The sequence below is a fragment of the Dermacentor variabilis genome, chromosome 1 (genome assembly GCF_050947875.1).
Source record: "Dermacentor variabilis isolate Ectoservices chromosome 1, ASM5094787v1, whole genome shotgun sequence".
NCBI lineage: Eukaryota > Metazoa > Arthropoda > Arachnida > Ixodida > Ixodidae > Dermacentor > Dermacentor variabilis.
Genome location: NC_134568.1, coordinates 75,827,952 through 75,972,130, shown reverse-complemented (window position 1 = coordinate 75,972,130; position 144,179 = coordinate 75,827,952). Strand labels below are relative to the sequence as shown.

At 46.7% G+C, this 144,179-nt stretch overlaps 1 protein-coding gene across 1 annotated transcript; it reads right to left on the bottom strand.

The window, feature by feature from the left end:
- Positions 1 to 38,367: 38,367 nt before the first annotated feature.
- Positions 38,368 to 112,207, bottom strand: LOC142579705 (UPAR/Ly6 domain-containing protein crok-like). The gene is made up of 3 exons (XM_075690191.1): positions 111,565 to 112,207; positions 46,879 to 47,040; positions 38,368 to 46,399 (listed from the first exon to the last, which is right to left on the bottom strand). The coding sequence occupies exons 1-3, from the start codon at positions 111,635 to 111,637 to the stop codon at positions 46,188 to 46,190; spliced, it is 447 nt and encodes a 148-aa protein (XP_075546306.1). The 5' UTR covers positions 111,638 to 112,207; the 3' UTR covers positions 38,368 to 46,187.
- Between the last annotated feature and the right edge of the window lie 31,972 nt (positions 112,208 to 144,179).

Sequence of the window (144,179 nt, the reverse complement as noted above, 5' to 3'; positions counted from 1 at the left end):
TATGCACAAAATACGAAATGAGCTGATAATCAACATGAGAAAGAGACAAAATACAAAGACAAAATTAACATTTAATCGAATCATGGAAACCGCCATGTAAGTCGACCTCGTCATCTCGGCGTTAACGCCTGGTTGATCCAAGAGGAGTCCGGAGAAAGTCCAGTTTGTGGTGCAATATGGTTAAATATATACTAGAATGCAACTAAAAAAACAGCAGTTTCAAAAAATCAACATCGTAGAAGCAAACAAAATTGAGGTCATCCGACCATTTCAAAATGGCGTCGTACTTGATACCTCCGGAGCGTCGATTGTTCTTGAGTTTTTTTATCGGCGGAAGCGATGAGGTGTGCAACAGACATGGACAAAGTGAATGGAGTCCGAGCTTTTCATTTTTCAAAAGTTTGTGGCACAGTTCATTTCACTGCTGACCCCATTTTACTCATGAAACTTCACTTCCAACTGAAGGGAAACTTGACAATAGTTGCAACGAAGCATGCATTTTATTTCAGTTCAGTAAAGAATTAGGCTTTCACCGTTCCACTACAATAGACCAGTGAAAATGTACAAAATACGCGCTTATAATTTCATTTTTGTAGTTACCACCTTATTTAGGTAACAGGGAACGTTTGACATACGAACTATTTGCAGCCTCGCGGAGGAACAGTGGTTGGAGGTCATGAGTGCGTGGGCGGGGCTTCACTGCAGACTTGAATTGTATCTACCTATGGATTCATCATCATCATCATCATCAGCCTAGTTACGCCCACTGCAGGGCAAAGGCCTCTCCCATACTTCTCCAACTACCCCGGTCATGTACTAATTGTGGCCATGTTGTACCTGCAAACGTCTTAATGTCATCCGCCCACCTAACTTTCTGCCGCCCCCTGCTACGCATCCCTTCCCTTGGAATCCAGTCCGTAACCCTTAGTGACCATCGGTTATCTTCCCTCCTCATTACATGTCCGGCCCATGCCCATTTCTTTTTCTTGATTTCAACTAAGATGTCGTTTACCCGCGTTTGTTGCCTCACCCAATCTGCTCTTTTCTTATCCCTTAACGTCACACCCATCATTCTTCTTTCCATAGCTCGTTGCGTCGTCCTCAATTTCAGCAGAACCCTTTTCGTAAGCCTCCAGGTTTCTGCCCCATATGTGAGTACTGGTAACACACAGCTGTTATACACTTTCCTTTTGAGGGATAGTGGCAACCTGCTGTTCATGATTTGAGAATGCCTGCCAAACGCACCCCAGCCCATTCTTATTCTTCTGGTTATTTCAGTCTCATGATCCGGATCCGTGGTCACTACCTGCCCTAAGTAGATGTATTCCCTTACCACTTCCAGTGCTTCGCTACCTATCGTAAACTGCTGTTCTCTTCCGAGACTGTTAAACAATACTTAGTTTTCTGCAGATTAATTTTCAGACCCACCCTTCTGCTTTGCCTCTCCAGGTCAGTGAGCATGCATTGCAATTGGTCTCCTGAGTTACTAAGCAAGGCAATATCATCAGCGAATCGCAAGTTGCTAAAGTATTCTCCATCAACTTTTATCCCCAATTCTTCCCACTCCAGGCCTCTGAATACCTCCTGTAAACATACTATGGATTATATTGGCGCTAATTACGCCGCTACCGTTAATTTTACTTACTCGACGACCAACCCCGGCATTCAGAAATCCATCTTAACTGACAGTTCATGCTTGCCTTGACCTAAATGACGCCTGTCATGAACGCGCCGAAGGAAACGCAGTGAGCATCTTGGGCATGTTCACGCTATGTGTCGTTTACATCAGGTCAATTATGGGCGTTAAATTCATTTCTGAATACGGGGGTAGTTCTCGCTTGCTGTGGGCACCGCCGACGCGGCATTCCAGGTACCATTTCCTCACGCGAGACTTGCGTAGTCCAAGCGAAATCGCTCCATTTCCAATAAAGTGCGCTGTACGGTGGCTTTTTCTCAGCATGGCTATTCATACGGCGGTGCACCCTTTACAGGAGTATAGTGCAGTGTGGTGAATTTATTTTTATAGTGTCGCTAATTACACCCGTACCGTTGTTTCACCTACTCTGCGAGTAATTCTCGCTTTTTGTCTCATTGAGACCTACATTTTCAATCTCTTGTGACTCGCTACGACGCTCAGGAGGCGCAAAAGCACCTTTTTTCTGTAAGGTTGTACAAGATATCCAGATACGCCAAATCCGCGTGCAGTCAGCTAAGATGACCTTGACTTCAGAAATGGTGGGTTACGATAGCGACCGCTATAGTGGCCGTCGCCTAAAAAACACTCCTACTATAGCAAAGCAAATTTTTACTGCTATGATATGATGCTGTCAGTGCTTGCCTCTCGACTCAAAAAAACTGAATGTGCCGCTGACAAATGCAAATGTTGCCTTTTTGCCATGATCGACGCAAAACACACAATGCATGAAATCACAATTACGAAACCACCGAAACGGCTGAGCCGATACTGTCGACACAGGCAAAAGCATGCCGGTGGAGGCTGCCTAACACTCACGTGATTGGAAAAAGGCCGGATCTCGCAATTGCTTTGACGTGGTCAGTGGAAGCATTTCTGGGTGCTCCAAATCGCATTTCAGCGACCTGAAAGAATCAATCGAGTGTATTGCGAGCGCTCCGAAACGACCACCCGAGGCCAGCAGCACTAAACAACTCAAAATGCGATGTGACAACCTTCGTAAGGGGTATCATTTCTTTTTTCTTCATTGGCCAGGTTCATCATTGCTTTAAACTCTTCTCTAGTAATAAAACTAAATAAGACTCTTGACCACCTAACGAATTGGTGCAATGACAACGATCTAGTCATTAATCCATCTAAAACGAAATTTTTAGTATTCCATTCGCACCAGGAGTCTCCGCTAGGGAGCCGTGAAGTACTATCGCGCTCAGTATGAGCTACACCGCGCGAGCGCGTGGCCGCGCGCTCGGTATGGTTGTACAGTGGCCCCGATAGTGGCGTGTTTTCGAGCTATCTGGAGAGGGTGTAGCTGTTCCAGCAAGCTCGCATCACCTCCACTTGCTTGCTTTCCCCTTCACCCTCGTTTAGACTGGTTTTGATATCTGTTTCGAAAATGATAACTGTAGCCGTAGGTCGACGCCCAAACTTCGTAATCGGGCCCGCGTCGGTCCGCACAGTGGGTGTTATCTGGTGTGTCAGATGAATAAAAAGGAATACGTTCGTCAGCTCGCAAAATGTCCCGGGTGTCCAACAGTGATCGACTTCTTAATTCACCTCCGGTTTAAGCATTTACAGCACGCAAGCTGTCTTAGTGCGAACCAAATTTTTTTTTATTCGGGCTGAATATATCTTTGACTGATCATACGACTCTTTCATGTCAGTGCACGTTAAAAAACCCCAGGTGGTCAAAATTTCCGGAGCTCTCGACTACGGCTCTCGACTCAGCCTGAGTCGCTTTGGGACGTTAAATCCCATAAACCAAGCCAAACCAAACCACACGACTGTTCGGAATGGCAATTAAGTACCCTAGACAAAAAGAACCTGCACATGACCTTGTGTTTATGTATCTAGGAAAAGTACCCTCTGGATGAGCTGACTGAAAATTAGTGTATTCTGGTAATACCGGTAATGATCGGCGAAATCGGGGTTCGGGGCCTTAGTGATAGTGCGCTCTAAAATTTCGGAACCATTTAATGCATTTTAAGAAGGCGTGGTGTGTTCTGGAGCCGTCACGCACGGTGGGAAGCTTATGAAGACGACGCACGGCCCCAGGAGTTGCGGCAAATGAACAAAGTAGGCTGCTCCGGCCAAATGTGAAATGTTGTTATAGTACGGAGAACGGCGGTGGCAGCAATGGCAACGCGTTGCCGCATTAGCACGGGGGCTATGCTAACACTCTGTCGAAAACAATGCATGGCCCACGTTGTGGCTGCTTCTGCCTTTACGCTGGACGCTGAGGCGCATTATCAGTGCTAAAATGATGTCTAAACGCACAGCCCTTCTTGGACGAAGAAAGCGCTGTTTTGATAACCTTCGCACGCCACGTCTGGTCGGTGGCAAAAGTGCTGCATGATCTTGCAGTTTCTGCTTCAGCGAAATCAAAGTGAACAAGAAACAGATAAGGTGCTCTTCAGATAAACGGGGACGAGGGGTTCCAGCGCGCTTGCTGGAACAGCTACACCCTCTCCAGATAGCTCGAAAACACGCCACTATCGGGGCCACTGTACAACCATAACGAGCGCACGGCCACGCGCTCGCGCGGTGTAGCTCATACTGAGCGCGATAGTACTGACGTGCCTCGCATGGGCTCCTGCGTCTTGCGCTCATTTCTACAGAAAGGCCAGTCACCCCTTTCATTTTGCACCGACAGAATCGGCAAGCTCCAAGGAACCAGCGAATACCACCTACTTTAAAAGTGAGTGCGTTTTGGTCAAGATTTCGAGCTTCATCTTCACTGACCATTCCGCGCCTTGCTAAGCCTAACGCGGCGCGAGACCCCACCGGCCCGCCGGGGCAAAGCCACCTAGAAAAAAATGTAAGGCCACCGCACCACCTCCTCTCCCCTGTCAATACGTCACGAGAGTCGGATGGTAGCGGTGGATGGGGGAGCGCTGCGTTTCTAGAATGCGGCGCGCGTTCTGAAAACAAATTTTCTCCGTGGCTGCAACGCTAGAGCGGCAACGCGTGGAGCATTTGCTTGGTGGTTTTGGTGGGGCATGCTGCACCGTAAACACGATTGCTTTTCTTCGATTGTGCGTGGTTCGTCGTACACGGAAGCGCAACGATGCCTGGCTGTTGTTGCGCACCAAACTGCAAGTCCAATTATGACGGAGGACAAAGTGTCCGAGTGCACAAGTTCCCATCTGACCGAGCCACTCGGGAAGCATGGACGAGAGCAGTTCCTCGGAAGGACTTCTCGCCAACGAAGTACACAGTGGTAAGTATTTCTTCTCTCTATTGTTATTCTGGGTTTCCAGACGAATAGGTTTCATCAGCATAGTGCGCAATGCATTTGTGCACGCGTGCACAATAGATGGGTCTCTGCACCTGTCGACGCGCTTGTAAATTCAACATTTTCGTCGAGCTTCATACCTGTAACGGCTTGTTTTTTTTTTATTTCAGCTCTGTGAAAAGCATTTCTTGCCATCGGATTACTTGAAGACGACATCTTACACGGACGTCAAGACAGAAAAAGTGGTCGAAGTTGCCATGAATAACATCCGTCTGAAGAAAACTGCAGTTCCGAGCTTGTTTCCCAATTGCCCTGCCTATTTATCGCGTCCGCAAGTGTGCGTTCGAGAAGCGCCGGCTGCCAAAAGAGCGCGCTTGGAAGCCACATATTTGCAAAATGCAATAATGCTTTCTCAGCAAACCCAAGCAGAAGAGGACGCCAAAAATCTGGTTGGTAGCTTTGCGGACTTGCTGAAGGCCTTGCCAAGCTTTCAGTGTTCGGACTTCTGGACAGTTTTGAACAAGGGCTCCAAGGTTTCCTTTTTGGACTTGTCACTTCAATCTGCTCCTGCAGTCCGTACTTCGGTGATCGTGTCCACAGACCTGCGCGTCGAAGTATTTTTTGGTGAAACGGGTGTGAGGAAGTGTGGTGATGTTTTAGTTCCTGAAAAGCTGTGCGACTTGAGAGATTTGAAAAGTGTGTTACACATGATCGAACAGACACGTAAGGATATCAGCACTGAGCGTTCTGAAAAGGCCCGTCATCTACTGACATTGATTTCGACATTGCTACAGGAAGTAAGTGGAAAACATTTCGCATGCGAGTTGCAAGAATGACATTTGGAAGTGCTTAAATTCTTGAAGAGTCAAGTTGATCTTGTTTTGAATGATGCTGGCCGATATCCCCCCGATTTATTGGTTTTTGCTAGCCTTTTGTTCACAATTTCACCTCATGCATAAGATTCCTGAGAAGTTCGATGAAGCTTAAGATGCCGCATGCTGATACGATCAGAAGACTGTGTTCATCGTACGATGTACGCCCTGAAACGGAGCAGCAAGAATGTAGCTTTCTTTCCTATGCAAAGCGTATTGTAAGCACATATAAAGAGCATGAAAAGACTGTAACGTTAATGATTGATGACATTCACCTTCAATCATTTTTTTATTACAAGGCTGGGTTGGTTACTGGTGCTGCGGTAAATTCATCGACTGCAGCAAAAACTGCCCACGTATTTATGATACAGAGCCTGCTTTCTTCAAACAAGGATGTTGTACACATCCTTCCTGTGGCACAAATCGATGCTAAGGCGCTGCACGACTTCCTTCGGAGGATTATTCTTGATCTAGAGGCGTCTGGTTTTAGAATAATCGCAGTGATCTCGGACAATAACTCCATAAACAGAAAAGCCATGTCCTACTTCGCTAAGCCGGCAAGTGTCAGCATTGTTTACCAGCATCCTGCTGACCCATCACGACCCCTGTTTTTTGTGGTGGACCCAGTTCACGTACTAAAGTGTATAAGAAATAACTGGCAGAATCAAAGAAACATTGGCAAATGCATGTACTTTCCTGAACCGAAGAGTGATGAGGCTGAACCAAAGATACTTACAGCATCTTTCAAGGTATTATGCCAGCTGCACGAAGCTGAAAAGCATGAGCTCTTGAAGCTAGCACCAACGCTCACTTTGAAGGCACTGAACCCCTCAAACATGGAATGGCAGAACGTTAAACTGGCCTTAAAGATTTTTAACTCATCTACTCTTGCTGCTCTCAGTGTTGCAACGTTCCAGCATGCAAAGGAAACCTCTCAATATGTCTACACCATTTTGACTTGGTGGAACATTGTTAACGTCAAGACGCCGAGAAAAGGACAGCGGTTGCGAGATCAACTGCAAGGTCCAATACTTTCATCGTCATGTCCTCAACTAGAATTCTTAGAGAGAATAGTTCAATGGCTTGATCACTGGAGAAGCCTCGAACATGACAATGGCCGCTTGACACGTGAAACGCACATAGCTTTCAGCCACACTACCCATGCCTTGCACGAGCTTGCCATATACTGTCTCAAAGAGCTTCATTTCGAGTATGTTCTTTTGGGCAAATTTCAAACTGATAGCTTAGAGGATCGCTTTGGAAAGTACCGGCAATTGTCTGATGCCAATTACCACGTGTCTATAAGGCAGATATATGAATCTGAAAACAAATTGCGTTTGCAGAAGGTTCTGGACCTGCCAGATTGGGACATTCTACTACCACCGAGCGCGAACACGTTGGAGACAAGTGTACATTCAGGAAACGGCCAGTTTCAAGTCACTGTGACCGACTCCGACATTGAGAAAAAAACGTCAAGGCTACCGGCACTAACCTATGTTGCCGGCTATTGTGCCCATGCAGCTCTAAAAAAGCTGACATGCGCATCATGCAGTGAAAGCCTTGTGATGCAAGACGTCGATCTAGATGACCCTGAGAATGCATTAATCACGAAGGTGACAAGGGGTGGCCTGAAGTTTCCACGAGCAGTTGTAGTTAATGCTATACTCTTTACTGAAATTATATTGGACAAGCTCAGGACACCAGAATATGCCGTACGATTTTTCAGCCTTCCTAAGCAGAAAGATACTCTTGTCGGCCTTGTGTTCGCTACCCTTCATGACTTTGAGGATGTCGATGTGTGTGAATTCGGTCATGCTGCACAGGAGGTAATGGGGCATGTTGTAAGTGCTGCAGCGAATACACTGCTGAACAACTTGGGCCGCACAGAAAACGACAAATTACGCAACGCCAAGAACGACCGAAAATTGCAGACATTGAAGGCCTGAGATGTTTCTCATTTATTTTTTATTCATGAAGCTCTGTTTTGTTGAACATCTACGTATGTTTGTGTTGACAGAACCCTTGTAAAAAGAAACCTGTGGCGTAGCTAGGGCTTATTTGCCTACATTATCAAAATTTAAACCCCGCATTTTGGCCAATTCAAATGTTATTTGAGTGTATTGTGCTACCTGTTTATGATTCGAACTCTCCATGCTACCGCAATCCATTAATTGCATGTTTTCCTTTAGGACTGAGAGTAGGCGTCTCGTTTTTTACTTACTTTTCACCATTATCTCAGTATTTTATGAAGACCAATAAGGCCTGCAAACAAGGCGGGTGGAAATAAAATAACCACAAGAAATGGTACAACAAAGACGGAAGCTTATTCTATTTGAGAATTAGTTGTGCGGGACCCTATAATGATAAAATTTTCACAATAAAATTAACCTCGATATTCGTGTGTCGAGCGAGGACTGTTTTACGCAATGCAAGAGTGAGAATGATAATTGTATATGGAAGATTTAAAATGTTTGTTTCTGAATGCAGTTCTTATCATTTGTGAATAAAGTATATTCTGTGTCTTCAATATGCAGTTTTCCTCTTTCTTTCGTTCCGTCTAAAGTTGAGTGACTAAGCAGCATGCAGTTTGCTTGTCTTAGTCCCGACCAAACATCACAAGCACAATAAGGCAGGTCGTGTTGCGATACACGCAAAAAACAAGAATGTTGCCAATCAAGTAATCTAAGGAAGGTATGAAAGAATGCTGCTTTCTATGGTGGTGTTGACTGCGGTGAACCAGCGGCTCCCCCTTATTTTTTGCGTCAGCTATACGTGTCTTGCTTTGGAAACGAAGCATCTGAATTTATAGGTTGCTGTCACTTTAAGGACAGCACTAATTTTCTCATGCCATAGTATCCGCGACGCGCAAAGAGAGACACTGCAAGCGCAACGAACCTAGGCGCGGAGACGCCGACGGCGTCGACTGTCCGGCCCATCCGACTAGCGTGACGTCACACCGGCGTGCGGAGGCCTTACATTTTTTTTCTAGGTGGCTTTGGCCGGGGAGAACCGCCGTCGCACGTGCAACAGGCACACGGTGCGCGTGGAAGGAGGCCGACAGCGCTCGCTGCCGCACGTGCGTGGCACGTGCACTGTGAGCCGAAGAGGAGGCTCGGCGCTCGCAGGCGCTGCGGCTGACAAGCAGATTTTGAGATGAGCCAAGAAACACCCGCGACGGACGCGACGTCAAGCGAACGACAACAAGAAACAAGCGCAATGCATACAGACTCAGCGGAAGAAGCCGACGTCGCGCAATCTTGGACCTACGACAAAAACAGCGGCAGAACTATAGACCTCAACGACCAATGGCTGACATGGGAAAGGAAAGGCAAGAAGGAAATCACGCGCATCAAAAGCCTCCGCAGTGACCCAATCCACACAACAGACAGCCATGCCGTCGCCGCGCAAATCCAGAATGCCACCGCTACCTTTGGACCCTGCTGTTAACAGCGCAAAATGTAGACAAGAGACGAGATAAGAAGACACCACAGCGCTTGTGGTGTCTTCGACCACCTAACTATATCGAGCCCGATCCTAGCGTCTCGCTCAACGGAACCAAGATCCCTACAGTGAACTCCCTTCGCGTACTCGTACTTCACATCCACAAGGACGGATCAGGGGCGGCCACTCTCCCGCGTCTCCAACGCACACTGTCACAAGTTACGCACCTCGTCTGGTTGTGGGTTCGGTTCCCACCTGCGGCAAGTTGTTTTTTCATCAACTTTAATTTCCATTAGTTTATCGTTTCTTTATTTCATTTATTACGCACAAGTAATTTCCCCTATGTTGTCCTTGGTGTCATTGTTTGTTGGCTTCATATGATATGACTAATAAAAATCGGGACCCTCGGTCAACCCCCTCTCCTCGTTTAGCACCTCGTCAAGAGTATCACATAACAAAGAAGCGGACTTAAGGAGCACGACACACTAAGCATAATTCAAGCTCTCCTAACTAGCCGTATCACCTACGGAACTCCCTACTTGACGCTCAAGCCGGCAGAAATCAAGAAACTCAATGTTGTCATTCGAAAGGCAATCAAAGTAGCCTTGACCCTCCCACCCATGGCATCAACGGAGAAACTCCCCAAGCTCGGCGTCTACAATACGTGGGAAGAGCTTGTCGACGCTCATAAGATCAGCCAACTAGAGCGGCTCAAGCTCACACCCACCGGACGTGCAGTTTTGCGCTACCTCAACTACAGTGAAAGCTTCATTGCAGACACAGACCAGAAAGCAAGAATCCCACCTGCAGTCCGGGGCTGTATCAGAGTTGCAAGTATACCGCGCAATATGCATCCAACTTATCATAAGGAGCGTCGGCAAAGCAGAATCCGCGCACTCAGCAAGAAATACGGGAAAGACCCTGATACAAGGTACACCGATGCAGACCGGTATATTAAACGAAACGCCTTTGCCCTAAGCGTCACGGATCACCAAGGCAAAGAACTTGCAGCTGTCACCATCCGATCAAGAGCCCCAGAGACTGCAGAGAAAACGGCAATCGCTCTGGCAATAACAACTTGCCCTGAAGTAGCAGTAATACTAACAGACTCCCAAGCAGCAGTGCGCAACTATCAAAAAAGACGCGTATCAGAAACCGCGCTCAATATACTAAGAAATTACATCGCACGCGCCCCGCTCCCCGACATCCACATCAACTGGGTTCCAGGCCATCAGGGTATGACAGGAAATGAGGCGGCACACGCCGCTGCCCGCGAGCATACCAGCCGGGCTTTCCTGCCATCCCACACTAGGCCGGCCACCAACGTTGATGACATCCCTCTGAAGTACTCGGAGCTACTGCAACACCACCGACTCAGCAGAAGAACGTACTTTACCACACAAGAATCTGAGCAAAGAGGAAGAAGTCATCCTGCGCCGCCTGCAGACCAACACCTACGTGCACGGAATAATCATGCACAGACTGTATCCTACGCAGTACTCGTACACATGCCCCCATTGCGACGTTCCAGACACCCTGCAACACATGGTCCAGGATTGCCCACTGCGTGACACAGCCGCAGACCCTACCTTACAAGCTCCACAAGACGACTCCAAAGAAATCCGCCCCATAGAAGCAATAAAAGAGCGCTCCAACTCGCCTCAGATCCATACAACTGAAACGTGGTAGGCCAAGCTTTCCTCCGATGACCTGGACGACCAACACAGTCTTGTCGCCCGGGCCAAGGAGGCAGCCCAAGCTAGAGGGTTCTTGGAATAAGGAATCCTCCCACCTAGGGTGAACTGGGTTCTGACTCAGTTTACCGTTTCGGAAAATAAAAGTTTAGTTCTCTCTCTCTCTCCATTCGCACCGAAAGTCACTCATTATTCCTCTTTCGTTAACCTTAGGCAATCATTCTATTCCATTAGCGACTCCGTTTCATTTCTAGGGTTTATCCTAGACTGCCATCTCAAGTTTCACCTGCACATCAATCATGTCAAGCTGAAGTGCGCTTTTGGTATCCGTGCGCTTATCAAAGCACGACATTATTTTTCTCCTTCTGCTTTGCTTTCCCTCTACTTTGCGTTCATTCATTCCCACATTAATTACAGATTAATCGTTTGGGGTAATACATATCTATGTTATTTGTCTTCAGTCCGGCATATACAAAATCGAGCAATCCGTATCATCACCCACAGTTCACTGCGCTCTAATGCTATCGGCCTGCTTGAGCAGTACAAAAGTTTATGTATAAAAAGATTATTCAACTACAATTTAGCAATAATGTTTTATAAATTGCTTGATTCCCAGCTGACCTTTCAATATATTAAAAACAGCTCCCTTAGCAATACAAACCCCACTAGGTTCGCTTCTAATTATAATTTTTTGTTACCATCAGTTCGCACTAACTATGGTAAAAAAACATCTACATTCGCTACCATTACACTTTTGAATCGTTTTCCTGCTTCGCTTAAAATACTACCTACATTTCAAGAAAAGACGGGGAATGCGGGAGATAGGAATTCAAGACGATGAGCAAAACGTGAACAAGGTGAACGCAGGAGCCAACGTTTCAACAAGTGGACTTGTCTTCTTCAAGGCGACGTATGCTTTCCTCGCCACACTATATATAGGTGGGGTTCTTCTAAAGGGGAGAGGGTGTGAGGCGGGAGGATGCGGAAACGAGCGAAAATGTGTTAACGTGTCGAATTGAGAGTAAAGGAACGCTGTGTACAAGGTACAAAGGCGGGGGGCACAACCCCCCCACCCCCACCCCGGTCTGTCAACGCACGCGCATTAGCCGGCGTGTCAAGGGCGTCTGACACGCCGGCTGACAAAAAAGAAAAAAGAAAAAAAAAGAAAGGAAAGGAAGAAAGAAAGGGGGGGGGATACGCCAAGAAATCGAACTAAGTGTTATTGCCTATAGCTTGAAGTTTAGCACAGCGAATAGATTCTAAAGCTCCCTTTGAAACATTTATGCCTATTGGTTGCAATGTCTTGAACTTATGGATAAGGTATGATTCTCTGTATTTCCTTTCTCGTTCAGAACGGAAATTTGACTGTGAGATGTAGAGTTTAAGTTCATCAAAATAATGACCTGGTTGATTGAAATGCTCAGCGACGGCTTTGGGAAGCTTTTTAGCTGTGTCCGCGCAATGTCCGTTTAATCTGACGTTCATTGATTGTACTCTTTCACCGATATATTGTTTCTTACAGAAGGAAAATTCAAGCATATAAATCACATCCGAACTTGTACAAGTGAAGCTAGATTTGACTTCATGTGTATAACTATTTGCGGTGCTTTTAATTTCAATGTCACTTTGAAGGTGCCTGCAGGTTTTGCACCTAGCCCGACAACATGCTTTTATTACGGGGGAATGCTGTTGGCTGACTTTTGCGTGCACTAACATGTCGTTAAAGTTCTTGTTTCGGTGATAGGTAACCCTCGGTACATCCGGGAACGCTTTTCACAAACGCTCGTTACTTGATAATATTGGGTGGTATTTTCTTAGGAAGTTGTTTATGTTTGGGAGTGCATTAGAATATTTTGTTATAAAGGCCGGCGGTCTGTCAGATTCTAATCTGGGCTGTCTCTCCGCCAATTCCGACTGTCTCTCCAATCTCGACGCGGCATCATAAGCTCTATCGAGAGCAACTTGGGGATAGTTCCTTTCTGCTAGCGTTGATTTGAGGTCATTTAGGTGGTGGATATAATCATGGTCTTCGCTGTAGAGTCTTCTTATACGTTTCGCTTGTCCGACAAAAATTCCTTGCTTGCAATGTCGCGGGTGATGACTGTTGTAGTCTAAATATTGCTGGCTATCTGTAGGCTTCCGGTAAAGTGTCGTTCTCAGTTTTCCGTTTTCTATGTAGACCGTCGTGTCCAGGAAGTTGACCTGACTAGGAGAGTGGTGAGTAGCAAATTTAATACTTGGGTGAAAGCGATTGAAATGGCTAATTAAGTCGGTTAAGGCGCTTGTGCCGTGTTCCCATATTATAAATATGTCGTCAATGTAACGAAGATAGGTGTGGGGTTTTAAAGGGTAGGATTTCAGCAGGTCTGCTTCAAGCTGTCCCATGAAGATGTTCGCATACGTGGGAGCGAATAGCGTACCCATGCTAGTGCCGAAAATTTGCAGGTAGTGTATAGAATCGAATTCGAAATAGTTGAGCGTGAGAACTAACCAAAGGAGCGATAAGTAAACTTCAGGAGCGTGCGCTTGGGGATTGATTGCGAGGGATCTAGAAACGGCTTCAATTCCTTCACTCATGGGAATGTTGGTGTAAGGGCAGAAAAATCCAAAGTGACTAGAATAACGCGGTCGGAAAGGATTTGGTTGGCGTTGATGCCGTCGATAAGTCGAAGGAAGTGCGACGTGTCTTGAACGAAAGATGGGAGGCTGGTGGGTATGTTCGACAGGTGGTGATTTAAGAATTTAGATAGTGACTCAGTAGGTGTGTTGTTATTAGACACAATAGGCCCGACCTGGGATTTCTGCTGTAAATATTTCTTCGACCGGAACTTTATGTATTTTAGGAAGAAGATAAAATCGGCCGGCTGTTTTGTTCTTGGGCATCATGAAGCGATATTCAGATTGCGGGATTAGTTCCCTGGGCAGGAGCTCCGCTGTTGTGCTTATCACAATATTGCAGTAATCTGAAGTTGGGTTAGAGTCGAGTTTTCTGTAATGGGTGTGGTGGCTCAGTTGTTTAGAGGCCTCATTCTTGTACTTTTCTATAGGCCAGATTACGATACTGCCGCCTTTGTCTGCTGGAAGGACATTCTAGAGTCAACGCGGCATTGCCGGAAACGCAAAAATTTGACCCCCGCTCAACACCAAATCCTTAAAGAACTTGTGAAAAGGAATGATATTGTAATGAAACCAGCAGACAAAGGCGGTAGTACCGTGTGGTACGTGCATTTGAAGGTGTAATGCCGGAAGGGAGGTACAAACAATAGTAATTGCACTAAATGTTTACAATTATGCAACGCGTACGTTGCATTTTAAACCATTAGGCGAAGATGAAGCGTGTGTGTGTGTGTGTTTGTGTGTTTGTGTGTTTGTGTGTTTGTGTCGGGGAGGGGAGGGGGAAGGAGAGCCGTCGTAGTATTACGTTTGCTTGTTGTCCTAATCCTAATATGTCTAACCAGTTTTAATCGAGGAATTCATAATGCATCGACACGGAACGTGTATATTCAATGGGTAATTTCCTATGCAACTGCATAGACTTTATTCGTTGTTGCGCGATACCCCCCTTATAGCCAAAGCTGTATGCCATTACCTGTCATTGTAGCTTTAAAGGGTTAGAGCGTGTTTCTCTTATATCACAGTGGATACTCAATACCGCGTAGGAGACGCGGGAACACCGGACTAACTGCTGTACTGATAAATCGGCTGCCGTTGAAAAGAAGGCTTTAGCTCTAGTCATTCTAGTTCAAAAGCATCATCTTAAACAAACCAATTTCCTGATGACAGAATCCTTGAACCATCAAAATTAACCTTACTTGATTCATTTAAAATTACTTTAGCAAATGGAATTCTAAAGGTTATCTAGAATAGCTTTAAAAATGAAGCTGTTAAGGAGAGAGAGAGAGAGAGAGAGAGAGAGAGAGAAAACTATTTGGTGCATTAAGGGTTTAGCGTTCGGTCTTCGTCTTAATCGCTGCAAACGCTTGACCTTCTTAGCAGGGTTGGGCCCCTAGTCCAGGGCTCCACTGAGCCGCGCTGCTTCGCTTGCGTGCTGCACCATTGCCCTTTGGGCGGCGAGCTCGCAGCTGGTGAGCCGGCTCTCCCACTGCAGCGATTTTAGAAATATCGTATCTGATAACATACCTGAACATGAGTGTTCGGCTCCGTAGCTGTAAACGTAATAGGAATGACTGTCTGGTCAGTTGCTGACGATAGAGCGTTTACAGCAGATCATCAAAAGCTACTTATTCCCCTTCACTTCAAACTTTCATCATCATCATCATCATCATCATCAGCCTGGTACGCCCACTGCAGGGCAAAGGCCTCTCCCATACTTCTCCAACAACCCCGGTCATGTACTTATTGTGGCCATGTGGTCCCTGCAAGCTTCTTAATCTCATCCGCCCAACTAACTTTCTGCCGCCCCCTGCTACGCTTCCTTTCCCTTGGAATCCAGTCCGTAACCCTTAATGACCATCGGTTATCTTCCCTCCTCATTACGTGTCCTTCCCATGCCCCATTTCTTTTTATTGATTTCAACGAAGATGTCATTAACTCGCGTTTGTTCCCTGACCCAATCTGCTCTTTTCTTATCCCTTAACGTTACACCTATCATTCTTCTTTCCATAGCTCGTTGCGTCGTCCTCAATTTAAGTAAAACCCTTTTCGTAAGCCTCCAGGTTTCTGCCCCGTACGTGAGTACTGGTAAGACACAGCTGTTATACACTTTTCTCTTGAGGGATAATGGTAACCTGCTGTTCATGATCTGAGAATGCCCGCCAAACGCACCCCAGCCCATTCTTGTTCTTCTGATTATTTCCGTCTCATGATCCGGATCTGCCATCACAACCTGCCCTAAGTAGATGTATTCCCTTGCCACTTCCAGTGCCTCGCTACCTATTGTAAATTGCTGTTCTTTTCCGAGACTGTTAAACATTACTTTAGTTTTCTGCAGATTAATTTTTAGACCCACCCTTCTGCTTTGCCTCTCCAGGTCAGTGAGCATGCATTGCAATTGGTCTCCTGAGTTACTAAGCAAGGCAATATCATCAGTGAATCGCAAGTTACTAAAGTATTCTCCATTGACACTTATTCCCAATTCTTCCCAATCCAGGTCTCCGAATACCTCCTGTAAACACGCTGTGAATAGCATTGGAGAGATCGTATCTCCCTGCCTCACGCCTTTTTTTATTGGGATTTTGTTGCTTTCTCTTATGGAGGACTACGGTGGCTTTACCTCATAAGCTTTAATAAAGTTATAGTGTCTTAATAGAGGTATATCCTACACTCACGTACATAAGTAAAGTTTGTCAGCTTTAGACCCGTTCGGCACCGTATTTTACGTTCAACTAAGATTCGTCTCTTTATTGGGAAGCTAGACAGGCCGTCAGTTCTGTGTTTCGATGTTTTTGAGATTCTCAGGCCTTTGACAGTTTCTTTAATAACCTAATAGTCGAAGCAAAATACGCGTACGTACCATCGAGAGATACAAGAATGTGAAATGTTTCTTATTGCAAGAAAAATGTATTAAAATTGTTACATTGCTTCCTTGAGAGCATTTCTGGATTTCACATCTGTGGAAGCAGGGTGTAAGCGACGTAAGATTTCCTCTCAATGTAATGCGTAGCTTAAGAGGGTCGCTGAAAGTGATATTTTTGAAAATAAGGTTCATCAAATGGACTAAACTGGGCGCTCGAGGCACTTTGCATGTATTCGCGGGCTTTTTTTCACGCTCGGAAATACACTTTTATGTAGCTCGTATTCCACAACAGAAGGCTGTACCGGAAGTTTTTTTATGTTGCTCTGCAATTTCCTCATTAGCACTTTTCGTCTAATTATAACATTTGAGATGTTGATTAATTAAGACTAATTATCGAATTGGGCGCAATGAAAAAAATAATTTGATTTTCTCCAAGCGACGGCAAACATTACCTTGGTTCTGTCCAGCTGCATGGCGTTTGCATATTTTGCATATTTGCTATATACAGGGACACCTGTATATAGGGTACAGAAATGGGCTTAACAAAATTACAGAAGTGACATTTTAAATCACCCATTAGAAGCCTTACATGCTTAACCTATGATACAGCTATAGTCGGATACGACTAAAATCTGCAGGGAAACCCCGCCCACGCCCTCATAACCGCCAGTCACTGTTCCTCCGTGAGGCTGCATATAGTTCGGACTTCAAACTTTCCCCGCTACCTAAATAAGGCGGCCACCACAAAAATGTAATTATAAGCGCGTAATTTTGTACGTTTTCACTCGTCTATTACAGTGGAACTGTGAAAGCCTAATTCTTTATTGAACTGAAATAAAACGCATGTATTGCTGCAACTATTTATTGTCAAGTTTCACTTCAGTTGGCAGGGAAGTTTCATGAGTAAAACGCGGTCAGCAGTGAAATTAACTGTGCCGCCGACTTTTGAAGAGTGAAAAGCTCCGACTCCATTCACTTTGTCCGTGTCTGTTGCACACCTGATCGCTCCCGCCGATGAAAAGACTCTTGAAGAACGGCAGACGCTCCGGCAGCATCAAGTACAACGCCATTTTGAAATGGTCGCATGACGACGATTTTGTTTGCTTCTGTAATTGGCTGGCGGAGTAACAAACCCGTGCGGTCCTTGTGCCTTGGTTGCCAACTGCTGTGTTTTTTTTTTTAAGTTGTATCCTACTATAGTGGGGTTCCCACGGTCTAACCATGCAAACGTGCTCGCTCCTCATACCTGCCAGTTCTCCCGAATTCTTGGTAAACATTTAACAACACCTGCAGATGGGCTAGATGGTGCATTGCAGATCGACGGAAAATAAGCGCACAGGAAGGCACACACGAACAGCCGAGAAAGACACAGGACAGGCGCTATCCTGCGTCCATAGCGCCGGTCCTGTGTCTTTCTCGGCTGTTCGTGTGTGTCTTCCTGTGCACTTATTTTCCGTCGATCTTCGTAAACTTCGCCAAATTGGGATCGTTTTACGATTTTACGGATGTTGCCTCAAGTTTTACGAAAAATGATTTTCACAAGAACTTTTCACTTGTCGGTCTCCGAAGTTTTTTCTTGCTTTAAGCAAGAAATAACTTTCGCTTGCTTTAAGCAAATTGATACAGATAAGTTGCTGAAGCAGACAAAATATGAAACAATGTCACTGAACCACTTACTACGATAAAAATAGAAACTCGTCTGTTACAACTTTGCTGCTGCTGCTGCTTCCGTGCTGCGTCTAAAGCTAAACGATCCTAATGAAGTAGGCATGCATCCCACAAAAAGCGCGTGCTCAAAACAAGTTTCAAATAAATACGTGCTACCCCCCTCCCTTTTCTTCGTCTTGTGAGAGTGGCCCGGCTGCATACACGCCGCATACATCAAACGTTTCAGCAGTTTAAATACGGTGTGTCGATGTATTGCTTCCATGCTAATCGCGCTATCGTCGACATTGATTTTGATGTAGGTTCTGTTGGATTTTTTAATGCGTTAGCATTCTTAGGGTACTTTACGCACCTTCTGGAGGCCAAGCTAGCTATCTAGGTTTGCATCTAACCGTTTTCCCACCTTCCTGGGTCATTGGGTTAGTCCATGGTCGAATGGGTATTGCATCGGGCTGCTGTGCTGACGGTACAGGGTTCTAAACCAACCGTCCGACAAACTTGGGTCGCTGAGTATGTGGCAATGTGTACATATGTGCCGCTTGTCAACGAACCTCTTTCACGCCGACATGGGTCACTGTAGATGCGGTACTGGGTAGGTGATGCCGTTTGAAGAAACTTTTTGACGCCGTATTGCAGCACTCGGTATCTGACACTCGGTCAGTGCTGGTCTTCAGTGAACCTCTTTGATGCCAACTTGGGTCACTGGCTACGTGCAGGTAAGTGTGTGCCGCTCTTCAATTAACGTCTGTGACTCCAAATTGGTTATCTAGGGATGTGTCACTGAGAATGTGTTGCTCTACAGTGACGAAGATCCCTCAAATTTCTCCCCACGCTGAGCGGAATCGAACCCACGTCACAAGGGTTCAAGGACCACTCTCTTTGCAGGCAGCGCCACAAGTGCACTAGGTATGTGCGGCTCTTCAATGAACCTCTCGCCAACTGGGGTGATCGAATATGTGCCACTAAGTGCGCGGCAATCGAGGGAAGAATTCTCAACGTGTGCACGCACGGGCGCACGACGTTGCTTGTCTCGGAGGCCATGCGCGGATTATCGGCAGCGCCGCTGGATTCCACAGCGTGTCCTCAACGCGAGAGAGATGCGCGGTTGCTGTATGACGCGTTTCTCTGCATTCGCACGCACCGGCGCGCCATGCAGCACGGAGGCCACGCGCAGGCTTCGCCGCGGTGGCGCTAGATGGCGCTGAGTGTTCTTAGAGAAGCGCGAAAAAGGAATCCCGCTGCAGTGCACACACCTCGTACATAGCTCCTTTCGACGGTGGCAATACGTTGGCAATACCTTGTGTGGCTATTTTAATTCATTGCTAAACCCATTACTGTCGACAGTGATTGTGATATGAGTTCTGCTGAATTTTTTGTTTCCTCATCGAACCGGTGTTGGTATGTCTTGGTAGCGAAGGCCGCTTTGGACGCTAATGTAAATAAATCACATACGGATGATTTCTTTTTGTTTTTCATGGCCGAACCCAAGTTCCAACAACGTACGAGTACGGTGAAGCACTGGGCTTCATAGAGGACCTAGATGTCAGGTAACCACAATCTTGTGCGCAAGATCCACATACGTTGCAACACCGCCCCAACCCCCAGCGCGCACGTAGAGTGAACTGGGAAACATCATTGCCTTTCCGTCTCTTTTTCCTTCTTGAGTGAGTTTTTCGTATCATTGCTCATGTCGTCACAAAAAGAACGAGGGACGATGACCGACAAATTTTTTTTTAAAGACAATTGCTTGAGCAGATAAGCAATGTATGAAACGCTGCAGAGAACACCCTGAAATCACCAGGACAGCTCGTTCTGTTTCCCGTATCTGTGCAATGGTAATAAAACTTCGGAAGAAAGTAGCGTAGAAGTAATCCATTACTTTTGAGTAATTCTTCAATTGCTTTCGTGGGCAGTAATGAGTAACTGTCATCAATTACATTTTAATGAACAAATTCTAATTGCAATCGGTAACTTTTTTTCTGTACCGTGCACAAGTCTGGCAACGTGTAATTTCATGCAATATGTATGTTTTTTTCGCAACAAAGGTCAGAGACGCTAACCCAATGCAACTTTTACGTTGATGCCCGATACCGCTCACCCACTACGTCGAAATCCAAACACGAATTCAGGCGGATGCGCACTGTTGGACGACGTAAAGATGACGATGGAACTGCCATCATGACAGGACGACGCGGCATTACCACGACGGCATGACAACTACTCTATCAAGATGGAAGATGGAAGCTTGGCCCCTGAGCCAAGCTTCCATAACCTCCCCCCCACTCACCCCCCCCCCTGTAGACGGGGCCTGGGATAGTTTTCGGTTAACGATAAACAACCCGGTGACGTAAAAATTAACGTCTTCAATTGTGGTCTACACATTTGAGCACGTAACATGCATTCTGCCTGGTCTGTCCACTGGTGACAAGAAGTGAACTTCTAACATTGCCCTGCTGGTAAATTAGAGGTCCTGCGTGATCAGTGTGGCTCCATCTGAGTCCAGCGCCTTGTTATACGCACGACTAGTTTGGTGGTGGAGACACTATACCATGCTTGACGGGATTCTCGATGTGCTGCGTTCCTATAGCGAAGGAAAAAATAATCGCCATTTTTTTTAGCCGGTCAGCCATTTCTTTTAACGCGGAATGAATGATTGGGCACCGAATCAATATTCATTTACTGTGTATATGTGATTACTGACTAGAATATGTACATTGCATCATCTTACCCCCTTGACTTTACTTCAGTTGTGTCTGCAGTGCCGTGAAGTAAAATTGAAGTATGCAAGTTTGTCGCACTTATCGGCAGTCCGTCATAATTCGCGACAGAAGCGGGTAAAAGGGAGCCCTCACTACGGCGCGTCTCATGCCGAGCCCGAAACATGACTTTGAAACGTGAATTAACGTATAGGATATCATTTGCATACTCACTGAAGTTTGCAGCTTTGATGTTCGAGTGGTCTGTATACAGGGGAAGTATAAGGAATGTTTTAGCTCGGCGATTCTTGCGGTCCGCTCCGCTTACATGTAGTTGGTGCGCTGAGGTATGCAGCAGACGAGTGGTATGCTGATTTCACGTTTTCTCATAAGCGCGTATCGCAGACGCGCGTGAAGCGCGCAGTCAGCTTGGCCGTTTGGCTTTACGATGGAGGCGAGAAGGCGAGTACGCCTGCCATCACGTTCTGCTCTGTTGGCTCGACAGCGGGGCTGCGCAGTTACGTTCCACTGTCAGCCCCTGGCTTGAGTGCCACGCCACGTGCCATAGCGTTCCGTCTCAGCGGCTGTATGTACAGCTTGTAAAGGCAGAAGCGTCTAAGCGTGGTGAGCAGAAGGGTAGAGTTAGACTAGTTAAAACACTACGACAAATACCTGCATGTTCTACAGCTGTCCATGACAACAAGCTTATAGTTTCGTTATAGCACTACCACGCATAAATCTGCAACTGCAATAGTTCAAACACCGTGAAATCAAGAGCAGTGCGCAGATATTTCGGCGATTTGTTATGTGTACGTTGACAGCGCGCAGTGTAGGTTCTATTGCTTCGTGTTTTTTCAGGCGTTCTCGATTCAAGCATCGTGATGTGCGTTTCCACCAATAAGTATAGTTTGCCTTCGAAACTAACGCATTTTTATTACAGAATTCACTCTTATATAATTACAATACATCTTTCGGGGGGAAATACATACGGTTCGCACGTGATACTGTTATAATCGATATACAGGTAAATCAATTAATAAGTCAATCTTTATTCATGTCACATTCTGCATGAAGTAGTAACAACCCTTGCAAAACTAGGCTGAGTTTCTCAAGTATAATTGCGCAACAAAAAAGACATGGACTTAAGAGGAGAACACACACCAAGCGCAATACATCCGTGTCTTTTTTGTTGCGCAATAATACTTGAGTAATGGATTACCATTTTTGGGCCCGGATTGCTTCGCTCATTAGACTGAGTTTGCTTGCGTATAACCCGTTTCATACGAACCACAAACAACCATTTAATGACAGTAACATTCTGACTCTCAAGAAACTATTTAGTTACAATTTCGGCATATTCTTGTCCAGATCTTTGAAGAATAAAGCTTTGCAGAATGAAGCTTTGACTGCGGTATTTCCAGCAGCATATCTAGTACTATAGCATCTATACTATATATATTGTATACTATACTAACAATACTAGCTTTGCTTCAGGTTATAACTTTCTTCTCAGGAAAAGTACTACCCGCCGTGGTTGATCAGTGGCTATGGTGTTGGGCTACTGAGCACGAGGTCGCGGGATCGAATCCCGGCCGCGTAGGCCGCATTTCGATGGCGGCGAAAAAACCCGTGGACTTAGATTTTGGTGCACGTTAAAGAACCCCAGGTGGTCGAAATTTCCTGAGTCCTCCACTACGGCGCGCCTCATAATAAGAAAGTGGTTTTGGCGCGTAAAACGTCATAAGTTAAAAAAGAATGTACGCACTAAATACGGTAAACAGACAGCCCTCGTTTCGCCTATCTCATTTTGGAACAAACTTCCGCCACTAATGAAATCATTTCAGTCTACTTACTCCTTTAAGAACAATTAAAAATTTTCATGATGGAGGCGGAATTAACGTAGCTGTTTTTTGCTTGTCGCACGGTTTGGTGATGTCAAGAATATTTTGCTCTATTTTCTGCATTGTTCCAGTTGCTTGTATTCCTTATACGTTTGTAAAACTTCTTTGCCATTGTTACTTTCTAAGCCAATTATTTCTTAGCATGTCGTTCTTCTGATACCGCTGAGTTTTTGTTTGCCATACTTTGCCATTAGCCCTATATCGGCGTTTGTTTATCCTTGTTTTGTACTCTGTATTTGGTTTTCAATTGAAACATTCAGTTAACTTTGAATAGCTTTCTTATTATCAGCCCTTGCCATTACTACAGCTATGCTGCACGCTGTAACAAATAACATCAATAAAAAGTCTGAAATCTCAAAAAAGAAACTCAGAAATCGTAACGCAAAAAGAAAATATAAAAGTTTCGACGCTTTTGAGTATACCCGCCGGTAAGTCTGGATTTTATTTGGCAAGTAATATTGTGTGACTGTATTATTTTTCAATGCTTAACACGCATTTTTGCTTGAAGTGTTTTAAAACCATAGAATTACAAAACTTAGACGCCATAGACAATCAACTTGAGAAAAAAATATGAACTTGAAGAAGGTTAACTTAAAGATCCCCCAGAACTTTTGAAGTCGGATGGACGATACTGAGGCAAAATCATGGACTGGCGATCATCTTCAGGTCTATCGAACGGCTTTACTATCGGCGCACACAGGAACTAATGGCAGATTTCCCTCTGCTATTATCCTTAGTATCCTGTGCGTCTTTTTTTTTTTGTGCAGTGAAGCTGATATGCTGTCTTTAATAAAAGAAACTAGATATTATCCTTTCTGATGGTATTGCGTTCCAATACAAGTACTAGGTGATAATTACGGTATATGCAGTGATACACAAACAGAACACGTGCCCCACCCACAAGCCTGTACATACAAGCTATTCATTCACCGTTTCTTTCCTGTAGACCTTAGACAAACCAGAACCAGTGTGCGTGCGTGTGTGTGGGCGTGTGTGCGGGCGTGTGTGCGTATGTTTGTGTTTGTGCGTGTGTCGTGTGCATGTGTGTGTATTTTGTGTACGTGTGTGTTTGTGCGTGTATGGGTTTGCACGTGTGTGTATGCATGCGTGTGTGTGCGAGTGTATGTGCGCGCTTGCTTGCATGTATGTGTGTATGTGTGTGAGTGTGCGTGCGTGCGTGCGTGCGTGTGTGAGTGTGCGTGCGTGCGTGTGTATGTGTGCGTTTGCGTGCGTGTGTATGTGTGCGTCTGCGTGCGTGTGCGTTTGCGTGTACGTGTGTATGTGTGTGTGCGCATGTGAGCTTGTTTGTGTATGTGCGTGTGTATGTGTGTGTGCAAGTTAAAAATACAGCAGATCGCGACAAACCTCTGCAGTAGGCTTTGTATTAAGCAACGCAAGACAACTTTTTTATTACTATAGCTCAATTTTATAACTTCATATCATGACGACATAGCTCATAGACTCAAACTGAATTTATTTATTTATTTATTTATTTATTTATTTATTTATTTATTTATTTATTTATTTATTTATTACAACGTATAAGTGAAAGGTGCTCAATCGGAGGTCTCGAACAAAAGTGTCCAGGGTCCACCTATAATAACAATCAAATGAGGGCTCTGAGACTATTTCGAGACGTTAAATCAATATTAGCAGTCTTCTCGTTTCTTTTCTTGCTTTCCATCTCAAACGAAAGCATTTCATTTCAAAGATGCCAATGAGGGAAAAAAATAAAACAAACTAAAAACGAGCAAGAACGCGCCAGAAGTTGCCATAGTAATGCCTGGTGCGATATCGCAGTCTCCAATTTCAGGAGTTAAAAACAGGCGCGCCGGCTGAAAAAAAAAATGGAGGAAACGCGAGTGAGACATCCGCAAACGTCTCCACTCGTCAGAACGGGGAAGCGAACCGCGTATGCAAACAGTTTCGCGACGAGCGATAATGCATTCCAGTTGCGGCCGCCTGGGCGCGACGTTCTCGGCGAGCGGTCTGGGGAGCTTTTTCTAGTTCGCACGTCGCTTGTCGCGACCATTAGGATCGGCGCCCTGCATTTGCGACAAACTAACTTTTCAAGGCAGGCGACGAGATCAGCGAGTGTCGCACTCCCGTCGGTTACACTCGCACAAGGTCAGGTTCTAAATTCTAAGCTGTGCACAAGCATGGAAACAGCGTTGATTACACTGAAAGTATCATGCAAAAAGGAGCGCCGAGGGGTAGTGGGGGAGGGGGGGGTGCAATAAAAGCGTCGTAATAGGACTTTGGTAATCTAAAAAAAAATGCCGCTGTTAGGTGTGCTTCTGGGCTTGAGTTTTACGTAAAGCAGTCGACAGAATTTCTCCGTCCCTGAATACGCTCTTCTCGAATTACTTGGGCTGGGACTTGCTAGGCGCTCAGTTGCCTCGCTGCACTCGCGCGACACGAACTGGTTGCCGCACGGTGCACTGCACTCTCGAACACTGCAAATTGTTCAGAAAGCGCAGCCAAACTGAAGCACCCTGCAGTTTCGAGCCCGTAACTGCTGTCGCAGTAAAATACTTCGCTATTTTCTGCCTCCGTGTAACAACCGTGTGAGTGTTGCGAAAAAGAGACAACAGGCGCACAGTGCAAGACGAAGCGCTTTTGCACCCCCTTTATATATCGCCGAGTATATTCTTATTCTTTAACGCATCACTTCCCATCTTCCGGCCATTTGTAAAACAGATGTTGTAGCAGAGGTGAACCTTAAACTTTTTAAGTGCTAAATGCATGCTTGAGAATGGGGTTGTCGTAGAACCAAAAGGACTTCTTCTAGAGCAAGTTGGTGCTTGATTGTGGCACGAAATACACTCCTTAAAAAGGGACTGAAAAAAAGAGGACAGTGAAGCGCCAAGGGAATGGCGCTTCACTGTCTTTTTTTTTTTCTGTCCATTTTCACGAAATGTATTGCGCACCACAATCAAATGTACCTCGAAAATAGCAGTAGAACGTACAGTCCCCTGGAAAAATCTGCGTGCAGAGCTTCATTTTCGAAACTGCATGTTGATATGTTGTTTTTATGGCAGCTACGCTTGATGTCAGGAGTATCTTCTTTTTTTCTTTTCTTACTTAGGGGTCGCATTTTGATTAAGAAGCTTGAGACTTGTATGTAGCGAAATCAGGACAGCTCGGAAATTGGTCTGTCATGGCGTATCCTGCTCTGCATTTGGTTAAAATAACTGCTCATAGGCTTAGCCCTCTGAGAACAGGGTCGTCGGGATTAGGGGTCGCAGCCAGGTCTTCTCAGTGCCCGTTTTTATAAGAAAGCGCCATTTCTCTTCAAGGCTTTAGTGCAGAGCGTTCTGGGGGTGAGCCCGCAGGTTGGGAAAAATGGGGAGGGGGGAGTCTTGCCACGCTAGCCAGCCCGGATGCCCGCTCGTTGCCGGACTTTCCAGCATGAACTTGATAGCTGCCTTATGGCCTGTGCCTCCTGAAATAAGCCCGCATACATTCTTGATGTGGTAGGCGACGGCGTTACAAGATCAACAAGGTGCGCCCTAAGTTCAATTAGCTAATGCACAATGGAATATACGGGCGAATGCTAAGTTCTTCCCAGTGGTCGTGAATATGCAGCTCTTCGGAAGCTGTTGAAAGATGATCCAAATGAACGCACCCGCTTAACGCAGTAAGCATCACTTTACCATGAAACTAATTGCTTACTACTTACTATAAAACATTGCAGGGTGGAACGAGCTCAACAAAGCGCGCACTGACCTCATTAGCTGGCGCACAGTGGAAGAAGCGCGCGAATAGTATGTACTTAATGACATAATGCTCGTGTAGCTGCAGCTCTTGAGAAGCTGTTGCAAGTTGATCACAATGAACGCATTCTATTCATGCAGGAAACTTGGCCCGACTATAGAAGACATCTGGTCCTGTATAATATAGTGGAGTTCCCTCCTGGCTGGAACGAAATCACAAAGTGCGTGCTCTCAGCGACTATCTACTACACAAGGAAAGAGGCTCACGAATGGTAGGTCTCCACAGGGGAATTCACCCTCTTAGAACTACCAAGCGGTAACAAAGTCATTCTCACGGACCCAACCGATTAACGCAGGGAACTTCATCTGACCAAAGAACTCAGGTGGTACTGAATTGCTGATTTGTTGTTGTTATGTGCAAAAAGATCAACAATGCACACTCTGACATTTTCTAGCTCCAGCAGAGTGGGTGGGGCGCATGAACGCGAGGTCTGCAGCGGTGACATGGAGCTGCCGCTGTTAAAAGCTATCAAAGCGCATTTGCAAAGCGATTGTGGCGGAGGTACGCGATCAACGCGGGTAAGTTTATCCCTCACCATAGAACAAACCTCGCTCTATAATGATGCTCCTATCCGGATGAGTGAGATAATCCATGCGCATACTAAGGCCTGCTATCTTCTGCACAGGAAACAACACGTTCAACGCAACGTCCACCACGATGACGTGGAGTGGGTACTATTGAAACGACGTTTCAAGATTATCCTATAGAGAAGCTATGCATGATTAGTGCAGAAAGTTTGTCTGTCTAGAAAGATGCCAATACCTTTCTGCGGTTCCTTGCCTGTCGGAATGAGATCGACAAAATGTGCTCTGATGTCTGCTACCTGACTTCAGCAAGATTTAACGTTGGATCCTGCCACTTATTGAAAATTGCCGCATTTGCATACTTGAAATTATGTTTAATCTTGTGAGCGTTATAGTTTTGTGGGAAACTTTATTAGAAAAATTGCGTGAAAATACATACTTACTTAGGCCACAATCCTCAATAATTGCGCCGCAATTTGAATATGCGTTCTCATATCAATATATCTGAGCACCGAAAGAAAGCATGCAATTGTAACGCGAATGTTCTCTCACTAAGAGAGAGAGATGCAAATAAGAGAAAGGCCGGAAGGTTAACCAGAGTTAAAACCTCCGTTTTGCTACCCTGCAATAGGGGAATGTAAAGGGGAAGTAAAGATGGAAAGATGAGCGTGGCAAAAATAAAAGCGCGAAAAAAAATATGTATAGGGACGGAATGGGATATTTAGTCTTTCTAATAGGCCACTGTCACGTAAAAAGGTCAACAAAGCCTTGACCGACTTTCGCTGCGACGACAGTTCATGTCGGCGTTCCATGACTGACTGTTCTGAAAGTGGCCTGTCGACGAGGCGTGCCAACGCGGTCGCTAGTGACAGCCGGTGCACGCTGTATCGAGGACAGTGGCAAAGCACGTGTTCGATAGTCTCTTCGCCGCCGCAGTGTCTGCAAGCCGCGCTGTCATCCATACCGACTCGGAAGGCGAAAAATCTTGTGTAAGCGACACCAAGCCACAGTCGGCAAAGTACTGCTGTCTCGAATCGAGATAGTCCAGATGCGGGTCGAAGTCGAAGGGATGCGTCCAGTCGGTGTAGACGTGTGTGCTTCAAGCTTGGTGTGTTCCATAAAGTTCTGATGGCTTCATTTGCAAGCACATGAATTTTATTTGCAGCGTCTGTTCTTGAGAATGGAATGGAGTCTTGCAAGCCCTCCTCATGTGCAGATCCTGCTGCTGCGCCAGCATGTTCATTGCCCATTATGCCACAGTGGCTTGGAATCCATTGTAACGTGATGTCGTGCCCTTGCTCGACGAGGTGGTGAAGCAGCAGTCTGATTTCTAGAACTAGTTGTTCCTGGGGTCCTCGCCGTAAGGCAGAAACCAAACAAAGAGCAGCCTTGGAGTCACTGAACACGCTCCATTTCTTGGGCAGTTCATCAGAAATTACACGAAGTGCACAACGAATAGCAGCAAGCGCCGCGGCATTCGATGTAGTCTGGTGAGATAGTCCAATCTTTATGGCGGAGGGTTTTGCAGGAAAGATCACCGATCCTGCAGACCCATTTACCGTCGTTGAAGCGTCAGTATAAAGATGATGATGCTCGTTGTACGTCTCGTACAGCAAGAGCAGTGAAAGCTGCTTGAGTGCCGGAGACCAGAGTTGGGCTTTTGTTCGTATTCCTGGTACCATTAGTCGAACCTTTGCTTGAGCCAAACACCATGGTGAAAACGGAACTTTCGCTGGAGTTGTATAACCTGATGGAAGGTATGCACGATAGGGCAGGACTGTTTTACAAAAGGAGGCACGTGGTCGATCCTCTCGCAGTGAAGTTAGATGATGGGCAGGGGCTCGAGCAAGGGGTCCTACGTGTGCTCTGAGCGCTTCCATGACTATATGGGTCTTGGCCGGGAAATCCTGTGCAATGGCAATTGTTTCAGCTGTTGACGAGCACCGCGACAGTCCAAGACACACTCTAAGTGCCTGGGCCTGGACGCTTTCGAGTGTACGAATATTACTCCTGCAGGTGTTGGTCAGCACAGGCAAGCTTTATCGCAAATACCCAAGAAAGAGCGTCCTGTATACTTGCATCATTGCATGTACTGACGTACCCCATACTTTTCCTCCAAGAAACTTAAACACATTAGAGATATCCGTCAGACGCTTGTTTAGGTAGGCCGCATGAGGACTCCAGCAGAGGTCACGATCAATGATTACGCCTAAGAATCGGTGCGTCCTGACATAAGGTATGATTTGACCGTCGATAGAGACATCGTATGATCTCATTGGCTTTCGGCTAAACGCGACCAATGCGCATTTTTCTGGCGAGATCTTGAGGCCTTGTTCATTTAAGTACGTCGATGCTGACGTAGCAGCTTTTTGAAGCCTTACGCGTACTTGCGGCCGTGTCACACCAGATGCCCAGACGCAAATGTCGTCGGCATACATTGATATATTAACTGTGTTCGGAAGTCGTCCCATGAGACCAATGAGTACAAGGTTCAAAACCGTGGGACTGAAGACACCGCCTTGTGGAACTCCATGTTGCGTATAATATTGCGAGGTTGGGCCAGCTTCAGTGTTAACACATAGAGTCCGCCTATGTAAATAACTGCGTGTCCAACGATATAATGGACCGCCTAGGCCCACCGATTCCAATGCTTCAAGTATGGCGTCATGAAGAACGTTGTCGTAGGCTCCCTTTATATCTAAGAACATTGCGACAGTTAACCTCTTACACGTCTTTTGGTGTTGAACATAGGTTACCAGATCGATAACGCTGTCGATAGAACATCGGTGACGTCGAAAGCCAACTATGACGTCCGGGTAGATTTCGTAATGTTCAAGGTACCACTCAAGTCTGGCCAGGATCATTCGCTTCATTACCTTCCCAACGCAACTTGCCAATGCAATTGGTCGGTATGAAGTAATCTCTAAGGGAGACTTGCCAGGCTTAAGAAGCGGTACCAGGTGGCTGATCTTCCAATCTTGAGGAACTTTGTCCTCCTACCAGGACTCGTTATAGATATTAAGGAGCACACTTCGTGCCCGTTCACCAAGGTGACATAGCATACGGTAAGATATGTCATCCGGACCAGGCGACGACAACCGATTACATAGGGCCAGCGCCACGTCAAGCTCTTGCGTCGTGAAAGGCAGATCCATGCGTGAATCTTGTGAATCTGGAATATGGTTCAATTTAAGCGAACCTGTGCAAGTTGGCTGGCCTGCAGTCAGAGCACAGAAGTCTTCCGCTACATCAATGCCTTGTCGGCGCTGGAATAGTGCGAGGGCCTTAAACGGAAAACGTTCTTCCGGAACAGAACGTAGACATCGCACAGTTCTCCATATTTGTCGATAGCGGTTTGCGGGGATCTAGCGACGCACAAAATTCACTAAACCTACGCTTTCGCTTTAATATCCCACACGTCGTGCAAAATATTGAATACGACGCAAGAAATCTAAATAAGTCCGCTTACCTTTTATAAATATATTTCATTCGTTTTATCATGCTTTCTTCTTCATGGCGCCCCAGGTTGTGCTTGCCAATTGTCAGTATTTTGTCAGTATTTTGTGTCATTGCGAGAATGTCAATATTGTCTCAGTTCGGTAGTGATAAATGCCACCCTGCGCCTAGCGGAGAAACATTGATAGATCTGAATTTATGCGTTTTTCGAAGCAGCAGCAATACAGGCGCTCGAGCAAGACGGGCTTGCTTAAGTGTCTGCGTTTGTTTTCCATCTTGTGCGTGCCTGTTTTCTATGTGCGTAATTTCACACTTAGTTCAGATATATGATGCATGCCTCAGACTGCGTAATGCCTCAGTACAGGCGTCGATGCAAAGCATGAAGTTTGCCTACAGCGACATAACTTTCTGGGCACGCACTGTATAGTCGACGACAGTGCATTGTTACGTCTCAATACGGCGATGAGCATTCTTTAGACGTGTTCCACGAGGAAGTCCTTTCATCAGCGCGTCCAGGCGACGTGGGACCCGAAGTAGGCTATGACGCGCCAACAAAGGAGCTCACTTCGAAGTGACAACTACCGCGAAGATCACTCTACCTGAACCTGACCCCGACACGCTGAACTAATTGATGGAAGGGGCCAACGTCGAAAGCTACCGTAAGAACAGTGTCAATCTCGGATTCCCAGATTGCTACACGTTTGTACAATATGCGGGCGCGAAGGTGCAACATAGGAGGCGGAATTCGGCGGAACGATGCGACGTCATGCATGAGTGGGATATTGCGACCGATTACACGATTGTGATTGGCCGCGATGCAGCCATCAGATTCCCTAGTCTAGACTCCTAGGGAACACGACGGTATTAAAAATGAATACATTTGGTATAGGGAGGTGCGCTGACGTGTCGGCGTCAACTCAGACCTTTAATATGCTCCTACATGGAGTGGGCTTCCGTATCTGACGTCAGTGTAAATAATGCAAAATAAACCCTCTTCCCTTCATTCCTCCTACCGGACGTACTCGTCAAGTGGCCTGGTGGATTCCTGGCCTAAATGCTACCTCGACCCGCAACAAACTGGTTGACAGCGGCGAGATCAAGAAAGTAGCCCTCACGATCTAGAATCGGCGTACCTGAGAACGTGGCTCTGGGGGACACAACCTTCGCAATCTCAAGTAAACTACTGACGAAGGAGCAACTTCTGTGGATCCGGGATCAGCAAAGCTCCTCTACATGGCTCAGGAAGGCACAACCGTCGCAGTAACAGCGTGAAGGCTTGGACGACTCGAGGAAACTTGAAGGAATAACAACAGAGGGCAGTCCTCATGATCTGGGAACGGCGGACCTGGGAACGTGGCTCCGGGAGACACGACCTTCGCAAGCTCAAAGGTTTGGTGAGTGCTGCAGCGACTACGCTTTGCCAGACGATAAGGACAGGATTCTATCAGTCAATTAAACTGTGATTTATCGCCACCGGGTGTGCGGTTAATGCAGAAGAAGTTGTAGTCAGCTCTCGGAAAAGTGTGGATATCACATCGTTAAAAAAGAGGAGTTGATGCTACCCCCCCCCCCCCGAAAAAAAAAGAATGAGGCGACACTAGTCGCAGTTCGGCGCGCACCGAAGGCATAGCGAAATCACTTGAAAGGGGTAGAAAGCACCGCGGAAATCATTGGGAAGAGCTCGAAACAAGAGTTCGACTAGCATGTTATAACTGTAAGGAAATGGGTCACTTCGCCCGAAACTGCCCAAATAAAAGGCCAGTATTCACTTGCATAAGCAGTCATCCTACTAGCATCGATCTTCTAAAGCCTTGCATGACGAGTCTGATGGTAAATGTCAAAGGGTGCAGTGTACTCAGCGACTCGCGGGTATCATGGGTGTCGTCCATATGAAGTATGTGAAAAGTGAAGACTACGTGCCCGAATGCGCGTGCATAAGGCAGGCCGTCAGCGAAGACTCAGTGTGCCTACCGATGGCAAAAATACAGATTGAGGGACCATTTAGAGATATTGAGACAGTAGCAGCAGTCTCCAATAGGCTACCGGAAGGCTACCCTTACCATTTCTTGAACAGCTCAGAGTCGCTACTCAATAAAACGGTGCACATTTGCTGAAGCCCAGGTCGTGGCTTTGACGAGGTCCAAAGCACGCGAACTAGCTGAGGAGCTGAGTTACGACGCTGAACAAAGCACAAGAACAGAGGATGAAACAGCTAGATGCGCAGATGTAGTCAAGTCGGAGGAAGAAATCTTTCCGATTTCTCCTACAGAGAGAGGGATAATTTTTAATGGCAAAAAAGGTGGAGAGGTCGGACATAGTGAAGTGCCTCTACCCTGATACTCCACGCTGGGGTAAGCGCTTGGGGTAATAAGAGAAAAAAGCGTGAAGAGGAAGGAGGGTGGTGGTATGGTGAATACGATGATGACGAGGGCTCCACAGCATGCTGTTTCTGTGTAACGCGTACGTGCACACTTCACAGCACAGCACAATCATCTTCGCGGGTAAAGGTAGATGTTACTGCAGTGTAGCTAGGAGACTGTCTATAGCTTTCATAATTTTTGCCGCAGTTAGCGCCGCTGGCGTACTTAAACCAGACAGTAGCAGCTGCAGGGCGTCGATTATTTGTCGCAGCATGGCTTTCAGGACAGGGTCCGATGGTGATTTTTCAGTGCACTCTCCTTGTTCGCGCTGACAGTCTAAGGCCCGTGTGCGCGGCGGCAAGCGTGGCCATACATTCGATTCCTGGCTTGCGCGGCTCACTTGAAGCAACGGTTCGAAGAGATCTATGGATATCGATTCACCTACCAGCAGCTGGACCTGCGGAATTGGAGTCAGGGAGATTTCGTTTATACCTCCCTGACAGAAATTCAGGAAGAGGATCCGGCGCCGAGTTACGACGATGAACAAAGTGCAAAAAAAGAGGATGAAACAGACAGCTCCGGATGCGTAGTTAAGCCGGAGGATGAAATCTTTCCGATTTCGCCTTCAGAAATTCAGGAAGAGAGTCAGGCTGAGAAGCCGCTAACGGGAAGAAAGAAAGGCATTCGAAAATGTGCACCAGAAAGCGCGCTCAGAGAAAGTGGCGTCGCGGAGTCAGGGATGCGGCAGAGAAGGCAACGGGGCTGAATAAAGCGAAAGGCGCTAAACCCTGTGGGGAGCGTAGTGAAAGAGTTAGAAAAGCGCGTTTGTCGCTCGGAGTTTTTCGAGTCAGAGCGCGTCCGAGCCACCAGACGAGGATGAAAAGAAAGAGACCTTCGGCACGAAAGTGGACAGAAGCCAAGGGGAAATTATGTTCCCCCTCGTTGGGTTCTTTTCAAGTTGTAACCCTTATGAAACAGGAGAGCACTGCGGTAAGGCGACGCGTAGTGGACATACCAGGCAGTTAATTCGTAGTGCAATGCCTAAAAGGCAGGTTGATAGTACGTAAGGCGTCAGAGGTCTGTAGCGTAAAGAATGGAGTACGTGCCCTTTGTATTCCCTGGTTGACAACGTTGACAAGAGCTTTCAGACCGCGCCCACCTCGAGTACGGCTTAAAGAGATGAGGCAAACGTCGGCTATTCGGAATGAATAACAGCACTATAGGTTTTGTGGAAACAAGTTTGTTTGTTTCTTTATATTTAGAGTTTGGTTAAATGTTTTGAGATTACCGATACTAGTGATCGTTTCGATACGCAAGCTTCGAGCTTTGTTTAGAATGCTTATTTTCGAAACCTTATCGATATTCTGAAAGAGATTGTTTTCTCGCGCATAAATCTTGGAAACTTAGTTTTCTTGATACGTCGTTCTTTCTCTTTAAACAGATAGGCTTCTTTGTGTGTGTGTGTGTGTGTGTGTGTGAGAGAGAAAGAGAGAGAGAGAGATACGCTCCAACTTCCAAGTCTAGATTATTTCTTAGCAGTCTGTAGTGGCGCGCTTGAGTATCAGTTTACTTTCCGGAAGGGTTCGTGATATTTTCTTTGAATGTAAGTCGCGTTATTTGGCGGAGCCATTGTTTAACCACACAATTTTAGAAAGTGATTGTACCGTTCCTTTAAGGCGTGTCTTGCTCGGACCAAGAGAAGCAAAGCATTGGTTCTTTTCTCACACGTGTATCCCTAAGACGGCAGGGTTTTGAGTATCGCTTAGAACGTGCGTGCAAGTATTTAGAAATAAGCTCGAGTCTTCGTATAGTCTCAAGCGTGTAATTTACGCAACATCTTTTGGTTATTTCCTTATTGCGGGTCCGCAGTGGACAATAAAGAAAATGTTAGTGTGTGAGTCGCACGAAAGAGGAAGATTTGCGAAGCCTTATTCGGAATATGTGTATTGTTTTAAGAAGAAAGCCTTGTCTTCACGGCCTGTGCTTGTCTCGAAAGACTTCTGTAGAGAATTAATTCTCAAGTGTTACGGCTGCAAACGTGGTCTTGGTGTCGTCCTTGCCCAACTTAACCATGCATACCGTGTTCCAAGGTTACGAGCACACCGTGCTGTACCTCAGTGGAAAACGGAGAGCGCGAGAAGAGGCGTTTAGCACCTCGGAGAAAGAGTGTTTGTGCATAGTATGGGTCGTTCAAAATCTAGCATGCTATATGCAAGGCACGAAATTCACGGTCAAGAGCGACCATTGCGCTCTTGCATGACTGAAGAAAATGTCGGGAAAAAAACGGGAGACTGCTGAGATGGACTCTAATTTTCCAGGAATACACCTTTTAGATCAAGCATAGGAAAGGGAACGAGGATAAGAACGCAGACGGTCTGAGTTTGGGATTTTAAGCAACGAACTCAGGGTATTCTTTTTTGAACGTGTTCTGTACGTATCCCTGTCGATGTTATTGAGATGGGCAACTAATTTCTGTCTTGCCGAAGGCTGACCACGACAAAAAAAAAAGTGAGACAGAGAAAGGGGTAGAACTTTGTAAAATGATGCGGGGATCATAGCACCCGGTAGGCGTGTCGCTCAGGCACGCCGACCGGAGTGTGTGTGTGTGCTTGTCTTTTCCCCGGTCTGAGGCCACAGCGAAGCGAAGGCTCGGGCCTCAAGCTGCAGTATGTCATCAGCCATCACTCCTAGAACAATCCCCGAGGTCGCGACCGAACATCGACACTTCGGGCAACCTGACAGCTGGTCACCCTCAGGTTGAGTATCCTGGCGGCGGCGGACTCTATTACGTCTCAATACGGCGATGAGCATTCCTTAGACGTTTTCCACGAGGCATTCTTTTCATCAGCGCGTGCCAAGACGACGCGGGGCCCGAAATAGACTGTGACACGCAAACAAGGGAGCTCACTTCGAGGTTACAACTGCAGCGAAGGTCACTCTACCTGAACCTGACCCTGACAAGCCAACGTCGAATGCTACTGTGGGAACAGCGTCAACCTTGGATTCGCAGATTGCACCATACTTGCACAATATGTGGGGGCGAAGTTGCACATAGGTGGCGGAGTTCGGCGGAACGATGCGACATCATGGGCGGGATATTGCGACCGATTCCACGATTGTGACTGGCCGCGATGCAGCCATCAGATTCCCTAGTCTAGTCTCCTAGGGAAGACAACAGGATTAAGAGTGTGGACTTTTGGTGCAGTGACAGGGCGTGCTGACGTGTCCTGATGGTCTCTCAGTCGTATAATATGCTCCTAGCTTGTGTGGGCTTCCGTATCTGGAGCCGGTGTAAATAAACCCTTTTTTTTTCTTTATTCCTACCACTGGACGTGCTCATCAATGAGCCGGGTGGATTCCTTGCCTAAACGCTACCACGAGCCGCAACAGCATGAACAGATGCTCCTCGCCATCAAATAGCCTAGATGGTCACAATCTACTCACCGTGCTCCTGCGACGTCGGCGCTTCGATGCGTAGCTGTCCACTCGGAGTGTACGATTGCACCGATGTCACGGTCATGCCATCATCTGAAAGCACTTAAACCAATACCACCCGCCGTGGTGGCATAATGCCTTTGGCGTTGCGCTGCTAAGCCCGAGGGTTCGATATCGAATCCCGGCCACGGCGGCGCCGTTTCGATGGGGGCGAAATGCAAAACCGCCCGCGTACCGTACATTGGGTGAACGTTAAGGAATCCCGGATGGTCAAAGTTATTCCGGAGTTCCCGACTACGGCGTGCCTCATGATCACATTGTGTATTTGGCACAATAAAACTCCAGAAATTAATTAACTTAGACAATTAAACCAATACCGAGCACAGCAATTATTTAATGTCTTAGGTCTTTACTACAAGATTAATGAGATTAAAGCCTTCATCATTTTAAAAAAATTACCGACGATTACGTTACTTCCTAATGCGAAATTTGAGCGCAGCAAATAAGCTGTTTCACCTTTTCGATAGATTGAGGCAAAGAAATCGAGCAACACATGTATGCGCTATTACAGAATTTTTTTGTTATATTTCCCGTACTCCTGGATCATCTCGACGGCGGCGACGGTAAGCTTCTGCTTCGGCGGCACGCACCTCTGGATTCTGACGGCGACGGCGCTGGGCCTCTGCTCTGGCAGCTCGTTTAGCAGCAGCAGCAGCAGCAGCAGACGGAGGACTTCCATCGGTCGTCTCGCTCATGGCTCAGAAAGAACTGGCAGATAATTTCGCAGTGGCGAACGGCAGCGGCAATTTCGGCTCGGGCGGTGCACATATACAGATCCGCCGCCACCGATCTGGCTCTCTGATTGCCACCGCACAGGGGTTGCATTGGAGGAGGAGCGAAGAAAGGAATTAAGTTCGAGCCGGCGCTTTGACAACCGGAGACTCGCAGGAAGAGGGGGGAGGGGGGCGGCGTGTACACCCAGCGGCAAACGATGGGGGCAGAAGCGCGCGCAGCAAGCGGACAACACGATAAAAGGAGGAGGGAAGAGATAGCAGCGACTGACTGATGCCGCTGACGCCGATAGTGAGTCAACCCCAGCTGCGGAGTTGGTTTCAGGGACAACGCCGCCGATGCCGACACAAACAATATGATACCCTCGCTTCTGCAGCGCTAAGAACCAGGTCTAGCCGTGGGAAGGTGGTCACGTATTCGTCGACGTGCCGGGGCCTACGTGAAATAACCGGCGCGTCGGCAACTGAAGAGCACCCTATCCGCCACACAAGAACAGGGGGGGGGGACCCTTTCCTCCTCTTTCTGCATGGCGGCGACGGTGTTCTATGCAGTCACGTTATCTTGACTCTCTAGCGGCGTCAGCGGCATCCAGCGGTATCAGTCGGTCGCTGCTAGCGCTGGGGGGATGAAAGGGGGGCGGAGCTGGTTACGAGGCCGACGACAACGCCGACGACGACGCGAAACCCAGGAACGGACGCCAAAGAGCTGCGCTCTAAAAAGACGTTGAATGAACTAAAATGTCATCACTTGCTTTAACGAAAATAGAATCTTGCTGCTCCTATTTGCAGCGCCTAAAGCAGCGAAACTGGAAGTAGATAACGGTAGTTGTCGACTACTTCTTCCCTCTTTCTAAAGGCAATATACTGCGGCTCGTTCCACCATTACCATGCGCTGTATAAAGCTCAAAGGCAGTTTACTGATAACGATCCTCCCATTCGATTTAATTGAACTGCTCTAGATTTCCAGTTAGATCAAAGTACGAGCACGGGGTCATATGCTCATACAGGTACCAAATACATCAGCATTTTTTTCAACCAAGAACACTAGTTTGTTTTTGCTCAAATTTTGCAGCAAGGTCTCATTTTATTGTTTATGTAACTTTTGGCACTGTTACCAGCCGCGTGTGTTTAAAAAATAACTGCGAATTTGTCTTCGCCTGCACTCTTCGCAGTGAACGATATTCAAAACATGGCCGCTATGTGATTTTCAGAGTCTGCAGATGCTCTTTTTCGGAGCGTCTAAACGAGTTTAGAAAGACGTAGAGGAGCAAATGGCTTGCAAATGGCTTGCAAATCTATACGGTGGGCATGAAAATGAACGCGACCCAATGCTTGAAAGAAGTAGTAACCAAGAGGCTGTTGTATGACGCTTTATTACACCATTAGAACACAATGTGATAGCATGATTTGCGGTACATTGCTGTGCACTTGCGGCGCTTTTTTTCCTGCTGGCCTCTTAAGCGCACGATGATTTTGAGGGAAAAAAGGTGGCGCACAGCCAAGTTATATCGTTCGCCTGTAAAAGTGGGCAACAAAAATAGTACCAGTCTTGGCTTCTGGTAACTCTGTTTTCTTGAACCAGTGTCCTTTACAACGTCGCGCACAAAGAAAAGCAACAACAACAGGAGCGGCAGAAAGAGAAAGAAAGGAAGGCTGAAATGAAAGCGTCTTGACAAATTAATTTGAACGGCAATATTTCGTACCGCCACTGCGTGGTACTTCTGGTCCTTTGGTCGTGTACATTATTGTTCTTTTTTTAAACAATCAAAGAAGTCAACGTGCGTTTGTTTTCCTTTTTCACCTCGCCGATACAGTATTAATTATGAGAACACTTATCGACAGCGCCCACACGGTCAAATTTACAATGTACAGAAACCATGTACACCCTAGCAGGTGTGACCACTGAGACGCGCCTGCTGACGTTCGGTTCCCGACTCTGACGTCTGAAATAAGCTCTCTGTTGCAAAACATACGAGCATGTTTCACAAAATAAGGAAGCAATACTTTCACTCGCGCAACTTCTACTCTGTTCGCTAAAGTTGGCGGCGGGCTCCACTTTGATACCGAGAGTCCGCGCGTTGCTGTGCGACTCTCGCTCCAATATTCGCTCCGAAGTGCACACGCAGAAAACTATGGCCTCCGATAATATATTTCACGCCGTGTTCTTTGCGCCCTGACGCTCCACCGGTATTCGGCCAGGCATCCTGCACGCCTCAGAGGAGTGAGAGGCTGTATGACTAGATAGGGGCTCGTGCAGTATAAGGTGACCATGGCGCGAAACACCCTGGTCGTAATTTGAACATTAGGCGCCACCTTGACGTTCGCAAAACTCTTTTTCTCGGGTTCTCGAACAATCTTTCACTCGAAGCTCTCTCTCCACTCAACAGGGTTGAGCACAGCGCCTCCCCTCGACCCCCAAAAAACAGCACGCTTCTCAAGGGTAGCCGTGGAGCGGCAATAAAGAGCAGTGACAATTTCTGTCGAGGAGCGGCGCTGCGATCCACTTCGTCGTAAAACCTCTTAAACTTCGTAAAGTAGTGCCACGCTTTAAAGAATGCCGCCTCCTCCTCGCGCGCTCTGGCCGAGGCCGACGCCGCGTCGCTATTGGCCTAATAGCATCACGTGGGCCCTCGCGCCGTGCATCAGCGCCATTTTTGCTCGAGAAGCGTCTACGGAGTGGCGAGGAGGGCATGTTGGCGCCGTTGCTGCGCTCGAGCAGTCTAGGCGGCGCCACGGTCGAGAGGGAGCGTGAAAGAGATGAGAAACGAGGAGGAGTGAAGGCAGAGGAGGTGAGTGTCGCTACTTTACGAAGTTTAAGGGGTTTTACTTCGTCGAGTCGAAGAGGAAGGCTGAGAGTGGAGGAACGTGTCAGATTCGCTTTCCTTTTCATCTTCCGGGGTGAAATGCCAAATGCAACACGAACTGTTGCAACCATGGGAAATACGTTTTTGCAGCCGATATTTTTCGGCCGTGCACACAAAAATAGGAGGGAAGTGACTGTTGATGGTCGGAAGCTCACGGAAGACATTTTTAACTCTTTTTTTCCTTTTGCTTCAGTCTGAAGGGAAAGAAGATCGCAAGCAGGTTACCTTACATGAGCGCGGCAACAACGTAGCAAAGCGTTAACAAAGAACATAGGCGCAGCAATAAGTTCTGAATAGGTTTTGGTCCTGATGGGTGATCGGACGCGCTTTACCTCAGGCGCAGAGAGCACATTATGCAGGTCACTTCAGGACGGAATGAAGCATTGCTTTTTGTACTTCCTTACGTTTCTTATTTTAAATGCCACCAGTTTCGTTATGTGAAGACGTTGCCATGTTACAAGGGCGTGCTACCCTTTCCAGCGTCGCGGATTCAAATAGCAAATAAGCATAGGCTGAGGAAGTAAAATAGAATGCTCTGGCGCTTGCCGAAAAGCGCACTGTGGTTTTTCGCGAGCCAAAGATGATACGACTACCTTCTGACAACACCTAAAATATTCGAGCACAATGAGGAGTACATTCTGCCTATTTGTTTTTTATTCTCTCTCTCTCTCTTCGTACGCTCATGACCAGCTCCTTATTGGCGCAAAAGAGGTACATTCTACCTGATGCTGCTCTTACGGTATGGTACATGCCCAGTAGGAACAGTAAATATATCCAGCAACGCAACCAGTGCCAATCTACTGCGTCCGAAGGTGATGCTACGTGATTATCTACAAGTCTTCTCGATAGCGGTTTGGTGTGTGCGTAGTTAGGAAAAGAAAGATTTTAATTGAAATATTTCAAGCTGTTCAAAAGCAGTCAGAAAAATCACAGAAAGAAATGTACGCACGCATAAAAAATCTTGGTATAGAACATATCTTCAAGATCGCATGCTGTACTCTCTGCGCTGCAGCGTACAGCATATTATTATGAGTTGGTCGCGTCTCCTATTCTACCATATTTAGTTTTCTTTTTTGCGCCTGTCTCTAGTCTTGTGCTTAAAGCGAGGGAAAAAATAAAAAGTTCTGCGTGCCTACTCGAGATGAGTGTCTATAGCCTGACACTAACACGTTATCAGTTTATTTGATGTGGCGAAACAACAGCGTGACGTTGAAGCACGATGTTTGTAACGGGGCTGACTACGTCCCGTAGGCAAGCTCAAATTATTTTGCGTCTCTCACCTTCACCAGATCTACTCTGTGTCTCTCTATCATGTTTGGTGAAGCAGTCCATAAAAGCGCTGTGCGGCGTATAATATTGCTAGGTGCTTACACTTTCTTCCAGACGGCTACATACGCCTATACACCTTGCTTGGATAAACTGGCGGTGATAACTGGGCAGTGAGTAAGTAGGGTTATTACCTGTGCCTCTCTTACTGTCCGAAACACTGACGTCTTTGTATTTCGTATGTCCTTCTCGTTTGCGTTTCTTGAATTGAACGACATTTAAGTTGAATCGTTGGCATCCTCTTGTACCGACAGTTTTCTACCCGCGGTGTTAGAAGATACACACAGAGAAAACAAAGACGTCAAGTTTGAACGCCGTCGAGGCACTCAGCCGGCGCATAGTATTAATGCTCATCTCCCCATTCTCCTTTTTCAAACACGAACACGTGCTATACACACCGAGTCTGCGTCTCAGGGCACAATACCACAGTGGTGCGTTGCGTAGCGTGACGAACCTCAACCACCAAACGTATACCATAGTGAGGTGTATACCAAGATCACACGTCACAACCAATACACATCGGAAATTCTGCGTCGTTTACTTTATTTTAGCGTTTATTCCGTGCATGAACTGTTACAGCCCGTGTTCACTACGATACGCACATTCAGGCAGGTGTGGCTTTATTTATTTTTTATTACTATTGTTGTCGCCTCGTCCATTGCGTAAACGCATTCGCCTTTCAGGGAGAACGCGATGTGGGCGATGAATATTACCGCGGTAACTATTGCACAGAGTGTCCCACGCCTTTTCAATCCGCAAGGCGCTCACAGAGCGCCGAACTGGCTGGATGAAAAGAAAGTTGCTCGTTGTCGCCGAAGTGCGACGGTTATGGAAGCGCCTGCATCCGCGCCATTCCCACGCGAATAACGCATTCTTGCTCGGGGGATTAAAGGGAGGAGCAATCGATGTGACATCGCCTGCTGTGAATCTCCAATATCTCTTTCCTTTTGTTATCGCGTTTCCCGCAGCAACGAGAGCATGCCCGGGATCTCTTCGACGCTGTCTTCCCAAGATTGCGATTCGCCGCAGCGAGAAAACATTCATCGACGGCGTAGTGATCGCCGAGCTGATCGTTTGACTCGCCTGAAAACCACTGGCGCTGGTGCAAAATGACTGCTCGAAAACTATTGTGCCGCATACAACGTTCTCCTCTTCAGTTACTCGTGTACGAGCTAGCGCAGTTTCAACCATCTGTCTGCCAGTTCTTTTCTTTCTCGGCAAAGCTAACACTCTGATAAATGACTGCCTAACTGAGCGTTGATTTTTCGACTAAGTGTTGTGCATGCGATTTTGTCGCTACCGAGAGTGACATTATTCTCCAAATATCGTACGGTGGTCTTTTCGCACGGCATAAATTATACGAAGACGCACTATCTTCTCCAATAATACTTGTTGCATTCAGTAGTGGCATGCAGTGCGTAATCTCTGACGTCTAATGTGTTCGAGCCGAATTTCCGTATGTCGTGTGAATAAGGAATCGCTATTTCTGAAAAAACTTTAAAAAAAGGTAAAAGTTAAAGCAACGTAAAAAAACAGGATTGTGCTTGCGTTACGCAAGACAAATGAAACACAGGAGTGTTAAACGTAACCGACAATACGCTCTCTCGAATCGATAGGTACAGAACCATCCTTCATTTAAGTTGCCGCATGGTGAATATTCTCTCGCAAGCATCCAACAACACATTTGAAATGACACATAAAGAAAAAAAAAACTGGCTCTTTCATTCACTAAGGCGTGGAAGTTTCATCAGATCCCTTCCAAACAAGTATTACAAATCTGTCCTCCTCCACGCAGAGCAAGTATGGCACAATTTCTCCCACTGAAACACTCTTTAAAGTTATCCTTTCCTCCCTTACATCAGCAAACATTACCAATATCAGACATAGAATGAAGCATTCGCAAATTAACACTTTCAGTAAACACAGAAACACAGGTGAGTGACCGTATTGTTTTCAGCAAGCATCCGATGCCTTCTTCATGAATGTATGTAACAAATACCACCCAACCCACCCCTTCGACCCCATTTTCTTGATAAAATGGAACGCAGACTAAACTTCGTTTAAGTAACTTCATATGACGCGCGTACATGTTGCCTCCTTTGAATTGGAGAGCGACTAACCACAAAGGAACACACGAAGGACTTACATGCTACAAGATACGACGCGGTATACCCGCGTTTACACGGGGTCGGGTTCGCGGCTTCTAGTAGCAGGCCGCGGCAGGCGTCATCCACGCTAAGCGTAGTGTATCATTGTGATTTGCAGAAGCATGATTGAAGCCGCACTAGTGCGATGTGAGCATAAAGTGAAAGCTGGCGCGGACCACACAGTCCGTCGCCTTCGAAACCAACAGAGCTAGAACAATGGCGAAACACGGCTTGCGTACGTTCTCTGCATTTGCATCTACAATCAGCTGCTTTGCCACACAGGAACGTGCTGCGTTCTATGAACACTGAGAAAAGCAAATAACCACAAACTATGCACACTATGTACAAGCTTAGTAATGACAGCGTGGAGTGCTATCAACGGGCTGCGAGTGCTTCGTGGGCAACGGAAGATCTGAGGGTCCCAGCCTACCTTTTCTACGCAGGTTGTTCCGTCTACTAAACTAACTGCAAGTTGTGTTACCTGCAAGTATTGTCAATTATTATGCCAACTTCATAAGTTCTAAGGAAAAAAAAATTAACTTCCAGTATTTCTACTCTTTCCTGAGACATATGAATGCATACATATCTGCTGAAGCAGCCAGGGAACTATATCTCAGTATCACTTTCTGAACAATGAAGACTCCTCTTTGCGTCACTTCATGAATACACTGTTTAAGTTCAGTCCAGTGAGCCTATCAAGGCTTTCACTAAGATCGCCGATGACGGCTACCTGACGACCTAAACACTTTTCACTTGTCTTCGTGGCAGTGTGGCATTAGAGCCATTTGCTCAAAAGTTCGAGACTACTTATCCATGAGTATTTGTAGCGACCCTGCAACATTTAAAAGGCTTGCACCTCCCAGATCTTCGCTCACGATCATACGAGCAATAAAGCTTTTGACAAATGCGACTCCACTACACAAAACGCATTTCAATGTGAACTGCTACGCTCACACAGCAATATTGTTTGCCTTGCAACGCACGCTGCGCATTGGTGCCACAGACGAAGTTTTGGGAAAGCCAGCCTTGATCGCTACACCGCAGCGAGCGAGTGTGTTGTATGCAGAGGCTGCACCTTGCAGCAACGGTGTCGCGGCATGTGACAGTGGCAGAGCTCAACAAGAGGGTGACTGTGCGCAGCGCCAGAGAATTTGCGGTCAACAGGACGAATCGGGAAGGGACAACACGGAGCACTGCACCTATGCATAGTGAACTTATCTGAAAAGACAACTCAGTTGAAGATATGGGTGCAGCTGGCGTTGTGGCAGTTGCCACAACGATGACTTCACTCGTAACCAGCTAAACATAAGAAAGGGTTCATTGCCACCATGGGGTAGTCTCGCAGGTGAATACAACCCAGCTTAGACGACCGAAGCGACGAAGAACGCTCGTTTCTCTGCAAGCACTGGCAAGTCATAAGTCTATGGTTCTACACTAACGATTCGTTCGTTCTGACATCGGTTATTCGGGCTGTTCGCTTATCGAACAGGGGAAGGCCGGGACCGCACTATCGTCACAGCACAAGAACGTGTTTCCAGTGCCCAAAAGCTTAACGTCTGACACAGGAAGCACCGAAAAAAGAAATAGCGGCAGTTTTCAGGCAAGATTGTTCCCTTCGTGCATCCGAGCCACGAGACTTAGCATGTAGCCCTGAATCCTCTACTGAAATCCAAATATGCATTTTAGAATATCTGCAACAAGAATGGTATAATGCACGCAAACCTTTAGTTTCACCGGGATGTTTACCTTTAAGATTTCTTCTGCTGGTATTAATTGTTATAGAATAGGGGCAAGAGTCCTTCGGTCATTGGTAAGCGCCGTTCTGACAGCACTCGTGTGAGCTTTCGTACCACCACGGCGTCATGTCCTGATGCCCATGTGATTTCGTGATTCGGCTTGGGCGTCGGGAGGGACATGACAGTTTGATGCAGTCACTTCTCATGTGCGCCCAACACAAATGATATCATCGCGCAGCCTATGCTTAGCGACTGATCTGACATTGAAGATTTTGGCTACCTATGACAACGTTGCTTTCGTTTCGCGCGGCGACGACTCCGCTGTAAGGTACCCTCTAATGTGCTGCTTACGATGCTTCAAAGCAGTGCGTCAGCTCGCACAACATCGCGTCTGAGCTCAGCATTCCCTGTAAGTTGGGCGACACCTGACTGACTAGTTCGTTGCTTGCATTGATCCGATTTATCCCTTGTTTGCTTTGAGCTGTCACTGGTAAATGACAGCACCAATGCAACAAATAAAACCGGAAGAAATCATCGAGGAACGCACAGAAGCAGAACAATGGGCGCTCAAACGTCAAGCCGCGTAATGTGTACACAGTGTCCACAACTATAGATGAGCGCCGTGCCCGTTCTCTTGCACAAGGGGCATCGCCAAGTGCAGCGTGTCATTTTACCTCCCCAAGATGCACAGCCTCAAGCCTCGCGACAATTTACACCCGGCAACAAAACGCACTACAGACCGCGCCCGCACTTGACCACGCGTGGTCCGGCCAAGTTGGCAGGGCCTCCGCGAAGCCGCCCGTAACATCTTCGTTTGGGTCCAGACGAAAAGAGCACGTTCCCGCGTGGCGTTGCACGCCTTCGAGACCGCGAAGTAGTTCTCCCGTTGACACCGCCGCACCGTGGGGTAGGCAGCTGACGTGTCGTCGCTCACCACACGACGCCGCGACGCACCAGGCCATGATGGCATGCCACGGCAACGTCGTGGCACATGTTGCTCTGGCACGCCACGAAGCGGCCGTCTGGTTCGCGGCGCACGTGCACTGTCCCGCAGTGGAGGACGCGTGTGCTGCATGTGGTGGGGGCCGTCGTGACGCAGCTTTACTTGAACAGGCGCAGCAGCAGCAACGGCGGCACCACCATGAGCAACGAGGAGGCGGTCGTAGGCCGACGGGCGCCGTTGCAGCCGTCCCTGTCGCAGCTGCAGTACTTCATGAGCACGCTGAAGGTGCCGGCGCGGCGCATGCACTCGGAGCCCTGCTTGTCGTCCTTGAGCCATCCGCAGTCGCGCACAGTGCGGAAGTCGCTGTACACTGCAAGTAAAGCACAGCCTCGGAAATTGCACAAGACGAAACAAACTAGCAAAAGTGGATCGCAAAAGAGACAATATAAATTTAATGCCAGAAGCTTGAAGTTTGCAATGATAGCTGCCCGCACAATATTGCCAGAACCTATCCTTGGTGTTGCTAGCACCATCCTGCCAGTGCTACCACTGTGTTGCGCTTACAATTGCATTTTTCTCAGTATTCTTTCCGCACCTCCGGAACAACCTTTGATGAATCGATTCCGCGAGCATCAAAGTTCTGCTTAGCTTTGTTGTTCTGCTTCAGAAAGGCGGGCACGCCGCAGGACTATAGCATGCCGAAAATTTCACTGCTACCCTGACTAACTCTCACTGACTAGGTCATGTTCTGCCATAGGATGGAATGCGCCGAGCAAGTGGCGTAAAAACTCGAGGCACCCAGTGCACTTCCGTGAAGCTCACGGTGGCTGCAGCCGTGTGGTTCCCCACCTTTCTGGACGATCTTTCGGCACACTTGCGCCCGGGTTCCCGGTGGAAGGTGATCCTTGACGCGCATGTCGCAGTTGACGAGATCCGAGGTGATGTTGTTGAACGGGTCGGCGCAGTTAGGGTCGTAGGCCGAGTTGCAACGCCAACAGTAGATGGCCCAGCCTGGACACACAGTATGAGAGAACATGCTCCATTGAGGGCAAGAGGTCTAATACATTCGCTTTATTTCTACCATTTCTCTGTAGCACACAAATTCCGAACGAGAAGGAGCTTTACCGCTCTTTTTTAATGCCGTAAATATTGTTATTTTTTTATCTTGTAAGCAATCGAAAGTGAGTTAGCCAACACTAATAAGATTTTGGGGGCCCGTAAAAGCGTGCCTAATTCTATAGTATGCATACTCTCTCAGAATCATACAAGTAAACACCCATCTACTTTTTCTCAGGGCAGGCATATTATTTCTGTTTCTTCATACCATGGATGGCATGGCCGAAGGGACTTTTGAAAAATCGTTTGAGTAGTATAGTGATGGCACTTGTTCACACCAGAAAAGCAGCCAGCTTTTTCGCAGTGATGTGATAATAGCGATGTTCGTGAGGTTCGGCGGGAGTTAAGTGTTCATATGTTTGCCACTTGATTAGGTTTGCGCATAAAGATGTGCAGTGATGGTGGAATTTCATAATCACAGTGCCGTATTGATCGGACTTTGGCTGTTTATTTGTTATAACTACGGAAGGGCTGTTCCTAGGCCAAATAAGGACAATTATTAATACATAGGAGCTCGATTAAATGTAAGACGAGTTTTCGCCAACAAAACACGGACGAGTGAGTGATATATGTGTCTCGAATTTTAGCACGTTTAATAGTTGCAAGGAGTGATGAACAGTTAACTCGATATGGTGATGAATACTGCTTATGATTTAGAGGCGACAATGAAACAGTATTTTACAACCACCACTTCTTACTGAGTTCTCATGGGGAACACTCATCGCAAGCCAAAATCAATATCTCTAGCCGGAATTTCTTGATCAGGAACATCTCCGCTGCGGTATGGAGGAAATAAAGCTAGAAGAAAACTTTGTGCTGTGTGAATGGGATTCTTACGTTCCACGTAAGCTTTGAAAAGTGCTTCCATTTATGCGCACTTTGCTTTTCTGTCACCCGAAGAAGGTCAATACGGGTCTTTCTATTCGAATCAGGAAGGAAATTGGGGCCCTATAACGTAAAACTATTCCAATACGTTTCTATTCCAATCTCCTGACGTCAAATTTGCGTAACCACCAACGCAAGCACCGGGCGGTCACCCGCAGGGTTGTCTGAACAGACCAATCAAACACTCTCCTCGTTCATACGAGGTCACTTTTGTTTGCTTGAAAAACGAATAACATTACCTACACTGAGCGGCTTGTCGTTTCTAATTGGCTGACAAGAGGCGAGGAGAACGCTCAAGCGGAGAGGGATTCGATGGGGCCGAGCCACTGCACTGAAAGTCGATAACCGGATGAAGAGGGTGGTGCCGGCGTCTACGATTGGTCGGCTTTCCCTTACTTAGCTTGCGGTGGCTGGTCGAAAATCGCGACGGCATGCAACGGAAGCTGAAGAATGCCGCTAAAACGGACCCTCAGCAAAGAAGTGTTGGCAGAATGAGGGGTACACGTGCCGAAAGTGCTCGGAAACTTTACACGGCCACGCAAGAAGTTTTATTATACGCAAATACGCCCATGCTCTCCGGCAGGTGCCAATAGCCAGCGTCTGAGTGATCGGCGGCAGCCATCTTCTGTTCCTTTCGGAACGGGGCAGCCTGCGGCTATTCCGAAGAAAATTCAGTTTTGTTCGGCATATTAATGCATCTTTATCGCGTACACGTCACTTTGACGCGGTGACTTCTTGCGGTTTTGTGACGTCGCGTGACAGGCAGGTGAAGTGGGTGCAGCCCGAAAACTTTTTACCAATAGCCGAGGGCTAATGGCGAAAAGGGGTCGAATCAGAAATAACTGTTTTTCTCTTTCCTGTCAAATCATGCATAATCAGTGTGTACACATCATATCAGATGGGGAGGTATCGCGGTTTTCGTGACGTCGCGTGACAGACAGGTGAAGTGGGGGTGGTCGAAAAGAGTTTTTGAGCAATCGTGGAGGGCTGATAGCAGAATTGGAATAGAAAAGTTTGGAATAGTTTTACGTTACAGCGCCCTTGGTGTCATTGCGGCACGCTCATTTTCGTGGGCCAGTTCTATGGCAGAACAATAAAGCGAAAACTATGACACCCGTGACCGCCTCTGAGCGACCGTAGAGGTTTCGCCAGAATTACCCACTGACTCGCTGATGCTTTTGGGGGCGAGTTTATTTATCGTAATTTGCGACAAAATGGTATACGGCGTCCCCTGGTGAATGCTAAGCTTTAACAACTGGAAGAAAGTGGCGTGGTGAGCCACAGAGCGCCGAGATGATGCATTGTTGTGCTGAAGGAATGTTCACTCTCCCTTTGAAGAAAAACTTGTGGGCTTTGCTTTTGTACACATATAAACAGGCTACAAACAAAATTGGCAGACCTGGGCAACACTGCTGCCCGCACGATTTTAAGAGTATAGCGGAGACTTCCACGCAAACGCGACCAGCTGTGTAACGCTAATATTCGTATCTGCTACTGATATTGTTTGCAATGCGTCAGTGATAGACTCTTAAAATCAACTAGGGTGGTTGCTTGGGCTGGGGTTTGCTAATTCATGGTAAAAACAACGTACAGTGTCAAGGACAAGGGCTGCGAGAGACGACACACACTGCGTTGACTTCCAACAATATCGTATTCATATTGTTGGAAGTCAGCGCAGTGTTTGTCATCTCTCGCAGGCCTTGACCTTGGTGTTGTACCTTGTTTTTAGCTTTAAATCATTCACAAGCTTTTTCTATCGACCGCTTAATAGCACGATTTCAATTAGAAAACTCGAAGCAGTGTTGTCAAGAGGCTATCCTTTCGTTTTTCTTTTTATTATTTCCCCGTCGAGTGCTCTTTGCCGGCGTATAAGAAGACATCCCCGCAAATGTTGTTTCGTCCCAAACATTTCATTGTATAGTATTTCGCAGGGCTACCAGCTGCTTTCCAATTGACACCTCGGTCAAGTGAACAGATTCGGCACCGAATGCACAACGGGCCACGCAATGCAACGTGCGTGTTAGAACTACGCACGAAACGGTATGCGATCGTGTGCGTGCTCCTTCGCCTGTGGTGTTATTCAACACCTACATTCGAATCATGTTCGAACAGTATACGTATACGTGTATTACATGCACCAGCGTAGCTGTGCGGTACGTGCGTTTGAAATATGCGTGACATATAGGTAAGGAAGTGACTATATAGATAGTCACAACACAATATAGTGACTGGTCAACAGCAGCCGATAAAGAAGGTGTGTAAATAAAGCGCCTCTTCCCGTCCGCGTTTCGTGGCGCTGCGCGAAATCATTTTGCTCATGACTGCGAGGTTCTCGACTGGACTCGCTGAAATTTTCTGTTTCTTTTGTCGTTGTTTTTAGTATTGCTGCATTATTAAAATTTCGTCTCTGCGTGCACCTTTTCTGTCGAAGGCACCGTAATTCCGTCTTCGAACGCGTAGGTGCCGTCGACGCTGGCATATACTGCCAGTAGTGGCACTGGCAAAACAGTGAGCGCCGAAGGCACACCGCGAAGCAGAAAACCTTATGCTACTTGCGCCTTAGTGACAACACCCCCTACTCCCAACCCCTCAATTACTGATTAGCGCAGCTCTGTAAACATACCATGCGATGGAAAAAAAGGGTCACTTCACTTCGCCTGTCTGTCCCGCGACGTCACTAAAACCGCGAAAATTCCCCACCTGACATGACCTGAACACGCCGATTATGCATTAGAACGAACAAAAGAAAAACGTTTCTTTCCGATTCTACGCATTTCACACCATTAGCTTTCCGCAGTCGGTGAAAATGTTTTCTGGCTGCGCCCACTTAACCTGTCTTTCACGCGACGTCAAAAAACTACTCGGAGCCGCCAGGGAGAATGGATTTATTTGCGTTTAATAAAAAAATTTACGTGGCAGTATAACGTTGTCGAGCCTCTTCGGCCACGTATACGACATCGCTCTGCCAACCCATATTCGCTGAGGATCTGTTTTAGCAGCATTCTTAACCTTCCGTTGCGCGCCGCTGCGATTTTCGACCAGTCACCGCAAGCTAATTAGCAAGGGGAAGCGGGCCAATCACAGTCGCCGGCGTCACCCTCCTCACCCTGTTATCGATACTTTCAGTGCGCTAGCTCAGCCCCACCGATACCCTCTCCACTTCGACGTGCTCCTCGCCCCTTGTCAACCAATTAGATAACTAAAGCCTGTCAAGATATGCAATGTCATTCGCTTTCAAAGCAAACAAAAGTGGCCTCCTATAAAAGAGGAGAGCGTTTGGTTGGGCTGTTCAAATAACGCTGCTGTCACCGCCCGATGCTTGCGTTTGCAGTTACGTAAATCTTACGTCAGGAGATTGGAATAAAAACAGATCGGAATAGTTTTACGTTATAGGGTCCTAGGATACATTACTGATGGCAAAATACGTTCGGTTCAACTTCCATAGAGAGTTTCATTATTTAATTATTTGTTAAAGTGTTATAGACGTTTAGTTTGGACAACCAGCACAGTACGAGAATAAAAGGACACCGACGGCTTGTGCATTGTCAGACACGATGCCGCAACGATTCGTTTCGACATCACTTATGCAACGGCAAAAAGAGGTCACGCATCAGCTTTGTTCTTGGGACCTCTTTCTATACACATATTCATGCGCAATGTACTTAACATCTCTCGTTTGAATAAACTGAAGCTAGAAAAGAAAAGAAAAAAAGAAAGCGCGTTGGTGGTCAGAGTTACCATAACCCGCCTGCGTCTCACCATAAGACTACGTTCCTATGGTTACCTTATACGGCGAAAAGGATGCGTGAAAGTACTAGCGGGCGCCCACTGCATGCCTAGTTCCTCGTGGCAGTTATTTCCTTAATGTTATTGACGTAAGAGCTCAATCGGCGCTGTCGCGTGACCGGCGGGAAAGGTCGCCTTCAGTCACGCGCACCGGTCGCCAAGACATACGGGTCGAAGCGGAGAGCGCACGGAAGCCTAGCTGGCACCGTAGGCGCAGCCTGCGCGGCTTCGTACAAATACGCAGCTCCGCTACCATGACCAAATCGTAGCAAAAAAATAAGTCACGCTGATATGCTGCTGGATAGCTGCGTCAGTAATAAATTATTATAATGCAGTATGGGCCTAGAATGCAGAGAAGACAAGAACCGTTTATAAGAGGGCTACGGGGCGCTTGCAACGGCCGTCTGTGCAATTGCTGCAGAGACGGTGCCAGTTCCGAATAATGAACACCGGCACGCGCCGGAAAACGTTACGGACCTTAGCTCTCGCAATACTACATGGTCCCGCCTTTTAAACGTGATGGCGACGTCGTACTTGATTTAGTCGTAGATCATCTACGTCGAGATGAAACGGAACAGCAAAAGAAACACTATTAAAAAAACAACAAAGACTCTATTCAGGAGCACGACCATGCGGTGAGTTTTTCCGCGACTTGGGGCGCGCTTAGCGTATACCATTCCACATGAATGACCTCTTCCCGTCTTTCCTGGTCTGCTTGAGTGGATGTCTCGATAAGTCCCTCCGCGTAAGAATAAAGAACGAATACCTCTATCCAACCTGCGTTTTATAACCACGCGCAAGAGGCCGTCCTTCGCCGTCTTTCCAGTCGCTCCCGTTTGCCTGCTTCCGTTCGGTTCGGGCTATACTTCCTTCGTCTCCACAACCCTCCTCCCCCGCGCTCTGACTCATCATCTCCTTCCTAACGCGATTTCGGGCTCCTTTTTATTGGCTTCCCTCGCGGCACTCTCGGATCAGCCCCGCCGGGCGCGTCTCCACCGAGCCCCGCTCCTCCGCTCTCTCGGTCTGTGCACGACGCTACCACCTCCTGCCCGACCTCCTCCTCCTATACTATATGCCGCGCACCCACGGGTTGCGCTTCACAACACTGCGGGCGGCACTTTTTGCCCGAGCCGAGTTAATTAGGAAACGCGCAGGGGCCAACATGTCGAGTGAGAGGTGCTCGTGCCAACGCAGCCAGGGGAAGTGTGTGTGCGAGGAAATCCATTCGCAACCCTGAAACACGCGCCCGGCACATCCAACTTCGAACAACCCTCCCCATGCGGTAGCTCCCTCAACGGCGTTCTCAGTTTGGCGGACAGTCTTATTGGAGCGAAATTGTTGGCCACGACAGAACAACGGTGAAAGCGTGAGTCAGTCGTAATGATGGGTTCGTCGTCAATCGTCATTCGAGCAAAAAGTAGATATTACTATTCTTTCCTGGATGAATGAACACCTCAGATGGACAAGAGGTTCTCGTCTAAGGCCAACGAAAACAAAAAGCGTGCATTTTTCTTCTTGCACGTATTTGTCAAAATTGCTAAAATTTTATTTTTTCACTTCAGCACCCTAATGGAGCTTATACCCCCCCCCCCTCCCGTTACACACACACATTGCATTTCACTTTGCTGGTAGAATTTGCGCAAAACTAGTGACTTATATATAGAAAAATATGTGCAAATATGGAGGTGGGGGGGGGGGGATGGAAGAGGAGGTGATCACAATTCTTGACGGCGAGTTTTGTCGCTCTTCCAATGGAAAACAGCTAGTACTGCCTTTACTTCTTTGGAAAGCACTTCCTTACTCCATCACTACGCCTTCGATTGCGAAGGTTATGGTTTATCGTAAACTATCGCCGTTCTACTAAACATTATGTTTTCTTTTTCTAATGCGAAAGTTCACTTATAGCATGCATAATCGCGGTATATTTATCTCATTCTATTATTATTTTCAGTATGGACTGGTCCACAGGGATCATGACCTCAGTCCTTAACCTCTATGTTCGAAACTCCGCGGTTCATGGCAGCGAAGGAAGAGAAATGGTCATACTTCCGTTGACTTAGCAGTTTACTATACCGTGTGTTTCAGAGGCAACGTCTTCATTGAAACCAGTGGTATTATGTATTTATCTAAAAGCGCTGTCTGATAAGCAGTGATCCTACCTATGCAAGAACTAGTTATTTGTGGTACAATCGCCCAGGTTGATGCATTTCAACATCATATTTATTATGTGGCGTTCTTCAAAATAAAATTTAAAAACTGGCTCGCCGTCCCGGCCCTGCGAAAGTGAATACCTAGTGAAGCTGTTGCAAACCCCCCCCCCCCCCCTACAACTGCTGACGGGGGTATGCAATGCTTTGTTGATGGTTGGTATGCTTGTTTAGAGCTTGCTTTATATTGAAACGTATGCTGTTCTGTGTGTTGTATGGGTGATTTCAATGAATGTATGCACTGTTCGCTACGCTTTGCCGAGTGCTTGTAGCCTCTGCCTTACGAGGGGGATGAGCCATTACATTTTGCTTGGCTAGGGTGGTATGAGCCACTGCTGATGTTTTTTGTTCACGGACCGACACGAAAAACTTGGAGGACGCTTAAGCTTCGCCTTCGAGAGTGGAACGCGACAGCATTCAGAGATCCCTGACTGCTTCTCGCGCTTCCCGGCAACTGCAGCTTATGTAACCGTAATGTTTACCGGAAAACGCTGGCGACGAACGCTATGCAAGAAGGCGAGCTTTCTGGTAGAAATGCGGCCTCTTGCGTGGGCCGATCTCGGAGGTTGTGCGCGGCCGCGCCAAATTTCACATGGCAGCTGGGAAAGAGGCTTGTGTTTGAGTTTCCGCGTAACATAATTATGTTTTCTCGTATATTCAAATTGCAATCCTACGCTGTAGGTTGTGTGTAAGTCGTACTTTACGAAGTTTCTGGTGAGTTTTACTCATTTTGCTTTCAGAGATTCAATTAGTTCAGTAACGCCCGTGCGCCACGTGTAAGGCCTGCGTGGTTCGAGATGCGTGGTTCGGGATGATTTTTCTCTCACGGACAACGCCACCGACGCCGACGCCGAATTTTCTGCAGCACGGGGCCCTTAACGATATCGCGTTAAAATGCCGTACACTGAGAGGCTAATAGCTTTGCTGTAAAACAAAAGTGTATATGCCCTATTTCGACCAACTCAAGAAGCTAATATATCCGGTACACTATCGAATGTGCTGACAGGTTTATCCACAGCAGACAAAGCAACATTCACACAAGATACATCTGCACCTAATAGTATCGGAAATTGTCTGTAAGCAGAGCAACACAAGTTCAAGGAGCGGGGACAAGTTCCCCCCCCCCCCATAACAGAATTTGATTTAATGAAATCAAGTACACTACACTAGCGTTTAATAATATATATACATATTTAGCAGTAGCGAAAAGTTCAACAAGCAATTGAAGTAGACGTATAAGGTAATTTGTAAGACATCTTGAAATATCTGGCTTTGCCGAACTTGGGTGAGAAAAGAAGCACTCTCTCTCACTGAGTCAGATTATTAAACGTTTATTCTCTCTCTCTCAACTTGTAGATTATTTGAACTTCCAAGGAAGGAACGAAATCAACTTTATTCGAGGTCCTGCAGGCCACGAGAGCTTTGGGATCTCATGGAGTGGGCGTCTCTCACGACGGAACCGGGAGGTTGAGTTTCCTGGCGGCGTCGTGGACCTGCTGGACGGCCCAGAGTTGGGGAGCGAGTTCTTCGCTCCTGATTGCTTCTTCAAACCTGCGCTTGTCCTGTTCGTAGTTTATGTGAGCTTGCGAGCACGGCCAGAGTAAATGATATACGTTAAGGGATCTATTGCAATTGGTGCAATAAGGCTTGTCGTAGAGCTCAGGCATGTAATGGCGTAGTCTGTTTTGCGTGGGGTATGTGTCTGTTTGTAGCATTCTGAGTGTAACCGCTTGAGCTCGAGTGAGCGTGCGGTGTGGCGTGCTATACTCTCTACGTTGTAGGTAGTAGTGTTTAGTGATTTCATTGTATGTAGTGGGGGCGTCCTTGTTCTCCGAGTGGTCGGGTGAAGCAGCGCGGTCTGTAAGCGCGCGCGCAGCCTCGTGTGCCGCCTCGTTAAGGTTGGGGACGTCACCGATCTTTGGTCCTAAGTGTGCCGGGAACCAGTATATGACGTGTTTCTTAATCTCTTTCTTTGTAACAATTCTGAGAGCCTGTGCGCAGACCGTGCCCTTTTTTGAAAGCTCTGATAGCGGCTATGGAGTCGCTGTAGATATGGCAAAGATTGTCGTCGGTGAGCGCAACAGCGATCGCAACCTGTTCGCCTGTTCAGGCGTCCTTGTGATTACCGTGGCTGCATGTCTTGTGGATCCGCGGCCGTCCACAACCGCCACTGCGAAAGCTTTGTTTCCCGCGTATGCAGCCGCGTCCACAAAAGCTGAGCGTTCGCGGTTCGCCGAGGCTTGGTTAAGGAGGAATTGTCCTCTCGCTTGTCGTCTGCCCTTGTTGTTTTCGGGGTGTACGTTTCTGGGCACAGGTCGTACCGTGATATTAGCACGGATGTCCCGTGGGAGGTCCGCAAAGTCTTTTTCTATGTTTCCTTGAGCAAAGCCTAGCTTCCCTAGGATCGTGCGCCCGGAGGCGTCGTCGAAAGCCTAGCAAGCTGGGCGCGCTGCTGGGCTTCGGCAATTTCTTCCTGGGTGTTATGCATGCCCAGCTGCTCCAGCTTCTCGTTGCTGGTGCTGGTCGGAATGCCGAGGGCTTGGTTGGTGACCTTTCTGATTTGGGCATTAAGTCTGTCTCTTTCGGATCGTGACCAATTGAGCATTGCCGCAACGTATGCGAAGTGACAGGTGACGAACGCGTGTATGAGTTTGATGAGATTATGTTCCTTGAGGCCCCTGTGTCTACTTGCAATTCTTCTGATGAGCCCGACAGCGTTGTTGGTCTTGGTGATAAGCTTCTGAACCGTAGAGATTGACGTCTTTAGTCTCTACGATCATACCCAGGACTCTGATTTTGTCGACGCACGGTATGGCGTGTCCTGAATTGGTTCGTACGGTAATTTCTTGATTATAATCGAAGTCTGACGAGTATGGCCTGCGGCCCTTCTGCGTGGGTCTGCGTACGAGCAGCTCCGACTTGATAGGCGAGCATCTGAGTCCTGTGGGAATTAGAAATTCTTCTACGGTATTCACTGCTTCTTGCAAGATGTCCTGCACCATGCCCGGGGTTCCTTTGGAGACCCACATGGTGATATCATCTGCGTATATGGTGTGCTCGAGCCCGTGGATCTGTCCGAGTTTCTCAGAAAGTCCCGCCATGGTAAGGTTGAAAAGCATAGGGGAGATGACCGAGCCTTGGGGGGTGCCCTTGCTCCCCAGCGAGAGTGTCTCCGTGGAGAGGTCGGCAAATCGGAGCGTAGCCGTCCTGTTATCCAAGAATGACTTGACGTACGCGTGGAAACTAGCTCCGAGGTTGAGGTCGGAAACGGTGTCCACAATGTATTGGTGAGAGAGGTTATCGAATGGCTTTCTCGAGATCCAACCCGAAAATGGCCTTGGCGTTTCTAATGGGGTCATCAATGATTTGGTGCTTGATTAAAATCATGGTGTCTTGAGTTGATAGACCGGGTCTAAATCCGATGAGGGTGTGTAGTAACAGTCCCTTGTTTTCGAGGAATCTGGAGACTCTGTTCTGAACAGCGTGTTCCGCAGCCTTACCCGGGCACGACGTGAGTGATGTGGGTGTGAGGTTCTCCACGCCCGAGGGCTTGTTGGGCTTTGGGATGAGAACCGTGGTGCCGTTTTTCCATTCCGGCGGAACCCTACCAGAAGTCCAGACCTGATTGATTCGTTCCGCTAGGAACCGGACGGAGTCTTCGTCCAAGTTACGAAGAGCCTTGTTACTAATACCGTCGTGACCTGGAGCCGATGTGCTATTCAGGTTTTGAAGGACGGTCCTGATTTCTTCCAGGGTGAAGGGTTCGTCGAGATCGGGGTTGTCCGCGCCCGTGTACGGGGAACCGGGTGCCTCGGCCTCGTTTTCGTGGCTGCTCGAGAGTGGCATGTATCTCTCGGCAAGTCTTGCCATAAATTCCTGCTTGTTGGAATTTTTCAGTTCGCGTTTCGCTATCTTGTCAGCCGCCTTGGTCTGGGAGCTCCTGGTTTGACCTTTGTTAAGAAGGTGTTTGAGCAGGTTCCAGGTTTTTCCCGATGTCATGCTGCCATCGGCCTTTGCGCATACTTCGTCCCATTTTTGGTTGGAGAGTACCACACAGTGGTGCTCAATGTCCTTGTTCAGTAGTGCGACCTTTTTCCTAAGTCTTCTATTGAGTCTCTGGGTACGCCATCTCTGCAATATGGATCTTTTCGCTTCCAGCATGTGAGCGAGCTTAGCGTCCATCCCGATTGTCTGGATATCTGTTGCTATTTCTTTGGTCGCGTTGCGGACGTCCTCCATGAGTTCTTGCGTCCATTGTTCTAGTGTAGCGGGCTTGTCGGTACGTTCCTTTCTTACCTGTCTAAACGCATCCCAATCCGTGTATCTCCATTTTCGTTGTGGTTTCAAGGCGATTGCTATTGACGTTTCCACAATGTAATGGTCGCTGCCGAGGTCGTCACCGGTATTATGCCAGGTGGCCCCCTCGGTGTTGAGGACGAACGTGAGGTCTGGGGTCGTGTCCCTCGAGACCGAGTTGCCCATCCTGGTGGGGTAGAGCGCGGACGTGATCAGGTTGAGCCCCATCTCTTCCGAATCGGTGGCAAGATTTCTGCCTTTGGCGCTGGTGACGCCGTAGCCCCATTCTACATTTGGGGCGTTGAAATCTCCGGCAAGAATCAGCGGGTTGTTCCCGGCTTGGTCCCTGGCCTTCTTCAACAGTCTTCTGAAACTTTGCGTTCTGTGGTTCGGGCTGCTGTACGTGTTGAGTGCTAATATGCTCTTGGCCTTTTTGCCTTTGGGAGAGATTTCGATGAACAGGTGCTCGCATTTGCTGTCCGGATTACTTCTGTCAATTTCGGCCCACGCGAGCCTGTTACTGATAAACGTCGCTACGCCGCTGCAGGCTTTTGTGGGTGGAACGGCAATTGTTTCATATCCCGGAAGTGTGGGTGTGTCGGTGTTGGTCTCTTGAATGAGTATGATGTCCGGTTTGTCTGTAGTGTGTCTGATGTGTTGTTGCAAGACCGATTTCTTGTTGCGGAGCCCGCGACAATTCCATTGCCAGATTATAAGCTTGCCTTGATTCCTCGTTTGCGCTTGGTGCCTTTCGGCTGGTTCTCGCTTATTTGCCTTCTCCATTTCTGCTTTCTACTTTGGTTGTGGACTTTACCGCCATTTTGGGTGTGATGATATCGCTTGTTGCAGTTTCCTTCTGACCATGGGTGAGGCGGGTGAGTTGACCCGTGCCATGGAGTGAGTAAAGACAGTTCTCTCGAGACCCTCGATCCTGGCGCCGAAGCCCTTCTCTATCACTTCTACCCTGCTTGTTAGGCCATCGACCGCCTCTACTAGTCTATCGTGCCCTTTCTTTAGTGACTCGACATCGAATTGGAGTTGACCTAGGGTAATAAGGACCTTGTCGAATTTACCGTCTATGTCCTTCGCAGGCGTGTCGCATTCCGTGGTCTTGGCCTTGCGTTTCTTGGTGGCTGGTGTGCCCGTGGGTGGGGTTTGACTAGCGGTTTCTGATTCCGCTACGCTGGAGGGATTCGGACTGGGTGAAGTGTCCATGTGCGTGTCCTGTGTCTGTGCATTTGGTGTGCCGATTTGCGTTTTAAGCAATCTGTTTTCGTTAGCCAGTTCTGTCATTGTGCGCTTGAGTTCAGCGTTCTCGTGCTCGAGTGCTTTGATTCTCTCTAAGATGTCTTTGTGTACATTATTCTCTGGCCGCGCTTGCAAGCTCACCTGAGATTGGTCCCTCAGTGGCCCGCAGTGAGTGGGCAGCGTCCCTGCCGTGGCGGAGGCCTGGCATCCCGTTGTCGCCTTGACTCGATGGGCCCAGCTATTGGGCCCAGCATCGGGGGTGCGTTTCGCACCCGCTCCACATCGCGGGTGCGAAACGCACCCCCGATGTGGAGCGGCCCCGGCTCCCCGGTGTGCGGGAGCGGCTCCTCCAACCTCTGCTGGCCGATCGGGATCCCGAACTCCCTCTGGATCTGGAGCGTCCTCTCGGCTCGCGTTGTCCGTCTGGCTGCTGCGCCGCACCTGTGCCGTTTTGCCTTAAAAGACTCGTCGCTTTTCCTCGAAGTTTCTTGGACGCAATGGCTGCCTGCTTGTTCTCGATTCTTCGCTTGCGTACCACGTACGGGACCTCGTATCTGCTCTTGCATTCCTTGCTGGCAGTGGGGTGTTCGCGCAAGAGACTTCTTCACAAGCGTGATCTGCTCCGGGGTCTGGAATGCCGCAGTCCCTGCAAGTCTGCTTCTCTGATGTGGGGCATACTTCTGCTCTGTGCCCTAGTTTGCCACAAGCCTGACATATGGCGATCTGCTTCCTGTAGAGCGAGCACTCTACCCACGCACTTCCGTACATCACGTGGTTGGGAACTTTGTGTCCTTCGAAGACCACGATCACCGTCCCGGTTTCCCTAATGCGCTTCGCCGCCAGTGCGAGGGGTTTTCTCTGGTTGATGACGGACCTGGTTATCGTTTCTTGCGTGTGGTGGAGCGGAATGTTGCGAATGACTCCCTTGTACGTGTCAGCCGGTGCAGTCTGGTAGGGAAAGGCCTCGTACGTATGCCCGGCGATGGTGACGCTCTGAATTTTCAAATATTCGTTGACGTTCTCGGGTAACGGGGAACTCATGACCATGATGTTCTGTTTGAGATTGGGGCAAATCGTGTCCCCGTCGCACTGCGTCGGTTCGAGTCCGGCTGCTTCTTGAATGGCCTGTACAATTGCTACGTGTCCGGTTTTGGCGATGTTCAGTCCGCCGCGGATGCGAATGACTACTTTGGTCTCGTTTTGTGGGAGTAAAGGCATTCTACTTGTCTTGATGATTTCTTTACGGGCCGACAAGGGCTTGGGTGCTTTCTCTCTGGCACCGGAGGCTGCCACGTTGGCAGCCACGTTGAGGCTAGGCTTAGGCTTGGTCGTTCTTCGTGGGGCGATGTCGCACCACCCGTTCCTGACGGACACCTCCGAGGGGTCGATTTCTCGGCCGATCACTTCGTAATTCATTGTAGTGCCGTTGGCAAGACTTGGGTAGATGTCTCTGTGCCGGCGGGAGCCCCGGCGTCCGTCCAAGCGGCGAGTTCGTCGGCGGGTACGGCGTTAGGGTTAGCCGACGTAGCGCCCGCCTCGGGCATAAAAGTCCTCGCGGTAGTGCACCAAATAAACTCACAGGGTCGAAAATGGTCTTGAAGTGAAGCATATATCTTCATAAACGTGATGCCGCGATGCGATGGCCCTGGTTCCGCAAAAATCACACTTAATTTGAGCGAATTGCGGGAGCTCGACGCGACGCGTCCTGGCTCGCAGTCACTTCGTCTTCGTCCTGAACTTCCAAGTTACCCAAATTATGACGTCGACTTGCGCTTTCTTGTTCACCTACTTAAGAGATAAGCGAATCAGCATGACAACAAAAGAAAGGAGACTTGGAGAAAGGAGATCATGCCGTCATTCGAAGTTGTCCCGAGATGGTTTATCTGCAAAACGAATTCGTTATGCCAGGGCGCGGTTTAATCATACGCAGTAGTGAAGCGATGGGTCGCAGATTTCAACCGCAACCCCACAGGCATTTCCGACGAACCCCGTCCAGGGCCACCGGTGACAGTGATCTTAACGGCGACAGATTCGTGCGAGGAACAAGACGGCTTTTAACTGTGGCAGTGTGTATTACAGCCTGAGAAACCACGGGGAAGTTGTGCTGCACTGCAGGCGGGCTATGTTGAAAAAAGTCCTACACTTTGGTGATCCTGTGTAATCACTTTTACAGGCAGGCTCGCTTCTTCTCGGCCCGCCCTAACGTATACGTTCAAGTGCTTCTTGACGAGCTGCGCCTCGCACTTATACGAGCCTGACTGCAATCAGTGTTCGCCTTGGGCGTTTTCTTTACCGTCTCGGTAATGACGCGCACCTTAGCGGAAGTGCCCTGAAGTGCTCTTCAAGGCTCGTTACAGCTAGCATGGCGTAAGCATACAACTTGAAAGGTCACCGGAGGAACATTTCTGCGAGCGGCGTATTTACAAAAAGTATGATGGACAAAACAAGAGCAGAACAACAGCGATTAAGTGAAAAAGCAGACATGTCAGGCTATTATGCTTCTCTTTCTTTCTTTCTTTTTTTCTCCGCGGCTGTGCGACACGAGTCACATAGGGAGTTTGCAGACTTTTGTTTGCTAGTGACAGCAATGTTCAAGAGCTTTCGCGTCGTAGCGATCCTCGCTTTTCGCCGCTTACTTATACAAGTTGTCTTACTTTTTCGCGTTTAATAATTTGGCATTATATATTACGGTGACTTATAAAGTTTGCCATATTAGTGTCAATATTGACATCTATAGATAAGGATAAATTTGTGCCAGTGTTACGTAATTAACACGCTTTTTTAAAATTATTATTATCATACTACTCGTATGACTGATGCATTCAAACAGTTGGAAGCCCTTCTTCGACATTATCTAGCCAGACGATGAAGTTAAGAGCAAAGAAGATCTTGCGTGAGTTACGCCAAGAATCATTTAACCTTTCCAGGCCAGCTGAATTCGAAACTGACCAAAAGAACATGCTCCGGCCGCCTTTCGTCATGGTGACAGCGTCACCACAGGCGCGGTCTGGTGAGTCGGTACCTTGTGGCGTGTTTTTTTTTTCTCTATCTTTTCTTTTTCTTGCGGTGGCAGCGCAGCACATGAATATCGCTGCTACAACAAATATACGCCATCATTCCGCTATGCACCGCTTCTGCGCCCCAGCAACGTTTTCGGCTGTTAGTGTGAGCCATCATCGGTATCAAAATGCTACGCTGCTTGGCATCACAACAGAATTAATAAAACAGGAGGCAAAAAGATAATGTGGGCTGGCTGCAAGGTATCGGCTCACGTGGTCATTTCAGTGGTGACGAGGGCAGTATGGCGGAAGGGGAAGCGCGCCGAGAATTATCTTTTCTTTTTCCCAGTCAAAGGGAAAAATTGTTTGAGTAACTCTCACAACAACTTCTCAATTCAAAACTTCTCGTCGGCCGGCTAGATAATGTCAAGAATTGCCTTCAAACCGACCAAATGCGTTTTCCATGCAAGAAAAATTGCAAGAAATGTTGTCACAACTATGTTACTTACCTACATAACCGCAAGACTTGTGATCTACTCATCTAAAGGCTACCAATCTTTACTTTTAATTGGTAAACATAAGGACATCGTTAGTTACATTGTCGTAGTGTTAAAATTTCCGCAGATAAAACAAAATACGGTAGAAGACAGAGACACGCTGAGTGTTGAATTTGACGATCGCATGTACGCACGATTTTAGCACAAAAAAAGGAAAAAGAAAGCTGTACGAGCATGATGTTCAAAACTGATCAGTGGGCACTGCCTCTCGTATCTGTATTGTGTCGCATTTCTTTCTTTCTTTTTTTTTGCGGATTGACATCTATTTTTGCGCTTGTTTTCTTCTGTAGCCAATTTGTTCATGACGATGTCGCTGCAGTACCGCATCGTTTGTTCTCTGCTTGTATACTTGCCGCCGAAAACGCCAGACAAAGCAGTGGGAAGTTAAACTACCCAGTGACGCAAATACCTGCTCAATGAACTATTAAATAATGACTACGCATGCACTTCATTTCGGAGCAGTTCGAAATCACGACGCTTTGTTCCTGTTGTTGTTGTTCCTGTTGTTGTTGTTGTTGTTGTTGTTGTTTTTGTTGTTGTTGTTGTTGTTGTTGTTGTTGTTGTTGTTGTTGTTGTTGTTGTTGTTGTTGTTGTTGTTGTTGTTGTTGTTGTTGTTGTTGTTGTTGTTGTTGTTGTTGTTGTTGTTGCTGCTGCTGCTGCTGCTGCTGTTGTAAGAAGTCCGTAGTTCATGTTTGTGCATTGTGCGCTGTATTTCTTGTCAAAGCAACGAAAGGATATACGTACGACACAGAATGACAGGATTTTTATAGCGAATCAGTGTCGGTGCAACCACCCACTGGCCTACGACATTGGCTCCCAGAAATATATATCAGTTCGAATCCCAGTGTAGTCGCGAGGCATTCTTATATTCTGCATTTCAAAGGTAATGGTCTCTATTTGCGCGTAATCGGCTGAAAAGAAGTCCTTAAAGCTGGCTTGTTCACATTACTAGAGCTTTTGCGGAGAAGCCTCCTTTGTTCATTCTCGATCCACTCTCGAGTAAAATCGATCAAGAAATGGCGCATCAGCAAGGGTGCGCATCCGTCAAACATTTGCCACTGCCTGTCCAGCTAACGGTCCTTGCATTTTCCTCGAAAATTACATGAAATTCCATACCCGCGCTTAGTGGCTTTTGCATTACGCTGCTAAGCACGTAGCCGCGAGATCAAATCCCGACCGCGGCGCCGCATTTCGGTTGGGGGCAAAATGTAAAAATTCCGGTGTACCGAGCATAGAGTGCACGTTAAAGAATCCCAAGTGGTCGAAATGAATTCGGAGTCCCCCACTACGGTGTGCCTCATAATCAGATCGTGGTTTTGGAACTTAAAAGCACAGAATTATAATTTTTAACATGAGATACCCTCAAAAGTACCGCATGGTCGGGGAGGGACACAGCTAAATGCAGAGGGGAAAATACGAATCTTCAAGATACAGTCAGTAGTGGCATAAAATAGGTAAGCGTATACCATGTCCGGATACGAACCACAAGAGTACAGTTCCGTTGTCGGAAAACGCTTAGTAGAGGCTTATGTTATGATTGACGTTGATTGGGCAGTGTGTGTGTGTGTGTGTGTGTGTGTGTGTGTGTGTGTGTGTGTGTGTGTGTGTGTGTGTGTGTGTGTGTGTGTGTGTGTGTGTGTGTGTGTGTGTGTGTGTGTGTGTGTGTGTGTGTGTGTGTGTGTGTGTGTGTGTGTGTGTGTGTGTGTCGAAGGCATTCAGGGAACACACACCCTTGGTCAGAAGGATGACAGGCCACAGCTCATGGAAGTGGGCTGCATGACTGACCTCCCACTGCATCCGCGGTACTTTCAAGGATAGAGACTCTCCCGCCCTCAATTTAGGTATATTTCAAGTGCCACAGAAGCGGCACGATAGGACGCCGAATTATATCTGGGCCCCTATAGTATAGCGATTATATTCCTTTCTTATCAGCCACCGCTCACGACCAGTCGATTATGATGATAATGTAGGCGGAGCGTCAATTGCTCCAGTGGTGAAGTGCGAGAAACAGAAGAATCCGTATAGAATCGTTGCATTACCCAGTTACTGATCAAGCACAGCTGACAAATGCTTTTGAATTCCACGTTTAATAGCAATTTCTGAACACAAGCACTGCGAAAAGAGCGCAAACTTCTTTGAACGCTCGATTTTCTTTCGGTGACGTCAGCGTCGAATAAGAAGCAAAGCGCGACAGAATGTCCCTGTCGCCAGAAAAAGAGCCCGAGCGCGACGAAGAGGTAATGAGGCAAAAACAGAGACCACTGGAGCATGCATCAAGTGACTGTTCAAAATTAAAACATAAAATTTTAAAAAAAGACGTGTGTACCCGCGCCGCTGCTCTTCGCTATAACCCCAAGGGCCTTTCTTCGAACAAGCTTTTGAAACATTTCTACGTTTCTTTGGTCTCATTAGCAGTCTAGCGAAAATATAACGTACCTTTTGCCGCTAACAGTTACCGTTCTTCCCTCAATCTTCACTCTTCGTGATACGTATTTATGAGCTCGGTCGCTCGTTTTTACCGTTTTCTTTTCCTTCCCGCGTTCCTTCCTTTTCTTGCTCTACCGCCGCCACACTCTTCTTTATCTGACTGCTGCTTACTTGCGCTCATCCATCTCTCGCTCTGTTGTTTTTCTTTCTTGGTTTTATTTATGTCGTTTACAGAAGGGTTGATTGGTCGCCTTTCATCTGCTTGTTCTACTTTTTGGTGCGAGTCCCAACTACGATCATGTTTCCATCTATGTCTTCTTGGGTGGTTCTAAAAGCTATTTTGATATGTACTGTTTTTTTTCTTACCAGGAGCACTTATTCTCGAAATATTTCAAAACTTAATGGCTTCTCAACAGAAACGTTAAGTGACACTTAGCGTTAGATGGATTGACAACGACGACTTCGTAAAACTACGCTAACTCCGTAAACTCCGTAAACTACGCTTTTCTTCAGTAACCTATACCATGTTTTCTTCTATTCTTGCCACGATGTCATTATCATATCCATATCATATTTATTGTTATTTCATTATTACGTTCATTATTTTATTTTGGCCATGCATGTGGATGGAAATAGCGAGAACCGAAAGAACCGACAACGGGTTAGTGCTTCAAAACGACAACGAAGATTCGGAGAGGGCAGCAACACGGAGGAGTGCGGTAAGCAAGAGGAAATGGAAATGCATGATGAGAAGTGATAAGGATGATTCTGCTGTGAACATCTTTATTGCTTTGTTTTGTCACACGATCTGTTGTTAGTTATATTCCCTGATATTATATCAAATATCGTTTTTTTTTTCTTCTGCACACTTTGACACTCTTTTCTTTATTTTTTTTCTTTTTTTTCTAATCCTTTTTTGCGGGTCTGTACCATGATTGCAAGACTCAACATTACAACCAAGATGCCAAACATCAAGTACTCAACATCATCGACCTCAGTGCCCGAAAGGCTCGAGAAGATCGCCGAGGCTCTCAAACAGCCCATGTGAAAGCGGTCGAAACCTGAGTGAGGAATCCCGCCTCTGTGAATAATAAGAAGCGGCAACCTCTACCTCTGCTCTACACGTTAACTACATTTTCTTTACCAATTCACTAGGGCGCGACATGGCGCGCGAAGCGCGTCTGAGCTTTGCGCGCAAGCATTCATCGACAGCAGCGGCGACAAGTACGTATCCTCAGCCGTACGATCTCTGCCATATTCTTGTCAAATTTTTTTGGACCTGAAGAGTTCAATGAAGCTTCTTTTTTTTTTACTTTTAAATGCAATTGTCCATTCACTTCGCCGGAATACTCACGTGTGCCCTATTCTATTGTTCCGCGTTTTCTTTTTGGTCTCTTCATTATTATTTTATTATTTTTATTTTTTTAACTCATTCCTGTAGTCAATATTGTCCGAGCATTTCCTGGAAGCATCCCATTCTTGCCCCACTGTGGGTACGTGCCACGCTTAAGGCTAGCCATCGTCATGAGCACAGGCGAGCACGCACCGTGGCCAACCTCCTTGCGACGCGGCACCCGACTCCAGTGCTGTGGTGGAGACGGCCAAAGCTGTCGTTCAGGTCGCAGCCGTGGTGTCCTTCTAGATCTAGACTCGAGGAAATCGTAAGCTGAATGGAGTCCCAGCTGGAGACCCGGGTCAACTTGCCAGTGGTGCGAGTCACCCGCGGTGGTTTGTACACAATCGTCGCCGTGCTCGGCATCGTCATTCTGGCAGGAGCCTGCGTTCTCTCCTACTCTTTCAGTAATTTTGTAATGCTGAAGCGGAACGCCGAGGAGGTGCGTGAGTACATTGCGTCCCAGACCAAAATTAGTGGTCAGCACAGAGGCGACAAGAATGCTGCTGACGGCACCGCTGTAGGCGACCGCCGTCTTCCCACCCTGAAGTCGCCGGTGCCAGCAGCCACGGGGACCGGGATGATCATGGGAACACAACTCGGTGCACGGGAAAACAAAAGCACCGCCTTCGTGGGCCGAAGTGCCATTGGCACCCTCGCCTTGAGAGCCAGGCAACTGGCGTCCGTCACGGCTTCAAACACTCGGCGTCCGGGCGCGGTTCGTGGCACCCGTGGCAGCGAAACACCAGCCGCAGTCACGTCCAAGGCGGCGACAGCGGCCTACGATATCCTGGTGGCTAGTGTGAACTGGAACGACACAGATTCCAAGTGAAGCGGTGGCGCTTCACTTATTGGCACACGCTGAGACCGGTATTCTAGCGGTGCCTTCTTGCGCCGTGTTGAAGCATGTGTTACCTTTCCGAGACACTTCGTGTACTGAGAAGGTACATATATTGACGAAAGACTACCAGTTTGAGCAAATTACTGCGACGGAAATACTTTTGGCACGAACATTATTTGTCCCTGGCATCTTTTGAGGAGGATGTCAGAGTTTGTGTGAAACCACGTTAAGCATGCAGAAACAGCAAACACACAAACGCGTGTCTGCAAAGAGCGAGAGGTTTGAAGCTTGGAATGAACGCGGTGCTATATTTTGTCGGACGTGAACGGAGGCCATTAAGCTGGACTGAAACGCAGTGACCATGTCCTTAGTAGTTTCTTAAGTCTTTCGTTCTGCTTTAGCCTCAGTTGCTGTGTTCGCCTCAGTGTTCGCCTATTAACTAACGCATGTGTTTGTTGCTAATACAACTACTTCTTTTGTATGTGTGTGTTAATTTGTTATTGTTTCTCACCCATTCTTTTGCGTGCCATTTCAACTTGCACTCTAACTACAGGTACTGCACTGTAGAAGTTGTGACCCGAAAAAGTCATTTTTCTAGACGCCCCATATTCAGTACATCGAGATGGCAATATCTTAGTGGGCGTCTCGAGAAAAGTCAGACCCGTAGCCGCTGTGTCACTTTGGTTGCCAGTTCTCGCTAACGGCCACGCATTCGGGTCAGATACGGGAACAGCGGTAGCAGGATACTCGCAAGCTGTCTTTCTCGGTCAGTGGTGGTGCAAACTTGCACGTAAAAGCGAGCGCAGTATTATGACGCTGTTCACAAAGTTTCATGGCGACAATTTCTTCATGCTTGCAGTTTTTCGAAGCACCTCTGCAACTTGGGGGGAAAATGAGCAGTAGAACTGGTGAATACTTTGTAACATTTTATACAGGCAAACATAACGAAACCGCACACTCGCGGAACTAGTTCTATAAGTTTTCCAAGTTCTCTAAGAAGCGCAGTTGTTGTGCATGAACTTGTTAGCTTGTGAACTGTGATTCGTGGAGTAGGCTAAGCGCTATGCAGAACACAATAAATGTCTAGTAACCATTGGGCAACATTAAAACCTGGCTTTCTGGGGTACCGTAAACAAAGCGCGAAGCAAATTCAAGAGCCCTTCCCTCACAGTATCTTCAGTGACGAGGCAATGTTGGTGAGATTCGGAGAGTATACCCTGCTCATTTACAGCACTGCAGGTGCATGAAAAACAGTTCTGCAGACTTAAGAGGAAGCTTTAGCTCGACTGCTCCTATCTAAATACATGTAAAAGGAGAATTAGTTTTTCTCTCCAACCTCTGCACCAAATTTCACCAGGTTTGTTGCATTTAAAAGAAAAACTTAAAATATAGTGACTGTTGGTTTCGAATTTTTGAGTTAGGTCGTCAATTTTTTATTAAAAATTGGCAAAAATAAAATATTTTCAAAAAACGAAACTATCAAGTTTACAACTCTGTAACTCAACAACAAAAATGATAATACAATTCTGTGAATTGCATCTAATAAATAGTACATTTAAAGCGGACAAAATTGGTAGGTTACACATGAATCTAAAAAAAATTTTGCAATATGGAAATACAGCTTTTGCAGAACCCTTGTAACCAACGTAACAAATTCACGTAATATGTAAAATGACATATCGAATTTGTCCGCTTTGGATGATCTAATGGATGCCGTTTACAGAACGGCGATATCTGTTCTCGATGCAGAGCTATGAATTTGTAAACTTCGTGCTTCTATTTTTTCAAACGGTCAAATATTTGAAACTCTTTTTAACAAAATTCAAGCCTTAAATCGGAATTACGCTTCCAACAGACACTAGAATTTAACTTTTTCTCTCAAATTCAACAAATTTCATCAAAATCGGTCAAGGGGTTATCTCACAAAAACGTTTTTGCGCTTTACATGTATTTGAATAGGCCGCGTCGGAGTTGGGCCCGAGCTAAAGCTTCCTCTTAAGCAATTCCTATAGCGGTAAACTCACTGCGACAGCAGCAGGTTTCCACACAGTGATATTTCCACACAGTGACACAGTGATCTCAAGGGCAACTTATTTGCGATGCGCACAGCGTCGTCTTCCTCCGCTACAGTATTGCCTGCTGTATCCTCCGAAATGCATTCGCACACGCCGTCACTTAAACGGTCTGCGCGTCGCACAAGATTGACGAGCGTGAATGTTAAACGATATTTCAGCGGTTAGCACCATCCGGCTATAAACTACACAGTGCCACCGTGGCATATGACTACACCATATATGGCGACGGTGTGGATGGAGCGGACTGGACGACGACGGCACAGCGGAAAGGACGAACGGAGATGGCAAACAAAGTTCCTAGCTTTGAACTGCTCCCTCAGCAAGGCTTCCTGTACCACAAAGCAGTCAACCCCCGATGACGCCATGAACCTCGCTCTCTAACGCGTTTTTATCCCCCAAACCATTTTGGGTGAAAGCACGGTGCAAACGTTGTACACAATTCTACAAGGCACACCACACCGAGAACATCCACAGCAAATGGCATAGGGTAGCTTCGATGCGTTCCCTTTGCGGAGCAAGGGAGGAGGAGCGCATTGAGGCACCCTAAAATGGCCAACGGCCGCACTGGGCCAACGGGCAGAATGTAATCGCATCTCTGCTAGAGCCTCACCTGACGCGGGAGTGGTGGCTAACTGGGCGGCTGCGCGTGCCGCGGGTTCCCATTTTTCATTGCCGAGACTGCTAGAGGTCATCGCTAAGCGCGACCTCGTCTGAGCAGGTGGGCGTCAGCCGCTGTCTTGAGCAACGTGTTTCTCAGGGGATCCGTTCCGGGACCATTAACTGGACTCTTTGGCAGAGCTAAAAAGAATCACTACATTCCCACTGACATCTTTACAACCGGAGTACAGTCGTATTAATGGTGCAGCTATCTGGGCCGTCCAGCGAGCCCACGATGCGGCCACGGAGTTACAACTCCCGGTCCCAACGTGGGAGTAGCCCGCTCTATGGGACCTTGCGCCCTGTAGCTCGCAGGACCTTTCATTAATGTTATTCCATCCATCCATCCATAGGGCAACATTTTAAAGGGGTAAAAGATAAACGGCGCAGATGATGATGATGATTTAGTGGCATTCCCTTTGAAACGGGGCGGTGACAAATAGTCATCTAGCCTGCTTGAGTTACTTAGATATATGCTACACGTGCTCTTCATTCTAGCATTTGTGTATGCATCTCTTTATTCGTTTTTATCTTCCTCAGAACTACTCTATCTACCTTGTACCGCTACCTATGCCTGTAACGGATCCGGTGGTATCAATCTCTTCCCTGCTTATTTTTTTTTCTACCAATACTCTAAAACGTCTCTTGCCTATCTTGACTGCTGACCGGTTGATGCTTCCGTCCACTTTAAGTTTAAGCTTTTCTGCAAGGTGCGCGTTACGTATACGGGTCTCACAGGTTGAATTCCTTCGCCACATATGGACACCGGCGCCGTCTGATGTGCTGCAGAGCCAAAGCTAAAGTATCGCCGTTCCAGACCCAGTCGATTAGCACGCTAGCGGGAAGCCCGAACATGTCTTCCAGGCTTTGGAATAATCCTATGTAGTATTTCATGGACAATCCAATGATCGGCCGGCGCACTTTAAAGGAGGGAATTTTTAAAGGCGACGATATAGTTTCGAGTAAGAAATTATTCAACGCGCGCACTCCAGAAAAGAAGATATGGTGGGGAACGCTCCCAACGTACGTGCGCATAAGAGACGCCTGCGTTAACAAAAGTATAGTAAAGAATCGCGCGCGGACGAAGCGATAGCCTCCGCCGTCTTGCAACACTATCAACCGCTTTTCTGAGTCTATGACCCAGACAGTTTCGAAAAAGCGAGAGTCGAATGAAGGGTCGGTCGGCGTTGCTCCAGTGCGTTCGTTTGGCGCCACCTCGGGCGAGACTTACGAAATGCGTCCCAGACAGGGAACTCTTTTCGAGATGTTAGCCGCGCATAGGCTGAAACTAAAACACCCTAAGGAAATGTGTATTGTGCGCACAATGTAAAAATGTTTACACTCTTCAGGGTCTCTTTTTTTTTTTTTTGTCGCCTGGTAACACCCCTGCTGTTAGGGCCTTAAAAAAATTTGTAGAGGACGACAACGCAGCTGTAACAAGACGTGCGATGACAAAAGACGTAGTTGAAAACTATGTAATCATTCTGACAGCCTTTGACGCACAGAAATATCCGACAGGAGAATTTCACGGGAATAGATATGAAACTCTCCTGTCGGAAATTTCTGTGCGCCTAAGGCTGTCAGATTGATTACATAGTCTTCAACTACGTCTTCTGTCGTTGCACGTCTAGTTAGAGCTGCTTTGTCGTCCTCTATAAATTTTTGTAAGGCCCTAACAGCAGGGGTGCTACCCGTGCGAAAAAAAACACCCTTAAGGGTGTAAACATTTTTACAGTGCACCTAAGCACGTTTTTCGCGCATTAAGGGCACATATGTATACGTGGTCGCCAAGGGCGTCCACTCCGCCATGCTCGTACGTCGTCTGACATGCGTCGTGCGCTCCTCACAACGAGCTCATGTGGCGATTGCCGGCACTCGGCAGCTCTCGTTAAAGCACCTGGCGGGAGTCCAATTACCGCACACTCAATTCAGCGCTTTCAGCTGTTCTTTCCGTGGGGTTTCAGACGGTACACGGCGAAGGGAAAGATGCCGCGAATAATTTTACGCTTCTTGGAGGACATTCACCATGCACACAAGCGGTAATCCGACCATTTAAACTGCCGTGTTGGAAGAACTGCGAGGTTATAGAGCCACTGTTATTGATGGCATACCCGTGTGCGCGCCCACACTGGTACAGTTTTTCTCCCGAGGCAAAGAGAGATGGGTGAAATTTTTCCGAAAGAAGGCAGATAGGCCTGGTTTCACGTAATACTCGTCTAGCTGTGATTCCCCTCAGAAGGGAGGGAGTAAAGTGTCATATGAGGTATGACAACGCGGGAAAGCGTGAATTATACAAATTTGTGTTTAGAGGGCCCACTCATAGCCGCGACTCAATGAGCGCAGCTCAAAGATTCCAGTAGCGCATGCATGGTTCGTTTAGTTGATACAAGGTCTGGTCAAGTTTCTAGCAGTGCAGCCTCAGCTAGTTGTCTGTTGCCAATTTATGCAAATGAAGCCACCAATATACCTGCCGTTCGCTCGCATATTTGGGTGCAAACAAAATATTTGCGCGAGAAGCGGGCAGTTCGCAGAAATCTCAGCTCAGAAAATCCGCGCCTCCCACGCGGGGGCAGATGTAGCGTAGTAAAGCCGACAAGGGCCGCAATTTGGTAGCGATGCCTTTTCCGATGCTATTCCTTTTCGCGTTTCTGGAGGTTAGTCAGTCGTCAGGGTGACGTTGATCCCGCGTCATCAATAGGATCAGCCGGCCATGAACGGTGGATGATAAGAGTGATAAGGTGATGGAGATAAGAATCGAGCGGTAGGCATAACTACAAACTTGCGGTCCAGAAACAGGTGGGAGAAAAACGCGGAAGCATGAATCTTGCAGGATCGCGCACTGCACTACACAGTTCGAGTTTCCTTGGGCTCCATGCGTACCCTGATAATAAAAAAAAAATCATCTTACGCTTAATACTCGATAGTGATAAGAATAACGACACCACAGAATACTAATAAAGCATGATTGGTACACGGAAAAATCCCAAAAGTCGGGACTGAACATGATGAAAAAGGATGCACCGAGTTCACATAACTAACAACTTATTTAAAATGTTTCCCATCCCATGCAAAAAGAACCCTTAAAGGTTTACAGGATCAGAGCAAGCAAAGCATAGCATGCCCCTGTAGTTGCGTTTCGGATACCAAGAGCTACTTTTTTTTTTCTTTCAAATTCTAGTCATTTTGTGCTATCATGCACCCACAGCAGCTTACAGCAGAATGGGAAAGGCGACTGATACAACGAGGCTCTTCACTGCTTCGTCGCATAACTGGGGACAAATAAGGAAGTACTTTACAAACCATGCCGGGCTCACATCGACGTCTGTACAGGCCATGCACAGCGCGGTCTTTCCAGTCGTGCATGCTGCGCCCTCACTCAGCGCAATTGTCAGTCGGTGTTGAGCCTCAGGCGCCATCGCTGCCTCGCCATTAGATGTGCAGCGGCCACACCGCAAACCTTATCCATAATGCCCGAGGCCCCATCACTGCGGCGATTTTACTTCGAACGAAATGCCCCCGTACATTCAGCGTCGTGCCTTGTACGTATACGTGGAAGCGTCGCCTCGCAATGCATGAATCATGCCCGCGTACGTTTCAGAAATAAGGGAGAGAGGATGAGAAGGGGGAACAGCCCAGTCGTGCGAGAAGGATCACGGCGAGGATCCGCAATAAGTAATGGAGGAAGGGCGTGGCTCCGTGAGAATAATGCAAAGTGCCGGGGGAGAATTCTACGAGCCCCTAAGCACCGCGCAGTATATGCTGCATGCACGCGAAGCGACAAAGCATCACGCATCCTCTGCCGAGCGCGTTCGTAGTCGCAGGCAATTTTTTTTTTTTTTTTCAGTGCGCGTACTCGGTTCTTTCGTGACTGTGGCCCAAATCAGCAGCTCGCTTCTGCGAGAGCTAGAGAGGAAACGTATTACCCCAAGCTTGTTTGTAGAATATTTTCTCCTATACATCCAACAACCACCGATAAGCAAGGCTCAATCCTCCGCCAATTTCTTCGGAAATATGACCGCACAACTATGTAAGCTCGGTCTTGACAACTTTCCGCCACTACAGGCATAGGACATTATAATTTGAAGCTTCTAAACTATCTCCGCTAATTTATCAAGCTTGAAATTTAAAAAAAAAATATCATTCATTCCGCGCGTTATATTACTTCGCCGACCGCGTCATGCAGCGCCGGCCACCCGAAAGAATCTCAACAAATGTACAGCGCATAACTCGAGCGATACTAACGGTAACTGGCATCTATCTTATATTAACATCCTCAGCTGCATTCATCTTACGTCGTTCGAATTTCTCGCAACCAACAAGCCTACCGTCCTGCAGACGAGTTTTAAATGCGAGCGAGCAACGGTTTGAGAAAGGGAATGCATCGTTTCTCCGAAATCATTAGGATGTGTGTGCAGGTTCTTTCACTTAATTTCGGCCAAGCTTTAAGAATATGCAAATGCCACGTACTGGACAGAACCAAGGTAATATTGTTTGTCGTCGTTTGGAGATACTCAGGTTATTTGTTGCATTCCGCCTAAATAGATCATTTGTCTTAATTAATTAACTTCTGAAATATTATATTTAGATGAAAAGTGTAAATGAGAAAATTGTAAAGCAACATGAGAAACTCCCGATACAGCTTTCTGCTACTCAACGCGGGCTACATGAAAGTGTTTTTCCGAGTGTGAAAGATGCCCGCGAATACGCGCAAGGTGCCTCGAGCGGCCAGTAGCGCGGCAGTATTGTGTGTATTCGTATTGCGTGTATTTGCGTGTTCTGCAACTGTCTGGGTCTTCCGAGGGGGCGACATTCACAATAAAGAGAAATGATTTTCTGCAGTCTCTTGTATATACGTCTGATGACTTCTCTAACCGCTTTGTGTTTGGTTAGTAGTTCATTATATCTTTTTTTTTTTTCAAATTATGTGCAACATGCAACTGATCTTGCTACTGCTGAAAGACCCTTTTCTGATAATCTCCGTGCGTTAAACCTCTTGCTATTATGCGCATGCGTCATAAATCACGTGAGTGAACTAAGATTTAGCGCTCCTCCTTTAATCAAAGGCCCACAGGTGACCGCGGGGCTGATTAGATATTCGTGATAGAGTGACGAAAGGGTGCGGTATTTGTAGTCCAAATTGGGCACTGTATAAGCCAAGAGGGTACGAATTTCCTGTGGCACGATTTTCAAGTATTGTACGAGCATGGCGTTTTGGCGTCAGCTGTGCACCTGCGCAGGGTTAGTTTAAAGGTGCCTCCAAAATAGCAGAAAAGGACTTTAAAAAAAAAGGCAGCTACTTACAAAGGTGATGCTCGTCACACCTCCGCAGACGTGACATAGTGCAACGCAATCTTGGCCAAGTACCATCATGACATCGAATGCTCGTTTCCCTAAATTTCGCCGTCCTCGTGAGCTTGCAGAGGTCCGGTTATGGCTGGCGTGAATCTACCGGTACGTTAAGCCCTCGGCGTGCCGAGTGGGGTGAATTTCCGCGTGGGCTGCGAGCGCGGCGGAGCCTGTAGCACACTAAATGGCCGTTGAGTTAACAGTGTGAGTCACCGTTCGGCGAGGATGCCGTGCAGCGTTCCGCCTCTGGTAGAGCGCTTTTATTTAACACACTCGAGCGAGGCGTATTGCACAGCCGAAATTTTTTTCTCCTCTCCCTTTTTCTCATTATTTTCATCACTATTAGATCGGGCAGTCAAGGGACGCAGCGCGCGTTCGCACAAAGCCACGTACGCTGGTGGCCTTCCGCACCAGGCACGAAAGGAATGACAGTTGCACAGTGACATCGCGGCCGCTGCGACCTCCCCCCATTTCTCTCTCTCTTTTCATGCCTTCTGCACATGACAGGGTGAAACAATAAAGGGAGTTGGGAAGGAGGCATACAGCGACCACTTTTTCGTTCGTTACACTCCTGGCGTTCCCGGTCCCTTTCTACGTTTGTTTTGTTTTCCCTCATCAGGCGCCTAGGGTTGAACGAAAAACCGGACTGACACGTGCCGGCGACGGATACATGTGTCGCGGCGCCGCGGACGATAACCCGACCAAATGAGTGCGCGCATTTTGTCCCGGGTTTTTTGTGTGCGCGCGCTTACGCATTCAAGCGTGCGTCGTGCACACAAAAGGATCGCAGGCTTCGCACGCAACGGCGCTACTTTTGTTAAATTAGCCACCGGCCACCCGCGTAACGGGGAATCAAGAAAGACGAGACGGGAGTCTGAAGCTTCATCTGCTGCGAGCGAAACCAAAACAAGATAGGCGCGGACTATAAATGCACAAGACTACGAAAACAGCGTAGACGCAAAGCGTAACTACCGCAGTGCAGAAACATTGGAGGAGTGTTTTAACAGTTCTGTGCGGAAAGAACGATACGCACCATCCAGTACGCAAGCTCTCCCGCGCATCTAAATTAGATTAACAAAGATGACTACGTTCCCACTAGTATGCCTATAACGCTGTAACGCGAGTCTTTAAAGTTTTGACGGTGCGGGGGAACAAATAACGGCAGGGAAGAGGTCAGCAGTTTGCATGTTGACGCCATATATACGATTCTAGCCCGAGGTCCGCAATCTTGGTTGCGTCAGACTAGTTGTGGGAAGAGGTGGATTTGCAGGTTTTGCGCATCGTCAAAGAGCGATGTTGTGTGTAAACGAACTGAATCCAATTGATAAGTTTGTTGTTCAAAGGATGCAACTGGCTGAAATGAGGATTTTTCAGCGAGATGTTTGCAGTGACATTGATGCTTGGAGTGACAAGATAAGACGCTTCAATAATTTGGGGGCTTAATAAGTACATATCAGAGGCAATTTGGCAAGAGCTATGGTACACAAAAATATTGGCTTGAAGAAACGAAGCAAGACAATATTGCCGAAAAATTCGACAAGAACCTGAGAAAGGAATGAATTGTTGAAATGGCTATATACGGAGAAAAGAGCGAAGAAATGAAATAAATATAAGCGATAGAGAAAATAATAATAAGAAGAAACATCAGCTGAGAGCGAACCCCCAAAAGGTGCGGAAGTATCTTCAAATGCAATCCGACACTCCTCGCACATTTGTTAATTAAAGGCTCTAGGAATTCACCAGGAGTTTCAATAGTATCTTCACTGGGCTGACTCAATATCTACAAAGCTTCACCGCGATGCCTCTGCTCGCATGCTAGCGAGAATTCTTTACAAATGCATGTGTTTACGAACGTCAACATAGGTAACGCCTGCAGCGCAAAGTGACCGCAAGTTATGTTCTCACGAGTGCGCCCGCCTTCGCTTCCAGGGTTCCTCGCAGCGTTGTTAATTACTAGCTTCGGCATATTACCACACAGAGTGTAAAGAACCTACCAGTATTGCACGCAGACTACTGCCTATCTGCCAAGTCTCAAGCCGCTACCTCCGGTCGCTTGCCTGCGCGGATTCTCTGAAAAGTTATTCTTGTACACGCCGAAGGCCGGCCGAAGAGTGGATGGATGCAGCAAAGCATGCGTGACCTATATTAATAGCTAACGCTGCTAAGAGCCAAATGACAAGTGAACATAGTCAACACAAGACTGAAGGGTTGCCGACAGCGAGCGGCAGCCCTGTCCCCTATACACGGTAACAACGAACTCCGTAATTTCACAGATGCCCCAGAATGTATTCGCGGCAAAGTGTTTAATTGTTGACACACTGAAGCAGATGTTGTAATTAAAGGATGGAATGTGAGGGTAGTCAGGATGGCAGGAATGAGAAGAGCATCACAAAGCTTAGGTTTCTTATGCACGGCGCAGTGTATGGTTTTACTAACTACGTAGCTTACGGCTTTAAACGCCACGCTTGCTTAATGACGTTGGAGTCATGTTGATGCAGAAGGTAAAGTCACAAAAAAAATAATGCGCCAGCAATGAAGGCTGTGGATACAAGGTCACGGTGCGTTTGTGTTCTTCGTTTTTTTTCCTGCTTCTTACGTAATTGCATTGACAGTCTTATATTGCGATCCAAAATAATGAGGACCATGACAGCCTCAAAAAACAATAACGTTTGAGGAAGTTAATCGTTACGCAGTGTTCAACTATTTATACCAGCTTTACTGTGTTCCCTTCTTCCGCTAAATCTCTTGTGGCCGGGGCAACTTCGTCGAACATATATCATCAAAATATTCACTTTTTGTACTGAAAAATTCAAAAAGTACCATTTCTCTCTTTTTTTTTTCTTTTTTTCAGCTAGCGCTTCTACTCTTTCACTCTTTATGTAGTTGAAGAACTCTGCCTGTGACTTCTTTCTTACCTTAATCAACTGGCACAATCTAGCTGCGCTTATTCAAACAATTTTTTTTTTTTTGCAGCTGGAGCTTCTAGAATGCCAATTTCTCTTGAATTGAAATATTATTGAGAGTGGTTCTTGTGCATTTCCTTGTACACCAGAATTGAAAGAGCGTTAGAGCTACCTCCTTATGCTCCTTCTTTCTTTCTTTATTTCTTTCTTTCTTTTGTGTAGTAAAGTTAAACCTGCTTCTGCCTGAATATCACCAAATTGAGACAGGAATAGTTCACCAGACTTTGAGAAACAAGTACTGAGCGATAGCGTCTACATCCTCAGCTTCCCTGCTGCGAGTAAGCTTTCATAGTCGCCGTAGCTAGAATAACGGTCAGCGGCAAATTAAAAGAAAATTTGAAGGCTACTGCAGGTTTTTCGTAAAACTGGCAGCCTCCCTAGACTCTGACCGCGAGAAATTGCACTTTATCTTTTCTCAGTCTTCGGCGCTGTTGTATATGCGCAGCTGAAACCCATAAGGAAACAAAAGCTTAATTCAAATTATTCGACGGCACTTCAAGTATAAATTTAGTGCACCAGCAGCAGGTGCAGTCTGTGCGCGCAACCCGGCACGTAGCCACGTAACACGAGGTGAATTAATGTTCGGCGCTGCACATTTCAAAACGAGACATCTTAATTCCGCGCTTGCTGGTCGATCATTACACGTTCCAGCAGAAGCCGAAGTCTTTCTTGGGTGTCGTACATAAAAAAAGAAAAGAAAAAAACGAAACTGCGTGGTTAACTATCGTTTCAACGAGTGCACGTTGTTCCTGAGCGTGTTGTAAATTGTAGTAAATTCAAAACGTAGCACTCAATAATCTCGCTTAGTTTTACGCTATAGCCTTTCATTTCAAAGCGAACCGCTCTTGCACCGTAACTGCTCATAACGTGCCGCCGTGCACAATATTAAGCGATGCTTTCTCTCTTTCTCTCTCTCTCTCTCTCTCTCTCTCTCTCTCTCTCTCTCTGTGTGTGTGTGTGTGTGTGCGTGTGTGCGTGCGCGCGCGCGTGCGTGCGTGTGCGTGTGTGCGTGTGCGTGCGTGTGTGTGTGTGTGTGTGTGTGTGTGTGTGTGTGTGTGTGTGTGTGTGTGTGTGTGTGTGTGTGTGTGTGTGTGTGTGTGTGTGTGTGTGTGTGTGTGTGTGTGTGTGTGTGTGTGTGTGTGTGTGTGTGTGTGTGTGTGTGTGTGCGCGCGCGCGCGCGCGCGCGCGCGCGCGTGCGTGCGTGTTTACGCGCGCCACTAGTGCCTCTCAGGCGGGGCGAGGAATAGAGACAACGCGGGACTGAAATATCAGAAACAGAGTAAATACAAGCGAGCGCCGTCCTCCTTGCCTAGAAGAAACGAAAGCGGGCATAAAATGGCCCCCTATGGGAGTGGAAGCAGACAAAGAACGGACGGATTAAATGTTCGAATCTAAAGAAGCCAGCACTCCTCGAAACCTACGCACAACGACAGAATTCAGTCTGCAGACCCTGCTCCTGGAAGAGACCCGCTCAACTTCATTAAACTGAGGCAACGGATTTGACTGGATTTAACGTATGCGGGTGTCCTGCGACCGTTATGCATCCCCTTCTTCCCCACCTTGCTTTCCTTCCCCTTAGGATGACTCAATGAAAACGAAACAGCAAAAACTCTCGGCCGCTCGCATCGTTGTATTCGCTAAATACAAAGAAACTCGGGACAGCATTCTCACCGAAAACGCACGCGGAACGCAGGAGTTTGCGATGCAATACATTCGCGGCGACTGCGGCCGACGAACAGAGTGCACCGGCAACAGAATAATCGTATTTTCATCCACAGTAAAACACGAAAGCGCGGTCACGAACCAGACATATTGAGACTCATTTTGAAGCACTTCCACTATACTCGCAAGCAACTTAGAACAGACAAGAATTGCAACAGCCGCCGAGATTCCTGGCATTTTGGGGGGATTATAGTGGAATGGAGTTTGCTGCAGCTTCCCATTCTGCCGTGTTATCTGTAAATGCCTTTTAAAATGTGTGGGAAAGGTATAGACGGCTCGTAGGTGATGTATATGGACGATAAAAAAGATGATGTGGAGTGCAGAGTACTGGACCGGTTGGACTATCGTTCACTATCAGAACTCAAAGCATTAGGTAATTGCTCCCAAAGAACATCCTCGTTGAAGGCCTTACTCGCGTTGTTAAGGTTCCTGCGGCCTACAGCGCTTCACGATAGACTTCAAGAACGCCGCCCCCTACCGCTCTAAACTACGCGGTTTGTTCGTGCTCGTCTCTCTATCTCCCCCTTCCACTCTATTTCTCTTTTTACCCCCTTAACCGTTGCCCTGTGTAGGGTAGCCAACCGGAAGTACTTCTGGTTAACCTCCCCGCCTTTCTATGCATCCTTTTCTCTCTCTCTTCTTCTGTGGTAGCAATGTCGATTCGGATTTTAACAACTCCCTCTGTACATGCCATAAGGCATCTACGCATTATAAGTTTCTTGATAACGTGGTACTGTTCTATTGTCTTCCAAAGTCTCACTCAAAAGTCATTAAACACACCTTCGTACGCTATTTATGATAGCGCTGCCTACGGCGAGTTGCATTTTAAACCTGGAATCCATATACACGAAGCTTCGAGGAATTATTTACCGCTCCATGGTGCTTCCTTACATTTCTCCTTGTGAACGGGCTGATGTATTCATCTCGTAATTATTTACCACCACAGTCTCGATGCTGGGGCTACTTATGATAAATAGATAAAATAACGCATTTTTCCGCCAATAGTCCATAGCGAAGTATAACACAACTTAGGTGACACCGTCAACGTAGACTTGCCGTCCCTACACCGCTGCATAAAACACGCGAGGCTTCTCCCGTTCCCCCTCTAACCATAGGACAGTTGTGAACAACTTCCTATAATCAATGATGCTTTTCTAGAACACAGCAAGTTGATTTCTCTTTCCCGCCTTCTCGCCTCTTGTACTTATACCAAGACGCGTAGTGCGAGCCTCTGTTCCCTCGCACAGCACCATCAATCACCGAACGGTTCTTTTCTTTTTTTATTTCTTTTTTTTTATTACCGCAGTTCTTTAATCATCTCCCTCCCAGGCTTGGAGAAGTAAGATACGCACACTCGCGCGGACTCATCATTGCGCCATACGGAAAAGGATCCGAGCGCTCCCTGTCCCCGCGTTTCCCGTTGCTTTCCGGGCACCGTCCGCCGCAGCGCTTCCCTCCACCGAGCCCTTGTCCGCATCCGGCTGATTTCCTCCCCAGAATTCACGACAAAGCCTCGGCCGCTCCCCTCCATTCCCTCTCGCCACTTCCTCGCTCATCGGCCTTCCAGGTTTCTGGGCCAGCGACGAAACGCCGAAGTGGTGTATTCATACGAACGGCAGATAGAAGGAAGTTTTCGTCCTCATTGCTGATTTTTACTCGCGTGCCTTAGGCGCCTGTCAATCTTCTGTCTCTTTGCGCCTTTTCTTGACAGATCCTGCGGTGACTGCGTTTCACTACGCTCGTCCTGCCCCCCCCCCCCCCCCATGCCAACCACACCCCCCTACCCCCACCCCACCCTTCTTCAAAAAGAATCAGGAAAACGCGGAGGTCATTAGGCGCAGAGTGACTAAGAAACTATCCAACATCCACTGAAGCTAAGAGCGCGTAGAAGAAACGAAGCGATTTCTTTTCGCCATGTGTTTGCGCGCGTTTGTGTTTGTATGCGTGTCTGCGTATGTGTGGTGAAAAAAAAAAAGAAAGACCGGAAAGTGAAAGGCAAGGTAGCGTGCCATTAGTAGCGTCCGAATGCACACCTAGCCGAGCTTCGCAGCTATTGGCGGAGCCTGTCTGTTCTTTCCGTCCCTGTGGTATAATTAGATGTGCTCTCTCACGAATAATTGAAATAGACTACGCGGGAGAAGCTACGCTTTCAACATTTCTCTCCGATCAGCAAGAATTCCCGCGAGCAAAAAATGGGAGAGGTTGGGCCGGAGTGCCCGCGCACGCGCGGCGCACGTCTTCAACCGTTTCCCTTGCTTCTTTACCCTCACCACCCTCAACCCCCTCGCAGAGCGCAGTAGTAATTTATTGAAGCCGATTACTCACTGCTGCACAACCGAGCTGTTGTCTCGTGAGTCACACTATGAGTCGTGCGACAGGCAGGGGGAGAAGCGAGATATCCCGCTTTGTTTGGGCGAGGGTTGAGCTGCGGAGAGAGAATAAAAAAAAAAGGGGGGGGGGGGGTTGCGGCAGCGGGTCCGCGCCCCTCATCCCGCTTCCTGCCCCGGCGGCACGCGCACAGCGGGGCACACGTGCCGCAAACCCCGCCGCACGGTTCCGCTGTCGATGTGGCGTCATGTGTGCGCTCGATGCGGCCCGACGGGACCGCAGCACGGGGAGTTGCGGATCAGCGCGCGAGGCGTTGCCTCAGCTGTTCCGCATCCGCCGCGACCCGCACGCCGGTGTTTACTAACGGGCTGTGAGCGAGCGTATCGTGGCGAGCCAGGCATGCCTCGGGCGGTCCGTTCGGACGCCGGGATGAATTCCTATGGTGAGCGAGAGAATGCCGGGCGCGACCATTCGCATTTAGGGAGTGAGGCGAGCACGGAGGCCCTGCCCACGGAGACGTTGTAAACCGTGACTTGACGGCACTACGCGGAGTTCACGTAGTAGGCAAACGGAGGTGACAATCCACGTTAAGTGACGCGTGAGAATGATATCGCGGACCCAATAAGCGCAGCAACTTCAAGCTTCAGTGCCATGAATTATAACTATACCGGAAAGATCAGGGCTTGGGGTCTAGCCTTTCGGCTTTTCGGCCGCTCAAGGCTAACGTTAAAGCGAAGAGTAGCCATGAATGACTGGATAGTAAATGTAGGCTTCTACTCTCTTTGCCTTCACCCTAACTGCAGTAGGCAGGTGGGATTATCTGTGTGAGCAAGCAAGTTTGCGCGTACCTCGAATTTACACCAATTTCAGGAAAAGAACTCGAGCCTCTGTCGTCCATTTATACTACAATAAAATGCATGGTGAAATTTCTCATACCTCGAATGATTTAAATTGAGAAAGTTCTGATATATCCTGGGCATACTGCCTTTACTGTAAAATAAACAAATGGTTGTCGATGATATATCTGCATACAAGGCGCGTACATCGTATATGTATATCTACAGTGTTCGTGGCCCCATGTCATTCATTTAGTCTGTATAATCCCAGGCATATCGCCCTTTTAGTGATTGTAGTAGTACGTTTGTCAAAAGCAACACACATCGCGCAATAAACGTTTCCAACAAGTAATTTATGTTCGTTTTTCAGTAACGTAGTTCGCGGTCTGGACAGAACTCGTCTCAAAACACTGATCTCAGAGCACTTTTCATAGAGTGTTTCCGTCAAGTTACCATTTTTGGGCTTTCGTTTTGGACAAATGTATTGAATATTAACTGAACCTTGCCGCACTACGGCAAGAAGTGAAATGAAATTACTGAAATTTTGCTAGTGGCGCCCCCTCTCTGATCAGCCCTTGAAACATACTTCCAGGCAGCTCATGCATCGTTCGAAAGCTCCCGCAAAGTTCACTCGAAGAATACTTAGAAGCACGTTCTATACAACCACGAGCGAAGACGCACACAAACGGGAATCGCCATTCTGGATGATGATGTGCTCGGGCGTTCATAACTGTTTCAGTTTCGCTGGACGTATTTCTAGCCGAGTGGGCCTGTTTCGTATGCCGACCAAACAAGGAATAGCTTATTCCACATTTTATTTCAAAAGCTTCGCTGGTCGTCAATTAGTCTGTGCATTGTATGCTGTTTTGTACTTCACAAAAAGAAAGAACTAGGTCACAAAGCGGTATGAAATATAACTATATACCGTTCACTTTGACGAACCGGAGCCCTTTGATCTTTTTTTCCATTCTCGTCCTGTCGTCGGCGCTCTTTCGAGTGGCAATGTATATCTCTAATCTTTCTTCCTAGACCCAGCCTTTTTCTCGAGGCAAACAGACGCACTCAGTCGAACCAATGTTGTAAATTTGTGGACATGACTGAGAGTTTTCTTTGCGGACGACGCGAATATCAGGACAGTAAAAAATGCAAACCATTCCTCTCCGAGGAGATGTATTGACAGCGAAAGCTGACGACAGTCAAAGCTCTCAAACGAAAAGCGAAGTGCTTAAGCTGACATTCCACCTTTCTACAGAGGGGAATGGTTGCCCGGGCTCGCAGTTGTCGTTTTCGTTCAGAATCGCGGGAACGTTCTTCGTCGGTGGTCGTTTCGCGTCGGCGCCGTTTACATCCTCGTTGCTGTTCCCTCCGGCGCTCCTCGTACGCATGTTGTTCTTCGGGTGTTGGAACTATACGTGTCCGCTCCATAGATAACGCAGCTGGTTTTGGCGCCGGTATACCTCTCCTGCTTATATACTGCGATAACCTTGACGTCTCGCTATTTTTCACGGCGAGCGTTCTAATCTGTTCCGCATTTTGACATCTGCGCCGCCGCACTGCACCCGTGCGTGATCACACACAAAGCAAACAATGAAACCCATTGTGTGTGGGTTTGTTATACATCGCTAAGTCCGTCTCTGTTGCCGGACGCAGAAAAAACTACGGAAGGTTAGTGATATACAGCTTTCGCTGTAAAAAAAGTTGAGACAGTAACCGAGACAAAGAAAAGGAGTCCATTCCTCAATTGATTTAACTTTTTTATTACTGTGAGCAGCTGTTTTAAATTATAAGGAAGTGGCTGAATGTAGCTGTCCGTCCTCTTTCGTTCGTAAGAATTTTCAACGATTTTCATAGGTCACTAAGGGAATGCGGGGTGGTGTGGTGAATCGGACCAGATCTTATACCCAGCTTCAAGCCCAGAACCCTAACCATATACTCCACGTTCGCCTTCTACTGCAATCACTGTAGATACGAAATGTTACTCAGTAAATGAAGGGGGAAACGTGCAGAAAGGTCGTGGTGGTATATGATAGCGATGTAACCAGAATCTGAGATAGGCAGCGGCGGGCGCATATTTCAAAAGTTGTTTCGTCAATAACTTGTTTGGTTCGGACCGTGTTCCATGTGCGTTATCGCTTGTGGTTGCAGCGTGGGACCGCCTGCTACAGTGTATCCTCAAGACCTTGTGCAAGTCTCTAGACCGGGATGTCAGCCCGAAACTTTGTCGGGTCCGCGGTTCGGGATCGTTTTAGCCTCAGCTCCGTAGCGAGAACTATATCGGTTCGAGCCGGTTCGGAGTTTTCTAAACCGGTTCATTCGAGTTTAAACGGGTTTGACGATAAAAAATGACATTCGCGTGCCTCAGGTTTCTGCAAAACCACGTGGTACATCTAGAGAAAGAGAGCAACCATGCAACCAAGCAATACGTGTTCAGCCAAGCATTACGTGTTCATTTTTTGTAAAAATTATAAAAAGCGCCTAGTTCTAATAGAACACGTAATATTATTTCACAAAAGTGAGCAGTCGCAAAACACACAATTTTGCAAATACCTCCTGAATCCATAAATATATGCTAGCTAAAATATTTAGAGCAGCCATATAAATAATGCAGTGAAAGCACTCAACAAACATAAGATATTTCAATGAAGGTGCGTAGCCATCGCAAAAATGCAAAAAAAAGAATAAGAACAATTCGTTGTATAAAAAATCATATAAATTACTGATGCCGGCAAAAAGAAAAGGAAAACAAAGACAGCAAACTTGTCCGACTTTGCAGAATCACAGCTCAATTTCCGGCAAAGTTGTTTCTTTGGAGCTTGTTTCTTTCTTCAACCTTTCCAATGCGCATCAGCCTTAATGCTCGTCCACTTTATGTTCACCAAATTTGAATCTCGCTACCTCCTTGTTGTTCTTCCAAATGCAGCTATACCTAATTCGCCCATTCCTAAAATGCGCTTATAGCGCTCCAGAGCTTTTGCATTCGTAACTTACTGTATACGCTGTGAACAACCCAAACAACGTTGAATTTCACATAAACGTCGTCCATAACTATACCTCGGTTTGCGCGCAATATGAACAAAGTGACTCGTTTAGCACACCAAGGACACCGAGGACGCTTCGTATAACACAAGAAAATGGGGAGAAAACGAGGTTTTAGTAGTTATTTGCAGAGCTCGTAAGTGAGCAAGAAACGTTGAAGCTGCGTCACAGACTGCACTCAATATGCCCCCCCCCCCCCCCTCCGCCATCTCATCTTCAACAAATTTAAACTAAGTTGGAAGTACAGTTGTCTCGGTACACTGCGAAACATAGCGTTTGAAGGCCGCATAACGCTTTCGAGCTCTTGCTCAAGGAATTTTTTATATACAAAGTGTAATTTATCCACACATACTTAACTTCGCGTGCCCATAGAACGTAATATTCCCCACATTTTTGCAAGATTCGACCTCAGTGGCTCTTATAGCTTTCACGGGAAATCAGTCTAAATTGTGCGTCATTCATATAACACTGTCATAGCTTACCGGCGCGTTTCCGTACGTAGTGTACTGGAAAGGCCGTAATTAATCCACACAGTACGAACTTCGCCTACACACATCGCCCTTACCATGCCCCGTATATTCACCGAATATAAACAACCTGGCTCGTTTCGTACACGGACACCGGGGAAACTTGCTATGAACCTCGTATAACGGAGCAAAATAGGGAAGAAACGATGATTCAATGATTATTTACGGAACTCATAATTATGCAGGAAACGTTAAACTTCCCCACAGACTCCCGCTAACACGGCCCCTACACTTCCACTGAATATGCACTCGGTGTCACGTACGGTTCGCTGTAAAGATCGGGAAACATAGCGTTTACCAGGCGTATAACGCTTTCGAATACTTTGCCTAAGACATCTTTTTCCAAAGCGCGTAATAAACTGACGCTCTTTAAATTTTGCCAATACATCATCCATTTGATGCCCCCTGTTCCGACGAAATGGTATCATTTTATAACGTGGAATTTTTTCAGGAAAATTAGGCAAACTTCACACGCAGTTCATGAAACACGTTTCTAAAACTCTGGTACGCTTGTATAAGTAATTTACAGCAAAGGCTGTAAATAACCTACACAGTTGAAAGTTTCTGTAGTGGTCATACATAACATGATGCCTATTTTCTTTTAATGTAGAAGTGCTGCCATTTTTTCGCTATCCCATGGCAGCGGGAAAATTCTGTAAGCCTTTCTTATGACGCCTGTAAAGAGGTAGAAAACGAGGATTTATCGACTTAAATTTAGCCCCTAATGTGCCTTCTTCCTATTTTCTCTAAATATAATGTTAATGAATAACGTAGTTCTTTCGAGAACCGTGAGAACACCCATGTAACGTTTCCGAGCGCTTCTATGGTCCCAATAACAGGTTATAATAACCGCTTTCTATTCCCCGTTTACCTTGCCCCAGTGTAGGGTAACAAACTGGCCGCTCATCTGGTTAAACACCTTGCTTTCCTCTTGTTGCGTTCTCTCTCTCTCTCTCTCTCTCTCTCTCTCTCTCTCTCTCTGCCTGTCTGTATAAAAAGCAGAGAAGTATGTTTAGCGGACAGTGAGCAGAACTCGGTGAACATGGTGTGTTATTTTTAGTAAAACGGACTGCTGGTCTATAGGTGGTGCATGCGCGTAGCTGAAGACCGAGCGCGAAACCAATACGGGACAAGAGAGACAACTGGACAGGTGCTCATCAGGACAAAAACATTTTTTTTCTAACATTCCATTAGGATACATGCTTTCTTCAGAAGCGCTCACGCAAACTGCTCCACAAACAAAAAGTATTATCATCTAAACGCTACAGAGAGAGCCTACATGCACATAAATTCGTGAATAGTAAGCGAGCACCGCGAAACGAAGTCCGCTCTCCCTCTTGCTTCATTAAGTTGTCGCCGCCTGCGCTTTGAAGTGGAAAATTTCCACGAAGCCACAATCACGCTGATGAAATAACAGCGGTCACTACTGAAGGTTCAGTACTAACTCCAACACGCGTATCGGACAGCGCAACCAGTTCGTTACTGTTCCTGAACACAGCCAGTGCCTTGGTCACGAGGAGTATACACGACAAAGCAGCGTCAGCGGCGGTTTGTCTCGACAGTGCGCGCCGATTCTGGGTTTTCGGGTCAGTTCCGGTTCGGTTCGACGCCTTGTTCTAAACGCGTTGAGGAGTCGGGCACTAGATTATTCTGTTGTCCGCGGTAACTGAGTTAAGGCAATCAAAGTTTCACGTGGAGTTGGCCAATTTAAAATTAAAAGCTGCCAGCCGCATTGCGTTCTGCTGCTGAGCGCGAGTTCGCGGTTTCGATCCCTGGTCACAGCGGCAGTGTTGTGGGCATATTACTAAACCACTCGTGTAATCCTGTTTAGAAGGACATTCTTTCGGAAAATATTATGAAGCCTAGTGGGACCAGAAAAAGTGCAAACGGGCGAGGTGGGCACTTTATAGGTGCGCGTCAAAGCAACAGGCTTTAGGCACGGGCAAAGTGAACTCCAGGTGGACAAAGTTAGCCTGGAGCATTCCAGTGCGGCGCCTGTCGTAGCCCATGTTGTATCTTTGGAAGTGAAACTGCGAAGAGTATACTAAAATTTGGAAGATCACAATGATGGAAGAGGAAATGGTAGACAATGCGAAGAAAAGTAAGCTATTGTTGTGCCATATGTTGAGATGTGTCACGCGTTGGAGTCTCACCGGACGTCGCCGAGCGGGAACAGTCGCGTTTGCTGTCAGCTCTCGGCCCCCGTGCCGATCCGAACTTGTCCTGTATAATGACCTGTATATAGTGCATAAAATCCCTTTCGTTATTCTCACCGACGCCTGACTCGGAGTCTTCGCTACCAACGCTCTGTCACGAAACGGGTGACGAGCGCTACGGGACCACCGCAAAGTCGTAATAGTGGTGGCAGCGGTGCAAAGTCGTAACACTATATTGAATTCACTTTGCTACCAGCGCATGGTGCACGCAAGCACACACAAGCCAACAGTGGGAATGAGTAGGGAGATGAAGTATACGTGTGCACAGCTGTTCGTGCACGTAAATAATGTCGCTAAAGCATACATGTCAGACAGCGTGCGAGTGAAGCTGCCTACCGCCATATTGCTGCTCCTATTGCATCGCAACGTGTTCCAGCGGTCTGCGCGCTGAAGGCATCTCTGGTCCTCACAGCTGAAAGCCGTGGGGCGGCATGAAAACCACACAGACCCCAAGAGCGGTCTGCGATACGTGAAAACTGGTGTCCTGGGCGTTGTGGCATATATATATATATATATATATATATATATATATATATATATATATATATATATATATATATATATATATATATATATATATAAAATATAAGAAGCCATATCAAACACTGCCACCAAGAACAACATAGGGGAAATTACTTGTGCTTAATAAATAAAACAAAGAAACGATAAATTAATGGAAATTAAAGTGGATGAAAAAACAACTTACCGCAGGTGGGAACCGAACCCACAACCTTCGCATTTCGCGTGCGATGCTCAACCAATTGAGCTACCGCGGCGCTGTTTTCCCATCCACTTTCTTGGGTATTTATGTGTCCTAGTAGAACCCTGGGAGTGTTAGCCAGCGCCACCATTCACAGACCTTGGCGGCGAACGTGGAACGTCCTTTTTGCCGCAGGCGTCACGAGAACGTGCGAAGGTTGTGGGTTCGGTTCCCACCTGCGGCAAGTTGTTTTTGCATCCACTTTAATTTCCATTAATTTATCGTTTGTTTCATTTATTAAGCACAAGTAATTTCCCCTATGTTTTCCTTGGTGTCAGTGTTTGTTGGCTTCTTATGATATGACTAATAAATATCGGGGCTCGAATCCGGGTCTCGGATTCGAGACCCGGATTCGAGAGGGTCTCGAATCCGGCAATATTGATGCCTTCAGGCATATGTGGGTTTATTGACCGGTTGCCTTCACCCAAAAAGTTCACGTTTTCGTGACGCCTGGGGCAAGAAGGACGCTCCACGTCCGCCGCCAAGGTCTGTGAGTGGTGGCGCTTGCCAACACTCCCAGGGTTCTACTAGGACACATAAATACCCAAGAAAGTGGATGGGAAAACAGCGCAGCGGTAGCTCAATTGGTTGAGCATCGCAGGCGAAATGCGAAGGTTGTGGGTTCGGTTCCCACCTGCGGTAAGTTGTTTTTTCATCCACTTTAATTTCCATTAATTTATCGTTTTTTTGTTTAATTTATTAAGCGCAAGTAATTTCCTCTATGTTGTCCTTAGTGTCAGTGTTTGTTGGCTTCTATGATATGACTAATAAAAATCGGGCCCCTCGGTTAACCCCCTTTCCTCTCGTTATATGCATGCCGCAAAGGCTGCACGCGCCCTAACGTGTGCACAGTTGCGGACAAACAGGGGCTTAGCTCTCGCATATAAACAAACAGGTAAGGGCAATTTTATGCATGCGTGGGCTCCTTCGTAGTAGCCTTTCATAGCGTATATTCTAGGGTATTGACTCTAGCGTGTACAAGTACGCTCAACGCCACCGCGTTTCGGCCTCAGCTGTAGTGAACGCGAATGGGCAATTTATTATATATCTTTCTTTTCTTGGAATACAGTAAAAAGTCGTCGTATAGTATCCCCCAAACATGCCAGCCCATTTTTCATCTCGCTCGTTCACTCTCTCCGCAACCTAGCCGAGGGTGAATCGCCTCTGAGGGCACTTTCTTTGAGGCAGGCAGCCAAGTCGCGCCATCCCCGGCATTGCACGTCGTGTAGTCGACCGCAATTCCTCGCCGGCTTCCTTCCCCCTTATTATTTTTAAATGTTATTTCGGCCTTCTCCGCTCTCTATACAACTGCGGTCCACGTGTGTATATTGCCGCGCGCAACGAGGTGATCCTTCGCAAACAGCCCCGCACGGTCCTTGGATTGCGCGCGCTCCTTTCTTCCCGCACCTTGCGCGCTGCGTCTCGCAAATTGAATTCCGCCCTCCGCGGCTCGCGCGGCTTCGGTCCGCAGCACACGCCTGCCCCCTCTTTCTTTTGGGGGGGGGGGGGGGTAGCCGGAGCCCGCACCACCTTAACGTATCGTTGCCAGAGTTTTGTCACCCACATCATTTGAGGTTTCTTTTGACTTGCGTCGACCTTTTCACTTAAAATTTTATTGGGGCTAGTAGCTTACTGCATCATTGTTGGCGCGGACCTGCACGGATTTCAATTCATACTTTGCTTTATTTCTCCAAATCTTGACACTAGGTGAACAAGCGCATTAGAAGTACCAGCGGCGTCTGCCTCATCCGTATTTTCTCACTTTAACATTGTTTTAAAGTACCACCGTAGACATCATGCACATACGCAATATATTTAAATATATATACAGGACAAAGTATTATATTATTAAATAGAAGGAGGTTTCCAATTAACAATTATTTCTGAAGGTATGGATACATTATGCCTAAAGAATGAATATGTTGCTGTATGTACATCTCGCTTCAAAGTGCTTTGCCTGCTATTTTGACCCTGAAAAAAACCTGTAGACTTTAGTGACCCCTTCGGCCGAGTCTTTTATCAACGGCGTGTGAAATGCACTTGAATGACATGTCTCAGTATCGCTTTTCTTTCCAGTAAGCAAAGTTAACGACTCATTAAAAAAAACACTTCTAATAATTTACAACATTTATTAGGGATGGAAACATCGTCACATGCATGCAGAGGTCATAAATATATACAGGGTGTATTAATTATCATGCACCAAGATGTAAAAAAAAGCAATGCTTTACTCGAAGAAAACATAGTGCATATTGTTTCCAGTACAGTGGAGCAGCTGCCAGTGATTTTCTCGTTACTGAGATTTAATTAGGTTATCGTAATTAATTATCTAACTCCAGACGTAATATCATAATTATCAAAAAGTCAATGAGGCATTTGTAGGCACGTACAGCTAGCCAAGGGACATCTAACTGCGGTGTTTTCAGCGAGGTACTAATTGCGTACTAATTTTTGCGACTGGTAAGTAAACCCTGAGAAATATTGCGAATACCACGTGACTGCGCTCCCACCCGCATCATAAAGCAGCGCCCTCGAACAGGCTCCTTCTGAGTTAGCCAGAACGAAATGAAGGAAATAAAGAAAAAAATCGCCGCCCAAGCACTCCGCACAGATGGTTAACCAGCGAAGATGAACCGTGCGACTCCGGGGTTTATCACCGGGTTAAGCCCGGCGGTTCATTAAACGACGGCTTGGTAGGCTGCCGGATCCTCGGTACACAGTTGCTGCTTGCGCTCGGCAGCACGAGCCTGTTCTTCTTGTGCCCGGGCTGCAGCATGGGCACGGCGTAGACGAGCTCGTTCCCGGTTCTGCTCGTGGCGTCGCTGATCGAAAGCTGCCTGCTCCTCAGGAGTACATATGACGTGTGGCCTACCAGCTCGGCTGTCACGGAGAGCAACGTCGTGACTACTGTGCAGCCAATCGCGCGCCTCTCTTTCGCTGTTTTTTTTTTCGTACGTTCGCTAGAGGTCCCGCCGGAAGAGTTTTCGGCGTACAGGCGACACGCGGACGGACGGACGAATCGGCTAACCATATACAGCTTCGCTGTAAAACATCGTGATCGAGCTAGTGCCTTATCTGCCGCGCCTCGGCCGAAGTAACACGTCGCGTTTGGTGTTAGTTGGAAGCAAGCTGTGATAGCTGTTGTCTTAGCGTAGATAAAGTGCACAGATGATTTTTTCTTTCTTTTTTGCCGCACCACCTATCACAACAAAAGCGAATTAACAACTTCACTGCAATGGCTTAAAGGTGTGTTTTGTTTCGTCCCAGTCGCCATGTCTTTCTCTAATGAGTGGAAGGAAAACATGATCTTTGCCTTGGGAGCTGCAAATGGCAACAAGAGGAAGGCCGCAAATATATATCATTCATGGAAATGTAGCGGTAGACCAAACGCGTTGACTATCATAAGAAATTATGAAAACCTGAGACAAACCGGCAGCTTCAAGAAAGAGCGGAGGATGACTCCATCTTTGAGTCCTAGTCTACGCACGGATGTTCTAGCATTTATGGCCTCAAACCCTCATGCTAGCATGCAGGTCGTGGCCGCCCAGGTACCAATTTCCAAATCATCAGTTTGAAGGATTCTAAATGACGGCCTTTCACCCGTACCACCTTAACCATCACCAATGCTTGGAAAATAGAGACTTGTCTCGAATTGGGGTCCTCACAAAAGCCGATGAGTCACAGGGCTTTTTGAGCAACATCGTGTGCACAGATTAAGAAAAATTTCACAAAAACACCTTGGTAAATTTGCATAATGTACACTTTTGGAGGGACTCCAATCCACACTGGGTAAAGCGCAATCGGCACCAGTACCAGTGGTCACTCAATACGTGGTTCAGAATGTAAGCCGGTGTTATAATCGGTCCCATCTTCTTCGATCACATACTGACTGAATAGCGTTACGTGGACAAAATCCTTGAAGGAGTGGTGAATGAGTTTGTTCAAGTTCAAGTTTATTCATCATCAACGATGTCAGTTTTACAAGAATTGTAAGCAAAATTAGCACTACACAGGGAGTCCCAAAGTTACAAACTGTCAGGGGGACTGCGATACATGAACAAAATGAAAAAGAAAACGATAAAAATCAAGCATTGGTTACGGTGGCTTCACAGACAATTTGAAAAAAATGAAAAACAGCGCGAATAAACAAGAATATAAAAACTGTTTAGTAAGACAAAAAAATGCGAAGAAGACTTCAGTAGTGAACAAGCAATGCAAATGTACAATACAATAAAAATAGGAGTAATATAACATGTAGTATAATAGCTATGTCAATTATGATTACAATCGCAAAAGCAGTGGTTAGGATGAAGAGAGTTGCTGCATAAAGTATTTCTTAACTTGATTCTTGAATATATGCTCTGTGGGGGGTGATTTAATGGTATGTGGAATAGAATTCCATAGTTTTATTCCCGCAAATGTGGTAGTGGAACTTGCCATAGTTTGTGCGCACTCTAGGCAAAAGACGATTATCGAGTTCAGAGAACCTAGTAGTGTTAGTATTTACAAACGTTTCAATAACAAAGCCATCTATGTGTGCAATATTACGAAATAACTTATAGATCACGATTATTAACTTTAATCCTCTTCATCAGCTCTTTCAATTAATGTTTAAACTGCAATAAAGCGGCGTTACATTCGATAGGAAATGGCTGAAAGTCATGAGGCGAATCGCCTGATTCTGCAGGCGTTGAAGTTGGCTGAGGTGAGCGAGGTATGTGTTTCCCCAGGCTCATATGCAGTAAGATAAATGGCTGTGAATGTGTGCATGATAAAGGGAATGGATAATGTGTGGCTGAAAATATGAGCGGGTTTTGATTATGGCGCGTATTCCAAACGATATCTTACGCACAAGTGACTGCGCATGAAGATTGAATTTCAGATGTCTGTCTAAAACTACGCCAAGAAACTTAGTGCTATCAGATATTGGTATTAAGTTGTTTTCAAGACACACCGATATAGAGTTCGAAATTAGTGTCGGGAAGGAATGAAAAACCATAAAGGCCGTTTTTAGCGGATTGATGCGCAACATGTTCTTTTGACACCAGGAAGTTATGTTATGCAGATCAACGTTAACATTTCGCTGTAGCTCGTCGACATTGTTAGCACAAGTAAAAATAGTCGTGTCATCTGCATATAATATACAGTCGTCCGTAGTGGTCAGAGCATTAGGTCAGCGAAGTCCCGCTCTCGCGTCTTCCACTTCTGTGGTATCAGCAAAATGGAGCACCAGCAGCCGAGCACGAAACTGGCTGAATGCGACTTCTCATGCGCAATAGATTGGAAGGCACGGGGCTGTAAATTGGCCGGCTATGTCATCTGACCTCTCTCCACTCGATTTCTTTCTTTGGGGCTATGCGAAAGATCATGCTTACATGATCGAGACGGACCTCAGATTAGCTAAAGGTAAGGATAACGGATGTCAGCCGTATAATTCAAGCGCCAGTTAAAAATTAAATTATGGGGTTTTACGTGCCAAAACCACTTTCTGATTATGAGGCACGCCGTAGCGGAGGACTCCGGGAATTTAGACCACCTGGGGTTCTTTAACGTGCATCTAAATACACGGGTGTTTTCGCATTTCGTCGCCATCGAAATGCGGCCGCCGTGGCCGGGATTCGATCCCGTGACCTCGTGCTCAGCAGCCCAACACCATAGCCACTGAGCAACCACGGCGGATTCGAGCGTCAGTCATGAAGAAAGCCACTGAAGATGTGAAAAACGGACTCGGTGCTGCGTAGCTGCAGAAGGAGACCTAGTCTAACACGTCTTCTAAGCAGCAGCGGGTGTTCAACGGAGCTTACGAATTCATGATAACAATGGCACACTGAAATCTGGTGTATTTCTCTCTTTTTTTTTTTGTGCAGGCGGGACGCCTGCACAAATTCGGCTTGCCATTCGAATTGCCAATTTGGCTAATTTAGAAGTTGTTATTTACTTTCTTGAACGCATCGGTTTTGCCTTTTCACAACACGTGGGTCGTTTTCCGGTCTGTTTATTTCGCTTTTATTTGATGCCATTAATCTGATTTTGCAGCACGTATACACTCTAATGAAAATTAAAACCGTCACATTAATTTGGCCTTGGTCTGAAGCAAGTTTCTGGCTGAAATATAGCTGCGCGCGCACTCTGTCGATGCGGTGCGAGCAAAGCCGGGATATTGAAACATGCCATGCCATTACATTGCTTTTCTTGTTTCGTGCGTGGTCAGAGCGGCGCTTAGGCTGCATTATCAAAGGGCTTTTGTTATCAATGGGATGAGTCGGTCTTGAGAGACGGATAATAAGTGTGACGTAGAGAGGAAGGAATGGCTCCAAAGACGCGAAACTTGCTGTTGGTTCTCCTTTCGTACCATTATAAAGGGGAAGCGCTGCCTCTTAGGGCTCTTCGGACTTAAAGCAACTGCCTCAATGCAGTTGCTTTAAGTCAGCTTATTTGAGGGCGCTCCTTATGATGCGTGGAAGCTCGGTCACGTGGTATCTTTCATGTTTCGTGAGGTTTGTGTGCCAGTCGGAAAAAAATTGCACGCAATTAGTACGTCGCTGAAAACACAACAGTTAGATTTCACTTGGGAGTGCCTGGGAGTGCCTACAGATGCCTCATTGACACTTTGATAATTAGGACAGCACTTGTCTACTTAGATAATTAATTGAAATTGCTGAATTAAATTTCAGGAACGAAATAATTAATGGCGGCTACTCCACTGTACTGGAAACAATATGCACTAGGTCTTATTCGAGTGGCGCAATTGCTCTTTTTTTAAGCCTTGGTGCATGATAGTTGGGGCACCCTGTATAATTTACTCAGTAACAGAAATGAGGACAAGCCGTATTCACTCGAAATCAGAATCAACAGCAGTCATGCGGAGGAGCGCTTATACTGGGACTGACAGAAAAATAAAAAGACAGACAAAGAGAGCCTGCATTTTCGTCGGAAAGGCGAAGCAGTATTAGTGATAGCGAAGTATACGACCATTACACGAAGGAACATTACACCACCGAGAGATGCCAGATTTTTGGTGGTACGAGGGGACTCGGGCTGGGAAATGGAACCGTCTCCTAGCATGAGGTCTTGTAAATTCTGATATAAGGCCGTCACTTCAGTGAACAATTCTTCGAAGTCGCACGAAGTTTCTTTAAGTGCAAGAAATATATATATATATATATATATATATATATATATATATATATATATATAGAATGTCGCTGGCCAGCGAAATGCCAGCGAAATTGGTGCACGTCCTCGCACGATCTGCTTACTGTCTCCCTCGCTCTCGTAAGATAGGAGCGTGAACGTACCGTCTTTTGTTTTATTTCCCCTCGCAAACGTTTAGCAAAACGTAAAAGAAAAAATAATATAAAGACACGCCTTGTTTTGTCGGAGTGGCGTTACCTTGAAGTGGACACGTTACTCTCCCCGTTGCCTTTGTCGGCACTTGACGCCACCTTTAGATATCGTATCTGGCCGACTCCACTCAGTATGTTCGTGGCGTATTTCCTGTGCTCACCTTCGTCGCACATCGTGTGCCAGCCTCACCAAGCCACTGTCTGGTTCGTCTTCATTACAGTAGAAGTGCACACGTGTGAGCGTTGCTCTTATACTAGCGGTTCCTTGAGAGAGCATTCAACGCAGCGCTAAATCAAAACGCGTAATAAGCACCCTTCCCTCTGCCTCCTCTCTCTCTCTCTTTGTTTGTTTGTTTGTTTGTTTGTATGTGCGCTCTATATGTACTGTCGAGCTCAATATTAGTTGCGGCACAGGCATAGACCCGCAAGTTGTTACAGTAACAAAATTACAAGTGACAATTTACTTGTAAATAGTGCGCTACCAGTAATCGCAACAGTGCTCAGCATTTTTTTCTCTGCGTGTGCAGGTGCTGCCATGCTGCCATACGGACACTGTATGGCAGTTATTGCAACGCCTTCACACACAAAAAAGGAGAGAGAGAGAGAGAGAGAGAGAGAGAGAGAGAGAGAGAGAGAGAGAGAGAGAGAGAAAAAAGAAAAAGAAAGACAAAAAAGAAAGATCTGATTCCACATTCCGGTATAGTCCACGTTCCTGTATGTAAATATTCTATAACTATGGTTCTGCCTTTTCGGATACATCAAAAGAACCCAGAAGGACACTCGCCGGTAAAATCATTTCCGAATTCAAATTTAGCCGGAAAACTGCGACAATGAGGGCAGGTAGCCTTAAAATACTCGAGGATGGCTTTTGTTTCTCGGGCTCGCCAGTGCATTCCGCCGTGAACACCGCAATGCATGACATGTGAAAGGCACAAAATGTGAAAAGTTGAATCGCCGTGCAAACACCTGTGCACGCGAGCTGCTCGAAACTAAGATTCCTTAAGGAAAACGCGTAACGAAATCTTGCCCATTATCACGCACTTGGAGGCTGAGGCGAATTCAGTCCATCAAGTTTGCCCTGTGCTTGCTGTGCGCCTGAATAATTTTTTTTTTTTTTTTTGCTCAGTGGAGCGATGAGACGCTACATAATTGGTTTAGATAAAGAAGCTGATTGCGTGCTTGACATTGTTGGCGGAGGAAAAACGATCCGACGCAGTTGGTTCTCTACAACAGAGTGTTCGAGAATTGCGACCGTACTGTCTAAAAGAAAATTGCCAGAGAACTGCGGTATAACAGCGATTTACTCTGGTACCGGGTGAAAATTGTAAACTCCAACGCAAAGACAGATTCGCCCCGGACATTCGAAACTTACTTGCCGCCGTTTCTCCTGGTTGTGCCAGATAACAACGATAGCCCGTCGAAAGGACAACAAAGTCGATAACAACGTCGATAACAACGTCGAAAAGACTTTCTCTATGTTCCGCACCGTGAACAAGGAGCGTGCCACAGTTGCGGATGCAAACATATGAAATTATGTTCGTACATATTACAACATATTCTAACCAGCGACAATAATTCTGGTACCAGTTGCTCAATAAATCGATTTTAGTACTGACAGTGTTTTTCTGTACTAGAAAACAGCTGCCTAAATTTTGGAAGAAACAAATAAAACCTGATGAATTCCGACGAACTAAGCTCTTTGAAAAAAGACTCCGAATTTGCCCAGAGACAAACTCGAAAAACGCAGAACCCTACGTACAACGTAGCAGTTTGTTCGCTGGTGTGCAGAATGTTTCAGGGCGCCAGATCTTCTGTAGCCTCACTCATGCATTAAAGAATAGAACCGATACACAGCAACAATCAGCCGTCTCGGGCGCTCATGTCACGAGCGAGCAAAATTTTCAACAAAATACAGAGAATTCGATTATATCCGGAGTCGATGAATATGCAGTAGTGTTCGCCGAATATGAATGCGCCAGCATAGTAGCTCACCGCGGAGGAAAATTGCAGAACGATGTCAGGCAAGCTACCAACGTTCATTCATCGAATACCTTCGCCGCTCTATACAGGGTGTCCCAGTTAACTTTAGCCAGAGTTTAAAAATGCGCGAATGCCACGTAGATGGACAGAACCAATTTAATGTTGTTCGCCGTCGCTTGTAGATGCTCAAATTATTTTTTTATTCCGCCTAATTATATAATTAGTCTTAATTAATAAACTTCTCACATATTATATTTAGATGAAAAATGTCAATGAGAAAATTGTACAGCGACATGAGAAACTTCCGGTACAGCTTTATGTTTATCAGTACCTGCTACATAACAGTGTTTTTCCGAGCGTGAAAGAAGCCCGCGAATGCACGCAAAGTGCCTCGAACGGCCAGGCGCGCGACAGCTTGGCACGGGGAAACGTACAAAAGCAACACTGACAGTTAAGTCAACGAAACAAAAAAGGGGATACTTATTTTGACTGAGTATTATGTTCATTCTAGAATATTGAATAGAAAATTATTACTTTTTTTTTTGGGGGGGGGGGGCGGTTACAGCTCTTATGAACATCAGAAGCTACGGCTTTTCTGTTCCGTATATGTATCACTCTCCTAAGTTGTGCTCTTCCCTTCCCTTTAAAATGGGCTATGAATGCAGTGAAATTCACTTGACAGCTTCTCAAAAGTGCTTCCTCTATGAGTACGGGACGATTTTAACTCGAACGTCGATGCAATCCTTAGCAGTCTTTGGGGACGGGTATCTGGAAAGTCGTGATAGTGTTTGGGTCTCTGCTAGGTAGGCATGACTTTATTACTGCACGGCTTCAATTTCGCAACTGCAACAGACGTGCGGCCTAAAGAGAATATTAAAATTTTAATTAGGCAGTCTTTTAATTAGCCATCTGGACAATGCGATTTCTCATGCAAGTGATTCCCGCGTGTTCTATAAATCCACCTGAATAGGTGGAACAGTGCAGCTGCAGTCGATTCTTTTTTTTTTTTTTGTAGCCATTTAAAATAAAGAACAAAAGATAAGCAGGCGGTATATATAGCAGCAGTGAAACGTTTTCGCCAAATTTTCACTTTTCCCTCTAGACAGCGGAGAAGAATGTCGCAACCGCACTATAAACTGGACGAGCTGGACGGATTTTTTTCTGTTCCCAAATAACAGCGTTCAGCGCAGTGGAACTCGCCGACCCCAAACTGCCCTTGGAGCGAGACGACGCGGCGCCGCGGTTTTGAAACTCTCGACGGCGTCATCGATCACGGTCTCTACTTCTGCGTACTATTTGTGCCTTTCCCGAGATAAAGATCCCAGCTTAGAACGCTTGAAATATGGTTACAAGAAAGGAAGGCGTATCGAGGCCAGATAAGCGCCATATGTGTTTCTGTCAGGCAACATGGAATCGACGTTGTTCGCCCTTCGCCCAACTCTTTCTCCCTCATTCTTTCCCTTTATTACTGCCAGCATTGCGGTCGCATTCTGCGACATTTAAAGAGCACGGCCAGTTCTGCGCTTCGCTTTTCTCTGTGTGCGTCCGGAGCTCTGCGAATCTCCGACTCGGTGGCCCAGTGCAGGCGTCAATTGGCGCGAAAGCTTGGTGCTCTGGGAGCGCAGTTTCGTATGTTTTTCTATGGTGTTGTGTAGCATTTAGCGTTCTTTTAACAGTTTGTGAGGTAAAGCCGAGCCTCTTTATTTCTTGTCATATCTGATCTATGGAAACGTATACAAGTTGCACATATACATATACGCATATTGCAGTGTTTCAGCATCGAGTATTTCGCGGGCTCTTTTTTCCTCACATTTCATGCGCTTAGACTTTAGAAAAGAAAACTGCTGAAGTGTGGTCATTTTTGTTCAACAGTTACCGCACAGGTATGAGTGGCTGTGTGACTGAACTGGCTGGCAAACCAAAGAAGAAAGAAGAATACAAAAGGACACCGCCTCGCGTTCCGCGTATTCAACAGAGTCAGGGGGCTTCCTTCGTCTCTCCGGCACTGAGCTGTGCTTATAATCAAAAGCGTCCCATTTTTCTTAATCTCCTTTTTTTTTCTCTTTTGCGACAGGGAAGAACCGCGGGAGATACACGAGCCGGCCCCACTTAAAAGCATTTTGGAAATAAAAGCTCAGAAACAATGCAAGCAGTGCGTAATCGCCAGCGATATGCCTATGCACAGCAATAGTCAACCCATAACAAATACGCCTAATTCAGTTTTCTTCTTCTTCCTTTCTTTTTGCTCGCACGTTCACAAAGCTTCTGTAGACAAATGTACGTACAGTCACCGTCGTACTTAACGTCATACGTCATAGTCACCGTCATCACCGTCATGCGTTGTTTTTAAAGTTACGCTGCTATAGATGTGTCCTCGTTGTGCTAGTTAAGTTTGACGGTGGTTTCATGTGATCGAAGCGAGCCGCAAACAGTCGGCCAGCAAAAAAAAAAAAAGAAAGAAAAAAGAGTCTATAGTGCCTCACTTGCTGCCTCGCCCCCGTTGCATCGAAAGACGAGACCGATTTCTTGTAAACAGTGCACAGCAATGTGAAACGGGCGTAGTGGATCAGAAATCCCGGGCAGCAAGGGTCATTCGTTAGCTCGCCTCAAATTGGCCTCTGCGCGACGCAGCGCCACTCTAGCGCGTCGAGCCTTTCATGGCCGCCTATAGTGTCGTTTGCGCACAGAAGCCGGTGCGTGTCCCAGAATCGCGCCCACAGAAGCGCGATCTGCATGCAGCAGGCACGGCCGTAATCGAGGGTTTCCAGGCAGCGCGTACACGCCGAGTGCGCACGTGCAACGGCCACGCTATACATAAACGCGCAGCACAGCCGCGGCCGAGCACATGCGGTGCATTGCGCGGGCATAGCATATACGCAAGGTCTCTCCAAATCTGTGTAGCATTGTAAGAAGCCACAGAAATGGAGCAACAGTTGATCAGAGCGCCGAATCAGTGAAGCTCTTCGCAAGCAGCTCACGGGTGACGGAGCCCTTGCACTGCGCCATTCACGATTGACAGCGACACACTTTGTAGCTGCAATACCGCAGAAGTACGATTTAGATAACACGATTCGTGTACTCTTGGATATTTCAGAAGGCCGGCTCGGTCTGAGTCTTTACGTCATGCGCGGTGGAGGACAGCGGCGTCTATCACTGATATGTATGACTTCTCTGGCTTCGCGAGTGACGTCACGGCCGAAAGCACGCAGGCCTTCTGTCACTCATGAAGTGCCAGTTTGGAGGCGCAACGTCGCAGAAGTTATACTGATGTTGTCTTTTCTGAGCATGGCGCGACGAAATCATGAACGCGATTAGCAGCACTGCTCGCTTGGTGCTGTTCCGCTTTGACTGCTTTTGCGTTCTGAGTTTACTTGCATGACGTCACTGCTCAGAGGACAAAGTCTTCGTATTTAAGCCCGGCCAGGACTGCATTTTCGAGGCACCTTCAACGTGCTCATGACCTGTTATTTCTTTGTGTGGATTATTAAAATTTCAGTGAGTGCTGTGACCAGCTGCGATAATGAAATACCCAAACAAGTATTCCGAAGCTAATTCCCCCCCCCCCCCCGCTACCTACAACCCCATTTCCTCCCGCTGCGGTAGGAATACAAACAAGCCACTGAGCAATCACGAATATTATTTACGGGCAAACAAGCTTTGTGAATTCAGCTGCTGATTCGTTGGCGCCAGCTCTACGCAGCTCTCATGACACTGCGCGGTATTGCTTAAACGCGGCATAAGTCATGTCGGCAACACGCGATGTTTCCGTGGAACATGGCAGGGGGGGGGGGGGGCAAAGAACGCTCGAAAAAAACAGGTAGAGTACTTGCGTACGCGAAAACACGAACGAAGCTGCGTTTACGGCGATGCAGCGCGCGCCCGATCGCTATATCTCGAAGCCTGCAGTTGACGGCACCCACGAGTTCGAAAGGCTGGTAACGCCGAGGTGACGAAGGCGCTCTCGTGGAAAAGGGCCCTGTATTTCTTGTGTGCTTCCCTGTAGCCTCAACGCATTCACTTATAAGAGTGGCTGCCAACGAACCAGAACCGAGCGTCATTCGTAAATTTTTCGCAGAGTGGATGGTACTTTACTCGACACAGGTTGCTTTGGCACCTAATGTAAAGCGCCGGATTAGAGAAATCAGCATGGAAGCCTTGATTGTAACAGCCAGCGGGAATCTAAAATTACGGACCATTTTTGAAAAGTTTATGGTGGCGGCCTGTAGGCTACCATCGCCGTGGAGAGCTCCTGAGCCCTGCATTGAGTGCAAACCCGCTGACAAAAAAACGCAAGAAATACAAGCGGAGATAATCGTGGCATCCGTTATTCTTGTATAGCGAAATTTTCTTCGAGTTTGTGTTATATACCCTGCAAAGTTGGAAAGCTAAATATACATAACAAACCGAATGAGTAATCTGCCATCCCTTCCTTCCTCTTCTCTCTCTGTAGGAGATCAGACTATTCGCATCTCTCTAACGTGCGCCTCTCATTCGGCGGAGCTACCAAATTGAGTTCGAGCACAAAAAAATAAACGACACAGTTGTTCGGATGCACATGTGGCTTATCGTTACTTGAATGCAGCATGCTCCGTACCTCGAAAGCACCGAAGGCAAACTAAAGATGCCTCGTCAAAGCAGCATCAGTTCAAGTTGTAATTGCTTAGTGCGTTTGTTTGTTTGTTTGTTTGTTTGTTTCACTGCTCAATGAGAGCATTCGCATTAGTTGCAATTAGCGGTTTCTTGCAGCGAACGAAAAGGTGCAACACGCACCCATCATCCGCGGTCGCCAAAGTCTATCCAGTCAAGTCTAATTAAGGAACGAAATGAGAGAGAAAGAAACAACACCAGAACTACTTGTTGGCCTAGTTGGTGCTTGCTAAAAGACATGTTCTTTTGCCACAAGTTAAAACACGCACAAAAGGAAGACACATAAAGACAACACAGGCGGCCTGTGTTGTCGTACACGGCCCGTGTTGTCTTTATGTGTCTTCCTTTTGTGTGTGTTTTAACTTGCGGCAAAAAACATGTCTTTTAGAAATAACCCCATTGCCTTCGCCTTACCGCCGATTCTCAAAAGCCACGCCAGCCGGATGCTAGAATATTCTACAAGTCGCTCCAATAGCGAGAGTGCAAGAACGAGTAAATTGCGGCAGGACAAGATGCTGTGCACCGCAGTTGGATATATATATATATATATACGCTCACACCATCGTGTCGGGTCCGGGGCGGTCTCACGATGGCCTAATGGACCGCGGGGCGGACGTGCAGGGAGCGGCTGCGATGCGTCCCTTCGCGCCGCCGAATGGGGCGTGGCTGCTGACCCACCCCTTCGCCACGAGCGCGGTGTCAGCTCACGACGAAGGCAGAAGGCCATGCAACACCACCACCGATGTCAACCACCTACGTGAAGCTGCTTAATGGTTGCAAGTGCTTTCTTCTTCGCAGCTGTCTCTTTCCCCAACTAACTTTTCATGGCGGCGGCAAGCACTGCAGACAGACAGACGGCACAGAAAGGACGCAAAAAGGCGGAAGGAGCGCTGCTGGGGTACTCTGTAAGTCTCCACCTAATGGACATGTCCAGTTTGTCTGCTCCTGAAGTTCTGATTGGCTGGGCTGGGGTACGCGTGAGAAGGAGACAGGCGTGCCAAGCCAATCTGCCCTTCAGCAGCAGACGAAATGGACATGTCCACTAGGTACCCACTCACAGAATACACCCCCCGCCCCCAACTCTTTCCCGTATCCTTGTTTCAAAGCACATCACAAGACCACGCAACGGACGGAGTGAGAAGACACGCTGACGGTGAGCGCGCCAATGCGAATCAACGTCACGCCGAACATACGTCAGAAATACGTGTGTGCTTGCGGCTGCGGATTCACGTATACCTACGGAAGAAAAAATAAAGAGAAAGGTGTACTAAAGAAAAAGCCGCTGCAGTTGCAGCATTCATAACTGTGCTTCTCGTGAAATTAGCGGTGCCTCTCGTGGAAGTGTGTCTGCTGCGTTGGGAGTCCACTCCTGAAGTCGCAAAGTGAATGCTCAAACTTCAAATTGCGAGAGCTGCCTGCACGTTCGTCTATCGCAGCAACAGATACGCGAAGTGCAGCAGGTTACGGAAAGAGTGTTCGTTAGACGCAGGATCTACAGCGACACGTCTTCCAGTGAGAATCGCTCCGGCGAGAAGACAGTGGCAGACTTCGAAAGGTCACCTTGCGAGGGCGCGTGATCAGTATGCTGCTTGAAAGAATGCATATCATGAGAAGCCAACAAACACTGACACCAAGGATAACATATGGGAAATTACTTGTGCTGAATAAATGAAATAAAGAAACAATAAATTATTGGAAATTAAAGTGGATGAAAAAACAACTTGCCGCAGGTGGGAGCCGAAACCACAACCTTCGCATTTCGCTTCTCATGATATGACTAATAAAATTCGGGCCCCTCGGTTAACCCCCTTTCTCCTCGTTTATTACATAACGAGGGTCTCGAACCCGGCAACATTGATGCCTTCAGGTAGCATATGTGGGTTTATTGACCAGTTGCCTTCACCCAAAAAAATCACGTTCTCGTGACGCCTGCGGCAAAAACGACGTTCCACGTCCGCCGCCAAGGTCTATGAGTGGTGGCGCTGGCTAACACTCCCAGGGTTCTAGAAGTACACATAAATACACAAGAAAGTGGATGGGGAAACGCCGCCGCGGTAGCTCAATTGGTAGAGCATCGCATGCGAAATGCGAAGGTTGTGGGTTCGGCTCCCACCTGCGGCAAGTTGTTTTTTCATCCACTTTAATTTCCAATGATTTATTGTTTCTTTATTTCATTTATTGAGCACAAGTAATTTCCCCTATGTTATCCTTGGTGTCAGTGTTTGTTGGCTTCTCATGATATGACTAATAAAAATCGGGCCCCTCGGTTAACCCCCTTTCTCCTCGTTTTTGAAAGAATTCAGTAATTCGTGTTTTTACGTCGAGCTTTGCATTCGACCTTTATTTTGTCCATATTGTTTTTTTCTAGATCCTCATAATTCCTGAGTTAGTTACGTAATTCCGTGTTACATTTACTCGACTACTAGCAATGCTATCAACCACTGAAGCTTAGACGAAGTTCTTCGAGAACAAATACGTCAAGGCGTACGCTATATGTCGCCATAGAATAGCCTTTGTATTTTACAGCGGGAAGCAAATATCTATAGCTTCCACGTCTGCTTCCACGTGCATGAGGTGACCTGAAGCGCTCAACTTCGGCCTGAGACCCTCGCTAGCCATCTGAACCCCCCCTCCGAACTTAGATTCGAAAATTCGTTCATTTCTGACGACAGAAAATGGTTCGTAAGAGAGAGGGAGAAAGAGGTAAAATATCTTTATTCAAAAGTCCCTGCTGGGGTTGAGATTGGAATGGAGAGTCCGAGATGCTAGTCCCGTAACGCTCCCCTTTCTGTTAGACGCAGGCCAGGTCTCGAACCGTAGCGGCGTCCTCCGCCAGCCGGACAGCCCAGAGCTGGTCTTCTGGGCATTCGCTCAGCAGTGTAGCCTCCCACTGCTCAGGGGTTCTTATTTTAGCGTTGTGGCTTATGCTGTGCGTGATATTGCTTGGAGCTGATGGGCATGCCTATATAATGTGATTGAGGTCTGCACGTGGTGTAGAGGACGCCGGCCATTCGTAGTAACGAACGAATTGACATCAAAGGTGTCGATTAGTGACAGACAGCTCTTACGAAACCAAAAGCTTTGTGAAACTGATACATAGTAGCCCATTTTTCTTTTTCTCTCTTTTTTTTAATTTCGTTCTGTCTGTGGGGCTATATGACCCTCCGTCCGCCACTTCACAGCATCAAGCTCGCAGAGCGGGACGTGATGTGAAAATTGCGATAAGAGGTTGTAACTATTTCAAATGCGAAACAGTGCTGAGTTTTGAAAGAAAGAAAGAACGAATGAAAGAAAGAGAGAGAGAGAGAGAAATAAAGGAAGAAAGATCCTCATGCACTTGCCTTGCCTCCATGCCTATACATCTGGTGAAGAGATCGCACTATGACTTTTTTTCCACCCTAGCAGAACTTGTATAGTAAAGATCGCATGGCAACCGCTATTGCGGTTCAATGGCTATGGTGTTCTGCTGCTTAGCATTAGGTTGCCTGTTCGATTTCTGGCCGCTACGGTCGCATTCTCACGGGAGCGGAATGCAAAACGTTATAGCACCGTGCTTTATAAATCGTGTTATACAGCGCTAGGTGGGTAAAACTATCAAAAAAGCCATCCATTAGTTCGTCCCACACAGCTCTTCCCTCTGCAAGGACGCCTAAATTCATATTTTTCAGCGACACCACAACTCTAACGACATCCGTGCGAGTCAAACCGGGTCTATCCCTTTACTCTGCGCTGAAGGAAAGTCTTGAAATCACGGTTGAGAATGCTGGATAGAGAACGCAGGCCTGCGCTCAAGCACGTGACCGGTGCGCCTTTATAGGAAGCTCGAGTGGACTACAGAGGCCAGGTAGTCGAGACGGACCAAGAAATAACACGGGCAGCTGAAATGCGTGCTAACAGACACAATGTGTATATATACATGGTAAAACTACTTTACAAACAAGCAGTGGTTTTTTGCGAACAAGCGCTAAATGCAGGGCGTTTCGGCGGACACTTTCAAAAATTCTTAAAGGTTGCCTGTGGCGGATAGCGCAATTCTAGTTCATTGGCTGGTCTGCTCGAAGCGACGGACACTACTTGCACAAAAAATGAAATGCATAATCCACTAATTAACGAAATTAAACAAATAATTTGAGCTAATTACCTTATGGCGCTTATAGCAATTCACAAATCCCTGCCATGGAGTTCGCAAGGCGTATGCACTTGGAACGAATTCTCAGGATGACGCTAGTTTCCAGATATTAATTCTCGAACTTTGCGGAGAAATTCATTGACGTTCCAGTTACTTTTGTGGTTGAATGCATAAATGACGTTATGTTAACATAGTAACTGGAACGCCAGTGCATTTATTTCTCCGCAAAATTCGGTAATTGATATCTCAAAACTGGTGTCATCCTCAGAATTCGTTCCAAGTGGATCCGCCTTCCGAACTCCACGACTAGAATTTGTAAATTGCAATACGAGACATAAGATAGTTAGTTTGGAACTTAATTAGTTACTTTTCTGTTAATTAGGCGATTATGCATTTCAATTTTTTTGTGCAGGTAGTGTCCGCCGCTTCGGTAGGCGAGCTCATGAACTAGAATTGCGCTATCTGCCATCGCTGTGCGTGCGTGCGTGCGTGCGTGTGTGTGTGTGTGTGTGCGTGCGTGCGTGCGTGCGTGCGTGCGTGTGTGTGTGTGTGTGTGTGTGTGTGTGTGTGTGTGTGTGTGTGTGTGTGTGTGTGTGTGTGTGTGTGTGTGTGTGTGTGTGTGTGTGTGTGTGTGTGTGTGTGTGTGTGTGTGTGTGTGTGTGTGTGTGTGTGTGTGTGTGTGTGTGTGTGTTTCCAACCTGTTATTTTGAATTATGGGGACGATATACTAAGTAACATGTCCATCGATTCAAAATAACTACGCTGTATTCATTTGTGCACTCCTTACAAACGACGCAACGAATGAAACAGATATATTTTTTAAAGGAATGAAGCATGTTCAAATCGCCTTCTGCTTCGTTCTTAGCTATGTGTATCAGTGAGACCGGCAAATGTCTCCGGAGATGGCTGTCTCTTCTGCACACAAACCCACCTTCGTTTTGACTTAGAATGGTTGGCACTTTGCATGGACGCTAAGCCTAAGACCATCCAATATGTGGCCGCTGCCATAGCAACCGAGCTGACACAGACGCTTGCAGCGTCGTTGCCATGACAGCGCCCGATGACTAAAATTTTTTTTTGTTTTACTGGGGGCACATCACTGAACGGAACAGCATCATTTATTGGACTCAAGGAGAGTCAGAAAATTCCCGCTATGGTCCATGATACACGGAAACTTACACAGTTCTTGGACATTTCTTTTTGTCCATCTCGCTTATACAAAATTACGGTGATCCGATGTGTTAATCGCGTTACAACGTTATTTTTAGAGCCGAGACATACCTCTGTTAATTTTCTATCATGCAGCTCGCGCTAAACTCACTTTGCAGCAAAGATCCTACAGGCCTGCGGTGTCTTCAAGAAGAAGACCACTCGCGATGTGTTCGAAAAGTGGTGCTTTTCAAACGCGCGCAATGTACTTGCATAACACAACTTACCTGCTTAGTGAGGTATCAATCTTAATGTTATTGTTCCAGTGAAAGTACCCTGCTTACAAATAATCTTACCGCTGCGCGAAATACGACTCTGGGCGAGATCAATTCTTGTATAGACATACGGCTATGAACGACAGGACACTCTTTCCCACAGAGACCTATGTAACAGAGCTCCGCACCAAAGCACGTACCTATATACAGACCGCTTCGCACCGACCGATTACATACCGCTTCGCTGATTGAACGAGCTCAGAAAAACGCCAAGACGGACAGCAATCCCAAGTTTTATTTATTTCTTTTCTTTCTTTCTTTTTACGTTTGTCTTCATCCTGGACTGTACCAAGTAAACAAAGTCAAATTTCTTCTTAGGCTGCTACACATTCTCCGTAACAAAACCGCGAGCCGGTGGCTTTTACTATTCGAAAAGTTGTGCGAGTATTTTTCCAGTGAGTCCAGCTTTTAAGGCTTCCTTGGTTTTATGAACCCAAGGAAGCCTCCAAGGCTGGAAGGTCTTCTCTGAAACTGGCCCGGCACGCGTGAAGTCGTGTTCGAGAACTGAAACTATTGTACTGACGTCCCTTGCAGGCCAGCAAGTATCGAGAGGAAAGGATTATACAGAAACGAAAAATAAATGCGCACCGAACATCGAATCACTAAAACGGGGACGGGAGTTGGACGCAAATTCTCGGCCTATGTGGGTTTCCTTTTCCTGCTGATTTTGCCAGGAGCGACAGTGGCTACTTCAAGGGTCCCGTTTTCTGTCAGAGCGAGGACCCCCGCATGTATGCGCGCGACCAAACAGTTTGTCACAGCCCGAAGACAGATCGTCAGTTAAGATAACAAATTGCTCCGGTGCATTTAAAGATACCGCGCCGCCTGATGAGCGGGCTCTCGAGTAACCTGTCTATTTAAGACCGTAAAATGTCAGCGACTGGTCTTATGCGGACGTCGTAAACCCCTTTAATGCCGGCCTCCGCGAACAAAAACAGAATCGATAGAGCCACTCTGTGGGAAAAAAGAAAACAAAAATAAAGAAACCGACTTCAAGGAGTCCGGAAGGATCTTGGCACGCCGTATATAGATCGCTTTAGTGTATATGACCGCCGTATGTAGGCTGATCGAAACGGCTTATTGGGGCCAGCCTTAAAGGTCACATCTAGGCCTAACGAAGGAACCATTCCGCTTGGCATTCGTTGTGCACAATGTGCTCCTTTTTTATTATTGTTTATGTATGAAAAACAGCAAGAAACGAAACTGAACATTCAAGCGAAGAACAATGTCGTAGGGTTTATTCCCTACGGCGCACATCCACATCCCAAGGTCAGAGGGGAAAAAAAGCAAGACTTTCCGGCATCGTTGTGCCTGAAAGTTGTCCTCAGTAGAAACGGGCGCGATCATTTGCTGCATTTTTCTTCTCTTTTTTTTTTTCTCACGCAGAGTTCCCCCTCGCCGGTCCCGATAAGTTCTGCCGTCTTCCGCGAGCGGAACGCTATGCGTTTTGTTGCCTTAGCGACCGCGGACTCCACTAACTTGAATTACGCGCTCCAGCATGGCCACATACGTCCATGCCCCCCGCACAGCTTACTCTCTTTATTTCCTGCGCCTCGACTTTTGACCTATATCCCCGGCGACCGACATATAGGCGGTGACCTTTTCCGAAAGTTGCAACAGCGCTCCGCGCAGTGGGAGCGTCTAGCCGATCACATTCACCGCGTATAAAGAACGCACGGAAGAGGGAAAAAAAGGGCTCAAATAGCGGTTCATCCAAACGTTGCTTACCTTTGTGCACAAACATCAGCGTGAAGAGAACAACTCCTACGAGGGATACTTGCGTACTGCTGGCGACGGCCATCGTTGCGGGATCACAGGTGGTAGGGAGAAAGGAAAGAAGTCTTTTTTTCGAGCAGACGACAGAGAAGTCTCTAGTGCACCGCCTTCAGCGAAGCGCGCGCGCACTCGAGGCTTGCACAGTGCGGCACGGGGTGTCTGTGCACGAGAAGATAGCCGCCTTCTTTGCAAGCAGCCCGAAAGCCGGAGCGGTGCCGGTCTAGCGAAACCGGCGAGCGCGAGCCTTAGCGCGACTTCAGGGGTCAAAGGGGCCGAGGTGTCCCGACGATGAGTCTGTACCGCTCATGCACGCGATGCGGACGCACTTAGCTATTTGGGGCGCGCGCGTTTTAACCGGAAGAGCGCTCGGCGAGATCGGACATGGCACGGTGGCAGTGGCGGCAGCAGCGGCGTCGGCTGGCTTTCTCTCCGGGCCTAAGTAGGTGGCTGCTCGTCCTTCGTGACCGCGTAAACTAACGGGACCTGGGACGCTCGCGCTGGGGTCGATACGTGGTCCGAGCGGCGGCGGCGGCGCGTTCCTGCTGCGCACGCGCGAGCCGGGGCGGGCCTTCCCGCGCGAGCCCGGATGTTGATCGATTGATCAACCGGCAACGACGACGACACTGTGGCGGCAGCTCGAGCGCAGATAGCGTGCGCGGCCCGCAGCGGCGGCGGTGAGCGCGCGCGCGGGCGTTTTCACGAAGCCTGGCAAAGGACGTGCGAGCGCTGCAGGAAAGCCCACCGCGGCGATCGATGTGCGTCGCTGTCGACGTTAGCGCTGCGCTCGAGACTGGTGATAGCGTCTGGAAGCGAGGGGGGTTCTGTCGTTCCTCGTTTTCTTCAGTTGGCTGACGCGTCTTCGTCTTGAGCAGGGTAGACGATTCACAAAGTTGCATAGGTCGTCCTGTGTTCAGCACAATGTTTAACCCGCCTGGCGCAGCTTCTTGGCTTTCCCACTTTGCAGGCAGAGAAGTAACCGACGCGAAATCAATGCAGTCCAGTATAAATTAAATAGAACACAGTGGGGAGCATTCTGAATGCTGTCAAACCGCTACAGAATAGCTTTTCCATACGAGTTCCCGAAATCCCGTAACGACGTAAAACTGTGTTTTCTATGTTCAAAACATTAGTATTTACCAAATGCGTGAGACCATCTCAAGACTCTATGTGGTGATATGAATGGTTGTTTCTGGAAGGACAGTATGATGATGCAGTCCCTCCAGTGATGCTGCTGTTTTCTGACTTTTTTTTCTCATGTTTGAAATTGCATGTGTGTGATCATTCGCCCCCGCCCCGCCCCCCACACTAGCGTCACCACCCCTATATGATGTCCAATAGGGTCATTAAGGTATTGAAATAAATATAAATAAAAATAATGTATTATTACGATTGGACAAAAATTCTCCTGCCGACCTTCGCAATCCGATACCGATAAAGTTGTTTAAATTACGTGCTTTTCCTGACATGAGCAATGGCGGTGCATTACGCTTGTGTGGCCCCGAACGCCTCTCGCCTAGAACGGTTGTGCAGCTTTCTCTTAACGTTTCGTAGTTTCACTCGAAATAGCGTAGTAAGCTCCGGATCGAAGTAGCCTGCGATCGCTAGTGTGTGTGTGTGTGTGTGTGTGTGTGTGTGTGTGTGTGTGTGTGTGTGTGTGTGTGTGTGTGTGTGTGTGTGTGTGTGTGTGTGTGTGTGTGTGTGTGTGTGTGTGTGTGTGTGTGTGTGTGTGTGTGTGTGTGTGCATTATTGCTTGATGCTTTCGTACTTTGCATCAGTTATTGCGACAGTGATGTTGATATCGAATTGATTGCCCTCATCTCGCAAGATGGTGGGGTGCACGATGCGTAAATCACACGAACGAAACGCGCGTTATTGTCCATAACATGTGTTTTGCTTTGCTTACATACAACCTTGTTAGAAAACCTGCAAATGAATGAATGAATTGAATGAATGAATGAATGAATGAATGAATGAATGAATGAATGAATGAATGAATGAATGAATGAATGAATGAATTAAACCACACTGATAGGATGGTTCGTGTTCTCATTGGGCAGTGAGAGATGAATTATGGTATGACAGAATACCGAGGGCCATCCATCTTTAGGGGATAATGGGGCATGAAAATGCAGCTGAATTCGTTTGCTGTCATCTCTATTCAAAAGAAAAAAAGAGGAAACACTAGTATAGACGTAAAGGGCCGTTTCTTTTTAAGAGAATAGTATATTTTTGTTGTCAAGGTGTATCTGTGATATTATTGTCCTTAGCATCGTTGCTTGAGAGTTCATTTCTTACTGGTGACACCGCTGTCCGCATTATTGCTTTAAGTGCGTCTTCTTAATCTCGTCTTGTTATATTGACTTGTATGTGACTACGCCACTTTTTTGTAACTATGTGGCATATTGTTGCAACTGTATCTTGTATGTAACACATATTCAAACGCCAAGGAGTAACCGGCGCCGTATTTGTGCGCCAACATCTCCTTATATCACGTCGGTAAAACAATTCAAACGAAAAAAAGCGTTAAGTACCACCCAAAACAGCGATATAGCTGTCCCGACCACTACGACGATGACGGCACCATGATGACGGCCAACGACGCTAGGAACGATGAAGCAGAGGGGAAGATGTGCGTGCTCACAAAGGGAGACGTATTCGGGCACAGAAAGGTACAGCGTGTGTTCGAACATAGCGCCTGTGTGCTCCTCCCTTTTTGTTTTGTCCACGTATTTCACGCTCCTCTTTACCGTTCCTAATGTCAAGCCAACTATCTCAAGCTTCCATCATGTCCCATGATGGCACTGCGATAACGAAAATGACGCCGATGACGACATTGTAGGACTCCCTATCCATCACAAACCCGCAATCGAATACTGGGCGGGAAACAGTGCAGTTTTATTTTCTGCGGGATTATTCTGCTAAGGAAACGTTATCACGACAAACATGGTGATGAGCTGCAACAGACGCCGCGAAATCCAGACGAATTACCTTAAACCAGTGTCGAGACTAAAAGCTATCGTTTTTTACTGCGGTTGATTCTGAAGTATGTTGAAACGGGCATGACAATATTGAAGTCGAGAGAGAGACACACAAAAGGCGATAAAAGACAGGGAGGTGAGCCAGTGTAAGTACCGGCTAGGTACCCTGTGCTGGGCAAAAGCATAAAAGGAATAAAAGGTGAAAGAAGGAAACAAACTGAGAAAAATTCAAACAACAACGCGATGCTACGTCGTACAACATTCAAAGACGGTCGCACAATTCACAAGCGCTTCAAAACTTGAGCGGAGCCCTTAAGGCCTTGAGTGCCGAAACGCGTCTGGACCAGTATCCTAGAACTGCTGTCATCTGGTTGCAAGTGCTCATATATGCGTGTGATACTGATCTAATGTTTGTCAAGTTGTCTTCCTTTAGTGTAGCTTCTCTTAATCTTACTTAGTCGTCGCTTTCATTTTCTTTCTGATATTTACATACGTTACATTGCTTTCGTATTTCTTTTTCATACATATATATATAATATTATATTATACGTGCATATGTAAATATTTATGTATTCTGCCCCGCCTGCTTGGGCCTCCATTTGGGCCTGCAGTATTGTATGAATAAATAAATAAATAAATAAATAAATAAACTTTTTCTTTTGTGAAGGGGTGATTGCCCAATGTTTAGACCACGGTCGCGAGCACTTTCCTTGACACATTGTAACGGAGACAGTCACAGAGGAGGTGCTCGATCGTCTCCTCATAACCGCAGGTGTCGCAAGTAGGGCTGCCGGCCATTCCATTCCGGAATGAATAGGCGTTCGTGAATACAACGCCGAGCCACAAGCGGCACAGAAGTGTTCCTTCCGCTCGTGTTAACCATGGTGGAAGACGGAGTTGCAGACGTGGATCCAATCTGTGGAGACGTGCGTTCGTGAATTCACTGGTGTTCCACAGAGTCTGCGTAAGCTCGCGTGCGAGGGAGCGAAGACCTGGGCCGCTATCTTGTATACGTTCGAAAAGCCGTCGTTCGATTTCGCCTCACGCGATTGGACTAGATTGGCCTAGGCCGCGATATTGGCGCAGCCTGGACAATCGCGCGAGGCGAAATCGGACGTCGGCTTTTCGAACGTGTACAAGATAGCGGCCCTGTGGCTGCATCTGTTCTTGACAGCGGCATTGGTGTAATATGGGCACCATCGTGGGCCGATTTGGCAGCGTCATCTGCACTGTGATTTCTCGAAATTCCGCAGTCACACTATATCCACTGGTAGAGGATGTTGTGGCCCTTGCGGATTGCGTGATGGTGGAGTAGTCGGATGTCTGTGACTAATTGCATATTATGTCCGTGGTTGAAAAGGGACAGCAGACACCGGAAAGCTGCCTTCGAGTCACAAAAGATGGACCATGACTGTGATTTGTGACCAATAAACTCCAGAGCAGCACGAGTAGCTGCGAGTTCTGCAGCCGTCAATGATGTAATGTGAGACGTCTTGAATTTGATGGTGAAATCTTTTGCGGGAATTACTACTGCTCCAGCTGAACTTTTGGAGGAGACAGAACCGTCCGTATAAACGTAGATGCGTTCTCTGTGCTTCTCATGTAGGAATGAAAGCACAGTTTGTTTGAGCGCGAAGATGACATCTCCGTTTTCTTTTTGATGCCAAGAATGACAAGTAGGGCCTGGAGTAGATGCAGACACCACAGCGATATAGACGGTCGTGCGGCAGCCGTGAAGTTTGGTGCTCAAGTTCTATAGTTGGTGGCAATAATCCTGCTAAACGCTGAACGAGGTCGAGCGGCAGGAAGGGAGGCGAGATGATGCGATGGAAGTCGGGCGAAGTGCCTGATGTGCCCTTAAAGCGTCGACTTGAATGTAGGCATTGATGGGGTGATCCTGCGATGGCTATTGTTGCTGCCGGGGATGCACCCCTGGGAAGGCCAAGAAATATTCGCAGAGCTTGAGCATGCACAGACTGCAGAGCACGGAGGCTGGTCCTACCGGTCCCACCCGGTACAGGTAAGCTATAGCGTAGGAGACCCGCTGACCCGCGGTGTTGTCTATTCAACAATCATGCAGCGTTGGTGTTCTTGCCTTTCTTCAGCTTCAGAAATTATAAACTTTGTACAAGAACAAAGGACCTGCATACAGACCTGCTAACAGATGAGTGCATGATATTCATTGATGGTTTCACTAAGAGGTGCAACACCTAAGTTTTGGAGTGCAGTGGGTGTTACATGCGAAAGTTGATAAAATTCACTGAGGGCAGCCAATTAATGCTCACACACTTAAATAAATGGTCTTTGAGACTGGGTGACCCTTAGCTACCGCCCGGTCTCGCAGGCCACGTGAAAACAAAATATACGCCCCCTTTCATGCTAGGATATAACTTCAGTAGCCACAAAATATGTCCAAAGGGTCATCGACCAATCTCTTGAAACCACTGGATGCAAAGGGTTCGCAGCATATAAATCTACCAACTCGATCACTGTGCACTTGACATCTCTCAGTGGTGTGCAGAAAATGTGCACTTTAACATCTATCCCGCTGTCAGAAGATCAACACCTACCTGTGCAGTGCTACTTTGCATCGGGCCCTAATATACAGAGGTGTGTTGTCTATGGCATTGACCCGGAAGACACCCCTGAGATAATATGTCGTGAATTGACCTCCACGACACACAGGGTGCTCGCAGCAAGATTCACGGGCAAAAGCCGTACATGCTTAGTGACGGTACAGGGTCCTCAATGTATCCCAGAACGGTTTTATTACTATGGTTGCATATTGCGACCTAAACCCTACCTCCCTCGGGCAATATTCTGCTACCGCTGCTTTCAACGTGGACACATGCAGCCATTTTGCCCACAGCGTACTATTGATCCAGAAAAGCTCACACCAGAAGGCCAACCACGATATCGATGTGGCTTATGTAAATCTGATGAGCACGATATGACAAGCACAAATTGTCCGACTAAACAGAAGACCACAGTACGGATACGAAAGGCTATACCAAAAACGACTATCGTTACAACACACAATCGTTATGAGGTTCTTGCAGAAGAGCCAGAGATGCTCTTGGCAGAAGAAGAAAAAGCCCCAGAAACACAACTGTATTCTTCTGTTCTTAAACGTGGCAAGCAGTCGCAGACAAAGAAACAGAAATTACCGGAACCTCTGTATCAGTCGGATGATGACCATGATGACATTGACGCTCGTATAGACGCACTGGCCAGAGAGATTGAGCAATTACGCAAACATAAAGAATTGGTAATTCTGCGTCGTCAGAAAACAGGACCAACACGTGACGCATCAACCACTGCGAATGCCACCGTTACGCCTGGACCCCGTCCGGCACAACAGGTCAACTAAGCTGTTTGGACAGCAGTTTTAGATCAACTTGCTCAACTAACGTTGCTCATTCAGAATTGCCTGCATCATGGCTAATTCTCTGCAGCAGCTGTCACAGGATGGAATTGTACAGTGGAATTGTCGGGGCCTAAGCTCCAAGTTAGGAGAAATTAAAATCAAGCTTCAATACAATAAGCTACATGTATGGGCACTGCTTATTCAAGAGCATAATAAGCTATGCTCCCTGTCCAATTTTAATGGGTATCATAACCCATCTATTAGAGATAGACGTGCTACTACAATGGATTCAGCTCCGGGAAAAGCCGCAGTTTATATATCATCGCATATTGCTCACACAGTGATTGATCTGGAGCCATGGTGTAGTGGTAATCAAGAAGTTGTCGGGGTCCTGACACGACCAGTGAAGGCTCCTGTCATTCTAGTGTCATTCTACGCCAGACCACAGCGCACACGTTTGAACTTGGGGTGGATAGCCCATCTCCGGTCTACGTACCCGGGAATTCCTATTCTCGTGGGTGGAGACTTCAGTGCCCCACATAGAGAATGGGCGTACAAGTACAACTCCCGAAGAGGATACCAAGTTAAAAACATCATGAGCGATGCCACTTTTACACTGTTGAACCATCCCACTGTGGCTACCTGTGCTGTACCCGCAGTATCTAGAACAAACGCTCCAGGTCTCACGTGGTGGTTGGGTCCTGGAATGCCGCAGTGGCGGGTGGAACCAGATACATGGGGAAGTGATCATATGCCAATAATGATTGGTTTGCACAGAACGTGCATAAAGTAAATTCGACGACGAATAACCGTCACGCATTGGGATAAGTTTCGGGAATCATCGATTGATAAAGTACCCTCAGAGCCCTCAGAAATTCTTCCCGCTTTGCAAGAACTGCTACGGAGGAAGACCACTGTAACCACAGTTGACGAGGAACAACCTCAACCGGACCTCGCCCTTTTGCAACTTTGGGCAAAGTGACGTCATGCAGAAGTGTATGGGTCGAGGAATCCCGATGCACCAGGTAGCCGTGCACGTGCTAACCATATAGCGGCGAAGGCGCGTCGGCACGAAAAGCAACTTTCTCGACGACGATGGTATGAGTCGTGCGAGAATCTTGGATCGGGCATTGGAAACAGAGCACTTTGGAATACGTTCCGGTCAATTGAACGCGGTCATAAGCAACCTGACTCTGCAGCTAGAGTTAGGTAAGCGATGCAGAGTTCGCCACATCAATTTGCAGAACACGCTGCTAGAGAATTTTTCCCGAAATACGATCAAGCGTCACCTATAAACTGCCCCGAAATTGATGAGTCTGACACAACTTCCACATCCGAAATATCCAGCCTTTTCAGCATGGCCGAACTAATAGCGGCGATTGAAACTTCGAAGCAACGAACAACACCTGGTTCCGATGGTATTCCTTATGAGGTTTTCAAGAACATGGAAGGAGCAGCTCTCGACGCACTTCTTCAGGCTATTAATAAAGTATGGGAGACTGGAAACGTTCCATCTGATTGGAAGCATTCAATTGTTGTCGCGATTCTGAAACCAGGAAAGTCTCCAAATAGCCTGCAGTCTTTACGCCCAATTTCACTAACCTCAACTGTCTGCAAACTCGCTGAAAAGATGCTGGCCACACGTGTTTCCTGGTGGCTTGAACGCCATGATAAATATCATCCTGCTCAAATTGGATTCCGTTCTTACTTGGGAACTGAAGAAGGACTTTCTATCTTATCAGGCGATGTTTTACAGGTTTCACCACACAGTCACGCTGTGCGCACGGTAGTAGCAACAGACATAACGAAAGCTTATGACAATATAGGCCATGAAATCATTATAGCCAACCTCATCGACCTGGGACTTCCACCGCGGGTGATAAGATTGATCTACTCATTCCTTCAGAATCACACATTTGCGATTACAGTAGATGGAAGGCAAGAAGGATCTTCACATCGAACAGAGGAGTCCCACAAGGTTCGGTTTTGGCTCCTCTTCTCTTCAACGTTGCTCTAATACCTCTAGCCTGGCAACTACATCGGATTCCAGACGTGAGGTTCTTAATCTATGCGGATGACGTCACTTTGTGGTCCATGCATGAAGATATATCTAGAAAAACTCAACAGCTTCAAGAAGCCCTTGATGTTCTGAACAACTACGCTCGGAAAGCAGGGTTGGACATTTCCGCCCAAAAATCAAGCTGTATTGTGGTGGCCAACAAGAAAGGACGCACAAGAATCACGCAGCACCCCTTTACATTTAGACTCGGCGCAGTGACAATCCCTGAGGCTTCTGAGGTCCGCATACTGGGTCTCGATATTCACCACTCTGGCAGTGGCGCACACTGGCTCCGTAAAACCAGACAGAGTTCGACAAAAATACTTCACCTTATTCGTCGCATTGCAGCAAAAGCAGCTGGAGCTCGTACTGACGTAGCTCGACGGTTGGTGCGTGCAGTCTTGCAGCCACGAATTTTATATCAGGCATAATTTCGACGGCTGACTTTGGCACAGCTGGCACAGTTGGAGACGATTAAGCGCGATGCTATGCGCACAATCACAGCACTGCCCCGCATCACTCCGATACCAACCTTACAGGAACATGCCCAGCTCAACACAATTGCAGAGCTAATTTTGCAACGTGAAAAAGCACGTGAAATAAAAAAGCAACTTATTCCGGCTGTCGCTGCGTTGCATGCTCATTTTCAACGCGGCTCTCGGATTGACAATCAGGCCTATTCAATGCCTGCCTGGGAATTCACCAGCATCACAACTAATAAGCCAATGAAGTAACGACGCAGCGATATAACAGGTATTATTGACGAACACAATATCGTCGATGCATCATGCGCTAACACCTGCAAAGTCTATACGGATGCTGCCATTGTCCCAGACGGCGGAAGGACATCATTCCTGAGTACTACGCATAATTTCATCAGCGGCCACCAGCGCTATTTATCTGCTGAAGCCAGCGCTCTAGCAATGGAACTTCAAGCCATCCACGACGCTGTGCAAGATGCGACATCTAAGCTGCCTACCATCAAGCAACTAGATATCTTCACTGATTGTTTAACGGCTATTCAGGAACTCAAGAAGGTTGATAAGGCGATGGAAATCTGCGAGACAATACACACTATGAATAGTAAGACAGCTACTTGCGTCAAGGTACACTGGATTCAAGGCCATTCAGCGAACCCTCACAACATTGCTGCTGACCAGCAGGCACACTGCCCTCCTAATCCTGATCTTCCGCCTATTTATTACCCTGCCACCTCAACCCCTTAACTCGCTCCGAGCCCGTAAAAATTTTCTCCGGCAGGACACACGCGCTCTTATCCCACCGGGTGTCTGCTCCCTCCCCCTCCACCATACTAGGGCGGAGGAAGTTGTGCTTAGGAGGCTTCGGGCCGGGGTGGCCCTTACACCGGCTGTTATCTCAAGGTGGAACTGGTCGCATTTACCACTGGGTGCTACGTGTCCATACTGTTCCGTTCCTGTGATGGAAACAGATGCATGCCACTTAATATGGACATGTACTGGTTTAAAATCGGAACGCTCGCATCTCCTACTGCAAGCCGGCCTCCGCTAGAGTGTGACAACCAGCTATGACCGCTGGATACATGACAACAGATTCCACAAAACACTGCTTCAATTCATACACAACACAGGCCTCAGAGCACACATATAATACACATATACGTACCAAGGATTATGCCTTAAGGGCAAGTCTTTATCGCAATAAAAAAAACTGACTATTACTGCAACTGTGATTCGAACACATGGCCCTCAGGTACACCTGGGAGCTGGATGTGCTAACCACTGGGTTACCCCAGCATAGTGCGGGATGTAGAAGTGGTAGGCAAGGTAAAGTGCAGTGAGCATAGGTTAGCGAGGGCTAGAATTAACCTAAATTGGAAGAGAGAAGGAGTAAAATTGGTCAAGAAGAAACAGGTCAACCTAGAGGCAGGAAGGGTAAAAGCAAACAAATTCAGGCTGGTACTTGCAAACAAATATGCAGTCTTAGAACAGAGAAATGAAGATGATGATATAGAGATAATGAATGAAATCCTAACTAGGCTGGCTTCAAAGGCAGCAGTTGAAGTGGGAGGTAAGGCACCAAGGCAACCAGTATGCAAGCTCTCCCAAGTAACAAAGGTCCTAATAAAGAAACGACAAAGAATGAAAGTGTGCAACTCAAGAGATAACACAGAATTCGTGGAACTGTCAAAACTGATCAAGAAGGCAAAAATAAGTGACATTCGAAATTACAGCGTGAGAAAGACTGAAGAAGCCGTAAAAAATGGACGCAGCCTGAAATCAGTGAGAAAGAAACTTGACATAGGAAAAACCAAGATGTATACACTGAAAGATAACCAGGGTAATATCATCAGCAATCTTGACGATATAGTAAAAAAAAACGGAAGAATTCTATACTGATCTGTACAGTACCCAGAGGAGTCAGGACACTTCCGTTAAAAACAGTTATGAACAGGATACAGAAACTCGTCCTATACCTAGCGATGAGGTCTGAAGGGCCTTGCAAGACATGAAACGCGGAAGAGTGGCAGGAGAAAATGGAATAACAGTCGATTTAATCAAAGATGGACGAGACATAATGCTTGGAAAACTGGCGGCTCTTTATACGAAGTATCTATCGACTTCAAGGGTCCCGAAAAACTGGAAGAATGCACACATTATACTAATCCACAAAAAGGGAGACGTTAAAGAATTGAAAAATAAAAGGCCCATTAGCTTACTCCCAGTATTATATAAAATATTTACGATAATAATCTCCAATAGAACAAGAGCAACACTGGACTTTAATCAACCAAGGGAACAGGCTGGCTTCAGGAAGGGATACTCTACAATGGATCGCATCCATCTCATTAATCAGGTTATCGAGAAATTAGCAGAGTACAATAGGCCTCTCTATATGGCTTTCATTGATTATGAAAAGGCAGTTGATTCAGTAGAGATGCCAGCAGTCATAGAGGCATACGTAATCAAGGAGTACAAAATGCTTACGTAACTATTTTGAAAATATCTACGGAAGCTCTACAGCTACCTTAATCCTACACAACAAAAGCAGGAAGATACCTATAAAGAAAGGGGTCATACAGGGAGACACAATCTCTCCACAACTATTTACTGCGTGCTTGGAAGAAGTATTCAAGCTATTAAACTGGGAAGGCTTAGGAGTAAGGATCGATGGCGAATATCTCAGCAACGTTCGGTTTGCCGATGACATTGTTCTATTCAGCAGCGATGCAGACGAGTTACAACAAATGATTGAGGACCTTAACAGAGAGAGTATAAGTGTGGGGTGGATGATTAATATGCAGAAGAACAAAGATGATGATGAATAGCCGGGCTAACGAACAAGAGTTCAGGATCGCCAGTCAGCTTCTAGAGTCTGTGGAGTAGTACGTTTATCTAGGTCATTTAATCTCAGCGAGCCCTGATCATGAGAAGGAAATTCATAGAAGAATAAAAATGGGTTTGATCGCATGCGGCAGACGTTGTCAGCTCCTGACTGGAAGCTTACCATTTTCATTGAAAAGGAAAGTGTGCAAACAATGCATTTTACCAGTGCTGACATATGGGGCAGAGACTTGGAGACTGACAAAGAAGCTTGAGAAGAAGTTAGGGACCCCGCAAAGAGCGATGGAACGAAGATTGCTTGGCATAACGCTAAGAGACAGAAAGAGGGCGGTTTGCATCAGAAAGCAAACGAGTATAGATGATATTCTAAGTGACATCAACAGAATGAAATGAAGCTGGGCAGGTAATGCGCCGGTCAGATAACCGCCGGACCATTAGGGTTACAGAATGGATACCAAGAGAAGGGAAACACAGTCGAGGACGGCAGGAGACTAGGTGGTGCGACGAAATTAGGAAATTCGCGTGCGCTAGTTGGAATCGGTTGCCGCAGTGCAGGGGTAATTGGAGATCGCAGGCAGAGGCCTTCGTCCCGCATTGGACATAAAACTGCCTGATGATGATGAGGAGGAGGAGGAGGAGACCCAGGAACAGTGAGTTATAGAGTTGGAGCATCGCACTCACAGACGCACCCCATGACTTTCCTGCAAGAAACCTGAGCACATAGGTTATCATGACTAGTCACCTTCTTAGATAGGAGACATGAGGGCTCTAGGAGAGGTCTCGATTATTATCACTCCTAGAAAGCGGTGCGTCTTCTCGTGGGTAATATGCTGTCCATTAATTCACAACTTTTGATCTCATTACGTTGCGGGAGCAGACCATATAGCACTTCTCGGAGGACACCTCCAGACCTCGTGTTCGAAGATAACCTTACGTTAGTGTGGCCCCTTTTTGCAACCTGGCGCACACGTGGGGACGCGTCACTCGTGATGACCAAATGCATATATCATTTGCACGTTTGGGTAGATCGACACGTGGACCGATTGCAGAAGGACATGAACCAGGTCGATGAGCACGAGGTAAAATAGAGTGGGGCTCAAGACTCCGCCTTCTGGCACGCCACGGTAGGTGTGTTGCGATGACGCACCATCCTCTGTTTGCACAAAGAACGACCTGTCCTTCAAGTAGCTCAATGTCCATCGAAAAACAAGGCCACCAGGCTGACATCGCTCACGGCGTCCGGGATGGCTCGATGGGTTACGTTGTCATAAGCGCCTTTAAATTCCAGGAACATCGCCGCTGACAGTCTACTTGTGCTTTTTTCGGGCTGAACAGACGCGACAAGGCCTATGACGTCGTCTATAGAAGAGCGTCCGCGTAGGAAGCCTGCCATAGCGTCAGGTGTATCTTGTAGTGTTCTAGAAATACCGCTCTGACGTGTCAGCAACATCCTCTCAATCACCTTTCCTAGACAACAGACAAGAGCAATGGGACGATAAGACGCCACGTCTACAGGGTGATTTGCCTGGTTTCTGTAGAGGCACAAGGCGGCTGGACTTCCATGCAGCAGGAGCCGCTCCTTCACGTCATGAACTGTTACACACGTCTAGAAGAGTGTGCCGGGCGTTTCACCGAGGTTGCCAAGAGCTGCGTATGTAATTCCATCAGGCCCAGGCGATGTGGAACGTCTGCACGCTGCCAACACCGCTTGCAGCTCCTAGGTGCAAAACGGATTGTCCATACGAGAATCCCGCGAGATTGGACCGTCTTCGGGATCATGTGCGGGAACAAAGACGGTTCACCAGCAATATTCAAACAGAAGTCCTCCGCTACGTCGATCACTCGGCACCATGGCAGAGAGCCACGCATTTCAAGTGGTGGCGTTGTTGCGGTGATGTTCGAAGACCGCGCACCGTTCTCCATATATCTGACAGGGACTTATGTAGATCAAGAGAATCACAGAAAATCTTCCATCTTAGAGGCTGCAGGAAGTTGATCCGACGCTGGATCTTCTTCTGTATGCGTCTCGCCTCTCTTAAGTCGCAGATGGACTTGGCGCGCCTGTACCTTCGTTCCGCACGACGGCGAATTGCTAAAAGGAGCTCCAATTCTGCTTCGAATTCAGAAAATTTAGGAATAAGCCTGAAAGCTCCTGTGGCTTTTTTAACAGCGCCGTTAATTAGCTCCTCGATATTGCCAGGTAGACAGTGCTGGATCTTTTGGCAATTCTTCTCCACGAGCAACGTGTATTTAAGCAGTCGATGTGATGAAGAACTGTGGTAAAGTGTGACTTGCGTATGCCGTCTTTTTTAGCATATGTTGGAACGTGGTCACTATCATGTGTTTCGTTGTCCGGAAAGCATTTCACACTGGCACTGAGGCATCTTGAAACAATAGGCCTGGCTGTATGCTGCATGTCAATCCCCACAGAAAATTGGGACTGCCATTATTCAAGCAGCAGAGTTCATGCTCCGACGCGAAGGATAATACACGTCTTCCTCGCAATCCATCTTTAAGCTGCCCGATAGCGGATGATGCGCACTGAAATCGCCGGTAATAATCCATGATCCAGGTGTCGCTCTTAAAATGGCACTTCGTCTTGCGTTGTCAAATCGACTCGAAGGCGAAATGTAGACGCCTACAAGCGTGAGTGCCACGTTCTTTCATTTTTTAGTCAAGTCGAGGCACTCATTAATCCTACGGGCCTCGTCATGCAAGACTACATCTTTCAAAACAGAAATCGAAACACAATAAAAAAACTTAAAGCCAGGAAAGTTACATTCTACATATGTGTTGCTCTTATTACGCTTCAATTCGAATTGTATACACCCACCACATAAAGATTTCACACACTCTCCTTCAGTCCAAATTGAATGTTACGTTGACGCTCAATTGAGTTTAATTCACCCTTATTTCTGAAATGCAAGTTGCATTGTACCCTCCCCCCGGGCCCGCACTCACCCCCTCCACCAATTACAGGCAATGAAAGTTACATTGCAGAAAAAAATGTGATTTTTCGCGCGGTTCGTTCGTTAGCGCAGTTTCCTTATAAACGACAACCGCCGTGGTATCTTGGCGAATATGGCATTGCGCTACAGAGCTAGAGGTCGTGGGTTCAGTCCAAGCCGCGGCGGCTGCATTTCCGTGAGGGCGAAACGCAAAAAAAAAAAAAGAAACGCCCGCGTACTTACATTAAGGTGCACAATAAAGAACCCAAGGTCGCCAAAAATATTCGGGAGTGCCCCCATTAGGACGTGCCTCATAACCACATTGTGTTTTCAGCACGTAAAACCCCAAAATGTAATTTTTAATATATTATATTACAATCAAGAAAGATCCAAGAGTGAATCACTGCAGAATTATGTCAATTGTTTGCCGCTATTTGTAAACTTCGAAAACTGTAGCAGATTAAATACGTATGCGCGGAGGTAGCGATGTTAAAGAGAATGGGCGTTCTCTACATTTAGACTAGAAAGGCGTAAGGAATCTGATATGCGTAAACCAGTTACGACGGGTTAGCGTCAGACATACAATTTGTTTCGTATTTTGTGAAGTGTGGCCGAGCACATTTCATCGGACGCAACGAGTTATAAACAAAACAGGTTTCAAATATAACGTTTTCTTCTTGCCTATCATCTCTTTCTTCTCTTTTTTTTTTTCGTGGAGATGCGCTGTTAGCAAATGTCCTGCGTTCTGTAAAGCCCAGTTTCCTTGACAGAGGCTTCCTTTATAATAAAACATGAGCCTGTTTTCGGGGACGCCGTGGCGTGTCGGCTTGCCACACCATCTGATCGCGAGACGAGCATGGAGAAGGCCGCGTAAACAAATACTCAGGCCACGGCTAAAACACCGTGCTCAAAGAGCACGGCGGTTTTACGTTCATTTACAACGGGGGCGAGTCTCAGGTTCCTCTCGCCTCTGCGCGCGCGTTTGGAAAGATAAGAGTGGCGCGATGGAGCCGTCTTCCAGTCGCGGACCACAGCAGTCTACAGCAGACCACGTTACATTCAGAATGCGAGTCTTTCCACGCTGTCACTCTGGTTGTTGTTTTTTTATTTTTTCCCTCTCATTTTTTGCGACACCATTCGAAAGATGCCGGAGCTGGGCAAAGTGATGGCGACGTCAACAAGGCACACCAGACTTCACGGCTACACGTCAACGACTCCAGCGTGTTCAATGATCGACGGGCGCCCCCTCAAATTCTAGCTCTTGTCTGTCAGAAAAGGCTATTCGTTGCGAAAGGGAAGTAATTACGTTGCTGTTGTGGCAGGTATGCACATCGGAACTGAGTTTCACGGCACACTCTTACGCGGCACCACACATTTGGATGTTCAAACATGACACATTCCCCACTTGAGTATATGAGCTTCATCAAAATTATGCGCAGAAACCACTTTGTACCTATACGCATAGCAAAGTGTTTCTCCGCGTGGAGTTTGTGACGTGGCTCTCGTGGCGCGACCACCATTCGAAGCTCTGAATAACTCTGAGGTAGAGTCACCGAGAACCCGGATTTTTCCCAACGCTGGGCACGCAGTAAAAGCCCCACAACACGCCTCGAAGTGAAATCCAGGCGCAGGCTTTAGTTATTGCGTGCACAAGCAAAAATTTAAACCTTCAACGGGATGGGGAAAAAAAGTTACTTAACGAAAACACTTCCTACGCATGAATACTTGAGACCGCAATGTAGAATCACCAGGCAGATCCCACGGTAATGACAAAATGACAAAATTGGGCAGATCCCACGCACTGTGGGAATCGATGTAAGCGAATACTTTTGGGCTGTTTGCTTTTGTTGACAATTATTAGCGGTGATGTTGACGGCGAATGCTTTATTCCTAAATGTTTTGTCCAACACAATTGTGGTGAGTTGATGTTAAACGTTACTTTGCCTGCACCACTGCTATTTCTCTGCGCAGTACACAAAACACAAAGGGAGAGGTGTTTGCTTGAAGCGCTGTTCTGCGCCATATTTCATAACCTCCGAGAAGGTTGAGCATTGTCGTTCCCTCAGATGGCACATGGCATCGTGGCAGAAGCATTAAACTTGAATTGGATTGTGGGGCTGTACGAGCGATAACCACAACCGGATTATGAGGCAGGCCGTAGTGGCACACTCCACATTAATTTTGGCACTGTGGTGTTTCTAACGTGTCCCTAAACCAAAGTGCATGAGCGTTTTTTATTTCGCCCCCGTCAAAATGCGGCTGCCTCGGTGAAATCTGCGACCTCGAGCAATGCCACAACCGCAAAGCTATCACGGCAGACACAAATGTGTTGATTTGACGTGCGACAGCTTTCGTTGTGTCGCCCAGACCATGCGATTCGCTTAAATTAATGCGGCTCTGCTTCTTACGCCCGGCGTACGTTGTCCGCTAGACATATTTGCATGATTTTTGCATGATTTTGATTACATATGGCGTTGCGCTATATAGCTAGAGGTCGTACGTTCAGTCCAAGCCGCGACGGCTGCATTTCCGTGAGGGCGAAACGCAAAAAAAAAAAAAGAAAACGCCCGTCTACTTACATTTAGGTGCACAATAAAGATCCGAAGGTAGCCAAAAGTAATCCGGAGTGCCCTCATTAGGACGTGCCTCACAAACATATTGTGTTTTCGGCACGTAAAACTCCATAATTTAATTTTTAATCCATTATATTACAATCACGAAAGATACACAGGTGAATCGCTGCACAATTATGTCAATATTTTGCCGCTATTTGTAAACTTCGTGCTACTTCGTTCATGAAGTAACTTCATTCCTGCTATTTTCCCTTTTCCTGTAACACCAAAGAAGACACATAAGAAAACTATAAGGCTTTACGAAAAGGGTGACTATGATGCAATAAACCGCGAACTTGACGCCTTCTTCCCCACGTTTGAAGCCGCGTATCGCAATCAGTCAATACTTGATAACTGCTCGATGTTTAAAGATAAGTTAAAAGATTTGGCTAAAAAATATATTCCTAAAGTTAACATTCGCCCCAGTAACGAAAAACCATGGTTTACTAACGCCTTAAAAAAACTAGAAAATAAAAAGAAACGCTTTACCGAGCGGTCAAAAATAACGAGAACTCACATGGATGGGAAATCTACTACGAAGCTGAAAACGAATATCGGATTGCTATCCGCAGCGCAAAGTGTACGTTTTATGGCACCAAATTTGCTGCGCACTAACCAAAGACAATTTTGGCAAGTAATAAACCCTCATCCTGTTCACACTATTATGCTCACCAATGACCCTCACGAGGCGATTACAGATACTGAATGCGCTGACACTTTTAATTCCGCATTTGCAACAGTATTCACGAAAGAAATCGAAACAAATTTGTCTTTGCCTTTGTTCAATATTGAAGGTGACATGTCATGCATCACATTTTGTGCTGACGGAATTTCATCCAAAATCCAGAAGACTAAGCTCTCATCTTCTGTTGGCATTGGTGAAATTAACTCTAAACCTCTGAGAAACACAATACACTTGACTACATCATACTTGTCCTTGCTGTTCTCACAGTCACTCTCTTCAGGAAACATGCTGGGTGATAGGAAAGTAGGAAGACTCATTCCAGTCTACAAAACAGGTAACAGGAATTCCCGATTAAATTATCGACCCATCTCACTAACAAGCGTGTCGTGCAAAATCATGGAACATGTCGTCTACTCTCAAATCATTGCCTTCTTGGACAGTAATCACTCTGTTCACCCTTCACAACATGGTTTTCGCAAAGGTTTCTCTTGCGAAACTCAATTAGCTCTTTTCGTTCATGGGTTGCATACTAACTTTGACATCAATGTACAAACTGGCGCCTTCTTTTTGGATTTTGCAAAGGCATTTGTTAAAGTATCCCACCGACGTTTCCTACTAAAACTTCAACTGTTGAACTTGGACCCTAACTTTCTAAACTGAATAAAAAAAATTTAATCATACACAAATGGTTTTAGTCAACAATAACCTATCAAGTCCCATCCCAGTAGCCTCTGACGCACCCCAAGGATCGGTTCTTGGACCCTGTTATTTTTATTATATAATAATGATTGACCTGAGTGTGTCTCCTGTAATATACGCATTTTTGCAGACGACTGCGTCATCTACCGCTCTATCAATAACTCCTCTGGCCATATTGCTCGCCAAATTCATCTTAATAATATCTTAGAATGGTGCACCAATTCGCTGGTCACCCTTAACGCCAACAAATGTAAATTCGTATCCTTCTCCCGCCGTCGCCACCTTTTCTTCTTCCCATATACAATTATTAACACGAGATTAGAAGCAGTACAATCTTATAAATATCTAGGTGTAACCCTATCTCACGATTTGTCTTGGCGCGCACATGTCACTAGCCTAATCTCAGCAGCTAACAAAACCTTAGGTTTTCGCAAATGGAATCTACGGCACGTCCCATCAGATGTAAAATTACTAGCATATAAGTCACTTGTCAGGCCGAAACTGGAATACGCGTCAGCCATCTGGAACCCGCATCAAGCATATCTCACCGACGCATTAGAATCAGATCAAAATCGTGCTGTTAGATTCATTCATACCTCATGCTCATACGAGGTCAGCGTTTCATCTCTGAAATCAGAATCAGGCTTGTCAATGCTTTCATGTCGACGTTGCATTTCCAGTCCTTTTCCTGTACCACAAGTTCTTTCTTTATGTGATATAAGTAGATGCTGGACGTGCAATTTAAGGCGCCGGCTACGCCTTAGCTCTTGAAAGGGTCTAGCTTACAACATACAGGATACAGGATAACTTATCACATAACCTTTTCATAGAAGCACCAGTACTTGTCAAACAACGTTTTCACTCTAACACTATGACGTAGGAAGCACATGGCACATACAACATGCAAGTTAAATGACTCTACAGTTCTGAAGAAAAAAAGTCTCAGAAATTCAAATGATACTTTCGCCTAACAATTCAGTCTCTAGTCAGCGGGTGGTACATACATCACATATAGTCACAGCGGAACAGTGAACATAACATAATCCACAAACACATACATATATACAGCGGCATTGAAATGAAAGGAATAACCCGCCGTGGTTGCTCAGTGGCTATGGTGTTGGGCTGCTGAGCACGAGGTCGCGGGATCGAATCCCGGCCACGGCGGCCGCATTTCGATGGGGGCGAAATGCGAAAACACCCGTGTGCTTAGATTTAGGTGCACGTTAAAGAACCCCAGGTGGTCAAAATTTCCGGAGTCCTCCACTACGGCGTGCCTCATAATCAGAAAGTGGTTTTGGCACGTAAAACCCCAAATATTATTAAATGAAAGGAATAATAAAAGCCTTAATAACGGCCAACAATGCCGCTGTCTTTAAGAAAAGCCTTTAGTGCTTTTAAAGCGCTCTTCTGCAAGAACGTTGTTGGCCAAGGACCCAAAAGTTTCTTTAAACTGAAAGGTCTGCGGTCTAATGTAAGTAGGGTTGATAAGTCGGTATCTTGGTGTGTGGTGATGTGGTGATGTGGGCAATCTAGGAGGAGGTGATGTATTTCTTTGTCTACAAATCCGCATTCACATTCGGGGATTTCCGCACGGCCAATTCGGTGTAAGAAATGTTTTGTGTAGGCAGTGCCTAGCCTTAATCGATGAATAAGGGTTTCCATATTTCTGTCTAATGACAATAAAAATTTGAATTCAATAAACGGATCAATATGATACAAATCCGAGCTCTTAGAATTCTGATCAAACCACGTATATTTACACATTTTGAAAGACGTTGTCCTTATAATACAGCGTAATTCATTCTTCGATATTGGGAGCGGAACCACATTATCTTTTAGGTATGCTTGTCCAGCTTCTTCATCGGCTGCTGAGTCCAGAAATATTACAATGCCCTAGTATCCACTCGAATGCTATTTCATGCTTTGCTTGGCTTGCCTTTGTGAGGTTTTTAAGTGTCTCGTATATTACACTATCGCGGAATGTTTTCCCTTTTGTGCTGCAGATTGATTTTAGAGCCCCCTGTGAATCGCTGAAAATTACCCATTTTCGCGCATTTCTCACTGACAATATAAATTTTATCGCACATAGGATTGGGAACAGTTCAGCCGTTGTGGACGAAGTCGTACGAGATAACTTAAATTATTTTTGTTTGTTGAGGTGAGGTATAATGAATGCTGAAGTTGAAGAGGTTGCTGCACTGGAGCCATCTGTATAAACGTGTCTGCATCCTGAATACCGCATATATATCTGGTAAAGTGCTAGTTGTTGAGCAGCTTGAATGAACATGTCTCTTTTTCTGAATATCCCGTCTACTGACAATTCGACTTTTGGAAGTGTAAGCAACCATGGAGGATATTCGACATCTGAGTTCCAAAATTCATTTCTTGGCAAATGCGAAGATTTTCTCGAATTTCTATATGAGCATAACTTCTATCTCGTTTCATTATGTCTAGAGCCAAAGGGTGGCTTTTATGCTGTGTTCGAAGACGGAAATAATGTCGGCATGTTTCTGTAGTTCGCATAACTATAAATGGTGATTGGCGAGCCTCAGCTATTATAAGAGAGCTAGAAGTCGCTCGTGGAACTCCTAGAGATATGCGTAGTCCTCTAGCTAAAAGTCTTTAAAGTCGCTCTTCTGACGTGTGGGAAAGTCCGTGTAATATGGGCGCGGAATACGCAATTTTTTGTCGTATTTAATGCATCGTAAACAGTCAGTATGGACGATACTGATCCGCCCCATGACGTGCCTGCAAGCCTGCGAAGTACGGTCACTATCGCATTGACCTCGTTTTCGAATTTTTTTCATGTGGGGTGTCCAGGATAGCTGCCTATCAAGTATTATGCCAAGAAATCGATGCTGTGTGACAATCATTAGAGGGCGTGCTTCCAGATTAAGAGTAAAATTTTTTAACTACCTCAGAGCCAGGCCTCCACTTGGCGTCGCCTGCAAACCAACTCGTTTCCAAGCCCGGTGTCGTGCAGCCTCTACTACCCGGGTCAGTACTCCAGCCAGTGTAAGCTATGTAAAGCCAGGGCTAACCTTAATCACATTCTGTGGGAATGCCCACAGACTCCCTCTGGGGGAAGAATAAAGTCTTTAGAACAATGGGAGACCTTATTACTCAGCTCCGATCCGGAGATTCAACTGAAGACCATCCGACTGGCCGAAACCGCCGCTAGGGTCCAAGGGCTCCTGTCCGTCGTCTAGGTGGGAAGGCTTAAAGCCTTCCCTACATCTGTTGGACAAATAAAGTTTTACAATCCAAAAACTGCCTCCGAGTGAAGGACAATACAGCTGTCTTTGCGTGTGATAGAACCATTCCTTATTTTGCTCTCTCAAAAATTGGTTAATGATATGTATGCCGTCTTGCAATGCCATCTGAAGGAATTGGACATTAGTCCCAGATGTCCAAATACACACATCTGCATACAGTGAAAACCTTAACTGTGACGGCAGTCTTCTTGTTAAATCAGTCATGACGCAGTTAAAAAGAAAGGGGCTGAGTACGCTTCCCTGTGGTACTCCCTTTTTGACAACATGTTCAGAGCTCTTTCCTTCACCAGTCTGAACAAATATTTTGTGACCTGATAAAAATTCAGAAATCCATCGCAAGGACCTGCCAGACATTCCGAGTTCCAAAATACTTAGCAGAACATGAACGTGACTAACAGTGTCAGATACCCTCCTGATGTCTAGGAATACTGCTATCGTCAAGTTTCCACATGCACGTTCGTGCTCCACAAAGGTTACTATATGCAATATTGCATCCATTGTGCATCTCTGTTTTCTAAAACGTTCTAAGTAGTAGGAAAACACATTAGTTTCATTACACCACCATTGAAGTCGCGCGTCAATCATTTTCTCCAAATGTTACTTTGCATAAACAACTTGTGAAACTAACTGGGCGGAAGGATTCAAAGCACAAGGGCGTCTTACCCTGTTTTAAGATTGGGATGATTCGAACGGCTTTCCAAGAGTCAGGTACAGTTTCTTCTATCCATAGATTATTATAGATGTCTAAGAGAGCATTTGTACCTGTCTGTCCGAGGTTTCTTAGCATATTGTGCGTAATGCCATCCGCCCAGCAGCAGACTTTTGGCGACATGATGCAATTGCGCATTAAAGCTCCCTTAATGTGAAAGCCTGATGTAATTGAGGATGGTGTACTTAATAGCAAGCAGTAATTTTCTATTTAATTAACACTATATACTGAATTACCGAATTCTGCACATTGTGATGAAAAAACAGATCTGGAAATAAGCTCGCAAAATTCATCTGCAACTATTATCTCACACGAGTCCTGAGCTACAGCGAGAGCACGAAATGGGAAGCTCTGTGCTACAGGTCCGCTTAAAGAACGAATTACTAGAAAAAAATTGTGGGAAAGACGTGTGAAGAGACAGTGTGCCGCAGAAATCGCGCCAGTGCCGTTTGCCTAAATTTTCCATGCGTCTGCGCATTACATTGTGAATTTTCTGAGCGTTTTGTATGCTTCGAAACTTCCGCTCCGTCGGTACACTCTTTAGGATCGGCGCCTGATGGCTCTTAGGTGTTCATACTCGCCGTCAGCTGCGGCATAATCTTTTGGAATTGAGACCTTCTTTGTGCATATGTTCGCATTATTCTGCAAAAATTCAGTAAATCTTTCCACGGTTGTATGTTAATTAATTTTATCGGTTAGGCAGTGCCGAAAAGCTTTCTATTTCGTTAGTCTGCTGAACTGCCTGATATCAGCGCATGCTAGAGTGATTTACAAGTATGGGAAAATGATCACTTCCGTGCGTTTCTATATCTGTTGTCCATCCCATACCATTCACTAGATCATGCGAACACAGGGCAACATCTGTAGAGCTTGAATAATTATATCCACGAAGAAATGTTGGCGACCCATCGTTTAAAACAGTCAAGTTGCATTTATCTATGGCGCACTCAATAGCGTTACCACGTGCATCACAATAATCACTGCCCCAGATGATGTGTGCATTGAAGTCTCCACACATAAATACATTAGAAGGAGCTATTTTGAAAATATACACTAGTGCTTCTACTGAAATCCGGTTTGAAGGTTGTAGATATATATCGATCACTGTTATGCAGAGCTTACCAAAGGATACCTTACATGCGATGAATTCTGGAAAGTCAAAATGACTGGTCTGAATTTGATAAGATGGCCAGTCCATTCTGACGCACCGGAGCACTCTGCTAACAGCACCTTGACGAGACATCTTGTATATCACATAGTTCGAGAGGCTAAAATCGTCTCTGATTCCCGCCTCTTCAATGCAAAGTAATGGAAAGTTTTATTTTACAAGCAGTTTACGAAAGCCAGCACACTTCCTTCGAAGACTGTTGGCATTCCACTAAAATATGGAGACAATTTTGTAGCGGTTATTCATGTACTGCTTACCGCAGTTTCTGCTTGGATTCTTGACATAGTAGTGCTTCTAGAGGCAACAAGGCTTTCACTTCTGGTAGGTTGATTGCTCCCGGCAGAGCAGATAGGATTGCCGTAAGAGCTGCGAAAAGCATTGGCGAAATCAATTGCGTCACCGATGCGGTGGTATGGTTGCTATTAACTGGAGTTACTTCTGCAATAGGTGCGTAATGTCGCTGAGAATAATTTGTGCGAATATTGGAGCTTTCTCTTGCATTACTTTCTGCTTGTTGTCGTTTGGGTTTCCGTAGCATTGGCGCACAAGACTGGGCGCTTGACTGTGGTCCTCTTGGTTGGTATATTGATTGCACTGTTGGTTGTTCTCTTGAGGAGGAATAACTTGTTGGTTATCTTGGCTGTGGGGGTTCCGGTGCCCGCTGAGGTGGGTGACCTTGCACTGGATGAACAATCTCAAGCTTTGCGGCGGGTTCATTGCGTCGCGTTTGTCTTCCATTGATAAGTTCATGTCGACGCATGTGTGCCGCTGCCTTGTTCTGGGGCAGCCTGAGTAGGAGGCGGCGTCGTTCCCCGCACAATTCGCACATTTAGGCTGAAGGAGTGATTTGCACTCCTTGTGGTCATGGTCTTCTGAGCAGATTTTGCATCGACGTGTGCTGCGGCAGTTTTTGGCCATGTGCCCAAATCGCTGGCAATTGTAGCAACGAAGTGTTGGCCCTAGATATTCCTCTACATGATGACTGATGAAACCTAAGTAAATTCATCCTGGAATAGGGCGATCGTCTCTGAAAGTCTGAATTACTGTATGAAGTGAATGAAAATTTACTGCTCCATCTTCCTGGCTGTAATACTTTATCTGTATGCGTGCCGATATAACTCCTGCGTCTTTCAAGAAGTCTAGGAGCTGTTCGTCTGTATACTGCACAGGCACATGTCTTACTTTCCCAACGTTTTGCGTGTATGACTCTGGGATGAAGGGCTTGACTTCCAGGCCGCGTACACTTTAGAGCATCAAAAGGCGTTTTGCGGATGCTAAGGAAGCAGCACTGACACTGAAACTTCCATCTCTGGTCGTCCTGAAAGACTGTACTTTTTCTTTTGGCAGCGAAAACTATTTCGGCAGACACTCGGTTTGGATTCACTTGCCAAAAAGTAGTACTTTCACTTATTGGGCGAAAGACAACTGGAATGCCTTCTGCTTGTTTTTTCTTATACGTCACCAAAGTAGATGGTGCATCTTCACCCATCTCTTCTTCATCACTTAGCTCATAATTAGATGTTGTATCATCATACTTGCTGTCCTCTAGGCGAGGTTTCTTGCTTTCGGCTTCACCATCAGTCATCATTCCTGAAGTCGCTGAAGTTGGTTCCGAGTTGTGAAGAACCAAACGTGCCGGCTTTATGAAGCTTTGTGACGCCTGCAAGTCCCCAGGCTTTTCATTATGGCCTGTAGTATCATTCATATGGCTTGCTATACTTGGACGAGCATAAGGCTCGTGACGATGTTCTCGGCTCCCGACCACCGTAGTGGCAGGGTAATGGCCGGGTCCTCAAAAAAGAAACGTCGTACCTGTAAGGCCCCCGGCCCGCTGAAACTTCACCGGACGTTTTGTTAGTCAGTCGTCGTCAGTGCTGACCGTAAATGTCCAAAAAAACAGAAAAATCGGAGCACTCCACAAAGACAGTGACCAAACAGATTCACTTCTTCCTCTTCTCTCCTTTTCTTCCCTTAATCAAGAGACTTGCATCACAGCAGCAGCACGCATACCTCATTGCACCAGCCATCCACTTCAAGTAGCGCGCCCCCGTGCTCGGACAACCACCTTCACAGCCTCATTTCTCTTCCGTACCGCCAGACTGGAACGGCTTTCCTACCAACATCGCTACTACCACTTGTTCATCTTCGTTCACAGAACTTCTAACCGACCATTTTGTTAAATGATTATTTCTCACGATGTCCTTGCTATTTTATAAAAGCCCATCCGTTATGCAATGCCTGTGCAGGGGACTTTAAGGTAATAAACTGAGGTGAACCGAGCTTGGAAACTATAACAGATTAACTAAGTACGAGCGGAGGTAACGATGTTGCATGGAATGGGCGTTCTCTGCATTTAGACTAGAAAGGAGTAAGGAATCTGATATGCGTAAACCAGTTACTACGGGTTAACGTCAGACATACAATTTGTTTCGTATTTTGTGAAGTGTGGCCGAGCACGTTTCATCGGACGCAACTTGTTATGCACAAAACAGGTTTCAAATATAACGTTTTCTTCTTGCCTATCATCTCTTTCTTCTCTTTTTTTTTTCGTGGAGATGCGCTCTTAGCAAATGTCCTGCGTTCTGTAAAGCCCAGTTTCCTTGACAGAGGCTTCCTTTATAATAAAACATGAGCCTGTTTTCGGGGACGCCGTGGCGTGTCGGCTTGCCACACCATCTGATCGCGGGACGAGCATCGAGAAGGCCGCGTAAGCAAATATTGAGGCCACGGCTAAAGCACCGTGCTCAAAGAGTACGGCGGTTTTACGTTCATTTACAACGGGGGCGAGTCTCAGGTTCCTCTCGCCTCTTCGAGCGCGTTTGGAAAGATAAGAGTGGAGTGATGGAGCCGTCTTCCAGTCGCTTACCACAGCAGTCTACAGCAGACCACGTTACATTTAGAATGCGAGTCTTTCCACGCTGTCAGTCTGGTTGTTTATTTTTATTTTTTCCCTCTCATTTTTTGCGACACCATTCGAAAGATGCCGGAGCTGGGCAAAGTGATGGCGACGTCAACAAGGCACACCAGACTTCACGGCTACACGTCAACGACTCCAGCGTGTTCAATGATCGACGGGCGCCCCCTCAAATTCTAGCTCTTGTCTGTCAGAAAAGGCTATTCGTTGCGAAAGGGAAGTAATTACGTTGCTGTTGTGGCAGGTATGCACATCGGAACTGAGTTTCACGGCACACTCTTACGCGGCACCGCACATTTGGATGTTCAAACATGACACATTCCCCGCTTGAGTATATGAGCTTCATCAAAATTATGCGCAAAAACCACTTTGTACCTATACGCATAGCAAAGCGTTTCTCCGCGTGGAGTTTGTGACGGGGCTCTCGTTGCGCGACCACCGTTCGAAGCTCTGAATAACTCTGAGGTAGAGTCACCAAGAACCCGGATTTTTCCCAACCCTGGGCATGTAGTAAAAGCCCCACAACACGCCTCGAAGTGAAATCCAGGCGCATGCTTTTGCTATCGTGTGACCAAACAGAAACTCAAACCTTGAACGGGATGAAAAAAAAAGTGAGTTAACGAAAACGCTCCTTTTAGAACTGAGGTTAAACAGCGCGAATAAAACAATGACATGAGGAAACAAATACCCCAGACAAGCGCTGACTACCAACTGGAAGTTTATTTGAAATTCACCAGCCATCTATACCTTCTTCAGCATAGGCATGCGTACACCAGTCGCAAAAACATCTGCAAATCATCAACATCATAATCTTTCATCCAAAAATGCTATTTATTTTCCAGACAAGGTAAGAGAGGGAGTGCTTACACATTTATCTCCTTCCTTTCTAATGTGATAAGCCTCTATTATTTCCCTTTCCCTCTTACCTTTTCCTTTCCCTATGAATTTTGTTGTTGTTTTTTTTCAAATATGGGAGTGCAGTGGCACTTGTTACAGTGTCCTGCTAAATGACTCCCATAGCCATTCTTTAAGTTACTGCTGTGCTGACGAGCTCTTTCATTGAAGAACTGTCCCGTTTGACCTAGATAAGATTTTCCACATCTGAGCGGTACCTGATAGATAACGTTGCGCCTGCACTCCGTGAAACAGGACTGATGATTTGTGGTGCACAGGTGCATTTCGCGCTTTTTCGTACGATTACATATCAAGGACAGCTTACACGGGGCACTGAAAAGCAAATTAATATTAGGTCTATTGGAAACTTTCTTTAGATTGTGTGACAACTTGTGTAAGTATGGCACCACGTGCTACGACAGCGCACACTCTACATTGATTAAGATAGGCATAGTAACCACGTGCATTAAGACAGCACTTAGTAAGTCGTGTGAACATGCTATCAAATTTTTTAGATCAGATAGCGCGATTACAGAACGCAGGCTTTCCCATCTCTGTGATCACTTCAGTATGCGAAGCCATCCTGCAGAAAGAGAAAAGAAGTTCCAGAGATGCTTGGATTTAAATTGGCTGGAAGTATCAGGCGGTCAGTGCAAGCAAGAGACGTTTAAAGTATTGGTGGGGAAAGAAAAGCACGGGAAATATTGATGCAATAGTATCTGTTACAGGCATAGGTAGCGCACCAGGTAGACAGAGAAGTTTTGAGGAATAAAAAAGAGAGATTAAGAAGATGTATGCAAAAATGCTAGAACTAAAAGCATGTATAACATACCTGATTAACTCAAGCAGGCTAGGTGACTATTTGTCACCGCCCCGTCTCAGAGGGGATGCCAATTAATAATGACGAACAAGTACATATAAGCACGGTACGTGGCAATAAAGCAGAACATATGAGATGTGATCACTGAAAAGACATCTGGCACCAAGGCACTGCGCGAGACATATAGTTTGCAGTGTGTTCAGTGGGGCTGGTTGGTTCATCTTTAGAATAAAAACAGGAACAGCGTAACACAGGCTCTTGTGCTCTTTACTCCTGTGATCTTTACTCGCTCGTCCTGTTCCTGTGTTGCGCTATTCCTGTTTTTATCCTAAACATATAGTTTATATAGTCTTGAGTTTATATAATATTATATATACAGAAACTAAGATCAACGAGAGCTATCGGCCTATACTTCTGTGGCTGATGAAGCTGCCACAATTGTTAACTGGGGATAGTAAAGAGACGAACAAATCTCATTTACCTCACAGTATTGACGCCATTTTTTTCAGTTTATAACGTATGGGAATCAATTCTGTTAAAATCAAGAAAATTCTGTCTTTGACCATAAACAGAAAGACATTTTTAAAATAAAAGAATCTCTGTTTCTGCCATTGGAAGGAATTTTCCGTAGCGAAACAAAATTTCCGCTTGTCCTGTTAATGTTTTTTCTTCACTTTTATTTTTTACAGTGTACGCTGTAAAACGAAGAAACTGCTTTGACACGCTCTCGTTTATTTCGATTGTATAATTTGTGCCGATAGTACGTATTTTCTCACGTTCCCTGCCATTCTAGATATTAAAGAAATTATGCAGATCCCACGCACTATGGAAATCGATGTAAGCGAAGCTTTCCGTGTTGGATGCTTTGATTGACGATAGTTAGCGGTGACGTTGACGGCTACAGCTTCATTTCTTCAACGTTAAGGCTAACGCGAGAGCGGTGAGTTGATGTTAAACGTTACCTTGCGTGCACCACTGCTGTTTGTCTGCGTAGTACACAGAACACACAGGAAGAGGTGTTTGCTGGAGGCATTATTGAGCGCCATATTTTACAACTTCTGGGAGGCTTGAGCGTTGTCATTTCCTCACATGGCACGTCGCATTGTGGCTGAAGTATTAAACTTGAATTAGATTATGGGGCTGTACGTTCCAAAACCACGCTCGGATTATGAGGCAAGCCGTAGTAGTGGCGGACTCCGGATTAATTTTGACACCGGGATGTTCTTTAACGTGTCCGAAAATCTAAGTGTACGTGCGTTTTCTATTTCGCCCCCGTCGAAATGCGGCTGCCGCGATTGGCATCAAATCCACGACCTCTAGCAATGCCATAGCCACAAAGCTAACGCGGCGGCCACAGAAGTGGTGATTTGACTGTCGACTGCTTCCGCAGTGTCTCCTGCACCCTGCGGTGCGCTTTAATTAATGCGGCTCTGCTTCTGCACGCCCTGTGTAAGTTGCCTGCTTGGAATATTTGCATGGCGCTTATTTTTCATAAATAGCAGCAACGTACTGTAGCGTATCTTGAACTTAAGCTTATCCTGTTTCCCCGCAACCGCTGTCGTATAGTAGTGGGGTTTCCTTGCCTTCTCACGTCACCTCGCCCCTCTCTTATATTGAAACTGCCTCTTCTCCCTCTCGTTCTTCTCCTCTCAACAGTTCTATCTGCGTCCCCTCTGGCCTCGCACGTTAGCAGAAAGGGAAGCGCTGCAGTTTCTGCAATGCTTCTGAGGGGAGCCACGGATAATTACAGTTGTCAAGCGGCTAATTTGGCGACGGCCAAGGAGCTCCAGAGGGCATTGTGCACATTCGATGTGGTGGATGGAGGATGGAGAGGGCGCTAGAAGGAAGTAATCTCGGCTTTAATCTTTCATACAAACAGGCGGGTACAGTAGTAGAGCAGCAGCTTCCAGGTTTACTTTATGCGGACGACATTGTGTTGCTAGCTAACAAGCAAAGTGATTTGCAACGTCTGGCTAATATCTGTGGACAGGAAGGCAACAATTTAGGTTTGAAATTTAGTGTTAGAAAATCAGGTGTTATGGTGTTCAACGAAAACAGTGAACATACAGTGGCGATACAGGGCCAGGAAATAACTCGGGTAACAGAATATAAATACCTTGGTATGTCGATAAACGAAGGCAATAGATATATGGAAACACAGGAAAAAACAATAACAGTGAATAGGAAGAGAAATGGCAGCCATAATGAAGCACAGAGCGCTATGGTGATACAGTAGGTACGAGGTGCTCCGTGGTATGTGGAAAGGTGTAATGGTTCCAGGACTTACTTTTGGAAATGCGGTTGTTTTCTTGAAATCAGGGGTACAATCAGGACTCGATGGCAACCAAAGGTCAGTGGGACGCCTCGCATTAGGCGCTCACAGGAAGACTACAAATGAAGCTCTGCAGGGTGATATGGGCTGGACAAGTTTTGAAGTGAGGGAAGCTCACAGTAAAATCGAGTATGAAGAATAACTGGTGAGTATGGAAGAAAGTAAATGGGCTGGGAGAGTGTTGAGGTATCTGTACAGGAAAAACATTGATTCACAACGGAGTAAGAGAACTAGGAAGCCTACCAGCAAATATGCGGACTGTAGGGTGGGCAACACAGCAACAAAGAACGTCAAGCGGAAATTCAGAGAGGCTGAAATAACCTCATGGGTGGTGGCAATGGAAAAGAAACCTGCCATGAGTAACTACTTAAGAGGAAACAACGAAATCAGGAAAGAAATAATTTATGATAACTCAAAGGGAAGCTCATTACTTTTGGGAAACGAGATCGGGATGCCTTAGAACACGCACCTATAAAGCGAGATATAACAAGGAAGACGAAGCATGTGCTTGCTGCGGTAAAGCTAGGGAAACTATGGAACATGTTTTATTAGAATATGAAGACGCCTACCCAGCGGTCGATTTGGGCACCACTGGCCTCCTTGAAGCCCTTGGGTTCAGCGAGAGAAGTGGAAAAGTAAACATGTCCGCAATAGGGATTAGTAAGAGGCGATTGGAGGATTGGTGGAAGAAAAGTAGGGAAACGACAAAAAACGGAGACGTACAAAAGCACAGTTCGCAATAGGGGATCAGAAAATTTGGTTGTGGGAGTCATCGTGTTTTTTTATTATTGCTTAACCCAGGTAGGACATTAGGCAGTATATGAGCAAGAGCTTAGTGGCGCAACCCTCCGCCCCGTTCCAAAGGGGACGCTCATAACCCATCCATCACACATTCAAAGCAACCGGCTCAACACATATACCCTACATACACTTCACACCACAGTCGATCACACCCTGCGTCATCTAGGGCGAGTCTCCAATAAACATGGCGGACTAAAGGAGGCCGAACTTCTCCGCTTGATTCAGGCCTTCGTTATCAGTAAGATTACATTCGCAACACCCTATCTACATTTTCTTAAATCAGAATCAGATAAGATCGACACTCTTTTACGCAAAATATATAAATTCGCTCTGTGGATCCCCATACGTACCTCCACTGAAAGGCTAATGCTTACTGGAACTTTCAACACACTTACTGAACTCGCAGAAGCCCACCTCACATCCCAATATAGCAGACTTTCTAACACTGCAACAGGTCGACACATTCTACAAACTCTTTCTATTACTCCGGCACCCATCATCAAGACTAAATACATCATTCCACATCACATACACGACAACCTCTGCATCCCCCCACTTCCTAAAAACATGCACCCTGTGCATCACAAACAGCGCAGGAGGCAGTGAGCAAAGGCTCTCCAAAAACAATTCTCCACCTCTAAAGACGTGCTCTATGTTGATGCCGCCGAATATGGGAACAGAAATCATTACGCAATATCAGTCATTAACTCTCATGGCCAGGTCGCTGCGGCCACCTCCATTCCTGGCTTTTCCTCGGAGGAGGCGGAGGAAGCGGCCATAGCCCTGGCCCTCACAATTCCAAATTCATCAGTTATCGTTAGCGACTCCAAAGCAGCCATACATAACTTCGGTGAGGGTAGGGTCTCTAAGCTAGCCCTTTCTCTCCTCTTGGCCCATCCTTTCCATCAAACTGTGGCATTAATCTGGACTCCCGCGCATGCGGGCCTTGCCGGAAACGAGGCGGCTCATGCCAGTGCCCG

What these genes read in the sequence shown, in the direction of transcription:
- LOC142579705 (XM_075690191.1), bottom strand. Translation starts at nt 111,637, where the DNA reads ATGGCCGTCGCCAGCAGTACGCAAGTATCCCTCGTAGGAGTTGTTCTC. An exon ending in GCTGATGTTTGTGCACAAAG is followed by an intron (nt 47,041 to 111,564) that starts GTAAGCAACGTT and finishes CTGTGTGTCCAG; the next exon opens with GCTGGGCCATCTACTGTTGG. An exon ending in CCGAAAGATCGTCCAGAAAG is followed by an intron (nt 46,400 to 46,878) that starts GTGGGGAACCAC and finishes CTTTACTTGCAG; the next exon opens with TGTACAGCGACTTCCGCACT.